This window comes from Molothrus aeneus, chromosome 9 (genome assembly GCF_037042795.1).
Source record: "Molothrus aeneus isolate 106 chromosome 9, BPBGC_Maene_1.0, whole genome shotgun sequence".
NCBI lineage: Eukaryota > Metazoa > Chordata > Aves > Passeriformes > Icteridae > Molothrus > Molothrus aeneus.
The window spans coordinates 19,208,863-19,353,041 of record NC_089654.1 but is presented as its reverse complement, the minus strand read 5'-3'; the positions used below and the strand labels follow the sequence as shown (position 1 = coordinate 19,353,041).

Genomic DNA, 144,179 nt, shown 5'->3' with positions numbered 1-144,179 from the left:
CAGCAGAGCCAGCAGCCTGAGTGCTCAACAGCTCACTGCAGAGAGCCTGCCTCTGAGCCAGGGCTCGGTGGAAAATAACAGCAAGAAGGAGCTCAGGAGCAAAAACAGCACTTGGCTTGAGACCATGCCGCAGGCAGGGACTGTGCTTCTCCAAGAGCAGCTTGCTGCAGCCCCTCAGTGCTGGAAGCAGCTGGCCCCAGCCAGTTCCTGCCCTCAGCAGCCCCTGGCACTGCCCAGAGCCCTCCAGTGCCTCCAGCCATGCACGGTGCCCCTGCCACAGCTGTCCCACATCCCTGCAGCAGGCCAAGCTGAAAGCAACAGCAGAAACCTTTTTCTGCACCTTCTTTTATCCAAGCACTGGCATATTCCTGTACTGACTACCTAAATGTGAATTCCCCTACCATTTATTTCCAAATTCCAGCATTTTAACTGCTGTGAACTTGACTCAAATATTTGGGTGCCCCAAAACAACCACAAAAGTTGTAGTAATTCCATTCAATAAAACTAAAGAACAAATGCTAATAACTTTAGTGTACTTGCATAGTTACATATACATATGAATTTGTATTTATGAAGAAGTGCCAATGGTTCATTCAAGTTCCACAACAGCCAGACCTACCAAAACCAGCTGAAGTTATCAAACACAAAAAAAAAAAAATCCATTCAAGCTTACTAAATAATATTTATAAATTCCAAAGCATTATTCTTGACAGTTCATAAACTAGTTCGAATATTCTGTGGAAACACTGAAGAAAAATGCCCAAATAAATACTAAAATTCACTTTAATTTTAAAATTCACTTTAAAATACTACTAAACAAATAAGCTTGTTTTACTTAAAATTTCATTAGTTTTGTGAAAAATGTCCATTAAGAATTCACCAGTCTACATTCCCATTATCTTTTCAACTTTAGCAATATCTTATTACAATATAAATGGAGCATAAAAAATTGAAGTCAAAGTTCTAATAAGCACACACACAAACTTTTCATAAAGAAGACATTGTAGAAAGTATCTCACATACCAAACACAAAAGTACAATCTTAATTTGTAATGAAACCAATTACAGTTTCATAAAAATACTCAATAAATAATACTCCAAAATGCTTTCATAAAACATTCCTGTTTACATTAGATAGCTTCATAAGGTACTAAAAATTACATACCATAGCCTCAACTCTAGAAATCACTAAAATCAGCTCCATACTCATGGCAAGCATCCTCAAGGCTATCTCAACATCTTACAGAACCCCCACCACTCCAGCACTTCACTCCTCTCACAAGCCCAAACCATCCTGCAGCTGTTTATATACCCACCCAATTTGTTTCTGTGATTGAAATCAGCTGCAAGCAATTAAGACTAATGATGATCAGGTGCTCAGAGTCTCCCAGGATAACAAGGGCCATGACTGACATTCTCACCCATGGCAACTGGGGAAAATGAACCAAAAAAAACCAAGACCATCCCAGCAACACAAGCCTTTCTTCATGAAGGACCCAGCTTTTGATCATTGAGGACTTTACTTTTATTGCTCAGAAATTGGAGTTTCACTGACTTTCACAAGCCCACATAGCCTAGCTGACTAAGCCCCAAGGAGCTGCCAACATTCCCAGCCAGAAGCTGGGTGAAGCAGCAGGGCTCCCACAGGACACTGACCCCAGGGGCAGCCAGCTGGGCTGGGCAGGTCCTGTGCTCCAGGGAGCCCTGTCAGGCACCTTGGGTCAGTGTGGGGATGGCCCTGTGAGTGGAGCCTGGGGCTGATTCCATCTGGCTCCACAGCAGCCCCACAGCTGGGCACTGCAGAGTCCAGAGAAAGGGTAAAACTGCTGTGCAGCAAGCAAAAGGTCTAAGAAAAAGCCCTGTGACCACCAAGGTCAGAGAAGGAGGGAAAGACCAGAAGGTCCTCCAGGCATCTGAAGGGCACAGAGCTCAGAGAGGAGCCCACACTAGAGCAGGTGGAGGTGCCCTGAAGGAAAGCACACTCATTGTACAAATAAATTATAATGGAGTGATCACTGAAAACCCTATACAGGGAAATCATCCTGACACAAAGATGCTTTACTATTTAGTTCAATTATGCCTTGAACCCAAACTATACTTACCCTTGTTCCTGTGGTATTTTGATATTCTGCACACTGACCCTTTCCTAAACTTTAACCTTTCCTTGAAAGTACTAGTGGCTCTTATTCAACCCAGTTATCTCCATCTCAGCCATAGGCAAAGGCAGTTTGCTTCACTTGATGTCATCCTCATTTATCTTTGCATTCCCATCAGCCCTCAGAAAGGCTCATGGGGCAACCCCTGGCAAATTGCTCAATCCTTCCTCTTCCTTATGCCAACACTTTAAAGGTTCCCTTTGATCTTAGCTGCAAGTCTAGTATGAATAAACCTCACCAGACCAGCAGAGGCTACAAAAACAAATCACAAGTTTTATCATTGCTCCATTGTCCTCAAGGACCCTTGGCATTTTGTTGAGTCTATCTTCTCACAAGCACTCTTTCAGCTCCAGTTAGTTTATATTTCTAGCCCTGTTCAGTATAACCCTGAATTCTGGCAGAAAGTCACATAAAAGTAAGTACACTTGTTAAAAAAGAAATATATATTTATGCACACACAACTTGCTTTCATTCTTTAGTTATAAATAACATGTCATGTCTTCCCTGACTAAAGTAATGCAACTTTCAATATCTTTACAACAAGCCAAATTACAGCCCTGACCCAAATACCCTCTTTTTTTATAGCCAAATTGTATTTCTGTTGTGAATGCTTTGCTTAGGTGAAATTACCTTCAATTCAGCTTGCACTATACTTACAAAGTCATGCAGCGGTATTTTTGCCTTATGCTTCTCCAGATATTGAGGCAAGGAGATTAGATGGATAAAGGCATATTTCAGCCTCTAGTGATCTGATTTAAACTTGGATACATTATTGTTTTTAGCTATACAGGCTCATAAGTATTCTGAAAAATCAAATTAGAAACAGATACTAGGGTTAGGAGAAACTAGAAGAAACTTAGTGCATCAATATTAGAAATAAAATACTCTAAATCCAATAGAGTTACCAAAGGAGCATAGGCATTAAAGCTATTGGATATGTAGAACTTCTTACTGCTAACATTTTACAGTTTCAAAATGTAAAAAAATTTCTTTTATCTTTGTCATCAATATTCTGCAACTGTCTTCTGCAATTTATATATGCTAAATGCTTGTGTTCCTAAATTTAAAAGAGCTTAAGAAAAATTCTTCTGAGATCTTGATTTCCAATAAATGTGGGGTTATATATAAGTAAGCAGAAGAAGATAGGAGGTCTGAAGATAGAGGTGTGAGCCCAGACAAGGTGAAGAGGGGAGCTGGGAGCAGCAGGGCCCATCCCACAGCCCCTGACCCAGAGCAGGGCAGCCCTGGAGCTGGCAGCTTTCACCAGGATCCCCATCCATCAGCTGGGGTCAAGGTGAAGGGGCAAGTCTGAGGCCAGGCTCACTGGTCAATGTGTCAGACACAGCCTGGAGATTTCCAGAGATTTCCAGACAGGCCCACAGGGACAGGACAGCTCCACCACCAAGGCAGGAACCCCGTGTGTGGGCCAGAGTCTGCGGGCAAGGACAAGCTGTGCCTAAGGTGGAGAGCAGCTGGAAGCACTGCTTAAATGGACACTGGCAGTGCAGGGCTGAGTTTAAATCCTGCTCCTGGGCTGGGAGGCCCCAGTAAGGCTGGTCAGGGCTGTTGTCAGTGACCCAGGGCACTCGACAGAAGCTTCCTTGAGATCAGTGGGATGCTGCCCTGTTGAAGCTCGCTATTGGCAGAAGTGTGTCACTCACCCCAGAGAACTACAGCTGATGATGAACAAATGTTAAGGTGTTGTCAGTGCTCCATTCATCATGGTATCATGAAAAGGGAAAGCAGAAAATTAATCTTTAGTGAACCATGAGCAAATAAGGTTGCTATATCTCTCAGTCTGTCTAAATCCCTTTTCCATTGACAATGAAGTAGCTCTATTAGTATTTAGCATTCCCACCCACTCCCTCACCTACCACTACCACCCCTCCTAGTGCTTGTGTGGAAAGACTTTTGCTCAAAGGATAGCACAGCTCTCAGTAAAAAGTGAAAATGAAAGGACTTTCCTCTTTCCAACAGGACAAGTTTCCATTAAGCTCATTCTACACCACTAGTCAATGTGTCTTACAAATCAAACAGGAGATTTTCTCATCTACAAGACTTCTAGAATGTAGCCTAGACTGTGCTCATGTACAAATGGAAAAAAGAAGAAAACTCACTGGTCATATCAACCCAAGAAGAATCAATCTCTTCCAGAATCAATGAGGTCTCTATAAAGGCAATTGTTTTTCAGCAACCAGAGAACCAATAAATTCAGAGAAAGTTCCTTCTGGCAGATGTGTCTAATAAACACACATGTTCAGATGGCTGAGGTTGTTTATATGACCTTCCATCCAACCAATTCCTCCATTACTGTTTTATCTTTTAGTTTTTGTGTTTGGCTGTCAGTAGGGTTCATTTTCAACTGGTTAAAATTTTAAAAAAATTTAAAACTCCAAAACAAAAAGACAAATGTAACACAGTCACTATTCAATCCATAGTGATTCCAGCAGAGTTTCTAGCAAAGCATGCATTTGTAAGTGATCTGAGCTAACTCACTGGGCCCAGAGGAGAAAGGTCACCTTCTTATTGAGAGAGTTGTATATTTTCTGTACCCTGCTGTTGGAGCCATTTGGAAAGACTGCAGATGGTGAGCTACCACAGCAAAGAAAAGAGGAAAAAGAGGAATAATTCCAAAACCTATTCCAAAACTCTTTCAGCACAAAAAGCTTATTCCTTAATCCTATTCCTTGCATAGTTTGGTTTAATTTCATCATAACATAGTCTGACCTTTCAAATACCTTTTTAAATTAATTTTCTTCCCATTTTCAACACTTTAATTTCCACAGCACACAAACTTAGAGGGAGCAGTCCAACCTATACAAGAATTAGCATCACCCAGCCTTTTTAACCTGTGAAATCTGGAACAATCTACTCAACATAACAGTTTGTTTTGCAGTGGTTTGGAAATGACACAGTGTGCAGAAAGTTTCACAGCTCATCAGTTTTAGAACGTTTCTAAACAAGTGCTTTTAATTTAAGATCAATTTTAATCTAACTCGTGCATTTTCTAATGAAGTCAAATAGTGACATAATAATTTAAAAGATATTATTAATTCCCAGTTAGGAAACCAGTAGCAAATCTAAAAACTCTAACATATTTCCAACAGTTCCTTCTTTAGTGCATTTGGCTTAACACCAAAGGCAGATTTTTATTTATCTTCAAACACTGTTGTGTCTGAAAGTGATATGCCACAAATGGAAGAACTATAATTTTAGTTGGATGTGTAAATCAGTTTGTTTTCTGCAGATTTATAGCATTTGTAGAATATATTTGGAAGTTAGACATAGCACTTTTTAATAGACTGTATTTATTAGCAGCACACTTCTGATTGAAACTGGCATTTATTCCTGTTTCAATTTCACACTTCTTTTTTGCCAGTTGTATTTTAGCCTGTCCATACTCATATCTTGAGTTAGCATGATACAACCAAATTGTCTGCATACAAATTTCAGTGCAATGTTGTCCTAGTCTTAACACAGCTGGAGGACAGATATAACAAATGACTCAGGGATATTCTGAGTAGTGGTAAAGAGAAGATAACTGCTAGTGCATGAACAAAGCCATTGTTCCCCAATAACTTAAATTTTTAAATTGGATAATTACTACATGAGTCTTTTGTCAATGTCATGAGACATGGTGTTAAAAGAATAGCAGGCATTTCTCAAAAACCATGCTATGGCTATATTTTTCTTGTCAGTTTATGTTCAAAATAACTATATGCTTGAGTTCTCAGTTGTGGAGTTCGTGCTTGTTTCCATGGGTAAAGGGGCCACAAAGCCCATACCTCTGTCTGTTATAGCATTCCCTGCAAAGTACTTCTCCCCTTTAACACCTGTGTGTGAAGAGATGTTGAGGCTCTGTTATAAATGGGTTCATGAACAATGCAGACCTGTGATATACCTTAAACAGCCACATCTTTTGAAGGGATTAAAATCACCCTGCAGCAGCAGTCACACAATATTTAGCTGTGAAATGCTGAGTAACATCAAGAGAAAGCCTCTGAGATGTTGAAAAATGAAGAAGTGGTACTTGTTAGACAGTGGGGTTTGAGTTGCTGTGAGTGTTGCCCAGCCCTAAATTAGGAGCTGAAACAACTTTCAAAAAGGAGTTATGACCAAATTCTCCTTCTATTCCCCAAGGCAAGGGCTCTGTTGGAACATTTAACTTGTGTATTGGAGCAGAGGAGCAAACATTGTCAGAGGTCTGTGTCTGACCTTCTAGCATGTCAAGTTGAAGAATAAATGTAAGAAAATGGGAAAATGCTAAAAAACAACTGTTAAATGATGTAAGAAATGATGTAAGTTTAAAAAAATCTTATTGACCTGGATAAAAATGGCAGTCTTTGCCCATTAGGCTTGTGCCTTCAGACTAACCTATCAGAGCTAGGGAAGCAAAGCTACAAGAGATGTGCTAATAGGCATGGCCCTACAAGAGGTATGATCTATTAAATCCAGCACGTGATTTACCTGGTTTCAAGTTACCATACAAACCCCAAGTGTGAAGGATTTCCCTGGGATATTATCTTGGGCTCACCAACTTTTCAAGAGGCTGGAGGACCTGTTGCCATAGATTGTTACTTCAGCCCTCTAGAATTAACTAGCTGTGTGTAATTCTTCCTTTCAAACTGGGCATTACCTCTGCTATTTGGCTCTTTGCTGCTGCCAGAGCCCTAAAAAGAAAAAGTTGGCAACATGAAAGAGAAGAGTAGCATTGGTACCTTTGTTTTCACCACTTTTTTCTCTTGGTTGCTATGTTAGTGTGTAAGCATAACAGATAAGATTTTGACATGCAATCTCATGGAAAGAGAAGCTTAAAATTCAATTGTAGTTAAAGTCTAGCTTGCATTCAGAACCCCTGAGATTTACATCAGTCTTAATTAATACTTGGAAAAGCATCTGATGAAGAAACTATGACATGTCTATTCTCATAAAAACTTAGAGATGAGGCAGGGAGAAGAAAGACATTGCTACAAAACTCCACAGAGTAAAAGAGCATCTAAAATTTTATACAAGTCTTTTGTTCTTTATGTAGCTAGTACTAACCCAAAATTATTCTGAGTTCTAGGAATGACCCATTGGCAGTGTGATGCAGTGATGCAGTGTGATGCAGTCAGAAAGAGACCATCCACCAATGAGAAGAGAAAGCAGAGGTTTGCACAACTACTGAAACTTCCACTTTGTGGCAAATTCTTCCTAAGTCTAAAGAATCAGTGCTCTGTTTATCTTCATCACAGCACACACTACAGGCCTTCACATTGGACAGAAGGTGCTCACTCATTCTTGCTGCAGTTCTGTTCCAACAGGCTCATGCAAACAGGAATAAGGGAGCTCATCTCAGGCTGACAGTGCAGCCAAGGCTTGCTTTACTCTGTGTCATATCACAGCAGGCTCTGAGGGACCACTCCACCAGTGACTGGCTGAATGAGTGGGATGCAGACTTCTCCATGCCCTTCCTCCTCTCTGACCATGAGCTGAGCTGCAAACTCCAAAGGTACTCCCAGTCACAGCAGTGACTTCTACAAACTGGCTCAAATCCTAGGAGGCCAGTGCAGATCTGACTGGGTCATTATTAATTTATTAAGTCATAGAGAATATGTCAAAAGTGTTGGTGCTGAAGCAGGGCTCTGTGTCCTGCTGTTACTGTTGACACTCCCCCTGACAGTGAAACTCTGACAGAATTTAGCAGCATTTGCCCTGTCCCCACTGGCCTGCTGAGTATTTGTGCCATGCACTAGGCATTAGCAGGGAATATTTTTAATAGGAGAGTTAGATTACTTACATATTAAACAACAACAACTCACATTTTCTCTAGCTGCTAGCGATTTTGATTAGGAAAAATAGCTGGCCCTCTTACTCCTTGCATAATTAAAGAATCATGCTGTTCTTCCTGTGGTTTTTCTTGCTTATGATCTTCCACGGCAATCCATTAAGTGGTACAGTATTAACAGGGAACTAAAACACCAAATTTAATCAACACTACTTCTCACATATTAACACTTGTGCTCAGCAAACTGTACATTAAATGGTGGCTTTACTGAATTATCTGACCTTTCCCTCTCAAGTCTGCACCTCCTAAGGGCAACTTTCCTTCTTTTGGTATAAAATATTGGCAAGGTCAAACCCTGCCATATCACCTGCAAATCTCCTCAAATGGCTCACAGAACTGACCCATCTACTTGTAAAACCATGACTGTAAATGTGTTTGGATTATCTATATATTTGGTATTCATGAGGTTTACAGTTCTAGCTTGCAGCCAAGAAAATTGCTTTGTTTTTTTGTAAGTCTCAGAGCAGAAAGCAAATAAAAAATATAGTATGTTTACTACCACACACAGTTTGTTAAACTCCTGCTACAGTTCCCCTGACAATTCCTTTTCCATCAATCTTCCTGCTCTTGGATATCTCCCTGACATTTTCTGCCATGGCAGCAAAGGACATTTTCTGGTTGACATAATTTAAAATTCCACTAAAGAACATTTGTTTCTTCTCTTACACTTAGGAGCAACTGGACTTTATTCCTGAGTCTGAAACAAACAACATTAATAAATCATCTTCATATTCAACACACAACTATTTTGTGGCACAGTGGGTAGGTGTGTCTAACTGGAATTCCTCCCCATCACATTCTGCAGCAATCGGAGAATATATATAAGGTCTGTAACATTGCTGGTTTGCTCCTGGAATTTGAGCATAACTGAAGTCTTTGGAAACAATACCAGTCCTGCCAAGGGATCTGACCTGTCTTCAAGAGTGTAAACAACCACTGGCATCCTCAGCATGTATAAATGCTCTTTGTCTCCTTCTCTGAAAACTGTCTGAGAGGCAGAGATGGAAAGCAAACTGCAATCTCACTGCCTGGTGCTGCACTCACTGCACCTGAGCTCTGTGTCACAGCCTGTCCTCACCTGCCCTCTGCACTCCAGCCCTTGGGGACACTTCTCTCCAGGAAAATAGCAAAATCGCCCTGGAGGTTTTGAAAGTTTTCCTTCTTACATTACATTAACTATTTCTCATCTCATTTCCAGGTATTTTGGGTTTGGCTGGACAATGGTTTTTCAAACATAAAGTCTACCACAGAAGTCTGTAATACTCTTTTTCTTCCTTAAAAAACCCTGCACAGACTGTTTCATCTAGGGGAAGATTCATTTACTTTGATTAAGAATATTGAAATCCCCCTTTTTTTTTTCTCTCCTTTGCTTTCTGCCTTCATACTATCTTTTAAATACCTGACCTGAATTTCAGTAGGATGCTGGCGTGACTCTGGGGCTCCCTGAGGAACAAGGGGGTATTTCAACCTGGCCCATCACAGCTTCTGGAATACTAATATATTTTGCTGCATGTATTCCAGTCCATTTGACAATTATATCCACATTATGAGGTGAAAAATGCAGGACATAATGCAGAGTACAGCTGGCACATCTGCACTTAAGAAAATATCATTTATGCTAGAGTCAAACTCACTCCCTGCTGGAATTTTAGCAGCTTTTTCTTCATTAAAAGATTTTTAATAGCATTTTTCTATTGGTTCATTTTGTCTCCCCAGTACATGTGAATAAAGAAATTACATTTTAAAAAATGAGGGTGCTGGTTTAAAAGACAGTAGGGGAAAGCTGTTGTCTTGATTTGCTTTACAATTTGGAAAGTCTTCAACAAATACAGTACAGAAAATGCAGAAGCAAAATAGATTAAAAAGGGGGCCTTTTCACCACAGAGCACAGAATGACATTTACCAATGTGTGTTCACAGCACACAGCACCAACAACTGGGTAAGAGTCTGCTCAGCACCATCTCTGGTACAATTTGCTCTCTCTAAATTTGCTCTCTCTAAACTCTGTATTTTAAAATACAGAATACAGGTGATACAGAAGAAAGATTGTCTCCTGTGGACAAGTATCAGTATTTTGGCCGGGTCAGGCAGCAAAGGAAGTTCCTCTGAAGCTGTAACAGCAGATGGGTGAGAAGTGTGTTTGTGCAGGATGCAGAGTGAGAAGTGCAGGTGGATGTAGCCGAGTTCACTGCTCTCATTGCCACCAGAGAAAGCAAGCTGTGAGCTGCCTGTGGTTTCTCCTCTAAACAGATTCAAGGAATCTGCATCAGAAAGAGTCCACAAAGGTCTGCTACTCTGGCAGCTCCACGAAGCAGACTCAGAGGACATGCCTGGAGGGCAGCAAGCCCATGCTATCAGCACTGTCCCTGCCAGGTGCAAAGGACAGCCAGGAATTCCCCACAAACTGGCACAGCTTTGGCATTCTGAGCAGACACAGCCAGAGAAGCTTCTGAGAAGCAGCCTCCAGGTATAAGCTGTGTTTTGAAAGTTAAGGAAGAAAGAAATAGTGAAGATCAAGGGTAGAAGAAGGCTTTGGAAGGACAGCACAACCATTGGAACTTGACCATTAAATAAATAATTAATTGTTAAAAGAAGGGAGACTGCAAAAATCTGCCCAGTGAAGATTCAGGAAGAGCAGAGGAATGGGCTGTAAAAAGCATTCCCAGAAATGTGGAAGCAAAAGCATGGGAAGACCTGAGAAAAACTTGAAAATTTGTTCCGAGTCTGAAGTAATTTCTTTTAATGTGATATGTGACACCACTGAATGCTGACAGGACAGAGACAACCAAACAGCTGTTTTTAAAGAATATCTCCCTTCTGTACTTCAGTTTCCTTGCAGTGGGAAGCATTTGGCTGAGACGAACCAACATGCACAAGTCCCTTCTGAGCAGAGCAGCTGAGCTGCCAGAGCCCTGTGCTCTGCTGCTGTGGCACCCGAGCTCCCAGGCCAGGGTCATTCAGGCCTCTCCCTGCTGCACTGCTTTGGCTGCTGCAGCACAGCATAACCCAGCTCTGAGGGACACGAGCCTTTAGAGGTACCTGCACACCTTCACATCCAGAAGGCTTCTCTTCTTCCCACTGATCTGCTGTACAGGCTACTCACTGTACTTCATGGATCCGATCGGGGGGAGCTGGAAGAGCCATTTGTTGTCATAGAAACAGCAGGACTTTGTACTACTGTGCAGGCTGATATATGAAAATATTATTGTTTGGCCTTTTTCCAGGTAACCAGATTGAGAATTGCTAAAAAGCTTTTAAAAAGCTCCTGAAATTTTGCCAAATAATCAGACCTACAGTTCTCACAAACACATTCAAATATTTACTAATTGTGAAAAAATCTGAAAATTCCTGGGTATGGTAAACACTGATGAAAAAAAATATGTTCTTGACCCAGAAAACAAACAAGAATTGGTCATCTTGTAAGCCTGCAGGTACATGTCCAAAAATCTGAAACCAGTTATGAAGAAGCAACTAAAACTGCAGCCATTGTCTTCATTCTCCCCCACTTGCAGAGGCTGATATTTTGAACACCCATAGAGTGGTAATTTAGGTCAATCCTGCAAAATTGCAGCTATCCCAAGGGCTTGGCAGCTGCCAGGGAGCACCACTGACCCCCCTGACAGGGCAGGTAAGGGGTTTGGGACTTTTCTTTTATTTTCTGCTCTTTGCTGTTGGAGAGTAGCAGTGCTAAAACCACTGAACTGAATGCTGGGAGTGACCAAACCTGCTGGCCCTGGAGGCAAACAGCTGTGGTCCCCTGGTGGCTCCAGAGACACAGGTCTACAGCCAAATTACAGCCACAGGAGCAGTTAGGTTGGAAAAGACCTCTAAGGCCATTGAATCCAACCCTTGACCAGTGAACACCCTGTCAGCTAAAACACAGCCCTAAGTGCCACATCCAGAGTCTTCCTGAATTCCTCTAGGGACAGCGACTTCCCGACCTCCCTGGGCTTCCTGTTCCAACAATTAAATCACCCTTCCCACAAAGTTCTTCCTAATTCACAGAAATACCAGGCATGTGTCTTAGATATCATTTAATTTAGACAAACAAAGTCCTTTTACCAGAATATCTTGTTTTGTTGTTGTTTTCTTGCATTTTTTCTTAAAACATCTTTATCCTCCACTTGCAGAACAGTATTTCTTGGTTATGACTGAATGGAAAGATAAATATAAGGGTGCTGCTAGTTCATAGAAAAGATGGAATTTTTAGCTATTTGGCTTGGCAAATGAGTGCATATGACTAGGATACATAATGCAAATATTTACCTGTATGCTGGGCACAGGTGGGAGAGAGAAAAAGCAGTTTAGATTATAAAGGTCTAATCCATCTGCATAGAAACCTCCCATTCTTATCTCAACAGTCCAATGTTCTCTCCATCTGTTCCAAATAGTTCAAAACCCTGTCCCATTTAGCACAGAAATCACCACCCCATTGCTGTAAGCCATAAAAAATGATCCAAATGGCCTTACATGTCCTGTGTGAAGGAAAAAAATAGCCCTGTGACTTGCAAACAGCCTGTCTCTGTCATGCAGGCATGACATCATCTGACATCTCTGAGCTAACATCCAGCTGGTCTATTGCTCCATAAAAATATTCTCCATTTTTCTCACTGAAGTAATCTGCTGCTATTACAGGATACATCTTACTCTTCTCCCATTGCCACAGAAACAGCCAGAATGCCTTAGGAATTACAAATATGCAATTACTAAACTTTCAGCTCTCTCAGACTGTGAAAATGGATGGATGTGACACTAAATCGAGCCATGAAAAAAATAAAGGGAAATGGTTGGAGAAGCAATTTGTGTGGGAGTGCTTGCCTTAGATTTAATTTCTAATTTTTTATTGGACAACAGCCTAGGGCTGCAGCCAGCCAAACAGCCTCCTCCTATGCCAGATCCAGCATCCATCCTCTATTCCACCTTCCTTTTACAGGCTTAGTCCCTTTATATTCAACTCAGTTGCCAGCTACAGGAGTAATCTAATGTGATGCAGAAGGGCATAAGCCTTTGGGAACAGACAAGCACGTGAAAGACAAAACTGTCAGTAAAGGGCTACTAATTTACACTGTAAACACAAACAGAACAGCAAGGTAAATGAAAAAAAAAAAGCTGCCATTTTCTAGATTCTCCTTACTTCATTGGCTATTCAGACTGTTGTCACTTGTTAGAGCTCAACAAAAGAGAGGACTGAGAAGCCTGTGGTGATTCTATTTCTGGCCTAACCATGGAAGAGAGAGGCTTTTAACCTGGACTCCTCTTCAACAGCAACCTGTGTGACCATCAGCAGTAGAAAATCCAGGCCAAGTGCTTTTCCTTTCCCTCCACATGCTGAATAAGTACTTGTTAAAGGCAAAGTGAGTGTGACCAGATATGCCAGTTTTTTCCGAGAGGAGAAGTCATGACTCTGAAAGCCCACAAGTCTGGGTCATATACTTGATCATCCAAATAATCCCCTGGGATTACACAGGCAGCGGGGCTTTGCTTCTTCTGCTGCATCTGTAGCTACTCACACAGACTGCAGCCTTCACTGGGGGGCACCACAGCACACGTCTGTCACTGGATTTGTAGACATTCTGGTGCTATAATTAGTAACACCAGCATGCAGACAAACACAGCAAAGTCCACTTGGTTTTCAAATTATCCCTCATTTAGCAATATTTATAACAACAGCTATTAACTGACATGATACACTTTTGCTTGCAGATAGTCACAGAAGTATTTTACTGTGATGAAATATATGTACCTGGAGTGCCTGGACATCACCTGGAGACATGGAATGCAATGAAAATACAACCATATTGCATATAAGCATTTAAAGAGCTGTAAGTATCTGCTTTTTGTGATACACTTAACTTAGTTAGCTAAATCTGATCAGAAAATTCAAGCCTATTTCCAATACAGAAAATAATCACCTGAGCATTCTGATTCCAACTTAGGTCTCAAAAACTACAGGACATGTTCCCTGCAGGACATATGAAGCAAACTAGAATGACACAGTAAAAGTCATAGTGCTCCCATTATATGCATTTGTGCCTCACATGAATATGAGAAAATAGCAAATTTGTACATATGAACACTACTTCAGAATATTTTCTCAAAGATAAAAGCAAACTCTTGGCATTTGCATGACAAGAAAATGAAGGTTGTCTGGATACAAGACACGGAGTCAGAGTGAGACATAAGCAGCAGGTATCACTGGCTGAAATGAACCTCTAAAATTTCTCTGCATGACAATTGCAGGCTTGTGAAATTCCTGCAGCTACAAATTTTCCTTCTGTCATGTCCTTTCCCTGGCTGGGGAATCAGTTTTCTGCAGGAAGCGAATTCATTTCACATCAAGAGTGACATCCTTCCCCTCTCCCAGAAGGCACAGGTTCTGTGTGGGAAGACACCAGGGTCACTCTGGTGAGATGTTGAGAAGACAGGTCAGGTAAGCTGCTTGTAACTCACCAAACTGAAATCCACAGATCCAGAGATTGCTCAGATTGTGCTTCAGGAAAGAAGTAATGGGTGTCCAAGGGAGAAGCATATGCTGGGTCATGGGATGAGTGCTGCAGTACCAGCTGGGAGAAATCTGGCAGGAAATTTGAGGATAATCAGAATCTGCAGCTAAGGAAAAATAAAGAGTGGACGTTGCACAATAGATAACACAGAGTAGATGTAATTTCCCCATCCTTATGTATCATTTATATAATGCTAGAAAATTACTAACCAAAGAGGGGAAAACTGGAAAGAAAACAGCTGATGTAATGAGATTAATGTTAAAAAAGGTTAGAAAAATAATTATGCTAAAGCATCAACTGAAAAGCTGATGTTGCAAAATTTTGCTCCTTTGTCCTTACTTTTAAATGAAAAGCTTGTTTTGATTTTATTTCATCTTCTTTTCACAGATTCATAGCCTATATTTGCGATATCTAAAACTTGCTGTTCCTGTTTTCACAGTGGAATGTTCCTTTGCAAGTATTAGAGAGGTTGGAAAAGGAGTGTTTATGTGCCCTCTGCTGGAAATACAGCACTAGAAGCACTGGCAAAAAAATGGTTCCCCTGCACATAGAGACCAGCTTCATCATGGATTCAGCAGGTACACACCACACAGGCTGGATTTTGTTTAATGAACCCAGTCAAAATAAACTTTATCTTAGTTGCTCAGCATTGACTTACTCTTCTATGTAAATGCTGGGATCCAAAACCTGAAGTAAATAAAAAGTATCTCTGTGGAAATCCAGGAAACTATGCTTTAGAAAACTGTTAAAGTGAAAGTTGAATTATACTGTTAGAAATGGAACTAGTGAAATTTGCATTGCTGCATTCACAGACAGAGGCACTGTGTACACCAGCCACGCCCAGGACAGTGAGGAAGCAAAGGAGCTGCCAAAAACACTGAACATATCCAGCCCCATCCAGCTCTTACCCTTCTTCTGAAGGCATTCTTCCCCATAATTGACATTACCAGAAAATGTTACTTTTCTTTAAGAATTTACTTCTATTCCTTGACTACAGTCCATAATTTTTGGGGGTTTTTTGAGGGAAGACTCCCACAGGGATTCATTGATCTGACTGAAACATATATTTTTCCAGCAGTTTTTCAATAACTAACTAGTTAAAATAATAGCAGTCATAAGAGAGAAGATTTTCTTGCAGTGCTACTACTTTTTTTAACCCCGATCCAGCTGTGCTGTTAAGCCAGCATCTTAACCCAGAATTCTAGCTAGCATAGGAAAAAGCATGATTAGTTAAAGCTGACAGGAACAACCTGCTAATTAACATGCAGATTGTAATCTAAAATCATGCCACTTCTTTTGCCTGCTCTGCATTTAGCTTATCTCCTCCCATAAGCTGACTCAGACCAGCCAAACCTCAAAGATCCCAGATGTTTTTCCAAAAAAAACCCTTTAGGATTATGAGGCATACATGCAGCACTGCTCTTTGTGCTGCTCTCTGTATGCAGTGGACATTAATTCAGTTAGTCTGGGTGGTAATGAATCTGCAGCATTCAGATAGTATGCATTATCATCATGAAAAATGGAAAAATACTGCACTGGCCAGAGTGCAGCACTTCTGGGCTTGGCTTCACCTAGTGAGAGACTTCACCTTTGTGCTTTTTTCCTTACTAAATGAAAACTACATCATATTCAAAACTAACACAACTGTCTCCTAATTATGTTCTCTACATGATGCTTTGATCTTGCTAGTATTATATCCATAAAAGAATTTTTTTAATAATTTGCTTTCCTCAAAGTAAAATTTCACACACACAACCCCAAGGAGGCTGTGACTGAATTGCATCCTATGGACTTCACTTTCATAACAAAATTTACACTGCAGAAACATAGGTTGGTAAAGGCATTTAAATAAAACATTAGCCTGTCCTCTTCTACCTTTCATGCTGTTATTGTAAATTAATTTTTAATCAGTTCCTTCCCCAGATACACCCCCCCCTTTAAACATACACTTATCACATACTGTTAAAAGCATTTCTAAAATGGCAATTTAAGCACCGTGCCAAAGCTGCCCCTTAGCAGCCCTCCAATCACATTTATCTCTGGTATCACCTTCAGCCATGGTGCTCTTCCTTTTAACAAGGTGCTAGAGGGTATTTGGGCTGTGCTTTGGATTACAGTCCATCTCTGCCTTCTGAGCTTGCAGAAAGGGATTCTCTGTAAAACAGGAGGCTTTCAGAGCTGCAAAGAGCAGTTGGGAATCCATCTACCACACATATTTTAGGAAGTTTCTCCCAATATTTTACGTGTATCAAAACATTCAAGTATTTTGAAAAGCCAGCTTGCTGCACTACTACAAAGTTGGTTCCTGCTCTGTATGACTGAAGCTCTCTCTTACAGAAAAGGAGAGAAAGAGGTCAGTGATTCCTAATACATAAAAAGGACAAAAGACACAGCTAACACTGCTTAGCAACTGTCTTTCCATTCTAAACTCCCCTGCTGCTTCTCATTGCTAGATTTTAGACATTTTGCCTTCATTTAACACTGAGTTGTCTGCATCAGAGTAAGGGTTTGGCTTTAGGTTTTTGATGGGGTTTTTTGCAGGGGAGAGGGGAGAAGAAAAAAAAAAAGAAAAACCCAACCAACCACAAAGACAAAACAAAAAACAAAACCACAAGCGGTCTCAAAATCACTTTCTCATCTCTGCAAATTTATCTCCTTCACTGGGAAGTTCTAACATCTCTACCTTTGAAATGGGTCCAGCTGAGAAGTGTACTTTTGTTGGACCTAGTCACCACCAAAACCTGACTAAATCGTTCCAAAACCTTCACCAATGCTAACTAATAAAAAATGCAATGGACTTTACTGGTTGCATTATCTGAGATTCAACCAGACAGCACATTCCAACACTTCCTACCAGGCAATGAAACCATAAAAACACCAGCTGCAGACAAGCCTGCAACACCCAGGATGGGACTTCCCAGGAGTCACCTCTCAAAGTCAGAGCTCCCCTGAGGTGCAAGGGGTACTCAGGGCTTTCTGACCTCTGCAGTTTGGCTTTACAGCTTTGGCATTACATCCAGGTAGCCTTCATGGATTGCATAATAACAGTGGAAGATGCATGGAAATATAAGCACATTTTGCAGAAACATTTTGTATTGTTATTATATTCTCTACCAGGCCAACTTCCACTGCAAATCCTCAGAGTCTTGCCACTAAAATGAACACTAACAAAATTAAATATTTCAGGGTAACAGCTGTTTCAAATCATCTAGGGGGAGGCTCAGCAGAGGATTTGGCGTCCAGTGCAGATTTATTTTTTAGAACAAAGATGTGAAATACTTACTGTTTATTGTAGCAGTACATTTCTAAGCTATTTCCAAGAATGTCTGGGCCAATAAAATTAAATAAAACATAGCAACAGGCATCTAACTTCTGACCTCATGATTTTTGGACCAAGGTGATCATATGGGTTTTTACATGCTGACTGTGTCCAGGAGGGGATGGAAGAAAAACATTAAGTAATTGTGACTGAGGCAGAAGTTGCTCCTGTTCAATTCATGATCAGCTGACAAAAACTGACGGCACAGCACGGAATCAAGCATCATTAATCCCACTTAGTTACTTACCTCCAGTGCATACCCTGTACTTTAACTCTTACTGCTGTTCTAAAAGGAAATGAAATAAACCCCAGAGGGACATGGATTTCTGTAATGACTTATACAGCTCCAGTTGACACAAGCTGTGTGCAGGCTATTTCTAGAGACTTAACATCTTACTGACAAAACCATAGAGGTTATAGATGGATGATATCTGCTAAGCCATCTGTTCTGTTTCACTGCCAAGGCAAAACTCTTCCTACTGCATATTTATTTGACTTTTACAGTAGTTTTAAATACTCAAGTGAATGGAACTTCCCCTGTTCCCCAGGGGAGGCTGGGATCACTACAGAATACTTTTCATTGGCAGGATATTTTTCTGGTGTTAAGCCTAAGCTCTCCCTTTTAAATTGCATCCCAAGACCTTCCCTGACCTCCATGCATGTGCCAATCTCCACATTACAGCACACAGGGAAGAGAAGCTGTGCACATTTCATTGATACATAAAAGTTTTTTTTAAAAACGCATATGCAGAGGGTCTCAGACAAAATATCATCTACTCTCCTCCCAGAGAATGTCAGGACAGTGGAGCCTCAAATTTCTCAGGTATGGGCTATAATTATTGCAATTTTTTTCAACAGTTCTAGTAGGTGGAGATAGACTACAGTTTCAGGGCACCCTCCTTCATCCATATGAAGGCAGCAGTAGCTTATTCTAGGCCAGAAGCTCTGCAGAGGCACAGCAGGCAGGCAGCTCCAAGCTCCTGGATTGTGGAGGGTGGAACAGGAGAGAATGTAGAGACAGAGGAGAGCTGGATGGAGTCTCCCAGCCATCAGCCTTGTCTCACCACAGACTGACAGCTGACCCAGTGTCACACTTCCCACAGGATGCTCAGACAGGTTCAAAGTCACACCTCAAGTCCAGCATTATTGCCAGGCTGTCTGAAACTCTCCAGGCAGCATTTTAGTGTAGCCCTTGTGGTTTCAACTGTTACATGTCAACAATCCTCAAATCTGGAGTGCTGATAGAAGGATTTTTTATTGCTGTACATCTGCACTGACTACCTTCTATTCTCCTCAAAACTGATCAAGATCTGACATCTTTAATGCTTTCCCTTCGCATCTTTCCCTGTGCATAGGTTGTTCTCCAATGTAAAACACTTTGCCCTGTAATAAGGGTAACAACAAGGGGGTTCTACCCTTAATCAGCCTCTTACATCCTGGATAATTTGTAGATTAAGTAACTAGGATTAATCATTACAAGATTCAATGTCTGGTTTTGTCCTGGTTCTAATAACAGTAGCAGAATTCTTCTAGGTATTTAAATCTCACTGAACTTGTATACCTAAGTGACATCTAAAACCAAATTGTTGATAATTGATAACTTTTCTACATAGCCTAAGGTTGGCATTTTTTTGCTTTGTTTTGTTTCCTCCTAGCAAATGAAGCTGGCAAAAGTAATTTCAGAAAATTTCATTACAAATTGCCACTTTTACTATTTCCCACTGTTTTGGGGAGCATTGCTTGTTTCCAAGGAAGACAATGGCCCATAGCAATACTGAGAAATATTATTAATAGAGGTAAATTTGATAGATGTATTTTAAACAGTTTAGTGCTGTGTCTAAGCACCATATACAAAACCCCCATAAAAAAATCCTAGGAATCTGGGGCAATTACTGTCTCCAATGAGATTTCATAAGATTCAGTGGCACATTCTAGCTAATCTAGAAATAGAGTTGCAGTCACAGCCCCATAGGTCATTTGTAAAATCTATTGTCTCAACTTTGCTATTGCCTTACAAACAAAAATTTGGTAATGGTATCCTCTCTTTTGTTCACATCTCCATCTTTTTCTGACTAAATCAGAATAGTCAGAACAACAGAAATGTTAAATACCATTGAGTCTAAAAAGTTCTACTATGAATAACGACATTTTATGACCTACTTTAGATTATTTTAAATCCTTTCCCTGCATACATTCGGTTTTGTATCACAACTCTGCCTTTACCAAAATACCGCGCGGGCCAGGGCGTTGCGCTCCGTAATTCCTTGCCTGCAGCGCGGGCAGCCCCGGACTCCCGGGACCGGGAGGAGGAGCGGCGTCCGTCCCGCCGCCAGGTGTCGGTCGTGCCGCGCCCGGGAGCGATCGGCGGCCCGGGATCCGTCCCGAGCCATCCGAGCCGCTCGCAGGACACACCCAGGGACCCATCCAGGGACACTCCTGCTCCCGCCCGGGGTCCCTGGATTCCCGCAGCGCCGCTGAAAGCCAAGCTCAGAGTCACGGCCAGGGTTTGTTCGAGCCGCTCAAACTAAAGCACCCGAGGCCTGGAAGCGATATTAGCTCGGAAGTGAACTAATTAATCACTTGCTACCTGATTGCACATTACCCAATCACAGGCTCAACAGCTGACTCATCTTTTTTGTCTGGGTATGTAAGCTGGCATCTAAGTGAGGTCAAGGTAAACACTGCTTGTAGACAGAGAACAGGAGTGGGAGGATAAACCAGGAATGCAACAGAAATGGGGAAAGGTCTGCTGGCAGCTGCTTCAGGCTCATGGTAAAATTATCAGCTGGGGTAGGACCGTTTTCCCCCCTCCAGGATAGCAACTCACTTCCCTCTCTTTTCCCCCAAATCAATGCTGTGAGCATCCCCTCCTGCCAGCTCCCTTCTGCCCTGCAAAGTGAGCAGGTTTTAATGGAAAAGGAGGAGCAGATCAGACTGGAAGAAGTAGGGGGTGAACACAGGCAGGTGGTGAAGGTGGGAGGAACGGGAAGATGCTGGAGCAGTGGGATTTCCCACTATTGCTGAATCCTGGAGAAGCCCTCTCCAGAGCCCAGCTGCTGCTGGAATACTGAGATGTCAGAAGGCTGCTGTAACCAAGACAAGGGTGGTAGAAATGATTGCATTGGGCAGGCACAGAACAGACATCCATAGGAAAACACATTCCATTGCCCTCAGCAGTCACAGGGGAACCTGGGTTTAAATTAGATTTTGGGACAGAAAAAAAAAATGAAAACAGCAAAAGCTCCTGATTGCTAAGTTGTCATACACTGGATTGATTGAAGAAATTCTCTGCAACTTTTACAGGTGACAGGCTGCAAGCAAAGTACCAAACAAGAGAGACAATTCATTTCTAGTAGCACAGAATTCCATCAGTTTTCACTAGCAAGTTCCAAGAAGAACCAAGCAATGATTTCAGAGAGCATCTGTAGACAAATCCAAATGCAGGCAGGAACATTTCTCCTGCTTTTATTAGAAAACTGTCCCCATTAGTGGGCAGTCTTACTCATTAATCTGAGCTGACACTTACAATAGCTTTTGGTAGATGACACAATCTGCTTGCAGTTGAAACAGTCCTGTGAACTCGCTTCACTGGTGTTTGTTAAAAGGGGATGTTCTCATTGTTTTTAAAAGACATTTTTAAAACTAGTAACGTGATGTATTCACATAGACATTGTTATTTGCTGTGCATGATGCTTTTTGTTCAAAGCTCTAAGACCATTTAGTTTATTCTTAAAAAATGTATATGCATGATCACATCAAGTATTACTCAATTAAAGAGAGTCCAGAGGGAAAAAAATAAAAATCACGGGAGGTACAGAAAAAAAATTACCTTTGAGGAATAATTACTTTCGTAAGTTAGTCTAAAGACTAAGAGAATGAGGTGGCAGCCTGCCAGATTTTAAATACATAAAAATTTTCACAGCTGCAAATGGAAGAGTAACTTCTATTGGCAAAGTAGATGGAATAAGATGGGTTTAAACTGTAAAAAGAGAATTATAGGAATTTTAGTGGTAATGATAGCAAAGTTCTAGGATAGATGGCCTAAAGCACTTGCAAATCTTCACCCACAAAGATAATTTATACAAGTTAAAAATATCTCTAGGATAACCTCCTATACTTATTATGGTTAGAGGTACAACAACATATTAGATTATTTTTCTATCATCTTTTCTGTTACATGAATCTATGCAACACTAAGATTCTTGTGATATTGCAAGTTTTATAACTTACAAGTTGTTGATTCATGTTGACTGATCTCTAATGGAACATACACCAGTGTTTTCCCTGTGTCCAGTCATACTATAACCCCATGGGGATGATCATTTTTCATGGACTTTTGCTATTTCTCCTTCCATGCCTGACAGAATCAGGAAAGGCAGAGGCAGGTTCCAAAATCTGAAAGAACAATAGAAGCCAGGTTCCAGGAATCACCTAAGTTTGAGAATGAGCAAAATCACAACAGACTCAGGAGGGATTCATCTTCCCCACAACCTGAGTTTTAAACAAAGATGCACATTCTGAGAGATTAAAGAAAAATAAAATGTATTTAAGTGGACAATCCTATCGTTCTTATGATGTGTGAAGGCTTGAGACAGAAAAGCTCTATCTGACACAGATGGGTGCTGATATCCTTGGCCCACAGGAAAACCTTCAACTTCACCTCCTAAACTATTGGTTAACTGTTTAATCTCCCACAGGGTGGGTGTTGTGAGCAACCTGGACTTACCTTTTTTTTGTTTTGTGGTTTTTTTGATTTAGTGCAAGCTAACTGAGACAGCAGAGACTGAGTTAGCTCTCAACTCAATTTTAAAGTACCAGCCTTTCAGAGAAAGGACCCCACCATTTGCAGTGCTTGTTCTGTACCTTAAATTGGGATAAGTATTATTCCACAAAATACTTCTGTGCCTATGCTGTGAATCCCATTTCATGCAAAGAAACAGACCCTCACACAGCTGCCATTCACTTGTTTTTCTCTATTCTGGGTTCTCAAGAATGAGTAAAAAACTGTTTATTTTCTTGCTGATGAAGGCTGAGTTTGCTCAACTACATATTCAATTGTGCCTGGCAGGGTGGGGTTGAAGTTGGTTTTTCTAAACCCCTCAGACTGTCATTCTGAAACTCACAGGCGTGATCAGCTTTCCGGATTTCCCTTTCATGCTGGAGAGCAAATTGCAGATGGCATGCAAGGAGCAGCAGAGGGAAAAGCAATAGCTGCAACAATCATTGATTTTTCACAACAGTTCCAACACCACTTCCATCCAAACTCATGGTAAATCGTTCACTGGCATCAAGAGTTCAAAGACTGACCCAGAGCCAGTGCCAATGCAGTCTTGTCAGATGCAGGTCTTGTTTAAGTGGCCTGAACTTTTATCAGCTTTGGTGGAACTTCCATTTGTTCCAAGAACAAAATCAATCTGAGTGTAGGATCTGCATTAAATGAGTATTGTTCTTGCACTACTCGTGCAGTCTCCTTTTTACTTTATGATGCTTTTGCTTTATGATGCTTTCCAATCATAGTCCCATTGCTAATTAACTGTTAAATAGTGACAAAGACTAGGCAAAAGTGCCTTTTAGAGACAAATCAGCAGAGTCCTGTGACAGACCACTGAACAAGGAATAGTGGGGTGACACCTGAGCTGCTTTAAAAAAACCAAACCAAACCCACAAAATAAAACCCTTATGAAAAGCAAGACAAAAAATACAAACTTTCATCCTTCTCCAGAAAACACAAGTAAACACTCTAATTTCAACTTCCCTTGAACTTTACATATAAAAGCTTGCTTTTGAAATCCACAGAGAAACCACAAACGGAACTGTAGTAATGCCTCTGCAATCAAAACAGCTTTGGATATATCTGCATGCCTGGGGGCAGATAAATTAGAATATCTAGAGCTGGAGGGATGAAAGAGAAATCATGTCCAGACAGCAGCTAGCCATCTTAGCGCTGCTGAAACTTGTAAGCCACACAAAATATGGTGCATTAGTTTAGCTTGCCTTGTGGTTACTCAGCTTTACAGCATTCAGGCTCAGCTGACCAGGTCAGAGCACAGGGAAGACGTGTCTGCACTTGACATACCTTCCATGTGAAAGGTAAATTAAATTCAAACACAAACCTCCAGAAACGTGTAGCTACAAATGGAAAGAAGAAGGGCAGCCTGTTCTTCTGGTCTTCTTTTGCTTTTCATCTAACTTACTCTTCAAACATCACCTTTGCAAGCTAATAAATTCACCAGATACTGCGGCAGTGTTTTAGAGATTGCTGGGACCAAGGCAGACAAAAGTCCAAGCCTCTTTCCTAAATCACTCTCCAGAACAAGCTCGTTGAAGTGAAATGCAAAGACACACACAGCCACTCAGAACGAGGAGCCAAAGGCAAATGACAGTGTTTACACTCTCCTCTCATATATCATCAGCGACAGAAACTGCTGTACCTCAACCACAACTAGTCAAACAGGCCAGACATTTCTCTGTAATGGACACAGCAGGAACACACACTCTGTGTGAGAGTGGCTGCACCCCTGAGTATCATCCTGACAGCCTGAGAATTCTGCTCATGAACCCCTTATGAATTATGTTTGTGACCATCTCTGTTAAACCAAAATTTTACTTAATTTGCAGAACTTATTTATCCTCCACAACCTCCTCTTTTTTCTAAAATTCCAAGTCTAACAGCAGGGCTAATGGCAGAGAAATAACCACCTCTAGAGGCAGCCAATTTACATAATATTTCCAGGCCAACATGCCATGAGCTAAAGAGGGTCACAATCAGAACCAAAGCCAGTTCAGCAGCCAGCCACACTAGAAGAGAACTGAGCAGAAACCGAGGACATGTTTGCTTCTCTCTTCATGTAAGGAGTTCATTTTTTGACATCCTTTCCACATCTAGAGCCCAACAAAATGTAAGGATTACAATGTTGCCTGAATGTGCAAGTTTTTCAAGATTTAAAGGCCATAAAAACTCACAACATATTAAAGTCACAATTATATTACTTCCAAAACCCTGGCTCACGTGGACCTGCTTGATGTACCCAAGCAATGCTTACAGGGGACAGCTTTTTTCAGTATCCTGACTCCAAATAGGCGGTCTCATGCATGCAATTATATCAGTGAAAATCCTACTTCTGATTTGTGGGAATTCTTCCACTTTCAGTTTCATTAAATTATGGCCAGATTCTGATCACAATGAGGAAACTCAGTTAAGGCTTTCCAGCTGATTGATGGAAGGAGGGGGACCTCATGCTGGTGAGTTCTGACTGCCATTATTTTGAAGTTAATATTGTTTCTTTCCTGACTCATTGTATTATAACAATGACATTCACTTAGAAGGGAAGGAGCAGTTTCATTACATTGATTTCCCATAACAGAAAGAGAGTAGAGGCCACACAAAAGGCTGAGGCTGCAAGAGGCACATATCAAAATGCCCTTAAATACAGCTAAAAATCCTTTGCTATTTGTTCAACTTCACTCTGAAGGCAAGAGTAGATTAGAGCCGTATTAGCCTCATTCCATGCAGGGACACAGTCAAACAGGACAGAAAGCATGACCTCTAGGAATACTTACACTTTCTCCAGTGTACCTGCGTGACTGTGTTTGAAGTCCTTTCTATCTCTTCAAATAAAGGCTTTGAATATAAGAACTAGTCCCAAGGAAACTTCTTCAAGAAGGAAGATCAAAGCAATGGTTATTTTATCAAGAAACTATCTGCATAACTGCACACAAGATCAACAAAGGCTAGTGTGAAGGTTGCTTGATAACCTGCGTGAGAAAGCTGGGTCCTCTCCCCGAGCAAGCATTAATTTGTGTCATAATTCCCAAGGTGTCAGGCTGGGATGGTGCCAGCCTGTTCCCTGCCCTGTGTCTTCAGTAAGCTGCTCCCAGAAGGCTGCCCACAGGTGGATTAGAGATAACACTCAGATAAGTTTGAAGGGCCACAGTAAAGGCAAGACTGAAAGGAACACTTTGTCTATGAACTGTGCCTCAGCTTCCACACGTGTGCTCAATGAATTTCATAATTAAACTCCAGCTACCACGACTTCATTACTCTGGGCTTTAATTTCAAACAGCATCATCTGTTCTGCCGGCACTTCAGCAGGGGCATTGTCTTGTAGCCACAAATACTTACCCGAGAACACAAACACACCACGACTGCTGTGAATCTGCACCGTTCCCATACGAACACCACAGCCCCCTCGCAGTGTGAGGGGACAAATCAAGCTAGAGCAGAGGTCTTCCTTCCTCTGGGACACAACGCCCTGTGAGAGCCCCTTCCCTGCTCACCCGGCTCCCTGCGCTGGGCCCCAGCCCCAGCCGCCCCCGGCTTTCCCCGGCTGCCCCGTCGGGGAGGGAGCAGCGCCCACGCCGAGCTGCACCCGAGCTGCGGGGCCGGGGCCCCCGGGCACGGCGTCGGCCCCAGCACCTCCTGCAGCCGGCGGCTGAGCGGGTGCTACTTCAGCCAAGTGAAAACATAAACCGAGATTTCAACAACCAGTCCTACACCTGGAATGCACTTCGGGATGGGGGGGGGGGGGGGGGGGCGGGGAAGAAAAAGACAAAGAAAAAGACAAAGACAAAGACAAAGACAAAGACGAGTCGAGACTTCTAGTTGATTTCACATTGCCACAATTGCAAAGGCGAGAAAGGCTGCCCGTGTCCGGGGCAGGGGCTGCCTCGCTCCGCCTGAGGGGCGCGGGCTCGGCCCGGCCGCTCACCGCGCCTCGAAGGCTGCTCTGAAGGGGGCGATTTGGTGCTCCTGTGAAACACCCTGCAGTAAACAGACTTCTTGAAGTACTTAAGCACCAAGGAGAACACTCTCTGTGAAAGCCTGACCAGCTTTGCAGTTGCCACTTTTGGCTTCTCACCTTCGGGCTCGGGTTTAACACCCGCCGCCGGAGCCGGGCGGCGTTTCACGCTCTCCGGGAGCTGAGAGCTTTCGGGGGCCGAGAGCCGCGGGGGCTGCAGCTGCAGCAGCGCCCGCAGCCCCGGACTGCATTTAGCTCCTGCCAGACCCTTTGAAGCTCTCCCCGTCACAGCACACGCTTCTTGTTCATCACCCAGAGGAAAGCTATTTTCAGTGCTTTTTCTGTCAGCTCGGGTTGGTTTGTCCCGCCGGCTCGGGGGTGGCTGCAGTTCCCCCGCCGTGGCTCAGGGCTCCCCGCGGCCCCAGGAGCGCCGGGAAGCGCCGGGAAGGGAAAGGCGGCGCAGGAAGCGCCAGGCCGGGCCGGCAGGAAAACCGTGCGGAGCAGGAGCAGCACGCAGGAAGGGGCCCGGGCCGGGGCAGCCGAGCCGTCTCGGTGGCCTCCCAAAGGCTCGCAGAGCAAGGGAAGGTCGCGTTCACCTCCGAGCGTGCCCCTGGAGCCGCTGCCGGCCCTTCTGAGGGCTGGAGCCGCCGCTCCCGGCCCGGGCCGTGAGCTCGGAGCTGGGGCCGGCGGGCTGTGACTGCGGGTGCCGCAGGAAAGAGCCCGTGCTCAAGTGCAGGAGTCGTGCTTCTTAAAGGAAATAAAATAACAATAAAAACCAACCACGCTTAATTATATTCTGAAATACTAAGGTACTTTGAATCTTCAAACATCAAAATACTTTGAAAATACTCTGAAATACTTTACATGTTTTAACTGGTTCTGGTTTATACAGACAGACTCTGCCTTTTGTCTGGAGCTTTAAAACGTTTTTTTTTTTCTGTACCACCCAGCATACTTCCATAGCGTAGCTCCTGGGCTGAGTATTGTGTTTCTCCATTCTCGCCGATGTGGTGGGAAAAGGCTTCGCTCACTGAGCCTTTTATGTTAGTTCATCCTATTAAAGCGCCTTGCTTTGTTGTCCTCTGAACCCTCTTTAATGCCTCTGCATTTTTCAGCAAGTTTGGCCAAAAGAAAAACTTCACCCTGTATTATTAGAGTCCTGACTAGAGCCACATTCACTGATGAACAATTTCAAGTTGAAAGATTTGCTGCTCCTTCACTATCACCTTAGATAGAACTTGTGCAGACAAGTTCTCTCGCTCACACTGACATTTTATTTATTTGTTAGAAGAATAAAATTCAAATATTTTTGCTTGGAAAATGGACAGTCTCTGAGATGAAGGTTAATCTGGAAGATTTCCTCAAACAACATTTGTGATATGCCATATAAAAACAGTCAGAGAGCTGATAAAATGCAAAATGTATTGAATTTCTGAGAACAGCAGGAGGAAAAAGTTGTTACACTTTTTGGAATAGAGTTGTAGGCTGCTTTGAAGTAATGTCTCTGTGCCAACATAGAGGATTTGTTCAAAAGGTGCGTGGATCATATAAAACAGATGAGAGAGAAATACACACTAGCTGCAAGCAATTTCTTATCTTGTGCCTAAACCAGCAGTAGAAGTGGGAGTTGTGATGGAAATAAAAAACATGTGAAAGTGCCTGGTGTTTGGGAAATGGCTCACATGGATTCCTTGTGCAACAGGCATCGAAGTGGTCACCAGATTAGCAGAAATCGTTAGACCATAGTTGTGTCTTGCCTGAAAGCAAGAAAGAAAACAATGCAGGCTGTGGTGAGTTGTTTTTCAGCACTTCATCAGAACGTGTTTTCCAGCTAACATCTTGATCCTTCTTCCAAACATGAGGATAGGGTTGCATATGTTGGTAGAATTTTTTTTTTCCTTCCACCTTAGAGTAACTGATAGAGCAGCATCCAGCTCATCAAAGCACAAGGAAATACTGCAAGTAGCTGGGTAATAATCGAGCTGGCAGACCTCCCCCTTATTCAAAATGACACAGATATCAGCTCTTTGAATAGTACCACAAAATTCAAAGTATTCACTTGTAAACATCCCTGTGTGTTTATTACACATACCTCTCTGTGGGAGGGTTCATAAGACCTAGCCCAGAGCTGCTCAGGAAAGAATTACAGATCTAAGGATAGAGTTCACGAGTGAAAATGCTCAAAATCATCAGCTTTGTGTCTGCATTACCACAGAGGATTCCTTCATTTCAAGCGGAAAATATCATGGTGTAGTCCAACTCCCTCCCCCAGCAATCCAAAATTATGCCTGAAACATGTTCTCCCATATACTCTCAATCACAATCTTGTGCCAAATACAATTTTTTACATCATGAAAATTGTTATTGCACATGCTGTGTCACCATATAAATTCTATTTCTGTTGCTTAAAGTAATTCACACCCTCGCCTTCACATTATTCAGCTCTAGCTGCTCAGTGTGGGCAAGAATTTGTCTGAGACAGTATTCCAGCAATTTACACCACTATCCTGCTAAGTCAAGAAGTCTTGGCTTATGCCAAGTGTTTCTGTGTTTGAGAGAGCAAAGCTACCTTTAGCAGACAGCTCAGGACCTGTAAATGTCAGCTGTCAGCTGTGGTTCACACCAGATTTTCCCCAGGTAGTGAAACAGTTTTCATCTGTGATTTCACAAAGCCCAGCAGATAATTTTAACCCAGTATTTATTTGGTGATTTCCCTCTACCCTGTGTTTTCCAAATGTCCATTTGTTTTCAGAGCTGTGCATTTGGTATTTTAATCCCACTTTTAGCTGAGTAGAGTGATTCTGAATAAACACTGCAATTGCTACACACACATCTTAATATTTAGTGGGGTTTGGGTCACACACGTTTCTGACTGGCTGTTTTTATGTACCATGCACCTAAAAATGGGTCTTCTCCAAGCGATCATTCGCAAAAGCTCAAAATAAATATTGCCTTTTGTACCAGGCTTCCATGATGCGGCTGCTGCCCCAGGCTCGGTGGAAGGCTCACAGAGGGTTGACAGAGCTTTGTGAGCTCTGCTTTATTAGGACTTTTCCAAGCCGGAGCATTCCTGGGTGTGGCTGATGGGATTTCCTGCCTTTTTGTCCTGTGGAGGTAGCACGGAAGCTCCAAGTGCAAGGAAACACTTCCCGCTCAGCTGCCGTGCGGGGCTGCTCAGCAGAGGAAGGGCCCGGGCAGCACCGAGGGCTTGGGGAGCTCCCATACGATGTTGTATTGTACATGCACAAGTATCTGCTGCTGCTGCCTTGATACAATGCTTCAAACCGTGACACACAAGCATTGAGTCGTCCTGGTGCTGCGGGGGATGTGGTCCTTAACATCGCCATTCTCTTCAGTGGATCACCTAAGTGTACACTAGTTACATTCCAAACTTACAGAAAAACTCACACCAAACCAAACCAAACCAACCAACCAACCAAACCAACAAAACCCCCCAAATACACCCAAACAATCTTTTGGATAATACTGTAGTTTATACTGGCTGCTTGGCTTCCAGGTTTCTCTAAATTCTTATTTAATCAGAAAACTTGTACAAGTTACTGTGCCACATGCTCTTATAGCTCATGTGTGCAGAGTGGATTCAATAGCTGTTAATTACCATAGAAAATCCTCTGCATAGAGTAATAGTTGAAGGGAGATTTTGTGACCCTATACAATTCTTGCTGTGTAAAATGAAATAAGGTTCTATCAGAATAAATCAGATGATAGCTAATAAGCATACTCTTTCCATTTGTAAATAGAAAGATTGGATTAGAAAAGTCTGTGGAAACAAATTATAGGAACTTAATTTATGTGGATTCTGTTTAGGGTTTCTTTGTTTGTTTCTTAAACCTTGACACTTTTGTTCTATTGAATTAATCTCATTTTCAAAAGGAAAAAAACCCCAACTAAACATATGGGGAATTATTGAAATACAATAGATGTTTTCTGGCAAACTTCAGAAGCCTGGGGAATTTCCAGCGTTTCAGAGCTGAGCAGGTTACATAGCTCTAGTTTGCGTACCCATGTTTTTGAATGCTTTGTCTGTTTGACTCTTTTTACAACATCTGATAATGCCTCATCCCATACAAAATGCAATCAGTATTGAGATCTTCTGGGCCAGATTAGGAATTAGGGAATGTTACAGTTGGGCAATCCCTGTATTTCTTAGGCGACAGGATAAAATAGGGATGGATAACAGTATTTTTACACATTTCTGTTCCCTATTTTAGTCCTGGCAGCCTGTGGTGTACAGCAAGCCCAAGGTTAGTTCCAGCTGAGTGGTCCATGGGGCATTCCAGCTGCAGCTCCTCTCTTGCTCAATATGCACCCTGCTATACCTGGCTCTCACACAGGAATACCTGGGCAGGGAGTTGCCAGGGAAGTAACAGACAGATTTTATGATAATTTTCTATCCCTGTTCTATTCCTTGCACTGGAAGAACAGCAAGGAAAAAGAATAAACATCAAAGGACCAGGTTGCTCTGAATAATTCAGGCTATTCTATTTCACGTTGATGTTGGGTATAATGCACCTTTTCAGTTCTGAGTTCATTTTCTCTGCCTGTTTGTCACCAGGACATCCTGGCCATCACCAGGACAAAGCTGCATGCCCTTTCCAGGCACACAGAAGGCAGCCAAGGGCTGGGAAGGGTGCTTTCTACACTGCAGCCTCAAAACTGTGTGGTACTTCTGGCCTAACCTGCTGGTGTATGGAAATGCATGGCCATGGCTAAAGAGCTGCAGGACAAAATGGGCTTCTCATTTTTTTCACCTTACTGTTATTAATGCTATTATTTTATTACAGCTGTTATTGCCTGTCCAAATCTTGTCTACTTGCATGTGGAGTGTCTACAGAGGAAGCAGATTTCAGTCACCATGACCAGGAGTGTAGGAAATGCTTCCCATGGCCCAGTGCCACACTATAGGATGTGCACATCTTTTACTGCGTGAATTACGTAGGGCTTTGAGTTCCCTCCCAGAACTGGGCTCCCATCACACAGTCACCTCCGTAGGGGAAACTGTCATTTTCCACAAAGGCCCACAGTGCTTAGATGAGATAAGCAAGGGATACAGAAACACCAGGAAGGGAAGGGAAATGACTCACCTGTGGCTATCAGCTCCTAGTACAGAAATGGGGTGGTAGTCACAAGGGGTCAGTGGCACTGTGCTGTGATGACACAGCTCAGCCCTTGTCACAGGATCTCAAATGTGTGGGACAACCTTAATGCCTGCAAGGCTTCAGGAGCAGAAGGGCCCCAGTCCCTCAGATAAAAACACCCCTACAAATTCAGATGTCCCTGTGCATTGCCTCATCCCTGTACATTGCATTTATTTACTCATTGGTAGCACAAGGGTTTAACTTGGGCTTCCATGGTTTATACATTTTTGGTGCTCTGCACAGAAGTGACTTTATCCCTGGGACAAAGCAGTGCTTTCCCTCATGACTGTCAGCACCCAGGGTAAACCGTCCCTGCCCAAATGAAGGCCTGACAAGAGACACTTTATCTTGTGCACAAATACAGATTTGACGCTTTTTTCAGCCCTGCTCAGGTCACTATTTAAAAGGCTAGGAAGTGAGCACACATGAAATCATTCCTTCCATACAGGCAGACAGATGGAGAGAAATTCCAGCCTGCTTCCACTCTTTTGTCTTCAGGGCATTTTTGGAATTTCCTTCAGGAAGTGAGGTTATGACCCAGAGCCTTCCTCGGTGAGTAGGCTCTCATTTCCCACAGTCAGCCCTGCACAGCGATGACATACAGTACGAGAAGGTGAGGTTTATCTTCACTCTCCAACTGCATCCGGTATGGGCTCCATGGAACTTAAAAGTAATTCTGAGAGGGAATGGCCTGTGGAAAGGAAATGGAAGTCAAACCTTTGGGAGAAGTAAGGCACTAACTGTTGAACGACACTGCCACGGCCTTCGCTGGCAGACCCAACGGAGCTGCAGCGCTCACGCAGCTGAGCCACCATCCTGTGTTTCATAAACTTCCTTGACGTTTGCAATAGGCTGAGAATTGAACTTATGAATTATATTGGTGATACAAGTGAATTACTTCACTTTTCTACTCTAGGCAGTCATGGTAAAACTAGAAACCGTCTGGTTTTCCTTCTGTTTGTACTTCATTGGCTGTTAGAGGAGAATTGCTCTTGTAGAGGTTCTTCTAGAGGCAGTTCAGCCATACAGCACATGCTGACAAGAAAGTTATAGTTTAAAATTAGTTTTGTATTTTACATGATCCTGTGACATTACACGTTATGTCCCCACAGAATGGACTTAATCCCAGCATGTACTAAAATGGAGGAATATTTTCACTAACTTCTGTGGAAACCACACATGGCATGAAACCGCCACAACAGTACAAAACTGCTAGTAATCTGATAATAGACTCATTTAAAAAATCAGTTTATTAATGTTTAGAAGTCAATAAAGCTATGTGCAAATTGAACAATAAAAGTCAGAAACATTTTAAATACTATTTTTTAAACCAGAAAAAAAACCCCAAACAGTTTAATTGCACTGGAAATTTTACTACAAAGGCAATACATTTTCTTTATAAAATACCAGTCCTAGGAGTTGCTGATGACTGTAGATAAGTCAATTGCTCTCAGCTATCCCAGATATACCACATTTGTTATAGTAAAACTCTAGGCGCATGAAGACTCCTGTATCTTATTTACATTGGACACATTCAACCCCATTAGCACAGGTTAGAAAAATAGAGAAGTAAAAATGATGCTGTAAAACAAATACATTCAATTTAACAACAAGTACTTCTTCCATGATAAAATACAGATATCTTTGCTGAAATTATGAACATTAATAAAATGTGTCAAAATGTATCAAAATGTATTGCATTTTGTTATGGAAGTGCATTTATCTATAGTCATTTCACTTCAACTTTCTTTTTATTTTTTCTGAAACCTGACGTACTCTTTTCTGATTTTCCAACTGAACCTTACTTTTGGAAAGACTGTGAAACTGACACTGAAATTCCCCTTCAGTTTTTAGCTCTTCTTACTTAGGCAAAAATCCCACTGTTGTCAATAGTATTTTTTACTATTTTGTAGGTGTTCAAGTCATCTTGAAGAGAAATGATATTTAGTTCTTTCTTGCATTTTTCATGATAATGCAGTTTAATGCTATAGAATAAAAAGGCAATCAAAATATGGGGCCAAATGCCCTTCTGAGCTACTCCATTAAGTCTGACGCAGCCAATGGAATTGTACAGGCGAAAGTAACTGCAGAATCTAGCTCGTGGTCTTCAAATGTAATACAGACTGACAGCAAAAATTCACAGCTATGATCTTGCTAAGTAAAACCCCAAGAGCTTTGGACTCTGCAAACAAACCCTTATGACTTAACTAAAAGCTCTGCAAAATTATGCCAATTATGGTTGTATGTGGTCTAAGTTATATTTGTGTGATCTCCTTCCATGTTACGTACTAAACAAACACACTTCTTACCAACGATACCAGAGCCACCACTAAATTCAGTACAGAAAGATCTTTGTGTCAGTGGTTTGCTGTGAAGAGAAAAAAACTTCACATTCTTCTCACAGGGGAAAAAAAAAAAAGATTCATTCTCCCTTTCCCTCCTCCCCCTCTCTCTTTCTCTCACACGCACCAGGCATCATTTCACCAAGGCATCAGTCTTTCAGAGTTACTAAGGAGATTTCAGGATATGAATGTGCCTGACAATCCTGAGCTGCCTCAGCGCAAAGACAAAACATGCTCCAGGGAAAAAGATTTTCAAGCCAGAACAGTGTGTCCCATTTCTTGAACTCCAGCCTCGCAAGTGCACCATTTGCCTCATTAGAACTAATGCTACTTGCTCACTCAGCCCAACGCTGCTGCTGTGAGCAGGAGGCGTCCCAGCTCCCTGATTTCAGAGGAAGACTCTGAAATACACCCCCATGGTTACTCCTAAGAAGATGAGGTAACATTGCCCGAAGACATGATGGTTTCAGGATGGTCACCGTCCTCCTTCTGTGGGTGTGAGGAGTTGTCAGACTTACTCCGGCTGAACTCCATGCCCCCAATGATTGGCCGTTTGAATTTGGTCCCAGAATCTGCTGGGGGACATGTGCAGCAGCACAAAATCTTGATGAAAGCCCTCCGCATCTCTTTGTTTGTCAAGGTGTAGATGATAGGGTTCGTGGCTGAATTGAGCACGGCCAGTACTAAGAAATACTCTGCTTTATAGAGGATTGGGCAGGTCTTCACTTTGCACCCCACATCCAGTAAAAGGAGGATGAACAGAGGAGCCCAGCAGGCAATGAAGACACTCAGGACTATGATCACTGTCTTGAGCAAGGCTAGTGACTTTTCTGAGCTCCTGGTAGCTTTGGTAATGTTTTTCCGAAATGTCAGCCTGCGGCTCCTAGTCCTCACCATGGAGTAGATCCTGCAGTAGAGGACCACAATAGATAACAAAAGGCCAGTGAAAACGGTTGTGCAAAAGAGAATATAGTGCTTGTGGTAGAGAGGCAACACGGTGGAGCAGTTGGACAAGAGGTTCTTGCAGTTCCAGCCCATGATCGGGAGCCCCCCGAGGATGGCGGAGATGACCCAGCACGCACTGATCAGCAAGAAGGAGCGGAAGCTGTTGCTGCCATTGTGGAGTTTCATCTTCAGCATGGTGATGTATCTCTCAATGGCAATGGCCAACAAGCTGAACACAGAAGCTGACAAGGCAACAAACATGGTGCCTTCTCTTACAAACCACTGGTTGGGGGTCAGGCTGTAGGTTTTGTGTCCAGATAGAAGGAGGTTGGCAGTGTAAGCCACGCCAGCCAGCAAGTCTGAAAGAGCTAAGTTCCCAATGAAATAGTACATGGGTCTGTGAAACTTCTTGGTTTTCCAGATGGTAAGCAAGACAAAAATGTTCTCTAAGATTATAAAGCAGCAAATGATGATAAAAACCACTGACGTCACTTTAATTCCAGTGTCCACACTCTCATTTAGCTTTCCCGTGTAATTATAATGCTCTTTGATGACATAGTTGACATCGGTGTTGGTGGGGTTGCTGGTGACCTTCTGCGGGGCAGTGGTGCCGGAGTTCATGGTGCCTGGCTGGGGACTGCTCCCCCAGCGGCCACCGGATGGTGACGCCGACCGCAAACCCGGTGGCTGCCCCGGCAGCTCCTTGGCCCCACAGCCTGCCCGGCACTGCTGCACGGCCTCAAAAACTGCAGACCTGAGAACAAGAGGCACAAAACCCAGACTCAAAAGAAGGAAGACAAATAGTGTAGCAAATGCTAAAGGGTTTAAAATAATCTGCTGTTTTAACTGTGCAACAGAGTCATAAATGTATTCACACATGAATCAGTTTCATTCAGCTGGTAAACTATGTTTAAAAGGTGGTTAGGCATATTCAATAGGTAAAGCTAATAAGACAAAAAAAGTTCTGGCATGTAGAACTGAACAAGTTGGAGTCAGCAAGGACTCTATTACTGGACTTCTTCCAACACAAAAGATCTCAAAGCTCCCCAGCAGTAAGTTCTAGCATTTTTTCTTCAGTGGGAAATGCAACAGCAGAGATTAAAAAAGAGAAGGGCTTGCTTGATTAGATTTAACTCTAAATGTATGAAAGTCTGCACAGAAATTACTTGACAGAAGACCTGTATTCTTCTCCATTAATAAAGTCTGAATACACTTTGGAAGGGGGTAGTTATGCAATTTACTGATGCCATCTCAAACAGTGGTAAATTCACTGATGTAAATATAAATAAGAGCTCATCTCAAAGCTGTAAACAGGTAAGGGGTGCCCTTGCTAAATACAAGTAAGAATATACTTTACAAAGCCCACAGCAGTAAAAAGTTTAGAAAAACATGGAATTAAGCTGGAGAGCAAACCCATTCCATGGGTCTGAAACAAAGACTGTAAAAAAACCCCTTGCATTTAAATAACTAGTATTACAAGCTTTTGAAATGGGCATAATTAAGGAATACGCATACAGAGGAAGCCCCCTTTATACATAAAGGTTTCGTAGTGGACATTTAAAAAGAATTAAACACATAATATCACGCAAGGAAAGAAGAACAAGCAGATTTGGTAAATTACAGCCTAAGCGGTGCAAGGCAGTGTGTTCGGCTCCCTACACCATTCCCGGGCTCCAGTCTGCACCGCTCCCGGGCATAAAACTCCCACCGCTCCTGTCCCGCACGGCTCCTGTCTCGCACGGCTCCGGGGCTCAGACCCGCACCGCTCCGGTCCCGCTTCGGTCTCCAGCGCGCGTGGCTCCCGTCCCGCACCGCCTCCACTGGCCGCGGCACGCAGCCGGGCACGCCGGCGTCCAGGTAGCCTCTCCCCCACCCCTCCTGTTTTGTTTTGTGGCCCCGGGGGTCGCGCCGAGCGGGGACCGCAGCGCTGGGACTGCCGTGCGGTGTCCCCAAGCCTTACCTCGCTGAAGCGCGGAGTGCGCGGCTCCCCGAGCCTTACCTCGCTGAAGCGCGGCGCGGAGCCCAGACCGGCCCCGCACATCTTGCGAGCCCGCGGAACAACTCCGGTGGGCGGGCTGGGGGGCTCGGTCGTTTTAATGTTTCTGCTGCTGCTGCCCAACCCTTTTCCGACTCCGTCTCCGTGCACGCCCAGCCGGCCCTGCCCCGTCCCGCCCGCCGGGGCGTGAGCAGCGGCGGGCTGGCACGGACCCCGTGGGGCAGCAGCGGGGCACACGAAGGCGTGAGGCGAAGAACTCCCCCGCGGGACCCCCTCGCCCTGCCGGCCGGGGGACGCAGGGCTCCAGCCTCCCTGACCTGGGAGCCGCCTCTCGGCATTCCGGGGAAGGAGGTGCTGGCACGGCCCGGCCGGCTCCGAGCACGGCTCCTGCGCCTGGCGGGGCGCCGGGGGCAGCTTCGCGCCCGCCCGGCTTCCTGCCCCCCGAGTAGGCCCAGAAAGGCCATGGCCAAAGGCAGCATCCCGTATGCTACCTCAGCTGTCCCTCTTCGAGGACTGTGTAAGTCATGTTTAAGGAAACACCTGGAAGAAGCTCTTCCATTTTCTCACTACAACCAAGGTGTGTTTTTGCCGTGGCAGGCCCGGTGGCTGCTACCCGCACTCCTGGCCTGCAGAGTGACTCACCAGCGGCTCCCTCCGGAATTGGTGTTGGTGTTTCCACATGAAAAAACCCCAAACAAACAAACAAACAAACAAAATCAAAAAACCCAACCCAAAACCCAAAAACTTAGAAAACCCCAAACCCCAAAACTCTGTGTGTTCAGAGGATGTTGTAAAACAACTGTTTGAAAGTATGAAGAAAAGTTTTTTTATGCATTTTTTCAGAAACAAAATTGGCAAGGGCAACTACTTAACACTCTTTAAAAAGAATATATTGTATATTCTTTTTAAAAGAAAAACCACTTTTGGTGTATGTGAAATGCCAGCTCTGGTGTATTCTACCATTGCACTTGCTGCAGAAATATTCCTCTTCCTTCCTTGCTCTGCTCTTGTTAACTCCAAATTGAAATGTAAAAGAATATCACAGTAGGCCAAAGCACAATATAGTGGTTCTTTCAGTTTAAAGCATTTTGCCAATCAATTAGCTGTAGCAGTTGTTATGGGGAAGCAGCTTTCCTCTGAAAGACAGTACAAGTATTCTACCCTCAGGAAGAGGGTCCCTCTCTTATTTATGCTAATAGTCACGCTTCAATTGCTTCACCTCTCCCAGAATGACTCAGATAAATTACACTGGCAAACAGACATTTACTCTTCTACCACAAAGCTAGAAACTTGAAGATATTTATCCTCCTGAGAGCCTGGAGGAAAATGCAGCCGTTAAGTCACAACTGTCAGAAAAGGCACATGAGATAAATCATGCTTGAGGTTGACATATGTATCCCCTGCAACTGCCCAACATACCCCAGATATTTCAAGCTTTCCCCCTTATTTATCTAATACATAGAAAATACTAAATAAATGTGCATTCATTAGGCATTTTCTTCTAGGAAATAATTCTCACACCATTTTAAGTAAGAGGAACATATTAAAGGAACATGCTTTAATTAAAGGACAGAATGATTCAGGGTTTCATTAGTCAGATGTGCAGGCTTTCATGTCCAGGCCATTGGTTACCAGCTGAGAGGATACCAGCTCAGAGATGTGACATCCAGCAAATTGTCAGAGGCTGTGTAGAATCACAGAACCATAGAATGGTTTGGGTTGGGATGGACCTTAAAGATCACCCAGTTCCTATTCCATTGCCATGGGCAGGAATAGGAACTTGGTGATCTTTAAGGTCCATTAAAGATCAACCTTTCACTAGGCCAGGATGCTCAAAGCCCCATCCAACCTAGCCTGGAACACTTCCAGGGATGGGCACATCCACCCTTTCTTTGGGCAACTTGTTCCAGGGCCTCACCACCCTCACAGCAAAGACATTCTTATCAATATTGAAACTAAGCCCACAGTCTTTCAGTTTGAAGCCATTCCATGCTCTTGTAAAAAGTCCCTTTCCAGCTTTCCTGTAGGGCCTCCTTTATATGCTTAAGCACCACAAGAAAGTAATCCCAGAGCCTTCTTTTCTCCAGACTGAACAAACCCAGCTCAGCCTTTCCTCATAAGAGGTGCTCCAGCCTCTTATCATTATTTGCATCTTTCCTCTGGACCTGCTCTGACCATGTCTGGTCCATGTCTTTCCTGTGCTGAGAACCCCAGAGCTGGACACAGCACTGCAGGTGGGGTCTGGCCAGAGCAGAGGGGCAGAATCCCCTTCCTTGAGCTGTTGCCCACACTCCTTATGGGGCAGCCTAGGATACAATTGGCTTTCTGGGCTGCAAGCTTGCATTGCAGCCTCTTATCCACCAGCACCCCCAAGTCCTTCACCTCTGCCTCTCTCAGCCTAAAGTGATACAAGGAGTTGCCCCAATCCAGGTGCTGCACTGGGCAAAATATGCAGGCATTAAGCAATTTCAGTTCCATTCCAAAAGGTGGGTACTTGTATCATAAAAAGCATCATTACACTTAGATGACCACACACATTTACAGCCTTCTTGACATTTTGGCAGTGAGGAAACTGAAATATAGCTTCACTCTTCACAGGCAAAGGGAGCCAGATCAGCTGGATTTGCACTGAAGGCTGTCTAAACCCTCAGAAAAGATAGGTTTACATGGCTCAACTGCACAGGTTCTAACCTGCTCTCAAGGGCCAAAACACAAACACAGGACTCAGGCTGGTCCAGCCAACTCAATCAAAATGATAGTAGCTGGCAAGTATTTAGCCAGGGGGTTTACACCAGGGTTACACTCCAGCCTCACCCGAAGAACAAGCCACCAACAGAATGAGAACTCTTTCTCAGTATCTCTCCAACTTCCTCGTCCACTGATAAGGAAGCTTGCACTCCTACTACAGAAATCCAGTGTATACATGGCTCCTTTGAGAACTCTGGAGTTGCCTATGGTCAGAATAAGGAGAAAGAACAACACAGTGTTATTCACGCATTTCAGAAATAACCAGATTGCGGGTTTCTGTCAAATGCCAGCAGGAAGGCTGCACACATCAGGACACCAAACTGACACAAAACAGATGCCTCACCTGGCTAAACTGGTTAAAAAAAATGTTCTACAACATGTCTACTAGCATAAAGAGACAGACACATTTTTCACAGGGATCTGAGTATGTAAATGCTCTTACGCAGCTTTCAGGATGAGCAGAAACTCCCATTTTAGGGAATGTCATGAACAACAAACTAATACTGTGCGACAGCCAAAGTTCTTGTGGAACTTCCAGTGAGAGCTTAGTGTGGTAGGGATTGCAGAAACCTGGCTAGTCACAGAGCAATTTCCTTGCAGGAAAATGCTTTGATCTTGTCAGAAGAGAAGCTGTAAGCTGGGGTCCACCCAATGCCTGCATATCAAAAGACTGGTGGCCTCTGACACCACCAGACTGAACTCTCCTAATGCAGCTGGACAACTCACAATTGCATCAGGGGGGTGTCTGAACACTATCCATCTTGAAAAGATAGTGACAATCCCTGTGAGAGAGATTAGCAAAGGATTTTTCTCCAACACGTCATTCTTCTGCATTTTTCAAAAGTCTTTGTCCATATAAGCAAAAACTACTTTAATTCATCCTGATGCAACCTAGGTCACAGAGGGAGCCACTCCTCTCTGAAATGCTGGGTCATGACAGGAAATCTGTGAAACAGTACCAGAGTGCAGGATTGGTCACCAAGAAAATACCAAGAATGGCCTGCAGAATCCCCCAAAATTCTCATGACTAGAAGGAATAAAAAAGTTGGATTCATTATTCTGCTGCAATCCTTGCACAAATATTCCATATTTTGAATCACTTGTCAAGATTTACATGCATTGTAGCATGCTCTTACGTGCCTTCAAGTAATTGATACTTTTCAAAATCTGTAAGGAAAAAAATATGCCTAATTAATGTGTTCAAATGGGTTCAAATGACACCTTAAATGAAGTACATGCAGGCAGAAGAAAATTATAATATTGTGAGATAACTCAACCCATACTGGGAGACTATACCAGAAAGTTCTAAGAGAGCAGAGAAGACACTGAAAGTATTTCTGTATCTGTAAGAAAGCTACAAAGACTAAATTAAATTATTTTATTAATTTGTTACATAAGAGTAACTACAAACCATTTATACTGATTCTCGAGTATACTGAGTACCTAAGAGAACAATTCAGATTTATTGTTCAGTTTAAAATTAATCAATGTTCCAGTTAAATCGCTTTTCCAGTTTAGAACAATCTGGTTTTAAATTATTCTTTCCACAGGGAATAGGTTAGATAAATTAATTTTCTGTTGATATTCAGTTTTCAAAAATTTCATATCTTCTTTCCTCAGATTAGAATCAAAAACCTGTTTTGGGGGAAAAAAAAGTCATGAGAACATTGCAAAGATTAAAGCACACATATTTTTTCAGTATTAGTATTCTATAACTTAATAATAGATGGTCTGGTTTTAAATTCTTGACATTGATAAATAATATTAATTAAATGGCCTTTTTTGTTTAAAAAGGCAACTGTAAAAAGTTTACTATATTCATTTTTGTGAGAATCTGCACTATATTTTTAGTCCACTAAGCTGAATATATTATTAGGAAAAGCTCAAGTCTGAAGGGAAAGAATTGAAGAGGTTGAGAAATTGGCATGCAGTAGTTTGCATGGATATCATTGTACCCAAAAGTTGACACACTTCAATATACAAAGCAATCATTAACATGATGATAAAACTGCTAATATACTCTTGAACTTCCTGCTGGTAGTTCAACTACAGACTGTTTCTCAAAGGGCAGTGGGTGGCCAAGCCACTGTCAGGATCAGACACATTCCACCTGGGCACAGCGACAGCTCTGCTGCCATCGGTCCCTGCCGGGCTCCCTTGAGCCCCACCCACAGCGCCTACAGAGGGACACACGCTGCAGCAGCGGGAACAGGGCACACACCTAACACCTTCTCTCTACATATCTACTGGAGGCTGCAAAAAGTTAAAAAACTAGGTACAGAAAAAGTCTCCCACCACAGCATACAAAAAATTATCAGAAGGTTGGCTTATCTGTAATTTTTACCCAATGCACAATAGTGAGAGGTAAGCTTCAAAGCTTTGGGATGGATGTGGCAATGTGGAAAGAGTTAACTGCCTTGAATTCAATCAGCAGCAGCAAGAGCTACACCACCTTTACCCCCATTTTCAAAAGCATGGGTTAACCACAGAGGTGTGAATATTATGCAGTCGGCTTGGCTTAGTAGACCTATGAACTTAACAGTTCACAAATTATTTATATTCTTATAGAAATAGTTCTATATAGAAATAGAAATATTTCAATTATTTCTATTTCTTATTTTCTACACGTGCTACTCAGAAAATAATGACTTGGAAGTCATGTTGGGGGACAGGTGTGATAGAAACACTTCTGCAGCCTGATTAAAAACAAATTCCTGAATATTCACGTTAAAAACCTATTTCCATTATTTTCCTAGGAAACATTCTCAGGTGCCTTCATCTCCAGTAATATAAGAGATGAAAACCAGAAAGAAACAAGAAAAATAGGAGAGGGAGCTACTCAGAGTCAGGCAGGAAGCTACTTGGCTGCACAGAAAATGGCCTCACCCTTTTCACTGACTTTTAGTTTATATTTTTCTTTTCCTTATTTGTTTCAAGAGTTTCCTTCCATTATGAGTCACAGAGCTCTTGCAAAGGCAGCTGACTGCATTTAGGTAGATAGCACTGATAAATTGCATCTTATTTCAAGTAATGGTTTATCTCAACAGAAAAGGAGCGTCCCAATCAGTCACTGCCATAAATGACATAATGATAGGGAAGAAAAAGTGCCTTCAGTTCTCTGGTGTATTCCCTGATCCTATTGGCAAGGTGATGGGTTACAAAGATGAAATGGATGCATTGATGCATCCTGAAAATGGTCACTGTAGAAAGGTGAACAAATTTTCTCTCTAGGGGAAGTTTGTTTTACAGAAATAAGAACAAGAGGAAGAATTTCAACCCTGGGGAAGAATATGCATATAATTCCAAGAATTCACTTGAGGGATAAATTCTGAGTTTAAACCAAAGCAAAATCTTAAAAAATGGCCACCTTTAGGGTAACTGACCGAAGAAGAAATAAAAAACAGAAATAAACTTTCTGGTTTTGTATGTCCACCACTTTTATACCCTTTTGGTCCTCTGTGTTCTGTGTCTCTTACCATAAATTACTCCTCCCTGCTATTCCTAAATCTCATTAGTGTTCACTTGTCAATTTCTTATTAGTTGTCTCATTTCTTTGACCAGTGTTGGGAGTACTTTAGAAAGGTTCATTTAGATGAGGTAATGTGGACTTACTCTTTAGCAGCCTTTGCTTAAGAAGAAAATTATTACTGCCAGAGTAACCCCAATGTAGTTGTAGATAGGGGCACAAAATATGAATCCACCGAGTCTGTCTTTTCTTCTGCAACCTCACCAAAAGTAAACGAGGACTTGCTCAAAGATTCTAAATTAACAAACATGATGTAAAACTTGTGAATACCACAGTCAAAGGAAGAGGCTTCAGTGATCTATCCCAAGGCCACAGGAGATAACAGGGTTTCAGTCTCTTTGGCAATTATAGCTCCTAACAGAAAACAATGGCTATTAGTGAGGCACAATGTGCAAAACTGCTCATCACACCTGGGAGAAAGATAGCTTGGTGAGCTGAGTCCCAGCACTTAAAACCTTGTGTCGTCTCAAATTACACCTCACTTAGTACATAGCTAAAATTAAACTCTTCTGTAGTTCTAAAGACACTAATTGGCAGCAATAGAAATTCTAGGAAAGACTACAAAATAATAATGAAAAAAACCCCACCACAGAAAAAAGGCCTAAAACAACAACAATTTGCCCTGAATGTAATTAGAAAAGTATCAGATTAAAACTGTAACTTGCCACAGCTTAAAAAGAATGCTTTTTTAGTAATACTATTCCTGATTATTCCTCTCATTACTCACTGAACTGCTTAAGATACCATGATCAAGCCTGAGAAAATCGTGGCTTGCCTTCCTTGTAAAAGCAGGTGCAGACACCAAAACAATTGTAAAATCTCTTTGACAGAAGGAACACTAAAATATATTACTGAACTCACAGCCATTCTCACACTAGACTAAGGTCACCTATGTGAGGCATTGGGAAGAAAATCTGGTTTAATTCCAATTAGCTCAGAACAGGGAGGTGGTCAGTCAGAATCAATTGCAAAAACCCAGAAGTGTTGTAATGAGCATGGAGCTCTAGCCATGTAGTCTGAATTGCCACTGTTCTGGTTACACTGGAGCTAGAATTTGCTAGCCTACATAAAGATTTGGTTCCTTTGACACACCATTTATGTTTGAAGCAGTATGTTGATGTGATGTCTGTTTCTTTAGAGACAACTAGAGGTGAAACTCCAACCTGTGTTTTGTAAATTCTTAGAAAGTCATCACTGCCAAAAGCCTTATTTAGGAAATAACAGGCACATGACTCACTTCTAGTCCTTGTTTCACTAATTCAGATACACTGTGAAGGAAGGAGTCCCTCAACAGCACAGTTCAAATTTTTTTCATACTGCTAAGGCATTGTTCTTTTCAAAAGCAGTATTAGCTGGTAGAAAGGTTTATTTCTGGACAAACTTTCCAACTTTTACTTAATCATTGCCACAGTTTTATGCAAAAGCTAAAAAAATGCCTAAAAATTACATTTATTTTATAAATGAGCCTTACTGTTTGGAACTATTGAACCCCTCATCACACAGCTGAGCCAGGCACAGAGCAGTTCTTAGACACCTAAAGTGGCATTCCCAGATACTGAAGCCCCCCAGACTTGAACCTAGAAAATGACCTTGCTCTGGAAATTGTGTATATTTCTCAGAACACCACACCCTGTGCAGGTAATAGTGAGCAGCATTTCATACAATATCTTGTTTTTCACAGAAATTATTCTAGAGGCAAATCTAGACAAATTTTTTGTGGACAAATTTACCAGAAAAATCTAGACAATAATTCTGAGGAGCTGTTATCTAAAAGGTAAATTCATCTGGATTTTAGCCAAGCTGTATAGAAGCTGTACACTTTGAGGAGAAACAATGCAGGCTAGAATCTGTGATTGCTGTATGCCACTTCTTGATAAAAAGCTAAGGAGCTTTGTTTCACAATATGACTAAAGCAGAACAGCACTGGGAAAACTGCCTCAGGAAGTCCACACACAATATAAATCATAATCAGATTTTCCATACCTTTCTAGACACAGGAACTCCTAAAATATCAAACCAATGAGACTACAAGTTGAATACTAAGCCAATAGATTCTGCAGGCATATTTCTCAAAACAGATCTGTGAGGTACATTTATCCATATTCATCTCTCTATAGACATACCTATCTTATAAGAAAATGTGAGGAACAGTATAGTCTCTTAATGGGATTTCCTGAACAAACCCAAAATGAAATCTAAACTAATTCTCAAAAAAAGCTCCAAAAAAACTCACCCCAATTTCCAGTAAGTAATAATAAAGATGTCTTTTTGGCTCTTGAAGATTGCTGCTCACCTCTTGGCCCTGCAAATAGTTTATTTGTACCTGGACTTGGCTGGGAAGATTTCTGCTTTGGTTTATCTACAGGCTAGTAACTAATATGCATAGAACTCTCTGAGTCAATGCCATAGTAATGCTGTGATATGCATAAAACTTTTTGGTGATCCTCAGATATTATGTATTACAATGAAATTATATTTTTCATGGAGATTTGCAGGATATTGTACAACATAAATACTGTTATGATAATGGCATTAACTTTTTTTTATCCACTTTTTTCTTCTTCATATATTGTGTCTCTCTAATAAAGTATTTGAAAAATTATTTCATACCCAACACCTATATGACACACTAACAGGTAGCACTTTTGCCCTATATTTTTCAAGGCGTATCTCCTCATTTGAATTAAACAGCCTGATGCTCTTTAATATACAAAGGGATCTGTGGTATAAATAGGAGTCTTTGCATGGACTTCAATGGATTGAGGAACAGCATTTGAGATGGAAATCTAAAATCTCTTTGAGGGTTGTACAAAAGTGTTACCCTCAAAAATATCTTTTGTCTGTTGCCAATGTTAAGGATTTCAAATCAGTGATCATTATCAGCAGACATCACTATCTTGAGTAGATTCTTACTGTAATCTGCTCTGAATTAAAATTACATGGTACTCACTGATCCCTGAGAAAGCAAAGAAAAGCTCAAACCTTGATTCACACAATAAAACTTGGATCCCAGGAAACATGTCTCCCATCATGCATTCCGTTCAGAATTTCAACATCATCTTCTGCTATTGTAAAATCAAACACCTGTGGGAATGCATATACAGTTCACATCATGAGCACAGACAGAATCAACAACCTCACATATATTCTAGTATTTAACTGGTCAAGGTTCACTTTCATGTGAGGCCCAATTTTTATATATTTTTCCTTCATAAAATTCTTATATTTTGTCATAGAAAAATACTCCATCAAGCTGACAGGCTCCATTGGGTCCTTTGCTCCTTTAGTGACTCATGTTTATTTGCGCACTATGTTAAGATGGTTTTGCAGCACTCTGGCCTCAGGCAAGGTTCCAAGACAAAGGCAGTATCATAGCTGTTTTTGACAGCACTCTCTATTGTCTCTGCCAGAGGTAGGTATAGGAATATCCTGACAGCAATCTCTTTGGGAGAATGAGCTCAGTATTTCACTTACATCCCAATGTTCAGTTTAGAGTGTTACAGTTCTCTTTCTCAGAACTTTAGACAAAGAGAATTTTTACAAGGTATTAGGACATTCACAAAGCTAACAAGCCAAAGGCTGTGTCTGTCTTTTCTATGACTCTACTGTGACAAAATTTGCACAAATCAGCTAAATAGAGAAAAAGTGCCACAGTGCCTCAGTACTAACTCAAACTGGAAAGCATTCACCTGTCTTGAAGAACACAGGTTCTTACAGCCACTGCCTTCTCCTGTGGCCACAGCTGCAATGTGAATGATAGTGTCAGTGCTTTCTTAGCAGGTGTCCTATTGAGACATTATCATCAGGCAGTTGCTTCTGTTCTCTTTGTCAGAGCTCTTCTGTGCTAAATAAAAAGATTCTGTGGAGCCTGAACTGTAGCCAAATGAGCTCCTCCCATCCTGCATTATCCAGCAACCACTGTTCTGGAATGATCCTTGTAGTCAAATCTCATTGCTCTTTCAAGCCTTTTAAGCTTAAACCAGGGACCAGTCCCAGAACTAGAAACCCTGTGTTTTATATACTAAGGGTTTAATGAGGACCAACTTGACCAGAAGTGGTAGAGACTCAGGCCAACCCAGAAACATGAGGGAAAGAAAAAGAAGGGAGGTGTGATAAACAACAAAGACTGTGCCAGTTCTTTCCGCTCTCCACCTTAAGTGTTTCAAGTTTGGATTGTAACACATTTCCTGAGTTGTGTGAAATGAATTGGTGGTGCCATTGAGTAAACTCTGTAAAAAAATGAAATTAATCTGGATTTCAAATATTATTGGGGAAAATAAAAGTATAAGGAAGGATTTTCAAACTGGTTTTGTTCTCTGATCTGGTTCCCAATACAGTACCACAAGCAGCTGTGCTTGTACCACAGAAGGCAGTGTGAATGTCAGAATAAAAAGTCAAGGCAGAAGCTGTATAAACAGGCATGGCCACCTGCAGAAATTCTCACGTATATTGATTCACACCTCTACACACACACACACACAAAAGGATAAAAACAGCAGATGGAAGATTCCTGTCTTCTTGCAAAGTTTCTTCCAGATTTGCCACAGCAGTTCATACCCCTATGATATTTTTGGAAAGAAGTTGTGGTTTTGCCTACCCTAAAGAAAGAACATTTTCAGATTAGAGAAACAGAGAGACAAAGCAAGTAATGAATTAAAACCATTTGGTATGAAAAGAAAATTTAGAAAAGGTGCGGGGGAGGAATCACACTGCCAGTTCTCATTCATTTCCACTTTTCTTTGTCCAGCCCCTTCATGCTGGGACCTTTTCTGCACATTGAGTAGAAGGAGAAGGTAGGGGAAGAGTCAGGGCAGGTAGGACTGTGATTTCCTTGGAAGGTCTTTATGTTGGAGCTATCCCCAAGTGAGTTTTAAAGCTTTCATAAACTGTTATCCATAGCATCCAAACTCCTTCCATTTGACCTATGTGCCTATCACAAAAAGGATGTAACCATAGCCAGATTAGGATGTTCTACAACCAGACAGGTAATAACCAGAGCTATTAATTAAAAAAATCAACTGCAAAAGGTCTTCTATGGATTTTTCTTTATTCACAGTAATTAGCTCTCCAGGTATTTTCTGATATTTGTGAGTTACAGTTTCTTTCCTACATTGTGGTCATTTCATGGTACCCATTTGCCAATTGTGAATGAGTTACCCCAGTATAAAACTGGTAAGGAAAATGGGAAGGCAACCCAAAATATTAAAAACTCTCACTTGGATGCTAGCCAGGCTTGAGTGCATAACCAAATCTTACCTTGCAGTTTTCCTCTACCCGTTCTGCCCTTGTTGACTTTGGAATAGTGACAATCCCATTCTGAAAAGAATTATGCTTCTCATCAATAAAATGTGCAGATTTAAAGAAAATTATCTATCTTCAAGCCATTACAATGAATTCCTCACATCTTCTGAGGTTCTAATTTCAATTTCTGGGGGACACTGACATTTTTCCATGTCATTTGCAACTGCAGTTACAAACACTGTGCTGATTTCCAACACACTACATGGTTTATATCAACTAAAGACATTATTTCACTGCTTAGTACTTCATATTCAGTGACAGAAATGGAATGATGAGGAATACTGCTTGTAACATCTACTTTGGAACATTTCTTAGTGGTGGCTCTTATTCTGTACAACCAGATTATTTATAATAATTAATATTTGAAATACTGGCATGATGTGTGTACTACATTCTAAATTTCCAGTACAGCCACCAGTTCACACAATATCAACATACTGAAAGCAGAAATATCTTCTGGTTTAAATAAATTCTGGTTTGATGCACAAACCCCAAACAATTTGCATTTTTTTCCTGAGAAAGGAGACACATTTTTATTACCACCCTCCATTACCTGTATGCTCCAGCGTATGCAAATCTGTGCTGGAGTTCTGCCATACTTCTTTGCCAGCTGAATGATAGTAGGATGGGTGAGTGCTTCACCTTTGGCTAAAGGACAGTAGCCTTCAAAAACAATATTTCTGCTCCTACAATAATCAACCAGCTCCTGAGGTCTTTGGAAAGGGTGGTATTCAACCTTAGATAAACAGAAATAAACTCAGTAAAAACCCTGAAAACACATTTTGTAGAAAACATCAATGAAAATGAAAATAATTTCTCTCTTGTTTTAAAAATAGAACATGAGTGAATTCACTGTTTCTGGGAAGTAGGCATAAGGTATTAGTTTTAGAAGATACATGAAGGGTATTATTCAGATATTTTACCAATAATTGGCTCAAAAAGTTAACTGCATTTTATATTTCCCTCAGAAACCAGGCACAGTTGTCTGCCTGACCTGCAGCTGGACTTTCACTATTGCTCTACTGTTAAGAAATATATACAAATGAACAGTGGAAGTCAGCATCAGGTCACTTTTATTAGTATTTTGAGACTACTTTCTCTTCCCCAAATCTATGTCCTTTCCTGCTTCTTTACTAATGATGCTTTCAAGTGATCTTTGAGTTGCCCAGGCAAGAGGAGGGGGCTGAGCAGGGGCTGGGTTTGCAAGGGACCAACCAGAACAATTTGCTTAGGGTGAGGACCTGACCTTGGAAGCAAAGCCTGTTGGCATGGATTGCACATGGCAAATCCTGTGTTGTGTGTGGTGTCACCATCAGCTTGTGCAGGGAAGCAATCACACTGTGGAACTGGATGTGTGAAGGAGACTCTTTGTAGGAAGGAAGATCACAAATTGCCAAGACCCGGTTAAAAGAGGAAAAGTAACAAGCTACAAAGACACGGTTGTTGGGAGCAAAAGGAAAAAGAAGTTATTGGACAGTAATCATCTCAGAGGAGAGACATATTCTGGCATGTAGCTAAAACCAGAAAAGAAACTCTGTGATGTTCCTTAATAAGTTATTTAAATAAGTATTTTACAGTCTATTCATTGTAAGAAGCATACATTACTCTGCATTTAGATGAAAGTGGGTAGTGTTTGCTTTAACAAAATACAAAATCATGTGATGCATTTTTATGACTGGTCATCAGCATTGTTCCAGGTACTGAACTCTTACGCATTTTGAAGAAAAATACTCTTCTGAGCAATCACCTCAATACGTGGAATCTGGAAAATTTCTTCTGCCATAAAGAGGACAAATGAACATTTCCTGTTTCTCATCTTTAGTACATGTTGTCTTTTCAGACAACAATAGCCAGGAACAATGGGCTGGCAGTCATTCAACGTGAGCTAAGAAAAAACTGTGCCCCTGGAAGGCTGGGCTGAGTCAGCCTAAAGCTGCTATGATCTAAATTACTAGGTGGACTCGGGAACAAGGTTCAAGCAGCAGACATCCATGTCTTCAACCTTTGATGTTTCTTGACCTTTGAGTACCCTTTGTATTTCATGTGTGTATGTGTAAGAGCAGTGCTTAGGTCATACAGTTATTCCCTTGTTTGCACCTGAGCTGGATACGAAATATTCTCATTGTATCTATGCAGGACTAGGAGGGGAGAAGTGAAAGAGCAAGCCAGGTGTATTACTGGATTAGTAAAAGAGTAATAAGCAATTCTAGCAGATGTTCTTTACAATAAGTATAGCAAATAACGCAGTTCAAAAATATTAAATAAAAAATTATGTATTTAGGACCAAATCCTGAAACATCTGCAGTGCCTCTATGTCATCATGTGACTTATTCAGCATTTATTACTAATTAAACTGCAAGTAGAATTTACCTGCTGGTCTAGTAAGACTCCAGGCAGCACAGTTTCAGGTCACAGCAGAAATGTTTAAAGCAAGAGCAGTATGCTGAGGTATCACCTGAAAGCTTCACAAGCAGAATACATAGCAACAACTACTTCCCACCTGAAAAGATCATACTTTGTGCCTTTCACTGAATCCAGAGGCTCCTGAATTTTGTGAATAGAATTTTTGACATTTTGACACATACAGTTTTGTGTTGGTAGAAGCAAGTATTTTTCTTCTTAAATATATTACTAAAATAATCAAATGCATCAAATAAAATAAGCACTTATTGAATTTTTTTTTTTAATTAAAAAATTCTGGAAGGTTTTAGCAGCATCTGCAAGGCACTAGGATCCTGAGCTACAAGAAGCATAAGGTGAGTGGTCAACATATGCTTCCCCTCAAAATAACAATTCTTGCTTCCTGTCCTGCCTCACCCTTGCTATTTTTGTCACCTTTTTTGTCAGACTTTTTTCAGGCAAGGACTGTCTGTCACATGATGGCAGAGGAAGATCTTGATCTTTTCTGGCACCCTACCCTGATTCTGGCATATAAAAACTGGCATCTGTTTAATAGAACAGTTTGCAGTTCACATTACAGAACTTCACAGCTGCTACATGCCCAGCCACAGGAGACCTCCAGCTAAAGCACTGTTTTCTTACAACAGTCATAGCAGATGGGGAAAAGCTGAGCCTAATAACAACCCTTACACATGGCCCTAGAAAGTCAGACCTCAGATGATGATGCCTTACTCCTTCCACCCTGCTGTAGTCCTTTTCACATGACAAAGTTCGGCGCATCTGGAATTCAGTAATTTTCTCTATGGCAATGCTGTCTTACAATTTTTTTTCTCTTAATGAAACTGAAATACAAGCCTATGAGTATTTTATAGAAGTTTTATATATAGAAGAACAATTCAGGTGAGTTTATGTACAAAGGGGTTGTTTTCTAATGTCTTACATGCATTTATACCTTGTACAAATTTACACAGTAGAGCTCAATATTAGTGGCAATATCAACTATGTAAGTAAATCTCTCTGAGGTCATTACACAGTAATTCACACTTCTCCAGGACTGGAAAAGTGTGGAGAAGTGCACACTTCATCATCATATATTGATGAACATTCCTACAAGGAATTCATAGAGGAACAGCTTATATTTGGGTTCAGTGTATCACATTAGTAAATGAAACATATATATTTGTTAAGTACTTATAAAATGTATTTTTTCCCACAATGAGTGACAGGGCAATGAAGCTTTAGAGAGACTTCAGATTTCTCTGAGCATAAATCAGAACTTCCTACTGCCAAGTCAATTACAAAACTCTGGCACACAAACCTGGAACTAGGTTGTAAGTTTCACTCTACATGATGCTAGAATAAAGTACATTTTCAATCATTTTACAGTGTTTACCGGCATTTTTAACAGTATATTGAAGGTGCTTGCTTATTAATAAATAACTTAGCAATACCATATTCTTGAAAAGACAGGCCTTGCCTGCCTCTTTAAAAGACATGACAATACTGTTTTTTCCCAGGAACTGAGAAGAAAGGCAGTACTTGAAACTTGGTTTGTAAAACAGAAGTATTGCTTATTTCTCCTGCCTTCCTGCTTTCTCCCCTTCACAGATAAAAAACCCAACTTTCAATTTTAACATCATAAGGGAACTGTTGTAATTGTAAAAACACCCTGAACTCTAAAAGGGAAGTATTTTTCCTCCATTTGTTTCTTCAATATTTAGACTGTATCCAATGACTCTTTGCAAATGTTTTATATTTAGTAAGCCCATTGAAACAGTACACTATTTTATGCATAAATATAGCAGAAAAACTGTATTATAAATTGTGGACAGTGAAATAAGAACTCAGTACAGCATTTCCATTTTGAATTTAGAAATGCATTATTTATTTGATGGTACTTAAGTAATCTTACCATCAGACTCAGTAACTCTCCAACACTAAGCAAGAAACAGAATACATACTTTTTTGAGGATAAGCTGAAGTATGGTTTATAAAATTCCTTTAACTCTAAAAAAATATGAATTGATGCTATAACAAAACTGTTTCAGGTGGAGCACTTGGTAGTGGTATGGGTAATTCATTGTTGATTTTTGCTTTCAATTCACAACTGCTGTGTAGCATCTCAAAAAAATTACTAGCAGGGGCCCTCTCACACCCCTCGGTATCACCATCACCTCAACTTTTTGTATCTTCTTTTTAGCCTCAGTAAAAGCAAATAGCACCAAGAAACAGCTTGTGTCCATGAACACCATTGAAAAAGTAAGACTGGTAACATTTTGACACTGTGGGTAAGAGGAAATTTCAAAACAAAAGCATTATTTTTTCCTTGCAGTGATTTAGTAGAAAACTGAAAAGCTACTATTATTTAACAGGCAGTACCAATTCATGCCAAACTCTAGTAAGTCTTTGTACATGTGTATTTCTTGAACCTTGGTAAATTCACCAATTATTAAACAGTCATCAACCTGCCCACCTTAACATATATTTCCATGGTTTATTTTGAATAACTGGATTTAAATATTGTGTATGGGTTTATGCTTATTTAAAATTAATTAATTGCCCTTTAGTAACCCTTCGTATAGTGGACAGCCAAAATCAGAGTTGTTTGGTACTGACAGTCACACTCTGAGCAACACTTTCATGGCTGTGAATGACATTAAACCATAAACAGCTGCCAGAAGTCCTGACCATCTGTACAAAGGGGAAAACCCTGTGCCTGCACCCCATCCATTCCAGTTCCCACATCCATGTCAGCATACACACACACTATCTGGCAGGAGGTGGAAGGAATGGGAGCATGAACTTCCAGCACAGCTGTAGGCAGAACCTGCAACAAGGGAACGTTTGTCGAGTGTCCTGGCAGCCTGCCGGTACGTAGGTGGCCATCCTAGATCTGCCTAGGGCAGCAAAAACATTCTGCCAGGGCTGTCACAGCACCTGCCTAAACCAGGAGTTCACTGAATTCATGTGAACTAGGAAATGAGGGGGGAGCAAGGGAAGGGCACCCTTACATGGATATGTAATTAACTGACTCTTTCAGTGTTGCTTACAGGAAGCACAAAAGTATTCAAACAGAGGCTTTCCAAAAACTGGTTCACTCTGAAGATGCTAAATGTTCTGTGATTCTTGAATTTTATTTCTAAACTGTTTTATCACCAAAAAACTGTCACAGGGACCATTTGTTTCTGTCTGTGTATCCAGACACAAACAAGTAGCCTGGGAGAAACTGGGTGGGGAAATTTGAGGAAGAACTTCCCTACCCTTTGGGTCATCTTCTGGAATGGTTTTCAATATGCAAATAGAAATGAAAAAAGAAATTGTATGACTAAGGCAATAGTCTGGGTGTAGCCTTTCATACATAGGAGTGGGAGGATGTTGCTAACCAAAAAAACCAAAATAAAAATTCAAACCCAGATACTTTAAATACATGTATCCACTCACCTGATTAACATGTGGAGTAATCACACAGTCCTCCTTTAGTTGCTCAAGATGGCTGATAAGAAAATTGCTTACACCAATTGATTTACACAAACCTAAAGAAAAACAGAACAAGAAAAAAATTTAGGACAATCCTGACTACTTGGGTGGATGATATGAAAAATAACACTTTCAAGAGACAAAATTATTTTTACATCATTTCTGTAGAGCAAAATACCACAAAGGAACACAGAAAAACGGCACTGAAATCTAGTTTGACAGTGTTATCTGAAAACATGGTTCTGTCACAGTCACATTAGGAAATCATTTTATAATCTAAACACACTGGAAACTCCCCAGTGTATAAAAACTCCAGGATAAATTCTGGGAAAGGCTAATGTAGTATAAGCAAAGAACAATTGGACTCCACCAGAATGAAAAGAAGGAAATGGTGTTCCAAGCAGCTTGCCAAAACTAAAGGAAAGTGGAACATTTGCTGAAGACTAATAAGGTGTGAGCAATACAACCCAAGGACATGCAGCCCAAACGAACCATGTCACACTGCCTATTTTCTATTAGATCATTACAAGAGGTTACGTAAAACTCTGTGTAAAATCTTCACGTTAATAAGCAGTGCCTAGCAAGAGCCTTGAAGGTTAAAAATGTAGCTGGATTTCTCAGCTCCTGTTGACAAGCAAATGAAGTCAAATGGGACCTAGGTGATATGAAGGCTACTTTTTAAACAAACCTCAAGTGTGCATGCAGTGAAGAAATTAAGAGCTGACAGGCCAGAAATCAGATGTCTTCCTTCAAACCTCAGATGTGATAAAAGCCAACTCCCAGTCCTGACCTGCCACCACCCCTCAGCCCTGACCTGTCTGGGATAGTTTGGTCCTTCTGCTTTGCTAAGCACAGCTGGCAAGGAAGGCAGCTGGGGCTAGGCTAGGAAGGGTCTCCTTAGGCTGTGGAGGCATTCTGTGGACCATAGCTCAGGCTAATTTCTTCAGTATGTGAATTTTGTCTGCATTGACTTGAGCTGCATTTCAGTTTGTCACGCTAAACTGAAAGTCTGTCTCGGTGTGAACACAGAAGTCTGATCACTGTTGTTAATCCAGTATTTATTTGAGCAGACCAATTGTATAAAATGCATAGACATGTGTGTATCTATATACAAAAAAAAGAAATTACATTTTTCTAGTCCTCTGTGAAATTCTGTAAGTGAAGTTACAGCTTACTGCTAATTTGTATAAACAGATTGTTGAAGTCCTAAAAAAAACAAAATCAGCTTTCACACATTTTAGCAGCATAAGCTAAAGCATAAGCTGTGGCAAAAAAACCCGCACACATACTATCGCTTTTTGATGTGCTTCTTTCGTGGAATACCAAAAGAAGAAAAAATATATTAACAACTAAAATTCCAGATGTCTTTCCCTTATAGAAATTACCATTGTTCAAGGTGTATAACATAATTAGGTTAAAAACCAGCACTATAGTGATTTACATAATTTGTATGTAATCTGCCAGAAGGAACAAAAGCTGAGCTTTTGACAAACAACCCTAGACTGTCAACACTAATAAATCATTATGCCACAGCAGTCAGAAAAACACAGCTTTAACACAATGGTGAACCAAAATATTATACACTATTGTTGAAAGCTAATAAGGAGTTACAAAAACATGCCATTATTGCCCTTGAAGAATAAAGCTTTAATTTCAGGTTGAAATAAAACAAAATTAAGTCACAGACATGAAATATTACATTTCCACAAAAAGCTTCCATTTTTTCCCCCTACAGTATACTTGAAGATGTTTTGCTTCTAGCATATTTCTCACAGGAGACTTTGAAGTCTGCTCCATCGTGTTAGATTTCCCATCAAGACATTTCAGGTCATTTATGTTTTGCATTAAAAGTCATCTGAGTCATTCCTACTAAAATCAGTATTATAGCATTCATGTGTTCAGAGTGATGTCCCACAGAGAAAGCTTAATTCAAAACTCCCAAGAAAGTAAATATTCTCCCAGAAAACAGAGAAATAATTAGAATTTCAATGTTTTTATAAAACCAGTATTTTCTTAAGGGAAATTTTTTTAAGGGAATACACTTAAAACATTTCACTTTCATTAAATACACATACTTGTTTGGGTGAAGTTAGAACCCTTCATATCAACTCCATTGCTTTGGTGTTAGTTACAGTTTACTGCATGACAGTTAAAGTGTTTTGACTTTTGCATCAAATTCCAATATAAAATATAAATAGCAATTAAACAATTGCTCAGTCTAACTGTAATAAAAATCTTATTTCAATGCATAATGGAAACAGGAATTCCAAACACTGGAAAGAAGAGCTTAAATTTGTATAATCAGTCAATGGATTCTACTCTAGAGAATTGCTTCTATTTGCCTGATGGAAAATTAACACAGTTGCTCTGCATTGTCCAAATCTCAGAAAGACTGCCTTTAAGAAAAGGATTATACAGAATTATGTCCATATTTACATCTTCTGGATTAATTCAGAAGAATGAAGATTTAAGAAAAGATGGATAAGAAACAGAAGGTCTGGTTAGCTCCTGGCCTTATATGACAAATTTACACTTGTGACTATGTGACTATGTCTATCAAACAAGATCCATGGAATTATATCAACAGTAGAAATAAAAAACATGCATATTGAGAAATTTGTGAAAAATGGTCCTGACTCATTGCCTGGAAACAACCTGGGAGATGCAGGGGACATATTTCCTTTTATTTCCTCTCTCATGGGGCAGCAACAGAGGTGAGCTCCCCAGCACTCCTGCCATGGGTCTCAAAAACACCAGAATGCTCTTGAAAATGGGGGCAGGCTGTTTTTTGTGGTTTGTTGGGTTTTTTTCCCAATTTATTGCCCGTTTAGAATGTTTTAAAACTTCATTTCAGACAATTCAGGCAAAATACATGTTGTTATAGCTGTTGTGATTGCAGGTGGTTTTGAAGTCCATACTTCTTTTTAACTTAACCATTTTAACTAGTCCTGAAGTTCAGGTTTCCTGAGATAAAAGTTTGCAATATATTAGCTATAATCCCTCTAGAAAGTACTCTTAAAATATACATTTTAACTATCTTATTTGCAAACCTACAGAGCTTTGACTCGGAGAGAAAGCATCCTCCTTATCTGCTTGAGGAAATGATTGGTCTGGCCCCTATGAAGCAGATTTTGAGAAAGTGCCAGGTGCAATAAACAAAGAGTTTGCAATTCCCCATTAGCTCCCAAAGGCTCCTGTTATATCTTCTGAGGCTTTGTTCTATTCCTTGCGACTCTGACTTCACAGGCTCAAAGAAAAACGTAGGAACACTGGTTCCTTTATGCATGCTAAAAACTGACTGACCACAATGCTGGAACAGAAAATTTCATCCAGCTTTGAAAGCCTATCATAAAACTCTGCAAGACACATAAGAAAACATATGGGCAAAATAACAGTTGATTATAATGGAGAAAAAAGTAAGGATTTTTTTTATTCTCCACAAAAAATCTTGGCCCCTATCACATGGGTAATTTCACCACACTGTATTTCTCCCAGCTACTGTGAAGCACTATATCATGCTAATGGACTGGTTTGCAATATAGTTGAGTATTAAGCTTAAAGTATTTTGTATTGCAACTTAGAGAATGACTGGGTATTTTTATCTTTACTCTGCATAATACCTAATTATACAAAGTTTGATGGGCACTGTTAGTCTTGCAACAGAAAAACATAAATATACTGTCTTGGCACCACGACCCTGTTTTAGTACAATAGTGAACCTTATCTTTCTCCAGCACTACTACAGACTTTTATCAAACTTCTAAATACGCTCTGGAATATTAAATGTACAAAGTTCAGATCAAAAAGATTTTGTAAATTACAAAACTGGATACCAGGTTTGTGGAGCCCATTTTCCTCCCCCTCCCTGCTGCTCTACATGAGTCAGAGCAAGGGAGAATTCCCACGTCGAGTGAACAGTGCCCATTCTGTTATATCTTCTATTCAGGCCACAGAATAAAAACACAAATGGATCTACTTTTCACAAGAGGTCAACTGCAGTCACTGTATCTTTATTAAGGAAGGTTGCACAGGTTGGAAAGGTCCACATTCTCTCTGATACACACGCTGGGTGTAAATTGCACTACTCATAGAAACCCTACAAGATTTCATTTTAGCATAACTTGCTACATCAAAGCTGTAGGCTTAGAGTGGCCCACATGCAGACTGAAAGCCAAAGCCTTGATAAATAAAGCAGACTACTCTTAGAATCAGTGAGGAATTAACTTCTAAATCTGTGAAATAACACATGTTCCCACAGCACAGGCTAAAGCACACTGACACTAGAAGGCTATGTGCCCCTCTCTGAGACACACAGGAAGACTGTGGCAAACTGCAAATACAGAAATTGTACTTCCTCCTCCGAAGGATTTCTTTTAGCCTATTCACTGCCACAGTACAGGTGCTTGTCTGAAGTTCTGTGACCATCACTCCTGCTACACATCCCCTGTGAACCATGATAAAGCATGAGGACAACAGGAGGGCAGGCATGAGTAGAAGTCCAATTGTTAACTTCCTGACTGAAAACTCATTACAAGCAGTCAGTTTCCACAACTGTTAAATGACTAACTAAACAGCAAAATGCAGCATAGTACTGGCTTAATGCACATTGTCTCTGACCACGACTGCTCATTCTAACTACTTCAATGCAATGTTATTTTAGTCATGTTGACATATTTTTATCCTTATAGTTGACATTATGAACCAGACCAGATTAAAAAAACCCAATCCACTACATGGGACAAAATCAATCCCACCATACCTTATTCAATAATGCTACCACACACTGTGACTTGAAAATGTGATCAAAATCATCAGCAACTCAGCTACATAATAGAATAGAATATGTACCCCTAAAAGTAGCTCTTTGGAGGTATTACAGACAAACATAGGTAAGATATATTAGAATGTATATATATATTCTACATAGTTTGTTGCCCCTATAGATATGATGGCATGGTTTCCTGAACTGGAATACTTTTTGGACTTCTGTATCTGAGAGGATAATGATTCCCAAGTGCTATGAATAACAGCAACCTAACTGATGTTAAGAAATCAACACTGATTTAAAATAGTTAAAAATCTAAGGTTTTTCTTCAACATATGCAAAATAGATAAATTATGCCTTTTCCACAATCATGTACATTATTTATTGAGAAAAAAAGTTATTTTGGACAAGGACTTTCCTTTGAAAGATATTTCATCATTGCCTTCCTCACAAGAGTTCTTGTATTCACACTGGGACCTCTTGGCACATCTGTATGGGAACACAACTCTGACCATTTGCTTTAAATCTTTTTGCTGAGCTTGCTTATTTACAGCTTTGACAAAAAGGATTCACTTGCTAGCAGGAAAGGCATAAACTGCACACTACAGTAAGTCATGAAACAAAGTCTTCTGAAGGTTTATTTTTACTCTTAGAATTATCCATTAAGTCCTTGACATTAAGAAAGCAAAATGAGCAAAACATGAACACAGATGTTAATGCAAGTTTAGATTCATTCTCACTTTCCCATCTGCACCATAAGAACTTTCTCTATGGTAATTTCTTATTTTTAAATGAGATACTAAAATTAGGAACGTTTCTTTATGATGTTTAACATAAATATGTGTAACATTTTTTTCTTGTATCTTTATTGCTGTCTTATGGGATGAAAAGGATGTGGTGCAAAACCCAAATCTTCACCAATCTGAAACCATCTCCTCATGAAAACTGTGCTTCTGAACTGTGCTTCTGACAAAAACAACCCACAAGAGATCATCTTGCTGACCAAATTTTATCAGAAAAAGAAAAAAAGAACTGTTTCTAGGCAAGTCACTTGCTTTTGCTTATTGTTGCGGTTTCCTGTTTGACCCGTCCCAGCCCCCCCAGGTGCACCAACCTTTCCCCCTCCCCCTTTTGCCCTCCTGCCTAAGAGCTGTCCATCAATCTTAACATTCCAGCAGGGCATCATGTGGTTGGCAGATGCTCCTCAGGTCTGGGCTCATTGGCCTGTCCAAGTGTCTGTATCCCAGGACCCTTCCTCTCCTCCCACCTGGTTGGCCCTCACCTGTCCCTCCCTTCGCCCTGTCCCCGGGGCTTAAGAGGACACGAGACCATGCGGCTGGGGTGTCTGTCTGGAGCTGTTACCACATTCAGAGGTCTACCATGCTGAAATAAAACTCTGGATTTAAGCTCTATGGCAGAACCTGCTTCTTTTCTCTTCACTGCTGCTTGAACCTTTTCCACCAAAGGTAAACTGAGTTCCTACTTTGCCTGGATTTGTTCCGAGTGCCCAGCTGCAGCACCCAGCCAGCCAAAGGTATCTCTGCGGTGAAAACACCACAGCTGCAGCCTTTGGTCCAGCAGCGAGGCCAGACGAAGCCAGGCAGGACACCCCCGGAAACATAGCTTATTAAAGCTTCAGTGAAACTTCTGAACACACATTCACATATGACTTCTACTACCATAAACACACTCGAGGCAAATGTTTTGTGGAGCTGTAACACAAGAGTTTGAATTGTCAGGTGTTCATCACACAGACTTAAATCAGAGTATGTCACCTAGCAAAGGAGGTGCTAGAAATTTGTGCCATTCACGGAACCTTTGTCCCTCCTACTTTTATGAACAGATAGAAAATGGAGGAAGAAAATATGATGACTGAACTGGTCTACACCCAGCAAGGAAGATGGTAAGAATATTAAGATTGACTAGATATCTTCTCACTTGGAATTAAAAAAAAAACAACTTTTTTCCAAGAACAAAGTTACATGGCTTTAATTACTGGGCTAAACAATTTCTGCTACTTTATGAGACTCTCTTCAAATCACACACATAATCATAACAAAAACATATGTCAAGACACATCAAGGAATTTCTGATGCAAGTAAGAATATTTCATGTCAGCAGAAGCTGCACTGCTAAACATTAAAAAGATAAGCAAACCATTTTAGTAAAATGGCAGTAAGTTCTAGTGGGAGCTGAACCCACAACAACCACCCCAGTACTACTCTTGCCAAGTTCAGGCAAAAGCCCTGGCTGGGAGCCCTCGTTCTTCCCAGCATTTTTAGACAGAGGGACGAGTAATGATCGCATGTGCGTAGGAAAAGCTTCCTGGGATGATGGGCTGGCCACAATGCCAAAATCAAGGTCATCAGAGACACTGCTTATGGAAAGGGTCACTTTGCTAGGAACAGCTCAATTACCAGTGAGCACATACAGTGACTATTCCCCATGTCAGAGCAGTTTGCCATCCTGCTTTCATCTGCCAGCCGACAAATGCCTACACAGGAATGTTGCAGCTGTCAAGGGAATATATGACTCAATGTATGTATCTTGGAATGGATTCTGCAGGCAGCCTGGCTTCTGTTCTGAGCTACTGGAGAAGATAATTCCACAAAAGGACAATTTTGAGACCACAAAAATTTAAACCATAGCCTTGATATTACAAGTACTCCAGTTGATTTCAGCTGTTACAACAGAAATAACCAGTTATTATGCACAAATGCTCACTGACCAAGTTTTAGAATTTTTTTCCTCCCTTTTCTCTCAGTAGTGTTTATCCCATAACTATTTAAAGGAAAACACAAATGCAGGCTATTGAACAAAGACACAGGTCTAGAATTCTCTGCCTCTCAGCACTGCAGCACAGATAAAGTCTTCTTCACTCTGACTGCAACCTGAGTTATCTGGCTCCTGTGAAACAGCTCCAATCAAACTGCAGCAGATTAACTAGTCAGAGAAGACAACAATAATAACAAAAAAAGAATTTAACAGCATTTAAATAAATTAATTATTAAAACTGTGTTTTCCTGAGCTAGTAGAAATGAGTTTAGCAACAAGATCTTTTCTGCCATGACTTGAGAGCTATCAGTTTGGTCTATCAGAAGTCACACAGGAATTTTTAATGGCAGTTTTTAGTGTAAGTAAATACTATCCTGAATTCCATTCCAAATCCTTTATTTTATACTTGCAGGTACCTACTAAAATTCTAAAACCAGTAAAGAAAATAATTCTCCTCTGCCATTCATTTGTTCTTAACTCAACATCAGGAAGTTGCAATGGCTTATCAGTAGAAGCTTCTTGGGAGGTTGTTCATTAAAAACATCTTCTGATCACTGGGGCTGAATACCAAGACCAGGTGCAGAATTCTGATCCCCAAGCTACAGAACCACTGTAAGAGTTGGCACAATTCCCTCTGGAAGCAAGGTCAGGCCTAAATGCATGCAAATCCCAGGTCTGAAGTCATGGAAGACACAGACTGTAAGACAAAACAGAAATCTCTGAACTGAATTCTTTCTTCATCAGCACACAAAAGTCTCATGAATAAAGCAGTGTTGTAATTCATCACTATGAGAAGGAAGCATTCTAATACTTTCTGTATGATTTGGGGAAATATACATAAAATTTGTCTGCTTGATCCATGGTATGGAATGATACAACTGCCATAGGTTTGGATACCACCATAAATATCCATCTACCTTTGCTGCCCAGAACTCTATCACATTTTCCCCTGGAAAGATATTAATGAAAACCAGCAACTTTAATGACTTGGCTCTGTCTATACAATAGGAATAATGCAAAACCAAAATAGAAGTATAATCTTGCCTTTGTAGCAAAGAGAAGATAGAGGGTATAAACATACAAATTTCAGGTTAAAGAGGGAAAGATGCTAGTAGAACATTTAATGGACTCTAAGAAACTACTGAAGGATTTAGCCAGGAGAAAAGATGAACATATTTAGCCAAAGACTCTCTAGCTCAAGGGCAAACAAGAAAGACACAGGATGTTCCTAATGCAATTCAGAGGGATTAAAACAACTGAAGAAGGTATAACTTCCAGGGTGTGTTATTTTAACACAGATAATTAATGTAGTATGTCATACTGTTACAGTAAAAGACAACAATGGCTTTAGAATCCCTAGCAATATTTTTGGGCATGCTCTCATATCTGTCATGGTACCGTCAGGATTCTGGGAAATTGTTTTTAACCTGAAGTGTGATCTTAAGATAGCTGCTCAGTCACCTGAGGCAGCTGAACAGGAGATTCAGACACAGGGAACAGTGCTAAAACATGAAACCTTCTTTCAAGTGTTGCTGAGGCTCCAGCCTTGGGGCAGTAACCACATTCCCTTCAGTTTCCAAAGCACGTTGGATGCAAGCAGTGCAGCCCAAAACTTCAGTATGGTGAGCAATCAGCTGGAGAGGGAAACCAGATCCCCAACAAACGCTACTCAGATTCTCATTGTAAATTGTTCATAATTCCAGTACACATCATATCAGGACAAAAGAGTCTTTCACAAAATGCTAACCTCAAATCCCTTTTGATGAAATAGAAAACCAGTGGTAAACCAGAGAGGGGATTATTCAGTGATAGCAGAGGATCTCTCTCATCACTTGAAACTACTACTTTCTGTTTATGATAATATTCTGATGTTACAGCTCAACTCCAAACCTGAATTAGCAGTACATATAAGAAGCATTACCAAGCAGCTATGGATTAGGAAACAGTAAACAAAGATGCCCACACATCTCAATGAAAGCACATCTACCAATTCCACACCAAGTTCATTGGCACCTGCTGCCTTCAAATAGCAATAAACCTGCAACAATAAATCCTCTACAGCCAGAGTTTATGAAAAAACTTGGGAGTTTATGAAAATCCGACTCAATATAATATGAGTTTTGTTTAATTCTTCATGCAAATTTTCTGCTTCCTAAAATATATATTTTAATAATTCTGAAAAATATTAAGATTTTTTGAAATTTGTTACACAAAGTTTATATTACTTAGGGACAGGGTCTTTTAAATTAGTCCACACTGACCTAGACTGGGCACAGACCCAGAAGCTCTGTCTCTCCTCAGGGTGGGAAGACACTTGAGGCCAGAGCCCTGTGAGTTGTGTTACAGCAGCCCTGTGTCTATCCCAGCAGCTCTGTGTGGGCTCTCAGATGAACCTGAATGAATCTTTGTAGACATACCTTTAAAAAAATTCTCTCAGAGCTATGAATATAGATGGAGTTGGTATTTTGGTTGTGTCAACCTTTGACCAATGTGACCTATCTAAAAGTTAATATAATATTAAAAAAAAAATCTCCATTACAGACTTTTACAGTCTAGAGTACTAACACTTTATTTACTCTCCTTCTAGTTTAATTGATAATAATAATAGATAATTAATAATTTACATTACTTTAAAATAATGTTTCCTGTCCCAGGTAGGTGGAATTTTGCAGAATAAATACTAACCTGGATTTAAATTGAAGAATGAGATTTACAAATACCTGCATTCAAACCACCCGTGAATACAGAGAAATGATTAAACAAATTCTTGGTGACTTCAGCACTTAGGTCAATACTGACAACTTTTAACCATCTTGCACGACCCTTGCAGACCTTTCTACAACACCAATTTTTTTCTACAGAGGACAGTGGATATTGCCTCTCCACTTTCAGATGCTCTTCAGGATGGACACAGCTAGCTACTAAACCCACTTCATAGTTGAATAATTTCAATATTACCTTTGTGAATTGACTGCAGAAGCAAATTATTTGTTTAAAATGTCAACCTTTGAACGTGAAGCATTTAGTTTATATTTTTTTTCCAAAGTAACCATATCAAAAAATAAAAAAGTAACAGAATTCCAAACACAAACCAATGACTACCTCTAATGTCTCTAATTCTCTAATGTCAGAGAAAACAAAGAACTCCCTTGTTCATAGAACTTTCAATTTCTTCCCCTAATCAATGAAGATTTTAGTATTTTCCTCCAGTAAAGATTTTGACCAAATCCTACATTCAATTCAAACCATGTTGCTCACATAACACATAGCAAGTCACAAAGATATGCAGCAAGTGTTTAATCCTCAGTGGAAAATCTAGTGGTTAACCATGCAAACAAATTATTTAACTTTTTGCTCAGGAATCATTGCATTTCCAACTCCAGAGTGGTCAACATCTGCATGTCATTTCAGGAACACATAGTTATGGTCAGGACATCCAGAGTCTGTATCCCCTAAAGCAGAAGTGTGGAAGTTGAGGTTCTAAGGCACTTGACTCAACCAGACCATTACGTTTTCCTTCCCCTGTAAATGATCTGAGGTAATTTCAACAACCAGAGCTGGAAAATTTATCCTCAGCTAAATGATTCATGAGTCCACAGAATGCTTAAATTCAGAAAAAGACTGAAAGTAGCAACATGGAAATTGAAAAAAACATTGAATAAATGCAACCACAAGGGAAAACAATCTAGCATGAGATACCTTTAAAGAGGTATCATGCATAGAGACAAAGACAAAAAGCAATTTTCCTCTCTGTTTGTGAAAAGAGCAATAGTATTTCCAGTGACTTTTATTAAAAGACCACTGAATTGCTCGTAGTCTTTTCCATTAGGAAGATACAGACAAAGGAAGATCCTGTAAAACAGAAGACATCACAAAGATGCATGCAAAAGCAGAATAAATCCCATAGGATAGGAATAATAATAGAATGTGGAAAATACAACCTGTTTGCAACAAATAAGGATGGCATATCTAGGCACAAATGGCATGCAGTAGCTTAAATACTCATTAGAAAAAAACCTTCCCAGTGGAAAAGATGAAATGCATTGTGGAATAATCCATCTTTGGATGTAAGTGCTATTCATGGTTTGAAATACTAGGTGAGTGAAGCACTTCTTTAAAAACTGAATGTTGTCATGTCTTACATGGCAGAAAACACTTTTAGCAACTTCCCTTATGCTCAATATAAAAAGAACAAAAGATATATCAAAGATCATTTACTTCTGCGTTTGCAGAAGCACAGCAAATCAAAGGAAGGACTGAAGTGTAAGAGGCTCTGGTAAAGCTGGTAGCGACACACAGCCTGAGATTGCCTCTGTACAACTCCCCTGCTGCAATCACTATTTCAGCAGCTCTGGGTCAGTGGATAGATTACTTCATCCAAAAGTCTTCTCCCCACCTGTGGAACTTCTCTGAAGCTGTAAACAGGGTGCTCCACATGGCCCAAGAATGGCATGACAGGATCTTCTCTCACATAATTTCTAATGATTCTGCATACTTCAGGAGCAAAATCCTCCTCTTAAATCTACAGTCTACTCTTCCTGTAACTATGATCATAAACTGAAGCTTGCTGTGCACTGAAAATCAAAGTGAATTATCCCAACCTGAGAGAGTAGCTCCATTCTTTGAAAATTCTTCCCAAAAGTTTGTACCAAAGAATCTGCAGTTGAGTATTTGTTTCTCACCTAGACATTTCATTTTGTTAACTTTCAAAATGCAGTTATAAAATACCACAACATATGATAAATTGGAAAATGGCATCATACAGTCACAAAAAAAACCCTAAAGGAGACAAAACTTTGCATTATTTATACTTAAAAAGGAGGTTACAAAGACATTCTGTAGTGTTCAATGCTATTCTGTAGTGGCATAGAGATTTCAATGAATCAGTGTATTTCCTCAAGAAAGTATGCACACCATTATTAATCTCATGGACCGAATCTGACAACATATTATTTACAAGCAGGACCAAACTGCTAATACTGCAATTTTCAAAGAGATTTTTGAAACTTACACACCCAAATTCCATTGAAATATGAACATCCAGTTCAAATTATGTTTCTGAACGTCTCTCACTATGAGTTTCCCAATCCCAAAGCACACTATAATTCCTTTTTCTGAGGTAGCTTAGGTTATTAGGTTATCTGAGGTTATTAGATCACCTTTCTCATAGAGCTCTTCCATTGCTCTCCAGGTTTCAGCTCGGACCTCTCGATTGCTTTTACCAGGAACCTGTGCATCAGGCCAGTGAATCAAATAAAGATCTAAAAAAGAAATAGAACCAGACTGCTTATTAAAGTGTCCAAAAATAATCAAACCACATGAGACAGCATTTTCCCTCCAGTGGCCCCTGACACATTATCATGATAATAGTTCCAATCAATCACTGCTCAGTGATCATTACTGGATGTATCCAGTTAGTTGTAATAAATGAATTCTATAACATCACATTAACAGCTAAGGGTAGCAGAACTTGCACATGTTCCACATGCTTAGGTCATTGTAATCAGAATTTCATGGTCACATATGCACTTAATAAACTTTCCACACATAACAAGCCCTGTTTAAATCAAAAGGATTTTGGTCACTGGACTACTGCTTATTAAGTGCTGCAAGTCTTCCATTTCACAGAAGATAAATATATTTGACAGTTCTGCAGATATTTTATACAACCTCAGCAGTGGGTCTGCCTTTTTCCTTTCTAAAGAATACTTCCACATATGGATTTCTATTGGAAAATATAGCACATTCTTTATACAGATTTTTTTGTCTAAACTTCATGTCAGCCTTTGTAAATTTTTTAAAATTAATAAAGAATATTTTAAGGGAACAAAATTATTCTTTATTACATTTTTTGGAATGTTAGCACAATTTCAAACACAATTAAGATTTACTGCTGATGAAATTATCTCTAAATCATAGAACCTTTTCCTGACCAACCTAAACCTTCCCTGACACTGCTCCATGCCACCCCTTGGGTCACTGGTCACCACAGAGAAGAGACCAGTGCTGCCCCTCCAGCACTGGTCCCTTCTCTTTGTGTGCTGTCTTCCTGCAAGAGAAAAACATTGAGAAATGTACATCTACTGGACTCAGTTCCAAATCAGACTTAAATTTAAAAAATAGTGATCTATAACTCTTTTACAAGTTTGTAGACACTGCTAGACATTCTGAAGTAGAAATGTAGAGATACTTGGAAAACAATTGCATTTCTATTCAAATTCCAACTGCAGATTAAACAGGTAACTGCAGGTATCCCAGTCAAACAGGTTTTGGCCTTTGCTGCATATATTAGTCTGATGAAAAACAGGAAAAGAAAATAAATAGATGACTGAGATGTGTACCATTTTCTTTGTGCTTCATAATATTCCTTTTCTGGCAGTTCAAATAGAGTTAAGAAATAAAAAAACCTGACTTGTTTTCAATGAGAAGAGTGTTTTGTTCTTTGGATACATCAATCCATTCATTTACAGCACTTATTTGTGAAAATACAGATCTTCTCCTTTGGGAATCATGAAAAAAAGGGGGGGGAAAAAGGGGAAAAAAGCCTTTTATTCCCAGTTTAAGGGCTACACTAACAATTACTGAATCAGTGGGCTGATATATTAGCTTTCCCCCTCTAAAAGTACAAATTCAACCTTGATTTAAGATGAAAATGTACCATGAAATTTGTTACAATACACCGGCTCCAATTTTGGCACATCATTGCAACAAGTAAGTGCTTTATTTACCTTAAAAATCTAATCAGAACAGTACAGAATTATGGACAGCTACATACATTAGAGATGTAGCAATGAAAACATTATTTTGGATGTGTCACAAAATCCCCAAGCTACATTTGCACTTTCTGATATCAATAATCCATTTAAATACAATTTTGAACTCTTAAGACTTTTTAAACACAATAGCTAAGACAAGCCAATAATCACTCATATATAATCATCTGCAATGTCTGGTTTTGTATCCCATTTAAGGAGAAAGTTGCTTGCTCTTTGCCCTTTTATCCATAAAATCCACTTCCAATTCCACATGCAGTCTTGCTGATCACCAATCTATCAATAATTACTTCTTTACTAATTTCTCTGAGAAACAAAGTTGTATTTATTAAAATGGATTTGGATTGGACATGGATTTGGGATATCAATTCTGTGACTTTTAACTGAAAACTAGTACTGGAATATTGATTAAAGCATTTGGTGAGGTTACATTCAAAACTCAGGACTACTCACATTTTGTTGCCAATAAAATTTCCACTGATTTATATCAGATATAAACACAAAGGATTAGCATTATGAATTGCTAATGTCAAGTGCTCATTTTGATCCAAAATTATATATGCTACTGGGGCTACTTACTGCATAGAGACTGACATGTTTGTATTGAAACTTTTTTGCTTCATAAAGCAAGTGTCATATAGAAGTAGGTGTAAGTTACTGAGATCTGATGCCTACCTCCCAGAAAAATGGAAGAATTATATATTTTTAATTGCTGCTTGCTATGTTCTCCAAACCAGACTAATAAGAACCGCTTAACTATGCAAAAAACCCGTCATTTAGCAAAAATAATCACACTTCAGCAGAATTTCACCACCAGTTACTTCTCCAAAAGCCTGACTGTTCAGTTAGACACCACAGTGTGGAAATGCTCACTGAAATAGTTACATCATGGATTTCCACAGACACAGATGCATTGTACTCTGCTCAGGAAACTGAAACATTCTCCAAAGAAAGACTTCTAAGAGATTTAATAACTGAAAGATCTCTGGCCTTGAACATCCAAAAAAAACAATGCAACATATCCCCCCTTCTCTGTAGTAGTGTCTGAGGCCTCTGATGCAAACAAGATTAGCTGTTGGTCCTTTATTTTAGAAAGGTTTTCTTACCAGGTACACCATGACCATATCCTTCCATTATGTTTCTTTCAATTTAGGCTTTTTCATTGAAATAAAAATTACTTCTAATTCCAAAATATTGGCATTTAGGACTAGAAAGCATCTACTGGATCACAAAGTACAGTTTTCCTGACTGCAAGAAGTGTCCCTGAAAGGTGTGGGGCAAAGGTGCCTTATCTCAGACAAAGAGTGGAATAGTCCTTCTGCCAGTCATGTGTGAAGCACCCCAGCACAGCCAGGACCTTACTTCTACTGCAGCTGTTAGAAAACTTTCCATCATATCTGCAGGCCAATAAAAACAACAAGCACCTCACAAACCAAGCTCTGTGATTTCATCTTTATTTGTACACACATTCACACCCTACACCCACACACACATTTTCTTCTGCTTAAAATATTTTCCCTCCTGGGGTACTGTGAGAACACAAACACTCTTAAATTCCTTTGGGAGGCAAGAAATTAGCTTTAAATCATTGAAACAGCCTAAAGTTCTAGTAATCACAGGAGGTTTTTAAGAACAGACTACATTTTTATTGAGAACACGAGGCTGCGCCTTGTAGCGTGGAAAAAAGGAATCAATATCTTGAGATGCCTTCCAACAATGTATTTTTAGAAAATAATCCTCAATCAAAAAATCCACCTTGATTCACAGTATCAGGATGCACTTGAGGAAGAAGGGAAAAAACCTACAAACATTCACAGTCTGGTTTCATATTTAACAGCTTTTTAAAACATCCTTTGCACACAGTCAGGCTGTAATGGTGCAGCCGTGAGCGGAGGCCTGAAGGTCATTAAATGTCAATGCACAGTGGTGCAGGAAAACTAAAACTAACACCTGAGCTGCTTTCACACAGACATTTAAAATATAATGGCCTATTGCAGCACCTACAATCAACACACTTCCTCTTAACTGGCCATTTCACACATTTAAAAGCCAACATGTTGTTTTTGTGGAAATAAAAGTTTGCATTTCTATGCAAAATCCCTAATACAATATTTTTTTAAAAAGTTAGATTTGACTAAAACAACCTAGTAGTAGTATGAAAAACAAGCCTGGCCTTCTATCAAGCCTGAAAGCAAAAATATATTCTGCAATGTTTCCCAGCTGTCTTAATGCTGGGAATCATATTTCCTTGCTTTTCTCAGCAGTCACTTAATATTGATATGATGTATTTTTGTTTCTCACTTAATCCTTTTTTGTTCTTTTTTTGTTTCCTTCTATTGAACAAGGATCAATGCGAAACAATCTACAAAGTGTTTTGAAGCAATACAGAGTCTGAATTATGATAATACCCTAATTTTGTGTGGTTCATCTATGACAGTGAAGCTGCTGATAGAGCATTTGTCCAGCTCCAGTTGGGGATTTGTGATAGGCCAGACTTGCCTGAATGGGACAAACTCGGGACAGTCAGAAGGAAAATAAAATCGTTTATGAATTTGGTAACCCACAAAGCAGCATTCAAGAAGTTACTTTAGAGGTTGGATCTAAATCCCAAGGAATGTATTCTGCTACTGCCAAACCTGTAAAATCTGCTGCCATTCCATATTGGTTTACTGTTACTGCTAGTTGAGGATCACATTTAGAAAATGCAAGGAGGAGAGTATCTGTTGCAACCACTGCCCACAAATAATACAATTTTCCATCATGCCATGGATATATAACCTTCCAGCTCAAAAAAAAAAAAAAATAATCCTGGAACACTGCTCTCCTAGTACCACTTGTCTGAAAAGTGTTCATTGAAAAGGCTTCATAACAAGTATTTTATATGGAGTATTTTACATTTTCTCTTAAAAAGCCATGACTGCTTTCAACAGCTCACACTCCATATATTGATAATGCAAAGACTTATTAATTCCTGTCAGATTATTTCTCAAGTTTCTAATTCAGTCTTTATGGATGGACTGGGTAACTCCTAAGGACCCTCCAGAAAATGAACATAAACAAAGATCTTAGCTGTGCATTTAGCTGCCAGAGCTCCTCTAGCTTTTTCTTTTTGCACTTCTGGATTACTAACTTTCCCTCCAACATAAAGATCTAACATCCCAGATATATTATTCAGGATCTTTCAGTTTTCTTTATAAACTACGTATCTTTATAGAACATGTGAACCCCCACATACTTGGTTAATACTATGGAAGGAATCAGGGGAATTCTGATTTATTTTGATCATATAAATATGATTTAGGTCACCATGGCAGACTAAGTGGTTCAGGACAACTGTAGGAATTTTTGAGACATCACACAGTCTTCCACATCAGTCGAAGAAAGGTGAAGAAGGAGGGAAGATAGCTGAGAGTATTAAAAAACCAAAACAAAAATATAAAAAATGAGGAAAAATCTAGTATGGAGACTAATTGTGCAGGCAGCTGTAACATTCCTAAATTGCTCTTAGTAATATGTGCAGAAGAAGTTTCAGCTCTTAACACATCTGACAAACAAGTTCTGTTTATGCTATTCCAAGGATTCACTCACATAGTGACAGCATTAGCACATTTCTTGCTCTCAGATATTCTTTTTCTTCTTTTAAACATTTCTTCTTAGGAGAAACTCAGTATTTGTGTGAGCATCTACTCTAATCTACTACCTGAGATAAAAAGAACAACTTACAGTACTAGAAGGAATCACTGCAAATGACCTCTTGGAACTGAGTCAAGTTTTCCTCTCATCAACATTCAGCACCAGTGCCAGAGCAAGCAGAAGAAAAAAGAAAGCAAACAAAATATAACAAGAAGAAAACAGAGAGGAGGAATAATGTTATTTCTCAGTTTAAAGGAGAAAGTCAGGGCTCAAAACTTTTTTTATTAAAGTCTCAATAAATGCAGTGACCTGCATTTGCACAGGAAAAACAAAAAGGACTTTTCATTTATTTTGTATTATTCTGTATCTGTGGAGAAGTTAAGAGATACATTTCCAGAAGAAATGGAGCCAAAGAAGTGCAGGTATCTCAGTCTTTAACAGATACAGGTTTTGCTCTCTTCACCTTGGGAACTACTCAAGTAAAAAAAGGCAGTGAATACAGCACACAGCTGCCATTGATATTATACATTATTAATTCAGCAAAATTCACTTCCTCATTGAAGTCTGCTCATTGCTAAAATATGCAAATATCATGTTTATTTACAGGTGTCTCCACGCCTATGACCTGTTGCAAAGAACTAATTGGCATCATTACTGCAACTCTGCCTGTCTAGTAAGGGAGTAACAATATCACATCTTAGGCAACAAGCAGTTTATGATCAGGGTAAATTTACAAATGCAGTGTTAGTTAAGCTTTAATTTTAGTTTTCTAAATTCTTTTAGATACTTCTAACATTTTCTCCAAAAAATATTCCATCAAACAGACCAAACCAAAGGTAGTATTCAGAATTTTAAAAAGTTAAAAGGCCTACGAAGTAAGTTTTAGAAAGAACCCCCATTCCTTGAGGAAAAAAAAACATCACAGAAGAAACTAGGCATCTTTGTCACCCTGTTGCCAATATATTATTGTAAAGTTTATAAATCCTTGTTTTGTAGGTTTTGGATGATTTTAGCGAAATATAAAACTGATGTAGTTTTTCCTCAAGTAATTTAATAATAAAAAATACCTTTACAAAACATTTGCAACAAGAAAAAGCTCTGTACTCCAAATCGTACATATGTGAACTTCCTAAAGAACAAATGGAACAAGAAACCTGCAAATGTGTAAATTAAGGCAGAATTTGGTTTCTGTGACTCATCTGTACTACACAAATTTTTTTTGGAATTCATTCATCTTTGCAAGTCCTCCCATGGAAAGCACAACAAATGAGCTATATGTAAAGATTCATACCAAGATATTCAACACCGAGTCTTTCACACGACTCCAAGCAGGCCTTTTTTGTGTTGTCATAGCCATAATCACTGTGCCACAGCTTGGTAGTTATCCAGAGGTCCTCTCTCTTCACACCACTCTCTCTGATGGCCCTTTGGAGGAGGGATTCACAGCCATATCTCTTTGCTGTGTCAATGTGACGAATGCCACATTTCTGCAGGGCATGGACCACCGCGCCATGGGAATAGCCACCCCGGTGGGAAGTACCTAAACACACAAAAGCAGAAGTGAATTGTCAGCAGTGAATTATGAGGGGCATATTTTAGCATTGTTTTCAATTGTTATTTTTTTAAATATTGTCACAAAAGCTTCTTATTTAATTTTCATTGCCTCGTAGTAAAGAAACAGGAACCGACTGATCTTTAGGCTTGGAAAATACATGAAGTAGGAGAAGTTGGTGCTGATCAGAAGCAATTCCATCAAAATCAAATATCAAAAGCATTTAACTGTAAAAAAGTAATTTAAGGAGCTAGGCTGAAAATCATCAAAGAGAAAACACATATTTTATGGGAAATTAGTATATATCTTTTAATTTTCATACAGAAGCATAGCAGTTACAAATTAGAGTATTTTAAAAAACCCAAAAACCTGAACAACTTTTAATATCATTTACTTCTCAAAAAGCATATCCTGAAACCTTTACTCTGTTGAACTCCTGGTAGCTTGAAATCATTACTGCATTGTACAATCCCAGGTTGGGCCACAGCGCAGGTGCCAGTCACATAATGTCACATTCAGCAGTAACCAAAACAATGGAATCCTACAAAAGAGTTACAGAATGGGCATGCAGGGAGTTTCAGCAACAAAATCCTGTTACTGTCATTGTGTGGGGATTCACTGGATCTGTATTTTGCATGTCAAGGGGACGGAAGGAGGAGGAGACTCAGCAGGAAAAGCAACCACCAGGAGGACTTCAGATAAAGAACTGGTTGAGAGCAAGGAGGATGATGTTTCTACTTACCCTTTCCTGTTAGTTGCTTTTCCTGCCATGAGCCCCTCACCCATTCACCCTCAGTCCACACACTTCCCACAAACAGTATTTTCTACAGTTTGTTGGAGGAAATGCTCAGTCAGTTCCCAAAGTCACCCCCTTCCAAGCTGATGATTAGTACTTAAAGGCCCTCATGCTGTAAACAACAGGCAGCACAAAACAGCTCCTTCACTGACTTGAGACAAGGCCCTGCACAGTCCTGAACAGCAGCAGGGCTTTAGCCACTGCCAAATCTAAAAAAATAAAGGAATAAAGGACTCCAAAGAATTATTTAAAGTGAAATCTGTACCTGCTCTTACCCTTCTCTTTCCACCCCAAACACTACCTGCACATTATGGAAGTGCCCCTGGCTGGCCAGCCAGGCTGGCAGGAAGAGGCCCCCACTGAAAGCTCCACAGGTGCTGCTCCGCAGAGCCCCCGCGCCCAGCGGGGCAGCAACGCCCAGGGGAGGCTGCAGGACGTTCTCACACGCTTTAACAACCAGCAGCAATGAGGAGGACTCAGAAAAGTCCAACTTGCATGGAAGGTGAACCAGGTTTTCCGAAATGCTTGTCATTTTGGCTCATTCCTGATCTTAGAAGGAAAGCCAGTGAGTCTTGCTGAGCGCTCGAAGTTATTTAAACTAAGATATAATCTCCCACCCATACACATCAGGATCATGACATCCTGCTAAACTCAAAAGGACAATTTCCACTTTACATTTGAGGCCAACAAAATGTGGAGTTGGAGTCAAGAATAAAACTCTTGACTTCATGGATTTGAAAGCGATGAAACTATAATACTACATTCCTACAATTCTGACATGTATTCGTAAATAATTTACCTTCCAAACATAAACAAAGTTTCAATGTTCTAAAAGACAAAACTTTAAATATTTTTTTCATAGCCACTAATTATGATTTCTAATTGGCTTAATTTCTGAGACAACTAGAAATAAATGTCTCTACAACTTGTTTTACATCAAAATAAGCTAAGTCAAGCTACATTCAGCTAAGTCAAGTTGGTTTTCAAAACAGCTATTTCAAAATCTTCATGAACGTTTAAGAATTTTAGATGACAGCAATGCTACTACATTATAGTTATGGGCAAAGAAAATATATAGGCAATTTTACAATATTGAATTTTATTACTAAAGGAATTTTATTACAAAATTATATAACTAGCACAGAAAAATTACTATATTTCTTCACAACAAACCCTTCACTTTTAATATGCTGGTACTGGTGCAAAATAAATGAGGTTGTAACTATTGTGTCTGTTTCTGGCTGAATGGACATTTCTAAGCACAGAATGAATGGAGTTCATTTAGAGGTCTTGCAAATGGACTCAGACTCTTTTCATGCATAATGGATTTCAGTAAGAACATTTAGGACAAACAACTTTTTCTTTTTTTTTTTTACATTTAACTCTTTAAGTTAAAGGGAGAGAGTGGTTAAGAAACAAAAATCAGAATAATTTTGTTATTGTTCCCCATTCAGTGATGGTATGCACATTTGTTACACAAGAAATAAAGCAGCAAGATCAGTCTGGAGGAAATTATCTCAATTTCTATGCCTAAAAATGAACTACAACAGTCCTGGTGCACTACACAGTAATCAAAAAGAAATCAACAATTACTTAATATTACCACTTTGCAAGCCAACTTAATCATGAACAATAGGTTGATAAGTTAATTATGCTACTAATAGAACACTTCTAGACTTTAGAAACCACAGTTTTCCTGTGTTTACACAAGTGATCAAAGAAGTTACAAGTCATAGATGCAGAAGGATAACGAAAGTGAAGGGACTGAACTTTCTAATTCTTTTTCCATTAGAAATTTAAACAATGCTATTTGAACACATTAACATTCTCACATGTTTGGGATTCCCCTTTGCTCATAGAGATGTAATTCACACTGCACATATATATTAAAAGACAGAATCCAATCGCGCATTTAAAACTACTACGAACCTACACCCTTTCCATCTCCTTCCAGTTTCTAAAATTATTTAATACATTTGTTCCCTAGAATTTGCTGATAAGAAATAGGAGCTCCTTTCAAGAAACTATATCAAATACCAGTAAGTTTGGAAAAGCTTCCTATTTTTAGCTAATATTTTAACTTCTTTCCTAGGGAAATAGCACTGTCACCTCACTGACTGAACTAAGCAAAATTTGACAGACTGCAAAACATGCAAGACAATTACATTTCTACAGATTTTGTGAAAAATTGGTGCTTGTAAGGGACAAGGATACTGCAGTGAAAATATGGATAGGTCAGAGGACACAAATCCATGGACAGCAGGCTTAACTGGATACATTGTTATTTTGTCACAGTTACTCATCACTTTCCCAGTACCCTGAAGAACACTGCCATCAAAACTGGAGTGAGAAAATGCTCTGACAATCTATAAAATGATACAAAGATTATTAGAAAGGCAGACTCCTGCTCACAATGCAGTTGTTACGGGGGAAAAGCCCTAACATGCCAATCAGCAACACCACCCCCAACCCCTCAAAACCAGAAAATCAGCAACATCTCCACCCCCGACCCCACCAAATATGTAAAACAAGTAACAAACCACCCGCTATCCCCCCTCCCAGATTTATGCACAATCAATCTCAGCTCTCAGCCTCATTAAACTTTCTGTTCTCCCTCACAAAGCTGTAGAACTACAGAGAGAGATCCAAAGCACCAACAGTTTTTCAAAACAGAACCAGGATCTGCTTTCTCTCCCTGCTTTCTCCCTCCCTTTGTGGCAAAGTGTCATGTTTTTTGTGAAATGTGAAACAATTATTCATTTGAACATATAAAAATTCCAATGATATGAATAATTTTGGCTACTTGAATTCAGTGGAATAACATTAGGAAAGTTCCTGCTGGTGATACCCCAGCCAGAATATTTAGAGATCATATCAGAGACTAATGATCTTCTGACATCAGTACTAAATTTAGAGTTGACAAAGAAAACATCTGTAAAAATACCATTCCTTGCTGATTTTTTACCTCAAATTAATCACCTAAAAACTCTCAAAAGCAAAAGCTCAAACATTCTCTTCTCAACTTTTAGACACCCATCATGTATCTATGGTATTTCATACCATACCAGGCTTGAAACACCTGATTCTGTTAACTTTAGTTCTACTATTCCAATATTACATCAATATAACACATCTTATGAATATATTGAATTTTTTGGTGTTCATACAGTTTGATTTCCTAATGACCTTACGAGAAAGTGTGATGATAAAACATGAAATGGCCATACATAATGCATATGAACATATAACACGTTTCCAGGTTAACTGCTCAGGCATTCACAAAACCACATGCCTCTTCTATGGAAAGTCCCAAAGACAGACAATCCTTACTTGTTGTCCTTGCTGTCTGTCTTATATCCTCCTTCTGATTTTGTATTCATATGATCCTCTGACAAGCTGACTCAGACTGTTAAATGGCCAAAAAAGAGAGTACAGTTTCAGAATTATTCATGAACCTGAATCATTCCTCATAATTCCTCAGAGAGGAAAACCCACTAAATTTTGTGCAAGAGATGGAGCAAAACAAGTTCTCCCTTTAGCAGCAGCAGTTAAATAATGTAATTTAATAAATTATTTTATTCAAATTTAAAAAAATAAAATAAAAGCACAGTTGTGTCCTAGCCAATCAACAAAAGATCAGAATGACCTTCTCCTTGAATGACTTTTCTCCTGGAGCCCTTCTTTCTGTTATATTACCCAAAACTCTCCCTACAGCTGCTCTCAGACAAGTCAATAATGCCACATTAACTTTCTACTACCTCAGCACTAGAACCCAAGTAAACTTGCCATAGTAAACTATTTGGCATAGTTTTATCTTAACAGTGTCAATTACTCTGAAAATCCTATGCAGCATGTGATGACAAAATTCAAGCATCCTCTCCCTAGATTTCTAGAGAGGCTTCCTTCTGCACCAGGTGAAACCAAAGTCAACCTTGCTATGAAGTTACTGCACTCTACAATTTTCATGAGGCAACTAGAGACTATTTCAAGGTAAGAGATCCAAATTTATAACAATTACTTTTACAAAATAACTTGGATATTTTATTCAGAGTACAAGACTGGCACCCAATGTGTATATAAAATAGGGCAGCTACTCCAGAGGGAATGGAGCCTATGGAGACAACGGGCTTCTGGAAAAACTGGTAGGATACCATCAACAATAACAGAAAGACACTGAGCAGACTCCCATTATATAATCAATGGTTTATAATTGGGCAGAACAAAAGCAGCACACAGGTTTATCTAAAACTCAGTCATTTAAGGCAAGTTTCTCTTGCCTCTGTAAAAGTTATTTGGATTATGAATGATTTACGTTTTTTAGTATGTAAGTTTTACTTTGGTAATGCTTCTGTTTCTTATTCTTTTGTTTGCCTGTTTGTCTGCTAAATGTGATCCACTGCTTAACAGAGGACTGTTTTCCCCCTGTGCGACTCAGAACACACTAACAGAATTCAGTAACATGAACAAAAAAAGTAAGCAAGCATGATTTAAAACTCTGCAATTCTACTCAGGCAAGTCTACACAGGCAATGAAACAAAATGCAGGAATACAGCCTTGCCTCAAGGCAAGAGGGTAGGAGAGAGCCATTACATGTTTATTATGTATCCAGGGAAAGGGAAGCCAGAATTGCTGGTTTTCTCTCTTCCTGAGAGGAAGGAAGAAATGGCAACGAGCCATTGTTGACAGAAGCACTCTATTCCCTCCATCCCAAAGAGGCTCTGACTGTAGAGGATATTCAGATCATATTCAGGTCATGTGTAAAATGACCACACATTTCTGTTCACTGACCCACCACTTATCTCCTCAGAACCCTAGACAGAGAGTAGGTACAAGAGTAACTTCTCAGAATGTGTCTCACAGCAATCCCAGGAAGTCTGCAAGTGGCATCTGATATCAGTGGGACGCTATTGCTCTGATATGGCACCAATTCACTGATGGATTTCTGGCAGCAGAAATAACTATCACCCCAAAAATGCAAATTTTTCTTTCAGCAATAGTAAAGAGATTTCCACTGGAAAAGTGCCAGCTATTTAAATTATTCATCTGTAGTAGTCAAATATTTTAATCATGCAGAATCTATCAATAAAATCTGGAAGGAGAACTGTACATTTGGAAGGTAATTATGAATGTGTAAGCCATGTAAAAATTTCATAAGCAGAGCAGCAGCACACATTTATTTAAATGCCCTTACAGACAGACTGCCAAATCTTAAAGCCTTTCTTTCACTCCACACTTTCCCACCACCGTGAGAACTACTTCTCATTAACAACCAAATTGGTTTCAGATGCTCTGCTATAAGATGTTACCTTAGAAACCATTTGGTAAAAGACTGTGGCTTCCTTCCATAGAAATCTCAAGCAGTGAAAAGGCAGATTTTCTGGCATAAATCAAATCCAATTTCTAGGGTTCACTAAACCTTTTCTCCTCAGAATAATGTTTTGTGACTAGATCTTAGCAGTTAATAGTGCACGAAGAATTGCTGGTGTGAACCAGTTTTAAATTATTTTCATTCTATTCCCTTCTTAACTCAATTGAAACTACTTTCAATACTTACCATAACTTGATAGAACCTTTAACTTCATAACTATGAGGATATTTACTATGTTCAGCAAATAAACAGACTGAACAAAAATATTATTTTCCTTCTTTTTTAAAACATGTCCTTAGACTATCTGATAAGGACGACATTAATTAATTAACATTAGACATTTGGAGATACTTTACAAATGAGACAAATACTACAAATGAGACAAACCCGTGACAAATTTTTTCACCTCTATAAAACTTTCACAAAAAAGAATGATCAAAAAAAAAAACTATGCCCATATTTTGTACTTAATTAGAACATTATCAAAATAATTTCTGCTGAGAAAGGTTGACTTAAATATAAATTATATAAATAATTTATGATAACACATAGCCAACATCCAGTTATGTAGAGGGACAGCAAATTTAAGATGTAGTTGAATGTGAGACCAATAATGCAAAGCCACTTAAAATACTGTAAAGATAATATTATAGGAAAAATTATAAAGAGAACTGTGATTTGTAGTGACTCATCGCTTTACACAATGAAAAGCTATGTACAATAATTACCATTGAGACATCCTAATTCAAGCTGATGGGTAATTTCTGACATCATACCAGTGCTCTTTACTTGCAAAGTGCAATTATGAATGATGACAGATCCTCCTCCTGGAGGTTCACCACGTGTCCCACTGGTAACTAATTGTGTTCGTGAGCTCCAAGGACAGCAACAACCCAGCTCCCCTCAGTGCAAACTAAACTGAGCAATAAACAACACTTCTGATTAAATGCTTCTTTCTCCCCACATCATCTTAAGAATTTAAAATGCATTTTCTAAAAGTTTCTGAGACAAATAACATCTCCTCTAGCCCCTCCTGTCACACTACATATTCAGCTTTAGAACTGTACACATTAGAATGCAAAGCACCTCCACTGAGGCACTAAGAATGACAAACAGACCTTCAAGTTATGAAACTGCTGCAAAGCCACAAAGAGAAGTTTCCCCTTTCTCTCCCTCCTCCCCCTTTAACAAGGATTTTGTATTGCTCTCTGTGCTGTACTTTGCATAAACATTAGAAGAGAGTTTAGGAATTAGTACCTCCCTTCTCGTCTGGTGGCATGAGGAACTACTGCAATTCAGGTTGCAGCAGCATGTGACATCACCATCCACTGCTGCCAAAACTATGCTAGCAAGCTCTGGCAAAGTATGATGACTAAAATCTGCTGGATGAAGGTTGAAAGATAAAGCTTAGCTTTCTTTTTCCCCCCCCTCCCAAAGTTTGGTATATTTTTTTTACACTAAAGAAAACGCGCTGAAATACAAAAATTATATATACTGGAGCTTGCTTCTCTCTTAATTTCAAACTGCTTACAAATCATTTGTTCTTCTCTTGGGCAATTAGGCTTGTAACATTTAAAATCCTTAATGGCAAAGAAAAGTTAAAAGCATACACATGAAGTGCCTCTGCTTACACTAGTAGAAGTTTTAATTATTAAACAGTGGTAGAAACCTAAATTGATTTATTACTTAAACTTAGTGAAGGCTATCTAAAATTCACCTATATCACATCAGCAATACAGTGATTACCAAAAGAATCCAGTGTAAGAAAGGAAGCTATTTTTCTGCTATTAAATCACAGTTCATATGCCATAATATAAGGTAAAATCCCCAGCAAACATATAAAAAGCTGACCTCATAGATTTGTAGGTGTACAAGAGAGCAGAGACAAAGCAGCAACTTCCCTCAGAAAAAAAAGGAGAATATTTCTGTACTGTGTAGACTCTCATGAAAGCAAAAGCTGGCCCAGCGTTTTGCCACAGATGCATTTATTAGTACCCCTTAAAAACAAGACTTGTATAGTATTCAGTCCTTTTTAAGGAGCAAAATAGCACCAGGCTGGAAGGAGGTGAAGCTGGAAGAAAGCAAGGAAGGCAGGGGCTCACGAGGTTCAGTCAGGCTGGGAGAGGACACTGCTCTGCTCCATTGCCTACAAGCACCCAGCTGCCTGGGATGTGGCCACAGTCCATACAGGAGAGAAGTTAAATATCTGGAGGCCCTCAAAGATCAAGTACAACTTCTCAAGGTCAGATCTACTGAAACAGTGGATGAATTGAGACAGAAAGATTTATAGAGGTGGCATTTTGTTCATCACAAGAGGCTATTAAGGCAACTTGGTAACCATGGGTGAGAAGCAGAGCCTCAAGAGAATAAAAAAAATGGCTGAGACATAAAAAAAAAGGGAAGAAATAAACAGCCAATTCTTATTACAGGATAAGATTAATAGCAGGGTGTGCCATAGGTCTTGGTATCAGGACCACTGTTCCATAAATTTCTTTAAGAATCAAAGCCAAGAAGAAACAGGAGCCATGAATTTAAAAAAAAAGGCAGTAACAGTAGAAAATTTTTAAAAAAGTGAAGGCTTGACTCTACTGCCATTGAATTGAAAAGCAAAATCTCATTTTATTCCAGCAGGACTGGGTCTTTTTTTGACCACAGCTAAGCTTAAGAATGAGAATAAGCAAATCTAGGATAATCATTAAGTAGGTAACTGGTTTACTAATACATAATGGAATGTTAAAATACTTCCATTCAGCATTAAGATTAAAATTTCTGTAGCATTTTGATGAAAAAATCCCAACACAACCTGATGCAATGAAAGTGGAGCAATCTGATTCTGTGCCTTTTGCCAGGAGGTCTATTTGTTGTGAAAAGAACTGGGAACAACACAAGAAGTCCTGAGTGGCGCAAATGATGCAATGTCTTACAGCAAAAATCAGTCAAAACTTACTTTTAGGATTTATTTACTTAGACAAGGGTACAGCAGAGTATCAGGAATGTTATCTTTGAACAACCCTGAAATGAGGACAGAGATATTTTAATGGTTTCCCTTGAGTCTGGAAGGATTGTGTGTGTATTACTTTCCTGCAGCTCTGGCTGTTGACCAGAAGCTGCTCAGAGCAGTACCTGACTGCCTTCCAGCTCCAGCACCTACAACAATGATGCTGGGCAGTCTTGAATGACCTTCTGTAAAGAACATTATTACTACTGATAAAATAGTCCCTCTGTATGACCTCAGCAAGGCACAATGAGTATAAGGACTTGATTATTTTGTTTAGTAATTGTGTGTCCTGATGCCCCTTCCCAAACAAATATGCAATTAATTTTATTCTTTAATAAGAGGATATCATTAGAGACTTTTTTATCTCATCAAGTTGTTATTCATTCTAGCTGCCCCAAAGATTCCATAGAAAACAACAAAAAGATTCTATGTACTTTTGGTATCACAAGCCCATCTTTTCAAGAAATCACTGGCTACTTGACCAAGCCATCAGAATTTAATTATTATCATCCCTAAAAAAAAACCCAAACAAAACAATTAACACAAATTAACAAAGAAAAACACACAGAAACCCCTGTTCTAATGGGAATGTAACTACCATATAAAGGGGATCAAGAGAGTTTCAACAGAAAGTACCGAAACAATCCTGAAGAGATGTCGACCATTCTCACATGACCTTGACAAAGGTCCTAATATTTCAGATACAGGAAGAAAAGCCCTTGTGCTACTGAATTATAATCAAATGGTATAGAGAGTGGCAGTTCACTCCTCAGACTTTAAAAAAAGGGAAGTGACAACTGTCTAAGTGAGAGTTTCCTACTGAACAGAAGTAAGCATGAACAGTTCAAATTATGCATTTTTCTTCCAAAACCTGATGGGGATGATACTGTGTATACCATTTTGACAAGTGATAATTTTTTTAGGAAAGCACAAAGTATCCTGTAGTTAAGAAACTATAAGAATATAATTTTCTACCATAGTACAAAGTCTCACCAACAGATTCTCAGACATATGTAGCTCCTATGGAAAAGTGTAACTACATCTGTAACTTCTAAACAGGGTCAGGTTTTATATCAGTTATTTGCCATGCAATTCTAAAACACTAATCTTATGAGCAAGATAGTGCATGTATCCTTTTCCTAATGCAATCTACAGCCACCGTGAGGTAATATGCTCTCTGGGGCACAGATTTACCCTTGAGACAAGTATTAGGGCCAAAATGCCAATTCATTTTAGACTTAAGCCTACTCCAGTAGAAAGCAGCCTTTGTAATGAAAATTGACCATAAACATGCTTAACCCTCTGCACGTGAATGTTGGCTAACACAACAGTTAGCACTAAACCATCTGAAACATAAAGTCACCAACAGTTTTCATAATCATACAATAAACAAGGTGCAGATTACTTTAATCTGTTAATTAAAACTTTACCTGTACAATATATTTCTAACATAAAGGTGAGCTGCCTTATAATATAATTGCTTGGTGTCTCAGGCAAGTCAGCTTGTTTTACCATTGCTAGTACACTGGTCTTCTTGCCAGACACAAGACACTAAGAATATGCATCTAAGTAGATAGGAAATTTTGGATATACACAATTTGGCATGTTATTCCAAGTAACCCTTCAGACTGAACACAAATTTTGCATACTCCATGGCCTTCTCTGGTGTAAAAATTCATCCTTCTCACTAGAGATTTTAATGGAAATGGATCCTTCTCACTAAGAACAGTTTATACAAGAGCACAACGCCCCAGAAAGGGAATGGTAACCTAATGAAAGACTTAAACTCCTTTCCCACGTGTTGCCTCTTGCATCAAACCTTGACCAACTTACTGAACTTCCATATAAATAATAAATAAGCTGTGGCACAGAAACCCATTAAAAATGAAACCATACCGAAAAACCACCATCACAAATACCTTTCGGTAACTGAAGCCTGAACAGGAAGAAGAGCTAATTTTGACAGAATGCTATTCCAGGGTGTGGTGGCACTCTCTTGAGTCACACGTTCTGGACAAGAAACACATTACCCATCTCCTAATTCTGCTCTCAGATACTACAAAAGGGGTTTTATCACTTAAAAATAACTTGCAAAGCTATCTCAGCTGCCTTCCAGGTAGCACAACTGGACGGTTGAAACCATCTTTATGCATATTTATCTCTTTTATTTACCTCTGAAACTTTTAGTAAGACTATCTAGCAACAGATGCAATATCTGTATCTATTAAAGTTGTCTTTGAGGCACCAGACAAAAATTAGGTCTGCATGTTTAGAGGGATAAGAAATGGTAAACAAATCTTAAATTTTGCAGAAAATGGCTTTGCAGAAAATGCATTCTCATTTAAGAAATTTTGCCACTACTTCATAGCCAAGTAAATTTTTTTACACTGCAAATATTAATTAATGCAGTAAGACTGTAACAAAAATAAGCAATTAATGTGGAAAAAAGAAGTTAAGTGAGAACAGCTACCATAAAGATCCCATTGTGTTGGGCTGCATATTGTGGTATTTATAGCTTAACCACAAGTGCAAGCGTGGCAAGTCTTCACTTTTTCCTCCCTTCTTTTCTTAAATTCTCAGCATTTTGCAGGGTATATCAACAATTTCTTAAAATGACTTGACTGGTTCCTATCTATTACACAATCCTCAAAGATCTGCAGTCTGTATAAAGCAGTATGTAAAGTGTTACTCCAGCAAGTAAGTGAAATCAAAGAACCAAATCCTGCTCATGACAACACCACCACTCTAAGTCAAGAGAAGTTCCTTGAAAATCAAGAGAAGCTCCTGGAAAGCCATACCTGGCAGAAGTTACTGGGCCAGAAAATGTCAAGCTTGATTTTCTTGTGTGCCACTATCCATTTACTGTGGTATGAGTTCAGGCATAACAATAAACTACTCAGAACTTTCCAGTACAGCAAAAGGACAGGGAACAGCTATTGGGTGGAGAGTACAAAGGAGTCTTTCTGCATGTCTGCTTTCTAGTCAGTTTATTCTACCCATAACCCAAGAAATGTATTACACCATTAAAAAGGTGGTTCTGTAGACAAGTCTGAAGCACAGTTCAGCATATCCTGAAACAATGGATATAAGACAATCAAGTCCATTCTCTAAAAAAGACTATTTACATTATTTTTTCCTTAATTTTATAAAATCATCTCCAAGAAAAGTAAATTGGCAGTAAGTGTCACAGGTTAAAATAATGAACCAAAAAACAGCAAAAAAACCCCAACCAAACACAACCCAGTAATTTTTGATCAACATAAGCCATTTTGCTCTCTATGCAGTGACTGTGTAATAGACAGCTGCATCAAATATTCATCATTATCATCAACCATCATTCCCTTCTGCCTCACAGATGCTGAGATTCCTACACAGGATCTCAGTTCAACAGGTGCGGTAAGGTTCATTCGACCATGAGAATCTGCTCTAAACAGAAATCTGCTCCCAAGCTTCCGAAGAAGACACACCCGAGCCACCCAACACGGCACATGGCCGCGGGGTAGCTGGGAGGGAAGCGCTGCTGCGAGCACAGCGCTGCCCAGCAGGCCGAGCTGCTGGCATGTGGCAGGGCACGAAGCTTCACCCGACTGCACAAGGGCTCTCTCTCGGAGGGGCACCGGGACTCTCGGAGGGGCACCGGGCCCGCCCGGCTCAGCGCGGTAGCTCGGCAGGAGGCTCCGGTCCGGGTTGCCCTGAGGCGAGTCCGGCTGCGGGCCAAGGGCAGCGCCGAACCTGCCGAGCCGGCCAGGCCGGGCCCCGGGGTGACCCCCGCCTTCTCACAACGCCTCTGGCAGGGAGGCGGGCTCTGGGCGGGCCCGCCGCCACTTACCGAGCCCCAGCACCGGGATGCTGTGGCCGCTGGCGACCGGCACTGTGGGGACACCGCCCGGACCGGGCTTGCCCGCCGCTGCCATAACCCAGCTGCGGCCCGGGACTACAACTCCCGGCGGCCCCTGCGCCCCACCGGCGCCGCGGGCAGCCGGGAGCCGGGCGAGAGGAGCCGGGAAACGGAGAGTTAGGAGCCAGGAAACGAGCGGCAGGGAGCCGGGAAACGAGCAGCCGAGAGCCGGGCTGTCCCCAGACCTGGGCCCGGGTCCCGGCGAGGGGTGGGGCGTGCGACGCCCCGGCTGAGGCCGCTTGGTTTCCCTCGTGAGGCAGGTGTTGGCCGGGCGCTCCCCGAGCATGCTGTACCTGGTGGGGCTGGGCCTGGGCGATGCCGAGGACATCACGGTGAAGGGGCTGGAGGCCGTGCGGCGCTGCCGCAGGGTGTACCTGGAGGCCTACACGTCCGTGCTCACCGTGGGCAAGGAAGCGCTGGTAGGTCCGGCCACAGGGCCCGAGGCCTCTGGTGCCACCGGGCCGGGGCGTGCTGGGGCTGGTGGGTCCGTGGGAGAAATGAGCGGTGCCCGCTCTCGGGAGATTCATGTACGTGACCTTCACATACCGTGTTTTCTAGGAGAAATTGTTTCGCTAATTTGCAAGAAGACTACAGCAAAAATAAAATGTTCCTACAACTGTTGGCACGAGTTTTCATCTCAAAGCCTACCAGTATCTGTAAACCCTGAGATACTGGAGGACTTGGTTAGAAACTGTCCAATCTGTTTAAAAACAACAACAAAAAACCCCCCACCCAAAAGTCATACCAGAAAAGTACATGTTTTGAAGCCCTGCACCTCTGTATCAGCCGGAGGTGTCATGGCATACCTGCTGGGAATAGCAATTTCATTATGTCACATTTCCACGGGGGCCAGGCTGCCTCACCATGCTGGGATTCCCAGAAGAGGCACAGTTCAGTCAGAGCTGGGCTGTTGGACAACGTGGAGATAAAGCTTTTGTTAGTAAACACACCTCGTGGAAGACAAGGGTAGTAAAAATGTGCAAATCTTAACTCTGAGGAGGTCACAGATGGTCACAGAAAGATGAAGTTTAATGCAGAAATAATACCAAAAAATGGCATAGCTGCCCACAGACCAGAGATCTTGCCTCTGAATAAGCTGATGCTGTCTGGGCCTTGGTGCTGTATGGCCATAATGTACCTGTATGCAGAGCTGCAGATACATAGAGCATGTGATACCTATAGCTTGTAATGAGCATTACATGGTTTCCATGTACCAGGTAGGCTAGAATATTTGGAGCATCTTTGGTTTATCTGCTGTATGAAGGTATGCTCTGTGGTTTATGTTCATTTTCTGTACGCTAAATTGTAGTCAGTCCATTCAAAACAAAATGTTCTTTGTGGTTGTTTGATAGTTGGAAAACTGCTAAATGGAAAGGATTACTTGGAGATTTTTACTTTTCAAAATGAGCATTTGCTATCAGTAGAAAAATTAATGGATTCCTATCCATCTGAAAATAAAACACTGAATAATAGGAAAATGCTGACAGTTTTTGATGTGGTTATTTTGGGTTTTATTGTCATATATTTCTTACTGTTTTAAGTATTTTGCAAACCTTGAAATGCCAAAGATGAGATGAAAAGATCAATAAAAACAAAGTAAAAATGTTGTTTTACCTAAAACATCTAAGAGGGAATATAGGAGTTAATAACCAAGTGTTTATAGTGCAGCCTGTTTTACATACAAGTGACAAAGCTGAATAGTTTATTTACTAATCTGGTGGTCATTCTCTCCTAAGCAGCATGAAAAGTTAGAGGAAAATTCTCAAGAAGTAAAGAGCAGATCTTTACCTGCAGACATTTCCCAGAAATCCTTCTCTGTTGATGGCATTAAAATCAGGTCATAAAATTCAAATTACAAGACTTGCTTGTTTATTGGGATGGCCTAAAACGTATATTAAGTTATTTGATGTTGACCATCCAAATTGGCCCTGAGTTTGGTGAAAGAACTGTTGGGATCAGTGACCTCCCAGTGAGTCTACATTTTACTGTTTACATATTCTCTACTTAGCATGCTTTGATTAGCATTGTGGAGCAGTCTCAAAGCATGCAAATAGATTCCCTTGGATGAAGCCAAACTGAAAGGTGTGTTCCTGGGGCTGCACCCAATCTGTTCTGGAGTCTGCATTTGCTCACAGTGTTGGGCCCAAGCCAGGCTGGTGCAGTGGCAGCCCATGGAAGGGATCTGTGGTGTTAATGGAGTGCTCTGCCTTACAGCCCAGCTCCCCTTGTCCTGATGTGCATCTGGGCTGATGAAAACCAGTGGGGTGTCAAAATTTCCTACAGTTGGTTCAGTGCAGATCTCTGCATTACTCCAGGGTGACTGTCAGTGGTTCAGAATCACAGATGCAAGATTTGCTTACACATTGATTTGGTCCCCTCTCTGTTGAATCTGTGCAGGTTGCAGTCTGTTTCACAAGGAAAATAATATCCTGATTTTATACAGTTAGGAAAACCTACTCAAAAATGAACAGGAACTTATATTTGGGGAAGGGCATGTAGCCTGGTAGCAGAGGTCCCATACGTTTTACTGTCACTATGGGATGGATTTTTTTATGGAAGCACCACTCTGCTTCTGTACAGGTATTACACTTCTCTCATCAATTCACTGTTCTGTGTGGCCAAAGAAGTCACGGAAGTCAGAGGAAAACCTTTCTGGATGATAACTGACTTCAATGGTTTTATCAATTTATTATTATTTGTAATACCACACAAATTTGCTGACTACTACTGTGAACAAAACCACCTTTTTTGGTCTTTGCCATGGAAAAAAACTTTATTCATGTAAAGAGCATGTAAAATGCATGGTGACACAACATGGCAGATGTTTTCAGTATGACCAGAAAACATGTTCTAGAACTAACTGAAGTTTCATTTACATGTGTGAAGTTGATTCTGGAAATAAAGGCATTTAAAATGTACAAAGAAACACCATGATTACTGAGCTGCTGAAGAAAAATTAAGGACAGGATCAAATAGATGTTTACCTGTATACTTGGTAAAGTACTTCTGAAAGAGAACTCAAGATGAAGGACTAATATGAAGTCAGTCCTTAGATGTGGTTAGCTAAAACGTACTAAGGAAAAATCTGAGAGAACAGGTTGTGGTGTAGCTAGTGTGGTATTTGTGCCTGGTTTGGTGCCAGTGTTGTAAGTAGCCCAGGAGCTAGGCTCAGCCTGGGAGGGGGGGTGCCTTACAGCACAAGTTAAATGAACTCTGCCTGGAGTGCACCCAGGTACCCTCAGTGCAGGTGGGACTGAGCTGCTTGAGGTGCAGTTGCTCCAGTGACACAGAAAGCATGGAACACCAAGTCAGTATCAGGATAAAGTTCACATTCACTAATTTTTGTCAGCTCAGAAGCTGCTCTGTGGAAAGCTCAGGTGTTCTTGCAAGCAGAGGTGAGGTTCTCCAAGACATGGGGCAGGCTGCTGGGGAGAATAACGAAGTTACTTATTCCAGTGTCCATTGGCTGTGTGCCTGAGTGAGCACCCAGAGACATACAGAAACGTTCCCAAGTGTCTTATTTTGATGTTCATTATTAATTTCAATTTCTAGGAAAAGTTTTATGGAAAAGAATTGATTTTGGCTGACCGAGAAATGGTGGAACAAGAAGCAGATAGCCTTTTAAAAGAAGCTGATGTTTGTGATGTCGCATTTCTTGTGGTTGGTGATCCTTTTGGGTAAGACAGTGCAACATTTTAATTATAGCTTCATCACTCTATTTTTCAATAGGAAGAAGCCAACTCTGTAACTGTAGTTATTTTTGAGGGAACTGATTTTCAGACCAGAAACACTTTTTATGTCTGTATATTCCTTACTGTATTAAAAATATACATATAGTTGTTTACACTTTGTCTTGCTTTGGAGTTTCCTTGCCCGGGTGTCCATTATAGATAGGAATGTGGACCCTCCAGGATGTATGAATCTTTCCTTCAGCAGATACTTATAATTTCATTCGTTATAATTTTATTTTCTGTGCTACCTTTTATAACAAATGCTTTGTCTCATGATTTGTCTGCTAACAGAAGAAATTCTGTGTTATCACATAAATAAGAAATGTGCTGTTTTGGAGGAGTATTCTTTTAGTTGCTGTTTGCACTTATAAACTGCAGCTTTTATAGTCAATTATTTTAGAATCAATACAGATTATTGATTGTATAATCTGCTTCAATATATGCTAGTTTTTAAAATCACTTATGTCATTATAAATGTCTTGTCCTGTTGGTTTATTAGGTCTTTTGTTTCCACTTTTATTCCTGCTGGAAAGTATAGGCTTTTTTCTATGACCAGAAGGATCTCCTTCTGTCTCTTTGGTCAGGCATCATCAATCTGTAATGTCAAGCCATGCAGAAGAGCTTTTCATCTCCAGCTGGTGATGCAAGATTTTTACCACAATGTTAAGGGGCACAAGAAAAATGAAATCTGAGAACCTTATTTGTGAGGGAAAAAATTGAGTTTATGAAAAAAGGGGCAATGTGCACATTTGTCAAAAGCTGATAATTTATGTAAATATAGGTTGAAGGCAATTGGCAAGAGAATGTTGTATTAAACTAATTATGGGCAGATGACTCTGTATTTCAGAAATATTGATTACACTTGCAGTCCATGCTTACATTCAAACTAGGATTCGTGCAGAGTGTAGAGCCATGTTACCTGTACCCTTGTGCTCTGAGCCAGTGACTGGTACAAATACACAAGATGAAAAAAACAAGCTACATGGATTGAAATGTAGCTGCTACTTGTAAGCAGTATTATGATCTGCCTCAGTTATCATGTTTCAATGTCAAAATATTTCAGTTCTGGTTACCATACTACATTATTGTTAAAAACTACCCTTTTTTTTTGAATGAGTTGCTTCTCTCTTTAAATGTTTATGTTCTTAGCTCTTAGTAGTACAATGGAAAGTCCACCACTCTAGGCTAGTGTTAACATCCGTATTATTACTACCCATAAAACTTAACCTCTGTGTCAGTGACAGAAAATACTGCTGTAGTTTTGGTTGTAGAGGGAGGGCTCCATGAAAGTTTTCCTGGTATTAGCTGAGTGCCCATAAGGGCACTTCTGCCTTTAGCTACAGTCATTATAACTGGGAGAAAAAAAATACTGTCTGGAGCAAATTTCAGTGAATAAAGCCAGCTGATGCCTCGGTCGGTATTAGCATAACCACAAAATCCTCCAGTGCTCCTTGTCCTTTGTATGTGCAGGGAATAACACAAGGCTGTGAAACCAGTCTCCTCTTCTCTTAGAGCAGACATTCTTAAATCCCCTTTGCTTCTGGAAGTGAGGAGTGTTTGTATAGTAACTAAAGTATTGGTTCAGATCACTTTACTGCCTTCTCCTAGGTCTGGGAGCCTGTTTGTATAAGGGTGTCAGATTTCCCAAATTGACATTCCTCATCTTTTTTTCTTCTGCTGAAATTGTTTTCTTTTTAAAAATATTGATCTTGACAGCTTTGCCAGCTGCTGCCACATTTGTGTTCCAGTCTGAAGCACTTGATTTGCTGACTGGGTGCTGGTCAGACACACAGCACTGAAGTTATCAGGCTAGAACCAGGGGAATTCTGTTAGGGTAACTGAACAAGGCCAGGGTGAAAGCAATTTTCCTAGTTCATTGTTCTGATGGCCATATGTTATTTCTTTCCTTCCTTCTTTGGAATGGCTACACAGAAGTGTGTGGTCTCATCTTGGGAATGAGATGTCAAAGGTCATTGATCAGGTCTGATAAATTTAGGCAAGGGGTAGGTGCATTTTCATATTTCATATACATAGAAGCATACATACAAGCAAAATACATATGTAAACCTTGTTGCAGTTCAAAGATTTGCTTAATCTGTATGTACTGACCATTTTAGAAAGGCTCTAATCTCAACTGCTTAACTTCAAACCCAGTAATTCTTGCAGCAGTCAATCACTGCAATGTGTTTATTGAGCCTTAGACCTGGAGCTGAACTTAACTCTGTTTGAAACTAAAATATTCTTTCAGAATAAACTTTATCACTCAGATTTAGGCATTGTTAATTTGAGTAATCTGGATTAACTAAGAGAAAAATTGATTCACTCTAAGGATGTTTTTTCTAAGTAAACATGCAGTTCACCTCTGTCTGTTAAGAGTTCATGTCTGAGCGTGGGGCTTTCCTGGCACACACGGGTGCAGATGGGAGAGGGCCTGGCTGTGCAGCCAGTAATGAAATCCTGGAGTTTTGTGGAAGTTTGTGCCAAACAGAGTTGACCTTTACAGTTCAATGCATGTTCAACAGACACCTGCAGAAGACAAAGGATACATGGAACTTCCCTTTTCAAGTACTTGCCAAGGCTACTTTATAAAGTAACACTGTAACAGTGTTACAGTTCTAACGATGCCAGAAAGCTGCAAAGGACTGTACCATACTGAGGATGCCTGGCTTGTCAGCTGGGGAAGATGACATGGAAGCCTTACTGGAGTTTTTATTTTCCTGTAACCACTAGGATATTGTTGCCATTTTTCCACCTCTGCATTGTCCTTGTTGTGAAGGATTTAATTTTATTCCAAAACAAAGTATACTCATAGTAACACTTGGTAACACCATGTTTGCAATGTTTAATTCTTTCCTTTTCTTACCACAGGGCCACAACACACAGTGATTTAGTGCTACGTGCAGTAAAATTGGGGATTCCTTACAAGGTCATTCACAATGCTTCAATAATGAATGCAGTGGGCTGCTGTGGTTTACAGGTAATATTTTTGTGTATGCATATATGTTGTTTCACAACTGCTAAGCTTAAAACTGGTGAGCTCTTCTACTGCTGTGGCAGTGCATGTTGCAATCCCAAATTTCAGGATCTGTAATAACTGTACACATAATCTTAGAATTTTTAACACTTCCTTTTAGCATGCCACATGTCAGCAAAAGCCCCTTTAATGAACTCATATGAAAATGGATAGTAACACTTCTGTTCTTTTCTGCTTTCTAACTTCCTTCTGCCCCAGGAGCCTTTGGTATTTAAAGTTATTTTACAGATGAAGCTTTGCTCATGTTGGCTTCCTTCTACTACTGATGGTAAAATCAGGTAATACCTGATAAGTTTATTCTTAAATAAGGTTGTTATCCTGTAGACAACTATGCTGATCTTGTCATATAAGAAACATGTGCACAAACCTGCATATATGTCCAACTCAGATCAAAATTCCAAAGTCTTGAATATGATCCACTCATTCTCTTAAAAATTTGATCTGTCTCCACTTTCTGCCAATCTGATGAGGGAGGAGGGATTGCTTAGCCAAGGACTAGTAAAACAAATGACAGTTTTTGTGGATCTTGAATGGCTAAAGTAGAAAAGGTCTAGTGTTCCCCAAGAAAATACTTCCTTTTACACATGTATTGGTCCATTATTACTTTTACTTCATTAAAGATATTGTGGCAGTGTATAAATCATAACTAATCACATATACATTAGATGAAGCTTCCTCCTCTTGTTTTCATTCATCACTTTAACATAGAACCTGCCCTCTCAAGGTTCAGAATGGTTCCCTGTGTATGGGACCCTGAAACCAAGTTCCCACTTTATAAAAGCCAAAAGCAAGCATAGGAGTGTAAGTGTAATACAGACAAGTTGGGGGTTTGAACAATAACTTTCCAACACTGAAGGAGGAATTCCTTCCTAGCAGTACACAAAAGAACACAATTTATTTTAATTTCAGCAAACACTTGGTACATTCAAATTACTCCAATACTCCAAACTCCATTCTATATAATGCTGGCCAACAGCAGAAAATCTGTTGCAATGAGTTTGGGTATAATCTGTGGTTTTCATTAGAAATCTGAGCACCCTGTCTGACCTGGCTCAAAACCAATGCAGTAACACCTGTCCCATTAGCTAATGCTAAAAAGGGAATGCTGCACAGCATTCACACTCTTTATAATTCTCTTGTGAGCACATTCTTATTAATACCTGCCTATTGCTGCAAGACTTGGGCAAAATTACCTTTTAGAAAGGAAATAGGCTTCTTGGTGTCTGAAACCCAGCAGACAAATAGCAGCAGTCGCATGACTGCATTTACCAGGGTGGGTAAAACAAGAGTTGTGGCTGGGGCTCACCCTTCCCCTTTTGGCTTGATGGTCATGCAAAGTTTGCTTCTGCTGTCAGGTTGTTGACAACTAGTTTCTACTACTTGCTGTCTTTTTTACTGTTCTCTTACATTCATTAGGAAGGAAGATGCAAGGCCCAAAGAGATTTTTAAGTTTTCTGAAAGTTTGCTTCCCCCACAGTTCAGGCATAGGAAGGAGCAGTATGAAGCTTTTAGGTTAATTGAAAAAAAGCCAGAAACCTAATGTGAGTAGACTATAAACAGTCCATAAGGTTATTCACATATGCAGAGTTTTGGTGATTAGATTGCTATTTCCTTATCCCTTGCTGAAGGGAGCAGACCATAAAGGAAATGTGATGTTATTCACTCTGGCATTAGTCCCCTTTTCCATTCTGGCTTGGGAGGGGCTGCCTTCTCCTAAGTCCACATTCCTGTTGTCGTATAAGGCATTTTAGGAAATACTGATTGCATTACCCGGCTGAATATAACCAGTTGTATATTTAAGTCTTGATTGCTCCTTACTGGCATAAACAGCAAGTGAGGTGTATCTTACAAAAAAGCAGCCTTTGATTAACTAGAGTTGTGTTGAAAATTTATAATTTCTTTCAAAGCCTTTACATTCCATGGCTGTCTCCTGCCATCAATTTAATTTTGTAGTTATTGTGTCTCCAATTGTAAAGTTCCTGTCAGTGGGAGGGATTCCTCTTTTGCTTCACCACAGAAAAGGCTTTGCTTTTTGTCTTGTTTTAATCTGATTGTGATACAAACCCTCTCTCTTTCTCAGTAGAGAAAAACAGGAAACACCTTTATACGCCGTTCAGAGAGCCATGTGCGTAGCGAGCTGTAACTGCTGATTAGGCGGTCAGTGAAATGCAGCCACAGCACAGTCTGGTCACAAAAGAACATCTTTGGTCATCAGAGCAATGTTTCTGTGCAGCCAACAACATTCTGGTACTGTGCAATTTTCCTGTACAGTGATTTAGTGAAGTTGGTACAGCATCAGTGATGGTTTGTTACCTTCATTCCATAGTTGTAGTTCTTGCCAAATAATAAGGAGGGGTGCATATCTATTTTCAAATACTTTTTTTCTATCTCATCATTTAACAGAATTAGTGAAACTGTTTTGGAACACTGAAAAAAGGAGTGGGGTTTTAATTTTGAAAATTAAACTTCTTGGAAGCTCTCACAGTCTGATAAACTGTGCTGGGATAGTATAACTTAGCAAAGTGGTAGTCTGACTGTGCATAAGGCTCTGTGATTTGCAGTGCCTCTCTCTTTTACACTGTTTTTGCTGTGCTTCACTGTAACAGATTTTTTTCTTTCCAAGGCTGTAGAAGCTGTTTTCCCTTAAAAACAAAAGAATACAGTTATGGGAGAGAAGCCAAGAAACGTGCTCCTATGTCAGTGCCTCTTAGCATGTTCTCTGCAGGTTCACCTCCCTTGTCTGGAGTCTGCCACATGGGTGTGTTTGTCACTCTGACTCCTCTTGTAGTGGGGAGCAAGCGCCAGTGAGAACAGTCAGGCACTTTGGTATCTGCAGACACTGCCAGGGCAGCACAGCACCTGTGCCCACTCTCAGTTTTTCAGAATAGGGCTGATTGCTAAGGCTTTTAGCCCTAGAATAAAGAGGCAGGAAAATGAGGATCTCTAATTTGCATATTTCTCCTTCATTTCTAATATGCATGACATCTGGGTTGGTTTGGGAAGGTCACTGGCCAGAGTGGTGTTCTCAGAACAGAATTCTCTCTGACCCACTGCTGGTAATGTGTCCTTGAGGTAGAACTGCTGCTGGTCAAACACATCTGGAAGATTCTGCATCATGCTGACCTGTGGTGCATGTGAAGGAATGATGCAACTTGAAAAGGCTTGAGATCATGGCACTAACATAAAGAAAGAGGACTGAGAAGTGAAGCGCAAAGCTGGAGGCAAGTCACAGGATGAGAGAAAAGGCTAAAATGAGACGCTCGTTTCTGAATGGTGTTGCTCGTTTTGAAAGCATTTGATTGGGTAGCTAGGGAAAAAACACGTAACAGCAAAGAGCTGCCTTTCTTTTGAGATGTACCCACTTTCCAGCTGAATACCTTCAGAACAAACATCTGCATGTGCCCTTGTTTCTTTCAGTGACGCATCTTGGGTTTTATGTTTGCAGTCCACTTAATTCTTGTAAGAAAATTACAGTTATAAAATAGAAAATAGCCTTTTTGCTAGCAGCTGGTCTCTTAAATGCAAAAGCAATGCTTACTGTGTTATTTTTGAGGTTTTGCTGAACAGGTGAGTACATTTCCAGTGTCAAGTACTTAAAGATGAAGAAGCTGAAGGATGCTATCTCTAATTACTGTGCTCATAGTCAAATAGAAACCCTGTGGTAGCTGCAGGAGTGGAGCCTCTGAGTCCCACCCTCTCTGTGGGCCCTGATCTTCAAAACCACTCTGCTCTAATAGGAGGGACTGTACACAAAATTACTGACTGTTAAACTGTTTTCTATCACTGTTTTTTCAGTTACTAACAGTTTCTGAGCCTTTAAGAAGTTGGCATTTGTTTCTCAAGCCAATTAAAGGTTAAATCAGTGCTAGTCACACTATTTCATTACTCACAATTGCTGTCCAACTTAGTGCTATTTGTCACCAGCAAACATGACCCAGAAACATCTATTTAATCAGGTTTGGGGTTTTTTTTCTTTTAGATATCTTTATTTCATATTAGTAACCCAAGTCACCTTCAGGGCAGGAAGGAAACATTGCTTGATAGTGACAGAAAGAATCTTAGAAGGTTTTTAAAAATAAGATGGCATTACCTTGGAGGGCAAATCCTCTCCTATGCAAGTTTGCTTTCTGAGTATTTTGATAGTTGAATTTTGTTCTGCTTGTGGAGTGGCTATTTCCTAAGCAGATCCAAGAGGCAGCCAAAGCAAAATGTGCTTGTCCCTTCAACTGATTTTATGTGATTTGTCTCAGCTGCCTTCTGAAGACTGCAATTATATGGAGTGGGTTTCCCTCAGCCAAATGTGTTTTCTTCCCTGTTCCTTTCTCTCTGGCATGTACTAAGGGCACTGGAGGTTTTTGGGACAGCTAGGGCGATCCCTCAGCTTGCAGTCCAAAAAGGAGTCAAAGCCACATCTAGGTGAATGGTAAAACTTTTCAGTTTCATGTGAAAGTTCTCATGAGAGGCATTTGAAGTTGCTAAAGGTCTGTGATACTAAATAAGGTAGTGTAAAGGACTAGAGCTAGGCTTGTGGTTGTTTCATATGACCAATTCCAAGCAAAAACAAAGATTGAGTGATTCTGCTACCTCTTTGTTGACAATCACACAACTTCTTAAGCTGCTATCAAGCAACAATATAAAATACAAAGAGCAGCAGGAGCCCTATAATTTGATGTTTGTGATCTGGAGGGTTGTTAACAGGTTAGGGAGAATAAAGGGAAAAACCTGACTCAGGTTCCTTATCTTTGAGGATGAACATTGCATAGCATCGCATCAGAATCCTTATGGCAAAGACAAAGAAAATATCTCTTTGCTTTTCTGGGTATGCTCATTTGGATCTATCAGGAAGTAACCTGGGATAATGCAAGGTGCTCTGCAGTCTCTAAATGCACTATTCCAAGAGAAATAGTCTTAGGAGAAAAGGCCTCTTAGTTCCTACAAGCGGGTTGTGATTAGGCTGAGAAGAGTCTGAATTTCCATAATTCACATAATTCCTGTGCTGTGAGAACTATCTGCAGTGTGACCTGGGACCAGAACATGGCTTTGTAGCATTTCAGACCTATGAGGTCTCAGGTATTTGGTTGTGTATGATGGCAGGTATGAAGAATGTAGTAACTCCTTTTTTTGGGAAGAACCAGACCTGACTAGTTCTGAAGCTATTTGAAATGTTAGGAAAGGAGATAGGTTATAAGTGAAAAATTGCTGTGTCACCATTGAAGCTGATACAGCAATAATTCTGGGAAAGATGCTGTAAAAATAGATGTCTGTGTTTTGAAATGTTTACTTCTTGGTTTCTCTGCAGCTGTTGGCCAACTGACCTTTAATATTATTTTGCATCTTCTCTCCTGCTTGCTTTAGTACTGTCTAGAGGGGATGGTGGATCTTCCTTTTTTAATTTCCCTATTTAGTCTCAGCTTGTTCCGTCTTTTATGCCCTAAATTTTTGTGGTGATTGACCACACCATGATTTCAAGTGAGGACAATTGATCAGGACAGTTTCCGGTATCTGATATCAGACTGGTCTTTAACAAAGTGGCTCAGCAGTTTCATTGAAATTCCACTTGCATGAAGACTTCCCAAGGTGAGATTGTGGTACTTTCTCTCACAGTTCATTCTGGCCTCTCAATTTGCAATCAATTCTGCTTGTATAAACAAGAAGTAAAATAAGAAATAGCATTAATAGAAAGGTTAAAATACTAACAGAAAACAAGCACCAAAAGTTGTCAATCATTCTTTCATATCATGTGTGTAAATAAAATAGGAAGTTATACCTTGTTCTGAGGTGATGTAACTGTGAGTTGAAGAACAGCTTTCTGCCATATTTTGTGAGGCAGAAAACTCTAGCAGCAGGGCATTGCCTCAGAGTGGAGTGCTGACTTCCTTTGCTGACCTGAGCTATTGCATTGCAAAATTTGAGTGCACAGTTTTGCTTAAGCCAGTCACTACTTGAGAGGGTGCAGAGAAAGGGGTATTTCCAAAGACTGAGGTCTTTCAAAAGGACCTTTTGAAACTTTTCTGTGATGTTTTTGAGCATTGAGGAGAAGGTAAGAAGTTTGGTTTCCAAGCTGAAAACATGAAATATCTGTCCAACCATTTCACTGTGCCCCTTTGAAATTCTGGCACTTTTGTGCCTGAGCAGAATGTAGGCACATTAACAAATCTGCTCACAGTGCAAGTGTGGTGCCTGAGATGTTGGGGCTTTTACAGAGCACACATTGCCCACTCCTAAACCCCTCATGCTTCATGTAGAGTGCAGCACACACAAGTTGGCTGTGAAATTTCATTTGCTGCTGCCTCTCTTAAGAGCTGTGCCAGCCACTGTGCAGCCAATCCCTGATCTCTGCAAATACACACGGCTCATCATCTTACTGAACTCCTGAACAGTCTCAAAGCATGGCCGTAATCCTTAGTTGTGTGGTAACACTCCTTGGTTAACAAACATGTCAGGCAGCTCTATTTCAGTGAGAAGGATGATTCCTGGAATTTTGGGACCCTCTGCAGCCTTTTTGGTTGGTAGAAAGAATGGATTTTAATTTCAGTGGGTTTTGTCTTTAGTGGACCTGCTGTCTTCTGTAACTCCTGAATCCTTAGGATAGTAGTGCAATTTTTGGCTTTTACTGGTTTCTCTGCTGCAAGGCTTTTCTTGAAAGTCAGATACTTCATTCACAAGTTCAAAAGGTGGAAATTAGAGCACAGTAGAGGAAATTAAATTAGGAACAAATTGAATTCTGCATGAGGTACAGGGAGAACGTTTAAAGTGTATGTCCTGATACAGTTATGTCCTTCTTAATGCAGGCTTGCCCTGGTGAAGAGCAGTTCCTATGTTTGCTTAAATATCACACATCTGCAGAGATCAAATACTGGATGAGAAAGAAATATTGGTTTGTGTCTGTAGAACTGTTTGTAAGGTAATTGGTTATAAGTATTGAAACACAATAGAGGTATCCCACTTACTACTTCAGTTCTTCAGCATTCAGATTGATGGTGTACCAGGGACTTTCCAAAGTAGTGTTCTTCCCTCTGTAATTTCAAGTAAGAATATGTGCACATTAATCCTAGGATATCTGTTCTTCACAAGTTTAGTTAGTAGAGGGGTATAAACTGCAAAAGCATCTCCAGGAGGTTAATAAAATATGTCCTACTCTATCTTATTGGTGTAGAAACTACTTCTGTGCTTTCCAGGTGCTGAGAAAACAGGTGTATTTTTTGAGACTAAGTACAGTTTTCTGTAGTATCAATTGTTCATGAAGGTGTTCTGAAGGTATTTCTACAGAATAGACAGGCAATTTCTGACAAAAATGTTTCTCTTTTTTGACAACCAGGCTTCAGTATTAGTGCAGAACCCTGTAAACAAAGGACAGATTAGTGAATGATTGGCAGGGGAAAGGATAACTTGCTTAACTTCTTGTTGGCAAAGAGGATGGAGAATCTTTGTAATGAGTAATGGAAAAGAGAATGATAACAATCAGAATCAGCAATGTATGGTATAAATTTGACTGTCCAACTCATTCTTAACATGTGGCAGAGTGGTTTAGGAGTTCTGATTCCCAACAAAATACCTCACAGATATTAACATTTTTCCCATTTTTGCATATCCTTTCCTTTCCTTTCCTAAAGCACAGAGGTGGAAGTTTTTTTCCTTGGTTTATCAAAATGCTAAAGGGCCAAGGTAAGAAAGATTTAAGGTTAATTGAGGCCCCTTTCTGTCCTGAACAAGGACTGCTGCTTTGGGGAAGTGGCTGCAGTGGTTTCAGGTGCTGATGGGGAGCTCTTAGGTTGGTATCAGACATTGCAGCACTTCTGGAAGTTTGCAGGAATGCTACCAGGGAGATTAAAGGTATCTTGCTCCCAGATGCTCTAACAGTGACATGGAGAAGGAGAAACTTCTTGTTCTAATAGTTTTTCTACAGATTTGGTACAAAATGGGAATGAGTTCTAGGCAGCCACATGAAAAATAGGCAAAGCATAGTTTGATTTTTCTTTTCATTTTCTAGAACACAGCCTTGAAATAGCTAGCATCAGAAAAGTTACAACAGGAGCAACTTATTTGGTTCAACCTGTATTTACTTTACTGGAAGAACCTTTAGGTTGTGAAATGTACCCAGTATGTTCTTGTCCTTGTGCTAGAATGAAATACTTAAAAGAGGAAGTGTTTTCAGTTATCTTCCAGGAATCTTTGAATAAATTTTATCAACATGAATGGGTAAAATTTGAGCTTTTGAAAATAAACATGTTTCTGCTGTGATTCAAGTTCTGCTCTACCAGCATCAAGGAGTTAAAGCCACAGGCTAATGCCACAGCAACAGAAGTATGTATAGGGGAATCCCCACATGGCACAGAGCTGCCAGAGCTGCTTCTATACAGGGTCCTCTGCCAAAGCACACACAGTGCCTTTGTCTCCTTTCATGGGCTTGGAAAAGCAGCTTTTCCTTCCAGGAGTACAGAGAAAATGAGAAGGGTAGTTCTTGTAGCTGTTGTTTCTCTGGTGGGCTTGAGCAGACAGAATATTGGCAAGCTGTAAAATCCATCTGGGGTGGCCCCAGTCCAGAGCTAAATAGACCAAAACTGATGCTTGGTATTCCCCTATTTCAGGACAAAAACTACTTCCAAGTGAGGTACTGCCTTAAGTTACATATGACTTTCCCTTTTGCATCACCAAAATTATCACCAGAGATAATTGGCAAGACTATGGCTTCAAATGTCTTCAGCAAGATGAGGGACTTACAGTAATAAATGTGTTAAGGCTGAGAATAGAATCAGTGAGTATGTGTTGGAAATTTGGTGGGGGGAGGAGGAAATGCATTTGTGAGGTTTTCATTTTCCCTGTGTGTGTGTTCCTTTTTATCTGTAGTTGTAGAGTAGTTAATAAAGTTCTGGTTCTTTTTTCCCTAAGTAGGAGCCTGCTTTGCTTATTCCTGGTCACATCTCACAGCAGAAACCAGGGAGAAGGTATCTTCATGGGGGCACTGGCATTGTGCCAGTGTCAAACCATGACAGTATGCTTGACATAGAATCTGCTAGCAATATTCTTTCCATATGTGCATAAACAATGTTGTACCTCTCTGCTTCCTGCACAATCTGTATTCAGATCTTCATATCCACTATCTCCTTAGACTCTTCTTTTGCCTGTTAAAGCTTCCATCTGCAGCAAAATGCCATCCAAATCAGTAGAATCAAAACATTAAATTACAGCATTATTCCAAGCTGTCTAATCTTAACCAAAGTAAGAAATAAAAAACCTTTAGCCAAAGTAAGAAGTAACAAATAATAATTTTGGTGCTAATCTTACAAAGTTTTTGCCTTTAAAAGGACTTCAGAGTTGAGTAACAATAGAAAGTAGAAATTGAAAGTTACTAATTATGCATTGGAAAGGTGAAAGCAGTAAAAACTTTACAGGTAGTTCATTACTTGGCCTTTAACATTACTGAATGCTCTTATTGTTTCTTATTGCTCATGTGTGTTACTGCATTTGCTCTGTTTTACAGTTGTACAATTTTGGAGAAACCGTTTCCATTGTATTCTGGACAGACACATGGAAGCCAGAGAGCTTCTTTGACAAGATTGAGAAGAACAGGCAGAATGGAATGCATACCCTGTGCTTACTTGGTGAGCAGCAGCCACTCTCCTGCCTTTTAGTTTATGTATTGAGTGTTTACCCAACTGACTAGATCACCAGATAAGCAAATGTGGCATTAAAAAGGTTAGTGCTGATAAACTTTTGATCTGAAAGTGACTTCATGGATGTAGAAGCAATTTGGTAAACTGGGCATTTACAATCTTGCAGTTTTGCATTTTAATCCCTTTCATCTGGGTCACTTTGGTTTAGAAGTTGATTATATAACAAGGAATACTTATTTGAGGTTAAAAATGTATCCAGCTTTCTGTATGGTGGGGGGAGAAGGGTGTTTGAGTACAGGTAACATTTGGATTCCTCTTGGAAAGATTATGGTCAATTTGTTTCATAAAATTGGCAGCTGTGCAGAGTCTTACCTACCTGACCCCATCTCTATTTCAATTTTGCCCAAATCCATTTCTTTTCCCATAAGAGAAGCTTGTTCTAAATTGTGATTGGGACAGGAAGGAAGTGCTAATGAAAGTCAGGTTCCTGCATGGCAGTGATGTAACCACTGTCGAGCAGTCAGACTGCTTTACATTCTGTGACATAAAGTGCTCATAATTTAGGAGTAGTCCCAATGAACTGGTGTGTGCTCAAATGTGCTAGTATTTAACTATCTTATGGTAAATATGCCTATTTTTATATTTACCAGGATTTTTATTTGGCTGTGCTGCTCTGAAATCTGTGAAATTTGCCCTATTGTTGGGTAAAATCACATGCATAAAGTCACAGGATTTGAGATTAACTAACAGATGAAACAGTACAGTGTGATCCATATTCTAATAGCAAAATATAATAATATTATAATATTAATAATAGCTAAAATGTTATTAAAGCTTCACCTACATAGAAAACTAAGTGGGAAGCTTGTAGGAAAGCTGTGTTTTAATGTGTTTTTTTCTACAGATATTAAAGTGAAGGAGCAGTCTCTGGAGAATCTCATGAAGTGAGTAACCATTTTGAAAATACATAGAAACACACAGTGCCCCTACAAAGGTTTTTTTGTACAAGGAACACAGGTTCTTTGCCCATAATCTAATACTGAACTTACCTGCCTTCTTCTCTCGTGCTTCTTGGTGGCCACTGTCTTTTGTTTCTTCCAAGGAGTGAAACTCTTTTGTTCCTTGCAATAGGGCCTGGCTTTATTTACAGTAAGTGAATGGAGTTGCAGCAGAACATGATCTTTTTTGTAACTGTTCCTGTGAGAAGGACTGAGTCAGAAAGGGATAGGCTTTCCTCTTGGTGAATGAAGTGTTATTTCTCTACTGTTCTGCCACCTCCTGAAACAGATTAACATCTGAAACAGTGTTCTAATTTTATTCTTGGTACACTGGCTGGAACAGTGCAAAGTGCAGAATACATAACACCCTTCTTAAAGAGTTAAATAAGCAATATACAGAAAATGCTCTTATGCTCATTTAACTGTAGTCAAAAAGCTTTTGCCACATCTTACTCATCTCTGCAATCTGTATGTTTTCACAGGGGTGAATATAAATGGCTCCTCTATACATATGCTGTAACTGCTCTAAATTAACAATTGTGGAGTCTCACAGTATCATTGAGGTTTGTTTATTCTGGAGTTTCAAAATAAAATCTGTTTGACTGAATCCACAGTTGGCAAAGAAAGCAGCATTTCATTTAAGGATATATTTCTAGTCTGTAATCATCTGTCTACAGGGCATTTAACAGAAAAACAGTTGTATGCCCTTGGATTTAAGTCTAATGCATCCTTCAAGGGTAGCTGCAAAACCTGCATCTTGCTTCTAGCAGTTGAATTTGTTTTTAGGATCTAAATGATCTGGCAGCTGGAGCCCAGCTGTTTCACAGGTGTGGTGAGAGCACAACAGATTTCTGTATTCTTTAAAAATTCTGCTCTTGTCTATAAGACCCGGCCTGAGAGCCTGGGCCTGTTTAAGTTCAATCTGCTTGTCTAGAGGTCTTTTGAAATAAGCTGTAAGATTGCTGGGGATAACAAAATGGGTTATATGTAAAATTTCTCTGCTTTTCCTTCCCTGCAGAGGAAGAAAGATTTATGAGCCACCACGTTACATGAGTGTGAATCAAGCTGCAGAACAGCTTCTTGCCATTATTCAAAACAGGAGGCTCCAAGGAGAAAAACCAGGTATCATTGGACTGCTTCTGTCTGCTACCACCCCTCTCCAGTCACACCTCTTGATGAGCCTCTGAACTCCACTCCCCTCCCCTGACTCCCAGAATTCTGCTCTGCAGTGGATTTGGGCTGCCCCAAATCCCAGTCACGAGATGGATTTAGTCAAGCTTGAGCCCAGCACAGTTCAGTGAGCAGCAGTGAAGCTGCACTGGTGGCTCCTGGAGCTACAGTCAAAGCCTCAGTCTGGAAACCCTGCACTGTTTCTATCCATGTGGAACTGTGAGCTCTTTGAGCCATTAGAGTTGCAGGAGGCAAAAGGATTCTGAGCATTTTAGATCAGTCAAGCTTTAAAAAAATCTCAGCTCTGTTTTACTTAGACTGGTCACACTCTGCTCTGTGTGAACACCAGCAGGAATCTAGGTTAACCCAAAGATGCAGAACTGTGATTTTCACCTTGAATTCTTAACACTGGTCAGGAACAAACTGTGAAATGTTTATTGAGAGCAAGGGTAAAAGCACAGCAGCTCATAAAGATGATGCAATTGTGTCACAGAATTTTTTTCTTACAAATTCATCTAGGTCTACTCATTTAAGAAGTTTATTCCTTCAGTACTGTTAAAATGAAAATCCCTTAATTTTATCCTTTACATAGAATGAATCAGAAGCAGCAAGTCCCTCAAAGTGAACACAATTCCTGAATGAATTCTTCCTTATCAACATCCTTAAGTTTTATTTTCTTTGAATAGCAAGTTTCTTTCTAGGCCACTCCAATATTTTAATAGGTTTAAGAAAGCAGTGTAAAGGTTTAAGCATTTTGAGTATTTTTTCCCTTATGATAGGACCATTAGTCAATAAATTAAACATTTCATCTTCTTTCTTACAGAAATTACTGAAAACACAATTTGTGTTGGCCTTGCTCGCGTTGGTGCTCTAGATGAGAAGATTGCTTCAGGCACTCTACAGCAGATGTCCACTGTGGAATTGGGTGCTCCACTACATTCCTTAATTGTTACAGGCACTATGCATCCTCTGGAATTGGAAATGCTTAAACTATTCTCTGTAGATAGTTCCAGTTTTGAAAATGCATGTCAAAGGACTGCTTAAATAAAAACGAGGCATTTACATTTTCATTCCATCTTTAATTGCATAACAGCATAAAGATATTGCTGTGACTATTTAAGACTTGTCTAACTGTAGTTAGGCTCAGAGGGCAATGCTGCAGGAACATGGACCTGCTTTTACCTGAGGCTGCAAACTGCACCTGCTGGTATCAGCTCCTACCCTGCAGACACCTCCAGAAACCTTTGCTTCAGATCACTGACATCCACTCCAGTCTTGGGCTGCTGACTAGGATAAGAAGAGTACCAGGTGTCTCTGTGGCATCACTTGTTGTAGTGCATTAACCAAACGTACTGCATACATTGTTTAAAGTGCATTAGATGTTAAATTTTGCCTTTCAACTTTGCAGAAACTTAGGAGTTCTCTTACCAATAGAAAACATTAGCGTGCAAAACCTGTTAGGTCTGTGTTCATCTTTGCCTTGGGAGAGTGAATACAGGCAGGTGAGAATGCTCTAAACCAAAGAAAACCAAGAACTTTCCCTGTGGACAGCTGGTGAAAGAGGGGGAGAAGCTGCACAGAATTTCATGGTTCAGAAGCTGCAACTAAAAATAGTACTGGATTTCTTCATATGTTAATGCTAGCATTTATGAAGGGCTAGACTCAACTGCAGCAACCACAATTAATCTCAAGCCAAGTCTCAGCAAACAGACTGCAAGAGTTCTCTTTAAAATCAGCTTGTAGATGATGGTGGTTGCTATTTCAACTATTCTTCACAATATGATGAAAACAAAGCAGACCTGTATGCATACTTTTTTTAAACTGAAGATTTATTGGAAAGAAATTTGATCCCATATCTTTTCAGCAATATAGGATATTTAACATTTTATATAGACTGTATTCAAGTAGAAAAGATTACATTAAAAATTTCTTAATATTGCACTTGGGACAAGCCGTGGCTAAGCTACTAACATTAGCATTCCAGAACAAAATCAGACATAGTCTTCAGAATTTTAGTGAGCTGCCTTGTGTTACCTGCCAGATTTCTTCACAGGTACTTTGACACACTTTGCTATTGAACTGAAGCTCACTGCTAAGAGTAATTCCTGTAATTTAAAGGTAAAGCAAACAATATGCTGTATGCTGCCAGGAATGATTTTGGCAATTGCTTCATTCACATTATTTCACACTTCAGCCAAGATACTGTAGTGATTCACTTAACTCTTGTACAAAATCCCAGCATACATGTGAGAGGCTCCAATGCACATGGGAAGCGAAATACCCAGCTCTTTTTACACATCATTTCAGCCAAATTACCACATAGGCAGGAACCTTTTGTGGCTCACTGAAACAGACAAGTAGGTTGAGCAGTATTTGCACACAGCAAGACTCAGTCTTTGCATGCCAGGCCCAGCATGGCTGGCATTGCTTCACATTATAGCAGTGTCTGGCCAAGGAAGTGCCCACAGGGATGGGCATTGCAACAAAGCCTGAACGGGGGACAAATCCAAAAGGGAGCCTCAGCAACCTGCAGATAAGGATTTTCACAGAAGTGTAAAGGAGGAATTAACTACTGAGTCAGTATTGCGGATCAGAGAGATTATTAAAAAAAAATCCTGCTTAAAGGAGTGGGATAATCAAGAATCATAGCGATCTAATGGCTGCTGGAGAAAACAGGACAGGGTATAATTATTAACTAAAATTCTTGCTCTGAATTGGTATTTAAAGACTTTGTGTCATGAAGAAAGATAAGAGTTTGCATTTTATAAAAGCACACAACTAAAAATCTGCACTGTGCAAGTGCAATCTGCCCTGTGAAAGAAAAGCCATGGACTTCACAATTTGTTTGCATACTACATGCAGAAGATGGAAAACTGCAGTTCAGCAGCAGATTCTCTCCTCTTGTAACTTGTTTGCATTCCCAGAACAGGTTCACTTACAACAGTTGAAGAGAAACCATTAATTTTCCTTCACCTTTAAACCCAGCTTTACATCTTTGAAGAAAAGTGAATTAAGAATGGTAAGTCACTAAGGTCTATTTTATTTGTAGTAGCAGCTTCAATTTTTGTGTAAAAATAGTGTCAGCAGTTTTTACTAATGATGCAACTGAACTTTTGCTTTAGTAGGAATTATTACATAAAAAGCAAAGTCATTTATTTACTTTCCATCCTAGCTTAGCAAATCACACAAGTAACCCAGCTCTCTGTAGGAGCCCTCCTGATGAAAGGAGCCAGTCTGTCCAGAGCTGTATACTTACCAGATTAGCCTGTAAAGGACCAGTCCTTAGTGTGCATATTCATAAGAGAAGTTTTCTTCCACTCAAAAAACACTGAGGCATTTTAATACAGACACTCTGTAACATTTGTTTTATCTTCTTATTTTGCTGTAGATGTGGTAAAAATCATGCAGTTTGCAGGCTTGGTCTTTGAAACAATAGGGTTTTAAGTTACTGGTTTTAGTCACAGAAAAAAATAACCCACAAAGACAGACCAGTAACCCCACAGTAAATATCAGCTACATGAAAACATGAGAAAACCACACTTTGAAAACTTGATTCAAAATTCAGAAGTGGATACCAGGAAGCTGAGTTTTAACACATGATCTGCAGCCATTCACCCATCTCTGGGTGTCAGTCATTTACACAAGTCTTTGTTTAAATCCTGCCTTGCATCTCCAATAAAGTGTCAATAGCAAAGTGTTACATAAGCAGCCAGTGTTAAGTAATTAGCAAAACACAAATAATGGTGCTTTGGCTCTCAGGGTAAGGAAAGCTGTACTTTTGCTTTTAACTGCATGGTTTGTACTCTTCTAAAACCTGAGCAAGTATCCCCTTAGGTGGAAAAATATCTGATGTCCCTTGTTTACTGACATACTACATGTGACTGCAGTTACTGACTGAACACGTCATACAAAATTTGTAGAATTTTGTGATGCTTATCCTTTTTCAGAAAGCCTAAAACGGCTAAAGTTTGTTTTGAATCTGACTTCCCTACACCATCCCCAATTACATTTGACAAACAAATGATATATTTCTTGTTATAAATGTTTAAACATAATGAAGTGCTATCTTGCTTGGCTAGAAGTCTCATAGACTTGAACATATGCTTCCAACAATCAGCTAAATCATAATAAGCAGAAACAGTTATCAAAAGTTATTAAAATCATTGTGTAATTGTAACAGGCTTATAGGATTTTTCACTCCATTTCCCATATTAAAATTTTGGTAGATGTATATTTAAGAGAACACCATCACCACCATCAAACAAACAGCCACTCTGCCAGGTTCTCACTTGGCAACAAATTCTAGCAGTTGTCTTTTCATTAAGAAGCTAAGATAGTATAGTGGCCAAGCTCAGCAACTTGGGCAGCACTGCAGCATTTCAACAAGTCCAGGAACAGTCAGTCCTGAAACATGCTGGTGTAAAGGTGACTTAAACCAAAGCCTGCTCTTGGATCATGACACAGTTGCAATGAATCTGTCTGGTACTTGCCTTTAAAGTGATATCAGTTGATCTTCTCTAGCCTCAAATAGCAGTAATAGTAACTCTTAAAAAACGAGGAAGTCCTGCTGGCAGCCAGCAAGCAGCAGTCTGTATGCACCCCACTACAAAACAGTACCTCCACCCTATAATCACAGCTGGATTTTCACCTTCTCTGTGAACATACATGCACAGAGGATCTTAAACTGCAGCACTCCAATCTGCTCAATAGATTCCTGCACCCCACTCTGTGCTGTGTAACTTCCATCTCCCAGGCAGGAACTCTGGGCTTAGCACTGCCAGGTGGGACAGGGAGAGAGCCTGATAGAGTGCCAGGGTTAGGGTTAGGCCAGGGAAGAGCTGTGGAACATGCAGCCTGCTGGGAGGGCACTCTGTGCCTGCGTCCCCAGGGAGAGCAAACGGGATCAGAAATGGCAATGGAGGGATCTGAAGACTGGAAGAGACAGCAAAGATTAAAACCAATATTTATAGGTGGCTTTGTACTGCCATTTTTTTACACCCAGCTTCCAGTTCTAAGCACAAGAGTACAGCCCCAATATCTGGACGAAATCAACATTCATGTATCAATATCTCAACTGGAAAACTCAGGAACCACCATCAAATTTGGCAAGTGTGTTTTCACATAAAAAGAAATCAGGTGCTATATAGGAATAATAGAATGAATGCAAGAAACTCTTCATATCTGTGATGGATTCAACAGGATCAGTGGCAAACAAACCATTTCTGCAAATCCATCTTCAATAATTACATAGTGCCTAGCACTTACTACACAGACATTGTAAGCTTCTCAGGGCCTTGATTTTAGTATTACCTTTGACAGGTACCAAAATAAACAAAATCCATACCAATCAGTGGCAGCTATGATTTCTCAGAAAAATGCCTGGATTGCTTTTTACTTCACCATGTTCTGTGTGTAAAATGTCCTCTTAAAAAGTCTTCCATTACGAAGTGAACTACTACAGCACAGTGGAACTATCATCTGTAATACCAAACATAGCAGATCGCTTTTGAAAGTGACGCTCATATCTGAGTAAAATGATTACAAATGCTAGAAAATATATGACGGAAGAATGTTTCTTGGAAAGAAAAACCCAATCTAACAACCCTTACTACACTGAGAATTTTCTCCCCTATGAAAACATACAAGGCTGCAGTAAAATAGTCAAAGATATAAGATTTTTCAGCCTGGGAAAAGCATAAGCTAAAACAGCATGAAAAGTGGTCCTTATTTCCATTGCAGGTATAACTGCCAGAAACAACTATTTTCAATATTTGAAAAGGCAAAATTTGAACTTCATCACTTTAATAAAATTATAACAACCTATTAAAATCAAGGAGACTTAAGCTTCCACAATTTCAGGATTTAGCTTTTTTCCACCACATGATTTGGAAAATAAAAAACTTCAAGCATTGCTTCCATCACCAGCATCTTCCCTCAACTGCCCATTGTTTAAGTGACTGAACACGAGCAACATCGTGTAATGTCTCATTACTCTCAACAGTATGAAGAGACTAAGAATTGGAGTTAAATCTAATATTTGGCCTAAAATAATTTTCACAAGACGTGCAACAAAATAGCCAGCTTGTCTCAGAAGCAAGTCTCTTCACAACAGCTTTGTCTTTTACATTTAGAATTTTTCTGTCTGGTAAGATGCAAATATAATGGAAGTCTAACATCTACAGTTATGTAAGTACACAACCCCCCCGCATACATCACTAGTAAATAATCAGACTGCATACAAGATTATTTGTAAAAGTAGTAAAACCCTTTGATGCTCCATATTTATGCTGGCAAATAGCTCTCCTGATATAAAAGGCACTTTGAAAACCCAATATGGTTTGGTTCATTAAGTTTGCAAAGTACAAACAATTGTACAAACATACAATTATATTGAAGCATGTCAGCCATTGTGACATTGTCTACAAAACAAGTTTCCAATTGCCAATAACACTGGTTTGATGGGAATGAGCAGTGGTTTCAGCAGCTTTACTGAAGACATGACAGGGTTTCCAGTACCACAATCTTATTAAGTAAAAAAACCCTCAAAACCTTTCAAGTTTAGGGGCCCCAAAAAAAACAAGACCCAAAGTCCATAACATTCATTCAATATTTACTCCTTAGAAGTGAACTTCCTCCGTAGCCCAAGGGAAGAAATCTATTCAGTCAATTCCAGACGTGGTGGAGGCAGGCTCTGTTTCAAGAAGTGTTGCTACACCAGTACAGTACTGAAAACTTTGGTCCAACAGCACCATTCCAGAAACTGACTACATGGCTGCAACATCAATCTGTATGTAAAGCTGCCTTACTCCTGCCTGTGGAAAAGGGAAGGAGGGTTAAAAACACTGTAAAGCCAAAGCAGTTTCCTGTCCTGAACATCAGTCCACATCAGTAAGTGACCTGGCAAAAAACCTAAACAACTTATTTTTGTGTAATTCATCTCCACATTTAGCACATCACTCAGAGAACACCAGATGAGTAAGGAGTTCTTCCAACAGTCAAATGCACACACATAATGATGTATTAACATTAGCTTTGCTGCATTACCTCTTCTGATTCATCTAAATAACTGCCACATGCGAAGCTGCACAAAAGCAATTCTTACTTTCTTTTGTGCCAGTTTAACTTCCTGAAAAGCAAGCTGGCTGAAGAACTGTCAGTTTAAAATGGAGCTAAGCACAAGAGCATAACATGGGACTTGTTGTTCAAACCAGTTTACATTATGAACCTATCCAGAAAGCCATCACATGTGCAAGCTGCCAATGCAGTGAAAAGCCTGAGTAGTCTGTGGTGAGAAACTCTATCCTAAGAGAAGCCTCATCTGTTTTCTTAGTTCCTTAAAGGTCAATATAGATCAACCCTATTTGATACACCTGAGACAATTATATCTGTTATTTTCATAAAGTGGCATGAAAAACTAATGCAGAGAGATACACTAGTTCCATCTACACAGCTGAGTATTCCATCTCACAGCTGAGAAAAATTTGAAATTTTTCTATACAGCTGGAGCAGGAAGGCTTTTCAAAACAGGTATCAAACTCAGAAATATTTAACCTTTCTTGATAAGAATTACAATGTCACATCAAGCTATTTACACTTGGAGATGTGACTTCCACTGATAAGACATACCTGAGTAAAAATATTGTGAGTCTGGCTTAGAATCCACCTCCCATCAGCATCAGGAGCTACTAGTAACTTCAAAGTCCCTATGTAAACATCAGTACAGAGGGTCCAGAAATGTGGATCATGTAAACTGTAGACTCCTTGCAACTGCTGCACCTAAAACAAGAGGCAAATTTTAGAAAGTGTATTTCAGAAAATATTTCCAGTACTATGGTTTTTTACAGGAAGTATTATAAAAGCCAATGCATTCTTTTACTTCAAGTTCACTGTGCATTTTGTCATGTTTTACCAAAATTTTTTTTTACTATCTCAGTTACTGTAAGGAAGTTGAAACATATGGATTTGTGTGTGTCGTGATTTTCTGTATGTGTTGTGATTTTGTACCCTGTTGCATTTACATTCTACATGTATACATAATGAAACCATTTCTGAAAATAGAGGTGCTCATGAGAGAAAAGTAAGTTACTGGATTTGAGATGGAATCCAGTTAAAACTGCCCTTTTTCAAATGTGCAAATTTTGCCATGAAACGATTTGTGAGATTCTAATTCTAACAGAAATATATTCATATATAATTTACAATTTTGTGAGGGCTCAGATGTGTCCTGCCAATCCCTTTGTTTTTTCCTCTTTCCACTTTCAGCAAACCCTCCATGTGATGATTACAGCCTGTAACTCCTGAGGAAAGGCAGCACTCCTTCAAGTGCTTTGTACTAACTTTGCAAAGGCACTTCAGGGCATACTAATAGAAAAGTTAAGTAGGAGAACAGGTCAAATCCAGAGTAATCTTTGTATTCTTAGAAATACACTTCCAATGTTATGTATAAGCACAAAGTACTTTGGGAAGAATAGCTTCAGGATCTGTTTTACTGACCTAACATGGGGAATTTTTAAAACACAAACTGAGGTGAAGCTACAGGCAATTCAGAACTCTGGGAAACTATTAATTAAACTGCTACCTCCATTTGTGTATTCTAGGGTACCTTTGACTGGCAAAACATCATAAAATCATTCCTTTTACTGGAAAAACATCATAAAATATCCTCATACACACAGCTGAGGCTCAGTCAGTCAGCAGCTTGATCAGTCAGAACAAGACCAGCTTAAGAGCTCACCCTCTGGTAGCACTGAGGCAGGGCATTTTCCAGGGAAGGAGGAGTTCGCTGCATCAAAATCCCAATGGACTCTTTTAAAAGTGGAACAATACTAGAAAGAAAAAAGGAAATTAGCTATTATTACATTTTCAAAAGGTGCAAGGAGAAGCCTAAGATTCCTTAATGCTGAGAAATTTTTCTCTAGCTCTTCCATCAGAAGCTGAGGAAGTTGCCATGAAAACCCAGTACAGAAAATAAAAGGATTGACAAAATTGCTATGGTGTCCTATCAAAGGCAAGATTATTTCTCCCCCACGGTTTCCAGAGTCAACTGGCGGTCAGTCACAAAAGATGAATGGTTTAAGCACGGGATTTGAGATGATATCTCCTGGTGTCTTGGAAGTTATACAACAAAGCAGCTGTATAGCTCAAAACCAACTTCAATGGCAAATCATTCACAAGCAACCATAAAAATACTCAACTGAAATTGGGTTTGCTTTTGTGTTTGGTTTAAGGCATATTTTTCTTATGAACTAAGATAATAATGGGGTAATCATAAAACAAAATTAGTGTGGAACAGTCCAGCTACAACAGAGTTATTTTGTCAGAAACAGACAACTTGGCGTGTTCTTGAAGTGAGCTAAGTGTAGGGTCTCATCCAAGCTCAAGGGTTAAACATTTGGAAGCAATTAGAGGTTCCCTCCTGGCCAAATGGTCTTTAATCAGCAAACTAAGAAGACATTTAATACCCTTTTTTATTATTATTACTTTTTGTTTTTTAATAAAACCAGGAGAGAAGTAAACCTATGCCCTGAAGCTACCACTAAGAGCTTATACTCTTACTAAGTATTCAGCATGGTGATTTTTTTGTTTAGGAGTAGTGCATCATGTCTGGTTCAGTAGAGCATTCTAAAATTTTCAAGTGGATGACAAATATCTATAGCCCAACAGTAAAGTTTAAAGAGCAATTTAATTTCAAGAGCATGCAAGTCACCTAACTGGACTGAAAGTGATTATATATTGCAGAAACTGTAAGCTTCATTTCAGAGTTCAGCACTGCCATCACAGCTACAGTACATGGAGTTATGGGATTAAAGGCACACCTGAAACATTTGTAAGAGATTAACTGGAGCAGTTGTTAAAGGACACTGCAGAACCTTTGTTTAAAATCTCATGAAGTGACGTGGAGTGCATGGCACAGACCAGCTGTGTATTTGCAGATGTGAACAGATGACCCAATCATTTTTTTTTAAGTGTTTCCATTTGAACATGAGGCAGTGCTGGCTCATGGACTGCTCAGCTCCCTCCCTGGCTAAACCTTGGCCAGGGTGGGAGGGAGCGCGAGGCTGTGTGACTCTTGTCTAATGAACCCCTGGAAAAACTGCACCCTAAAATGAAACTTTCTTGCAGACACAAAGGTTGTTCCAGCCAAATTCACTGCCTGGTGCCCTCCAGCACATGGCCTCCCACGTTTGCACTGCCACCAAGGCATCGCTTCAGAAATAGGAAGAAGCAATTAGGGGCAAGCGGGAGTTGCCTAAACTAGACCTGTCACCAAGACAAACATTTAGCAATGCAATAACTGTCAATCTGTCTAAAGGAAGCTTAATTGGAGTGTCACATTCTACAGTGGATTACAGAAGTTTAGGGAAAAAGGGTTCTCTTATTAATGGACCCATCTCACTAAATAATGTCCATGTCACAAGCATTACATCAAAGGGAGCTGGAGCTGCCAACACACTCCAGTGGTGAATTGATTTCAGTTTAACTCCCTATTTAAAATGCAGGTTTGTTTCTCAATAAAACCTTGAAAGACCAATACACATGTTCAGGATGCAAAGTGAATGCAAGTGAACACTATTCCATTCCCATAAATTTAACAAGGCCCGTCTAGCATATGCATCCAAAGGTTTCAAAAACCACACACATACAGGCTGAATATTTTTTTACAGGGAAACAACTAACGGAATAGAGAATGTAGTAGTCTACCTTTTAATTGAAACATACCACTAAGTGTGAGAATAGCCATGAAAGAAAGCTAACAAATATGTTAATATGTACAAATTATTTACACTACTAAAACTGATGTACATTATCTGATGGAAAAGAAATTAATTGTAAAGTAGATCTGAAGAGGCTATGAAACAAGAACATCTTAAAAGTCCAAAGAATGGAGTAAATCAGGATGGCTTGATACTGTTGGTGAAAGTTGAGGCATATCCCAGGTCACACCTTTTTCCTGTATCTTAGAGCCAGTGTTAGATACAAAGTTGATCTTTTGCAAAGCTGAAAAGCCAAAAAACAGCTGCAGTGATGTGACAGGCCCTCACAAATGCTGTTCAGAGCACAGGCGGCCTGTGGGTGCCCCTCTGCATCCAAAGGGGTGCTAGCTCACATGGTATCTTACTGTAAGCCCAACTAACACAACAAACAACAGAATCAAATTTTATGATGCCTGATGTTTTCCATTGTTTCATGCATACTACTGAAGTAAAAACCTTTAATTTAAAAACCAAAACTCCACAGACTATGCTCTTTTCTCAAACATTAACTAAAACCAGTATTACTTAATCACTAGGAGGCCCTAGAAATATCAGCTCCACTTCATGTGACTGAAGAAAACATAAGGGAAGATGACAAAAGCAAGCTGGCTGAAAATACAGTTAGAGATTTTGACCAAGCTTTCTCTTTTCTTTGGCTTAGTCATTAGTGGAAAAAAAAAGTGGCTGCCTCCACAGCAGCTATTACACTGCTGCTTCCCCCCATGTTTGTTTTAATCTGCAAGACTATTGAGGAAAACAAGCAATGCTGAATTCTCACCAAGTGGAAGGAATTCTCATGCATTAGCAGTCATTAAGCTTTGCTATTAAAGCAGACACAATTCCATGGCTTTCTGATTACCAAGCCTTAAATGTAAAATATCACACTTTTTTACAAGACAATAAAATTTGAAAGAGGAACTAACCCATAGCAAGAATTTGGAATAAAAACATATCCTCTACAAAAGCCAGAAAAGCAAAGGCAGCTATTGTTACAGCATGTGACATTTGCACATACACTGTTAGAGAAGTGAAAGGTGTTCAAATAAATCAAAATGAACTAACTATTGACATGAATCTGAGAAATACAGCCTGCTACCACTACACATGGATCGATTAAAAATTAAGAGTGAAAGCATCAGACTCTCATTTAACCTGCATCACATTCAGATAACACTCATGCCCATTCTGTGCCATCCTGTTTATGCCACTGTTTCTGTAGGCACAGCCAGCAAGACCCCAGCATTGGCGTGACCTTGGACTGCAAAGCTGAAAACAACTCCAGGTAAAGAACCCCTCAGACAGACACTGCACTCAGAGCACAGCAGGAAATCCAGTCAGTGCTCTCAGCACTACAGAAAATAGGGGCTTTGTGTATTTGTGACAGGTTTTGTGGAAGGTACACAAAGCTAAGGATCAAGACCAGCTAGGGTTCTTCAAATACTGCAGCTCAAAATCTACAGCCACTTTTCCAAATTCTGGGGTTTTTTCCCAGCCACCATCTATATCTACAGTGTGAAGATTGTTGGGCTGTTTCAGAACTTGAATGAATATTTTTTTATTAGGCAATGGCAATTCTAATCAGACTGCAAACTTTGCTCAAGACAAGGACCACAGGTTTAACACATGCTTTACAGATTTTGAATTCTTTGTTCCCATAACAATGTAGTACCTTGATTCTCAAGCAAGGCTGGCAGGTAATACCATTACCCTGTAAATAAAGGTAGTGCTTTACATTTAGCAATAATGGCTTAAAATAACTCCAACAACAGACATACTAGTTTGGAGGAGTTTTGCTATAGAAAATTCCTTCTGAATCTTAAGGAATGCAGCACTTCATTAAAAAAAAGTAATTTTTTTAATACTGCTATGCCCCAAACATGAAAGGACTTAAATGTTACTGGCACACCCTCCCCCAAAGCTCTTTCATATTATATCATGTTCAAACAGCTCAAGATTTTATGCAAAAAATTATGTAACCCATGGAAACAACTTCACTAAATGACTGAAGTAAATTGCCTCATTTCTTTGACCACTTAATATGCAGTCTGCATGCTCTGTCCAATCTAGTATCAGATTTAGTCTACTGTGCCTTTCTAGAAACATGTGGGTCTAATAGTGGTTTAGGACAAACTTGATTTATACCAGAGTTGTGGCTTTTGCATGGCTAGTTGCACGTAGCTGACTGAAATACCAAAATTGCTTCAACATTTCAGAATAAGACTTAGAATACTAATGTTAAAACTAAATGAGTATTTAGTTTTAAATACTAAAAGCAGTTCAGAGACTTGGGAAATTGTTTATTGATTCAAGGCATTTATAATTATGTGGACAACACTTTGGAAAAAACTTGAACAGTGTCAGCCTAAACTACAATGAAATAGTCAAGCTTTTGTTAAAAAAATATTAAAATGCTGGTAAAACAGACTCATCTATTTTGAGCATGTCCCATTTATGCTTTACTTGCATGAGATAGTACAGAGTAATTGAAGAAAGAATCATCAGATATTAGTGGTTGCATCCAGGAAAATTCAGATCCCACATGGGATTTTCAATGTGCAGTCAGAATGTTCTGAGCTAACTCATGAGGAGTTAGGCAGAGAATGGCACCCTAGAGCACCCTTAGCAAGGGATCACAGGAGCAACAGAGCAACTGTGGCAGCAGCTGACAATTTGCACTAATTAGAGATGTTGTCTACAAGAAGGTTCAAACATTTGATTTAAAAGCACTGCCTGACTTCTCTGAAGAAGCATTGCTTAACCCTTCTGCACATGCACAAGGCAGAACAGGTTATAAAGGGGAGTCTGTACAGCTTTATGCTGCACCCGTGACATTTTTAGTCATCTTATGCAGGTATATTGTGATTTCTTTGGCAAGTGTGGCCATTATTTCAGAAACCTGAACAGAGAAAATCCACTAATAGCAGCAGGCAAGGCTCCAATAAACCAGAGAGAGCTGCCCAACACTGAAGCAAGCAAACACTCAATATAAAACCAATTTAGATTTAGGTGACTTGAAAAGATAAAGTACAAAACTGTTATACATCCTAGCAAGCATGACCTGGGCTCCCATATTACTGTTACAGAAGACCATCTTATGGGAAAATCTGAAAACCCTTCTGCACTAATTCTTAAAGGACACTTCAAACACAGCATAGTGAAGAATAAGGCAAAATTAACAGTGGTTTTATGTCCAGAACTGTCAATGAAGATTACTAAAATCAAACACCACAAAAAGGGACTCAGGTTCTCAACAGCCATCTGAAACTGCCAGTAATCTTATTTATGATCCTAAAGTGCATTTCAAGCAAAACCATCAGTAGTTCAGTCTGCTGGACTGCTTAGAAAACAAATAAAATACCAACATAAAACCAGCCAACCCTGCAATTGGCGTTTGCTCCACTGATGTGCCAGCATGTGTCAGATGGCAAGAAATGCAGGCTTGCTTCTATCAACTATGCTACAGCTCACTGCACTGATAGCAGGATTATTCCACTGATCATTTATAACACTGTGGACCAACAAAATAATGTTACAGGCTGAAGTGTGGCCTAAGATCAAAAGACACATCAAAGAGTGAACTTTTCCAGCTTTTTCACCATAGAACATGGGTCTCAAAAGTTCCTTCTATCTGTGCTAGAAAACCCATAAACAGCATTATTGTGACACCTCTATTATGGAATTCAGGATAATTTTAACTACTGTATGAATGGAAGAAAAAAATTGAATTGTCATTCATGTGGTATTTTCTGCTGTACACAAAGCTGAACCCTTAAAATACAAAGTGTATGGAAACATTTTACTCAGCTATTACCTCTACCTTGGAAACTTGCACATTTTCTTTCCCATTTTCTTGAGATTTCAGTACTAGAAGTAGCTTGTAATAATTTGTCATTTATGAAATTACAGAATGTTGAAGTCAAAATCTCTGAAGTTCAAATTAAAGTGATGATTAAATAGTGATTTCTAGCAGAAAAATTTCTGTGGGCGTTGTGTCTGCCCTACTTTGACTAGCAGGGAGATTCACATCAATAATCCTGTGAATGCTGCCATGCACAAGCCATAAACATGTCATACATGGTATGAGCAGAAGTAGCTGCACTTCATCAGATGACACTCACCACTGCTGAACAGACAATGGTGAGCTATTAGGTTGTAAGTGGAGTTGTGGCACACTGCCCTATGGCACCATTGAAACTGCTGCCAAAAAAGCCTCATAACATCACTCAATGAAATATTTGCTTGACCAGTCTAATCCAAACAGCTTCACAGTCACAGTGATCTTGGTAAGAAACAACCGTGAAATCCAGAAGTCCGTGAAGCATTTCCATCAGATCTTAAAAGAAATAAGGATATCTCAGAGTGCAAATGCAAAATAAAAGACAGCTCTTGTTGATATAAGAAAACTAAAACCTAGTAGCCTTTATTTGTGAAGGACAAGGGCACATCCTGTGCCAGCAGTCTCAACTCTGCTGCCCTGAAACCATTCTGCTCCATTTACTGGAGTACATTGGTTTATATAAGCATGTACTAAATACAGAGATGAAGGTTTCTACAGTTTGAACCTGAAAGACATTTTTGTAGTATTATGCAAAGAAGGACAAAATATGCAGATTTTAGAGGGAAAGTTGTAGCTGTAGAAAAAGGAAAAGAAAGATAGCTCATGTAAGAGCTCAGCAGAATGGCTGTACAGAACAGAGGTAACACACCACTCTTGGAAGAAAAGCAAATGTTGTAAGCCATTAGCATAACAAAACACCCTTTCCTTCTGAGCTGCAATTTCTGCTGTAACTAGCATCAAAATCCTACCAAATACTAGTGATAGCAACACTTACCTTACACCTATAAGTAGTGCTATCAGCATTGAACAAATAGGATCTGCTATCATTAGCCCATAGTTCTGCATCAGTATAGCAGATATGATTACACCAATACTTCCCAGCGTGTCTGCCACAATGTGCAGAAATACACCTGTAAGAGAGCAAGTGATACCATTACAACTTGCTGTTCTTAAAGCTAATGGAGCATTTCAGAGATGTTTTACAAAAAGAAGTTTCAAGAACTAGATAATACGATCTATACTTGTTATATTTGTGGTCAGTTTTGGGTCAAACTCACCAAGATTTTAATGTATTTGTAGAATATAGGCCCTTTGAAGAATTTACATTCTGTTATGCACTTCGCAGTATTGGGCATTTCATAGCAAGGCTATTAACTTGAACAGTGATTAACAGCTGCAGCTAGACTTTCTTCACTCACCCTTATTATAGTACAGAAACTCCTGTTCCCTGATGCCTACAGTAGTGAGGTCTGTATAAGATGGACAGACTGTTAACAGAAACAGTTTTGCAAAGCTTTGACATGTGCTAACGTTTAATTGACAACACCTTCTAGAAGTTATTTGGCAAAGAAATCCAAGACAAATAGTTTTGAAAATTAAACAATACTGCAGACATGAGAAGCCTTACTCTTATTCTGAAGAGTAACACTTCCTTCAAGTACAAAGAAACACATACTTTGCAGCTAGTCAAAGTTTAAGCCTTTGGAGCTCTCTGCTGGCAGTGACTGGAAATCATTCAGAAACAGCTTTTTGAAAGCAATTCTCCAGACAGGTCAACACACCACTATAAACCAGCTCTTTGGGGATTTCTGCATTTGTACTGACTCTGGCTGGAGCAGAGCTGGGTTTTCCACAGCAGCCTGCATCAGGGCCTTCTGTTTCTCATGATCCCACATCAGGAAGGTTGGGGTGGGCAAGATGCTGGGGGGACACACAGCCAGGCCAGCTGATCCAAATGGACCAGAGGGACATTTCATACCATCCAACACCACACTCCCCAATGACACTAGTGTTGTCTTTCTGCTGCTCAGACCTCCCTAGGCACTGATCTGCTGGTGGGATGTGATTGCTTGTGAGTGACTGTCTTGATAGTGACTGTCTTTGCATCACTTGGTGGGGTTTTTCCCTCAATACTGAAAAATTAAAATAAAATCAGGTCTTTTTAATGTGCTTCAATTAAAATGAGTGTTTCACGAAAAGACTGACTTTGAAATATCTTCAACTGAAATACTGAATATACATAATACAGTGTACTGTAAATTCTGGGAGAACTTGTAAATGCTCCTTCTCAAGGACTACAAACAAGCCAGAAGATCATCCAATAAGAGAAAACCCTATATACATTTGGATATGCCAAATAATTACTACCTCCTACATCTAATAATTGTCTCCCTTTAACTTCTGAACATTAAAAAAAAAGCTAAATAAAACCAACAAACAGCCAACCAAAGCTCAAAACCAACATCTAAATTATCTATAACTAATGTTCAGGAGATCACGGACTCCAATACTACTTCAAGAAATTTAGATGCATTACCATCTGCTCTAAACCAACTCTTAAGAGCTTGATGAAATGCCAAGTTTTAAGCTCAGGTACTCTTTAACAATTACATCAATCTGCATCTTCATGTTACAGAATATATACTGCAATTAGGCTCCTTAGGTTTTCTGCTTTTAAGCACTCTTTCCTAGTTTTTCATTGATTTTTCAGCATCAATAACAGAAGCTGAATCCCAGCTTTTGGGATGTCTCTTTTGAACTGTGTTGACAGTGCATCACATTTAGACTTCTGTGAATGTCTCGACACCTGTTCATGCACAGCATACAGCAGAGCTGTTTACAGGGGAAATGGAACTTCATTAAATAGCTGCTTTAAGAAACACATGGCATTTCTCCAGAGGAACTCTAAAACAGAGGTGTGACAGACCCAGGCAGGCAGACTGTGCTAAAACCAATAAAACATCATACTTATCCTCATCATACCTTGTAAAATCTGTTTGCTGGATCCAGCCATTACTTCAAGGGAATGGTCATCTGTGGAGGCAATTATTGACACGTTAACCACGACAAAGGCTCTCTCTAGTGGCCCTTCTGTTACACTCTCCCTTTCAGAAATGTCTTGGACAGACAGGCTGCTCCCAATGACCAGCTTTTACTCAAGCTATTGTTTTTTAATGCAGCAATTAAGTCTTAAAATGCATTTTTAAAAATACAACATCTCTTTACACAATAGATTTCTACATAGGTATATGTGAAAATAAAATATCTACATTTGTTCTTATTTAAAACACACCCACAAACCCCTCAAGAACAGAAGGTAGAAGAGTAGCTTCAAATAAATTTGCTAATCAGAAATACTTCACTTAAGCAAGCATTTATACCAAATGTAAAAAAACAAGGATAAGACTTGGAGAAGGAACAAGTAAGTAAAAAATCTTCTCATCCAAGCAGATTAATGCCTCTGTAGCATTAATCTGAAAGATATTTTAAGAAAAACTTGTTAGAGGATAGTAAAAGGCTTCTAGTGAAGATATACAACAATTTACACAACAGCTGGTTTGAATATCAAACTGCACAAGACAGATAGCTACATTCACTGCTCTGCAAGGGTGGGGGCCACGTGGAAAGCAAGGAAGAGGCAGAAGCAGGGAGCTCCTGCTTTCCAACCAAATTCCAGGAGAACTACTGGAAGACAAACGCCAATTTTCTAAGAATAGCAAGGAAGGGACAAGTAAATATTTTTATACTCTTTGTCACCTCCTGTCTGCCAGTTCCCACACTATTCCCTGCTCTGAATGTGCACATTTTCAGTCATGTCAGATCTAATTTTATTGCTTAGGCAGGAAGGACTGGCAACCCTGCACTACCACAAGGCTTTCATTTGCATTGTTTCAAATGGGTGCTACCTACACAAGCTCTTCTCCCATAGTGAAGGCTACTGACCATATTTAACATGAATGTCTCTTCTCAGATTGTCTGCCTTCATAGAAAAGATTTCAGCACAGCTAACATAACAAGTATCTTTTCCATAACCATCTGAAAACAGATAACAACTACACAAAAAGGGGAAAGTCTTATTTGAGATCACAAACCAAGTACAACTAATAATCCATAAGTACCGAAGTTCACTGGTTGATTTTTCCTAATACCTTGAGCTGTAAAATTAAACAAATGGAGAACAGTAGCAAAACAGCTCAACTTTGTCAATTGATTTTAATGAAAAAACTGAAACAGGGTACCTGATAACTAATTTCACTCTATTACAATAGCATACCACTGTTTCATCTTTTGCCAACACACAACATTGCAGCACACACTCAAAAACCAGAGGTAAAGCAAAATCTTTAAAAACTAACGTTGAAATTACTGCAAGTGAAACACAAAATGAGTCACAAAACATGATGGTGGCAGAGCATTTAATGAAGACATTTAATGAAGCTACTTCCATGTATGATCACAACAAGCTGACAACATGCTCTTTTTATTTTTCGGTAAGTTATTAATTGTAGATTTAGATTGAGTCAGGATGACCCAGTACTTACCATGACAATAATCCTGACCATGAGAGTGTCCATGGCCATGACCATGAGTGTGTCCATGGGAATGTTTATGTTCATGGCTGTGTCCATGATCTCTGTGACTGTGCCCATGGCTGAGACCACCATTAAACAGAGAATGGCTGTGCTCATGCCCTGTAAACAAATATCACCATCAGAGTGCATTTATGAATACATAAATGATGAGTAAAAGTACTCCTATATTTATTTCTCAGCTACTCAAAACCTACTCATCTTTTAGATCATCTTAAGATATGGCTTTAAATAAGAAACTTAACACAAGGTGTTTGTCATCTATGGCTCTGCTGTGCAGACATATTATATATAAAGATACATGAAATATACCAGGTTTGAGAAGTCAAGTGCTTTTACACATTCCCACTTCTGAGACTTGTTGTGCTAGACTTCTAGTACAATTTGAAAAATGTACACTTCATTAGATACAAGCACTTTAAAAATAGTTGTTTTAAGAAAGCAGAAATTTATTGTCATGTGCAGATTAAAAATTCAAGTTTAGATTACTGCTTAAAGACTAAAGACTATGGTCTTCCACCAGTCTATCTAAGTTTAAATGTTAAGCCCAAAGAGAGGCCCACAGGCTTTGCAGAAAAAAACCCAGAGTGTTTACCATGTGTATTTGGGCAAATAAATTCTGCATTTCAATTCAAAAGACACTAAGTTGAGAAACATTGGAAGCAGAATCATCTCATGCTTCAAATTTGGTTCAAATACTGTTTTTAAATTTTCCAGCCAGCACCTTGCTCAAGCCCAGCTTAAGTTTGTCCAAAAAGATGCTCTGCAAATCTCTTTCAATAAGGTGCAGGAGAGTGCATGAACTCCAGAAAGCAGTTTCTGGACTCCTAGGTGTTCCAGTTAATGGGTATTAACATGAGAACTACAACAGTGGCATACCAGGGCTGGTAATAAAACACCAGAGTCAACATAGCAATAGGTCACATACACAATTGGCTAGGATTGCCACTAAGAAGACATCAAATGTGATATTGGGGCTCTCACTGGGGCATAATAAAGCCCTGGAACAGAGGCTGCCAAGAAAGGAAACAGTACTGAAGTTACATCCTACCAGAGCTGTGTGAATGCCCATGACCTCCATGCTGAAAAACAAATATTCCTATCAGATTTACAATGAATCCTAGTATAGAAACAGGAAGAAGTCTCTCATGATGCACATCGGGAGGCTCAAGGGCTCTCTAAAAAAAAAAAAGAAAAAAACCAAAAAGCAAATGTAGAGTTTTACAGTCCCTTTACATTATTAAAAGGCACCACAAAACTACTTAGATACAGGAGCATTCTCATACATAACATATATATAGACATAATTTAAAATTACTCAGGACTTCCAGTTTTTGGGATGATACACAGACCAACTCTCAGTGTCTGAAAATAAAGTTCTATTATTAAAGCTGTGAAAGTACAGTAGAATATTCTGAGAGTCTAGCTCGGTTTTATCATAAGATTTGGTTATTCTGTGGGATGTGGCTCAACACCATCTGAAAATATTCAGGTTTGTTGCAGTATGTAGATTGCTTAAGTCACCTATAAGACTTCTAAGAGTCTAGAATGCCATTTCTTCCTTTCTCCTTAGAGAGGTGAGGCAACAAGGGGAATGAAATGAAGATTCAGAACAAATTATGACTTTTATAGAAATTCTCAAATCTAGATTGATTTTTTTCAATTCTTTTCTACCCTACTTCCTCTGGAATATTTTTCTCAATGAGACATTATAGACCTAATATAAAAAAAGGACAGGCTCTACCTCACAGAATCTTTACACATAAACAAAACACACTATTTAAGAAGCTAGTACAGAAACTGAAAAAGCTGAGTTTCTCTGTCATTAAACAGGAATTTCAGATGGCCCTATTCTCTGTTCAAATCAGATTTCTAACCAATTATGAACATAATTTAAATTTTCAATTTATTAATTTCAATAATTTATTCCTAATAAAACCAGAAATGGTTATCCAAATTAAATATAGAATGTAATAGTGTAATTGATTTCATCCCATACCTCAACACCTTCAGAGAAAATGAAGAATGCTGTAAAGATGAGGAATAAGCCATTTACAAAACCAGCAAGTACTTCTGCTCGAACATAACTGCAAGAGACAAAAAAAAGCAATAGCAGATATTACCACTTTCATCTAAATGCTGAAAATTAGAACTTAAGAGATTGGAGTGCAATCTTCTAGTTCTCAAACAGTTAGATTACACAAATTTGCTAAATAGAAGATGGCATATAAATTACAGATTAGTATATAAAACTGACCATGCTGTACTTTGACAGAAACTGCCTGATCCAGATCAGCCATTCTCTGATCTAGATGAAAGAAATCTTTCAGTATGTCAAAATCTTTTCATTTAAGATTATGTCTACTCAAAGTTATGATATAAACGTAATTTAGAAGCCACAAACTAAGATAAGCACATGAAACCTAATCAAAGTTTTCTGGTGTTATATTCAATATCAAACAGACATGTATTAATTTGCTTCCCCTCTAGAAGGTGGATTTTCAGTAAAAGTTTTAAGTAGAAATTAATTATTTCAAACATCAAATTTTGACAATAACAAACTGCCAGATTAGAATAATAAGTAATTTCAATGTAGCAAACATGAGGCTTAATCAAGTGTGGCTGTTCTCTGATAAAGGGAACACCAGCTGTTTAAATGCTCAGCAGTGATTAATACAGAACGTGCTTTCACTGCAATTAGTTCATGGTACGATTCTCTCTAAATTGATTTCTATGCACACTGGAGCTTCCACCTAAATTAAACTGTGCTTTAAGTTTCAAACTATATGAGCCACACTTAAGCAAGGCAGCTGAAGCTAAATGCTGACAGGCCAATAATGCTATAGGGAATGCCCATGTTACAAGTAATTTGCTGTTAATCAGTATTACCAGTTAATGACATGGTACCACCAGTATTGTTTTATAGGGCACAGCTGCCATGTTCACTGGAACCAAGTGCCTGCCAAAGGCCAGCTGCAGCAGATAAATCCACCAAGGGCAGGATGGGATGACACACCTCAGCTTTGAGGATCTGTGTAAATGGCAGTCACAGCTCCCTAATCCTGCTGCTTCCAAGAGTCATGGTTTATAATCTGCAATGCAGCACCACTGAGATTTGGATCCTTTCAGTTGTAACTTTCTGTTCCAAAGGAGAAGTGGGACACCAGCAGTGTGGGAATCCCTGTAATGCTCCTCACTGCACTGTGAGGACAAACCCAGGATGTGGCTGCTTGTTCTTCACTGGTCTCATTAATACATGGCAATGCAGGGCAACTTTCTGCTCTCTAACTTGTTTCCACTAGTATGATCAGAGAGATCTTGGAAGTGATAAACCTTCCCAAAAGCAATGCCTTCATATTTTTATTATTTCTATTAACTTAGATGTTTACATAGCTCACCTTAAAAAAACCCTCACTTTCAACATAGTTTTTCCATGTTCAGCAAAAAGCTTTTGTTTGTAAGTGAAAAATAACTGCCTAAGCATTTACTGTAATACATTAAGGTAAGACCTGAAGTTTCTTACCCATATGAGAAAGCATCGTTTGACCTCCATTTTGAAATAACTGAAGCTGCTAATCCAGCCAAGAGAGCAGTACAGTCAAAAAACATATGAAAAGAATCTGATATCAGACCTAAACTGAAAGAGAACAGGAAAAAAGGGTTATGTTCCATATGCTACATATTGAGTATGAAAAAACCCCACAGACATTAATCTTTTACACACTAGCAGAATATGCTGTGCTTCTAAGCTTCAGGCATGGTTTTGCTGGCACTGAGGAGAAATCCATGCTTTATCACACAAATATGATGCCAAAACTGCTTCTGTCAGCTTTACAGAAGGCACTTTGGAAAACTGCTTGGCAAAAAAATCCTCCTAGCTATGATTTTGGTGATAGTGAAAGGTGGTTTCCACAGACACAAACCAAAATCCCTGGAGTAGATGTACCCACAGCCACATCTCCCATCAACATAATTCAACTTTAAATCTTTGCCTTAGCAGTGGCAAGGCACTGACTAGGACATACACACCTCTTAGATCTAGAGGCTGAAGGAATCAGAGGGTGAGAGACCACATCTTAAATGGCTTATTTCAAAGACCAATGCACAACTGTTTGTCAATCTTGATTGAGAAACACAGTTAAAGTGAACCAGCATACTAAGAGGTTCAAAGCTACTTAAATTAGTTCATGAGTTAGCCAGTCAGTAGAACTTTTATCAGCTTGTAGGCTATAGGTAAACTGGGGTTAACACTACACACAAGCACTGCCAAAGTTTATCAAATTACTCATGAACAGGTTCTGTAAGTCTGCAGGGAACTGCGTGCATTGAAACCAAAAAACAATACTTCATATTTTAAAGGACATTCGATAGAGAGGTACTGTTAAGCAATTGTTAATCAACAATCCCAAAAGTTCCACTTTCCCAGTTCTTTCCCCATTCTCATTATCTAAGAATAATTACATATACAACTCAGTTCTTGGAAACTGAAGCCCAAGAAGCAATTACTGGTTTAACAAGTTCTAGAGGATAGACACATACTCACATTGAAGTGAAATACAAAGTTTCATTAGCCAAAGTTCCAACCACTTCACATTACAAAGCCAAACTATTTCAGCCTTACTGAAAACAATTACAAGACTAAAATTAAATGTTTCAGATGAAACACTCAACAAGTGGATTTGAAGGAGAGGAAAGACCAAGTGTCTTGCTCTATATATTTATATATATACCTTATGGACACATACAGAGCTATACGTACACACAGCTTAACATTTAAGGCAGAGGGATGATGGCATGGTATATTGTCCTCAGGTGCTGTAGCCACCAAAGCAGGAGAGATGAAGCTGTTCTGAACAAACTTTAAAACAAGACCCATAGAGGCTGGATGCCTATGAAGCAGCAAAATGGAATTCGCCATCGAATTCTTGAACAGTTTTGGTGATATCTTCCTCCTCCCCAAAATCAGGCAACATCTTTATGGAAACATCTCATTTTAGGTTTGGTTCTGAGCAGTTAAGAAGATCCAGTGAGGAAAAAAACCCACCACAAAGTACATCAAATATTCAGGTAGAAGATAATTAGTGACAGTAACCCTAAGTTGTACTTACTGATTGTGAAATGGAAGGAATAAGCATTACTAAGCAGAGAGAGCTGTTTTCTGAGGTGATTGGGTTTGGGTGGGTTATTTGGTTTTTTTGGGTTTTATAGAACCTTCTGGGAAAGAGAATTGTATAAGGACTGCTACTCTAACAGAATCCCATACAAGTTCTGAAACCAGAAATAATGCAGCAAGTTGCCATGGCACTGTGCTCACACCTGCAAATCTCACTAAGGCAAGACTTACCTTAAGTGCAACACCAATAGAGCTGTGCTGCTTTCAAGACCTAAGCTAACAATTCCAGGTGGCCAGAGGCACGTGGATTTATCAGCAGGGGTCAGCAGACTGCATCTGCAATGCCATTCACCTCACAGCATAACCACGCTCTGTAGCATAGGTACAGCTACAAGTCATTGAGCTGCACAAATGGCAGGAAGCCTGGTAAGAGACCAATCTCATTTCATCTGAGGCTTTTTAAAAGTGACCTGTAAAGCAACAAGACCTTAGAAAAAACGGGTGCAAAGTGATTACTAAAGTGATCAAGCGATTCAGTCAATGACCACCAATACAGTGAAGCACCAGCAACACAGGATGCATGCAAGAACTCCTGTAGAACCACACACACCATCCAGAATATAAACTAGTAGAAACCCTGTACTCAAACACACTGTGTCTAAATAAAGTCACTTCCACAGCTGATTTAGTTTAACATCAAATTAAACAAATGTGCTCGTGTAGCAAATTTCAACCTTAAACAAGCAAACAAGCTCTCAGCCAGCAAACTCGTGACTGACCAGCAACAGAACTCCAGGAAACAGCACGGAGCTGACTCGGGGAGGTTTAGATTAGACACTAGGAAAAGGTGTTTCACCCAGAGGGCGGCTGAGCACTGGAACAGGCTCCCCAGGGAAGTAGTCACATCACCAAGCCTGACAGAGATCAAGAAGCATTTGGATAACACTCTTTTCTGAGTTCAGAAAACAACCTATTTAGCAAAAAGAAGCTCAGGAGAATTTCTCATGTGAGGAGCAACGGCACTGTGTCTTCAAAAAATGACAAAATGGTTCTCCTTATAGGGCTACTTGTTACGTGTTCACTTCCCCAAGGCATGACCTGTCTGCTTTGACTGAAGACATACCTCATCATATTCTCTGCTACCCCTCTCTACTAAAGAAGTACTTGCTAAGTCCCTGTTTTGCTCTAGGCCAAAATCTGGACTTAGAGATACCCAAAACTAGTGACTTGAAATTAAAACAAAAGAATCATTTAATGGCTATGCAGTAAATCCTAATTTTTAATCTCAAGTATGAACAAAAATAAGTGTCTTCTGAATTCCAATACACCATGTTCTTTAGTGACAAAGTTCTGTGAGTGTCATTAAAGTGTCTCAGTTTAGTTACCTCATATACAGGACTTTCTAAGGTCACACTACCAAAACAAAATGTTATGTTTAAAAGACAGACATCAGAACAAAGTCACATGAACACAAAACTCTTTATATCAGAACAGCTAAGAAAAATATTTACATCTGCTGAGTTATTAGAAAAAAAAATCCATACTCAAATGGACAGACTATGCATTCAATAATCCTCAAACAACTGCAAAGTAAATCAACATCAAAGCCAAAACCAAACACATTCAAAATGGTCTGAGTGCTGCCAAGGATAGACTGTGCCCATGACAGCGCTGCATGCTCTCTGGTGCCACAGTAGCAATTACTGTAATCAAAGTTAAGGATTTTAGAGTGTCATTTGAGAGATTCAGAACGACATTGCAAATATTAGGATGCAACCATTTCCAAATCCACACCACTGCATTCGCTCGGGACTTATAAGAGTTCTGGTAATTTACATTCATATTACAGCTTTTGGTAAGGAGGACACTGCTGGACTTAAATGACATTTCCATGCCAGTCCATTCTGAACTGAACTATTAACAGAGACTGAAATATCATCACAAACCAACTACTCTATCACCAATGAAGCATGACAGCAATACTACCACCATTGCCTGTTCTCTACCTTTGTACGGCACACCAGTACTGAAGTTATTCTGCATTTCTTGTATTTCGCTACAGATTTTTCAGTAGCAGTTTAATCAAGTCTCTTCCATTTTTTTCACTCTTGTGAATTTTTGTGCTGTGTAAAGTACCACTGAGCTATACAAGGATGTGCCAAATCCTGCTTCTCCCTCGACACAAAGATATTTGAAGCAGCGATATCCAGGTATCCACCTACAGACGAAGCCACATTCCCCAAAGAGGATCTCTGTGACAACAGCAGCTACAGCCCCCGAGCCCCGTAAATCGGGCCAAGGCCAAGTTTCCTCCTGAGCGAAGCACCGAGCATAACAGCAACTCCAAACAGCATTCCTCCGCACCGCGCCCCCTCCGCCGGAGCGCCTCGGCCGCGTCGCCGGGACCCGGCAGAGGGGACGGCGGCGCCGGTCGCTGCCCACGGGAGCGGTCCCGGTCGGGGGAAGCTCTCCAGCGGCCCCCGAGGCTCTGCCGAGCGGCCCCTCCGGACGGCGGGCCAGGAGGCCCGGCCCCGCCGAGAGCAGACGTGGCAGTGGCCGGGCGGGACGCGCCGCTTCCTGCGCGCTGCAGCCACGCTCGCCCCGCCGCGCCCCCGCCCCGGTTACCTGTTACTCCAGATGCCGTAGAGCAGCTCCACGAAGGCGAAGGAGAGGTTGAGGCAGAGGAAGGAGAAGAGGTTGCGGGAAGTCTTGTCCGCCAGGATAGACCTGCGCACGGAGCACACGGCGGGTCACCGGCCGCCCGTACAGCGCCAGGAGGCCGGAGCCGCTCGCCGGGCGGCCCGGGCGCCTCGGCGCCAGCCAGCAGAGCCCCTCCACGGGGACTCGGCCGCGGCGCCGGCAGCACCCGGCCTGGCCGGCCCTGGGCTACTCACCTGAACCAGCCCGACACCTTCCTGAGCAGGTTGAGCCTGGGCGGCTTGTACTCATCGTCTTTGATGGAGAGGGGCAGCATCTTTCCGGCGGCGGGGCCGCGGCGCGCCGGGCCGGCAGGACGGGCAGGCAGGGCGGGAGCGCTGCCCGGCCGGCCCACACGCCGCTTCCGGCCGCCACCGCGCCTGCGCCGCCGGGCACCGGGGCTGAGGGGGCGCGCCGGGGGCCGGGCCGGGGCTGCGGGGGCTGCCCGGGCTCGGGGCTGCGCCGCCCGCTAGTGAAACACAGCACGCCCCAAACGTGAACTCTCCTCCGTCCCTTGCAAGCCGCCCGCTCGCGTCCCGCTTGCGATGCCAGCTGCTCCCGGTGCAGCTGTTGTGGCAGCGCTCGGCACGGGGCGGGGGCGGCGGGGCAGCGCTCTCGGCGTGTGACAGCCAGAGCCGCCGGAGCGCTCCGCCCGCTCAGGACCCAGGACTACAATCCGGAGCCTGCCGGGAGGAAGCGCAGGGACGCACCGCAGGAAGCGGGCACGGCGGCGCCGCCGTAGCGCTGCCGTGGTCCCGCACGGCCGCCCCTGAGTCACCGGAGCGGCTTGTGCGGGGCTGAGCGGCGGGGCTGGGCCGGTGCCTCCTCCGCCCTGCCCTGCCGTGCTGCCGGTGACCCCTGGGAAGCACAGCCCGGCCGGGAGAAGCGGCGATAGCGGCGCCTGCGGAACGTGAGCGAAGCTGTGGGCGAGGGGCGACGAGCGGGGCGTGCGGTGCCGGGCGGTGCTGCTGCCTGGCTGCACCCAACTACTGCGGGGTGCTGTCAAGAGGTGTTGCCCGCCAAGGGAGGGGACCCCGTTCGAGAACTCTTTTTCTTGAAACGAGGATTAAAATAGTGGTCGTTGATGTAGGGATTTTATTTTCGTCAATTTTGTGTTCTCTGCAGGTAGTATTGTATGATTTTTAAAAAGACGTCAATCTGGCATTGAAATTTCATAACTTAATTGGCATCTTATCTGCATTTGCTTGTTGGAAAGTGCAATGATGCTAATTTTAAAACACCTCAACAGACGTTTATTTTGAGAATATATAGTAATGTCATAATTGCCTATCACTACACCTATTGTAAGCACTAGAAGGTATGGCAAGCAAAGTCTCATAAACAGCAAGCAGTATTTATATTCTCGTTTTAAGTATGCTTTTAAAGTTGAATTAATCATTACGATAGCATTGGTAAGTGTTGCAACTAGGTTGCAAACTGCTGAAAGAGGATCTGAGGTTCACTTCTTCAAAAGCATATTTGATGGCAATATAGTGGATCTCATAAATGCTGTGTTGCCACTGCTGCTAATAATTTTTAGAAGTCAGGCATGATTGTTTGTTCCCTATGAAATGAAGCAACCAGAACAAGCAGTTAGCTTCTGGAAATAGTTTCAGTGACCTCTTGTCACAAAGTAATAGTAATTTGGGGAGATTTGTATATGTGGACAATCAGATTTAGGGAGACCTGTATATGTGGACATATTCAGATTGGTATATAGACAATAACAAATCTGTAATTTTAAGAAGCAAATTTATATAGCCTAAACAAATTACTCTTATGGAATTTCACAGAGGTCCAATTATTCAACAAATTCTAATTGCTCTAAGCTTTCATAGTACCATTCTCAAATCAAAATTAACAACTCTTTGGTTGTTTGGCAAGTTTTAAAGGAACAAAAATCTCTCCAACAACCTAGGACCACAGCTTTCCTATATTGCTGTCCTGAGTCCTGTATATCCTTCTTTTATGTGCTTGCACTCATATTTTCCAAGCTGCCAAACCTCATGGGAGACCAAAATGCTGTGTCTTAAACCTCTGATCCAACTGATAATCTTAGTGAGAATGTGAAGGGGATGACCCAGAAAATAAAATATTATTGGGATAAAATTGTGTTTGCCTGACTGTGGTAGCCAAATATATATTTTAGTGGTGCCTGGTGAGCACAGAAACACCTGTCAGGTTCTGAAGACCTACTTGTGTCTCCATAGCTGAACTTAGGGGTGGAACACACAGACATTGCACTGGCACAAAGCAGCAATTTTACAAGCAGAGAAACAGACTGTTCTTTTCTTTTTAACCATCTGGTGTAATGACTTCTTTCAGGAGTGTTCATTGAAAGGCAGAGATAACTATTCAACTGAGCATCAGGAAAAGGAATGGGATAATTGCCATGAATGCATATATCAGTCAATAATTGGAGGACCTTTTACTTGTAAAAGCATGCTGGGTAGCATGTGGATAACTGTTGATCTCCAGTTACAGAATCCCTTTAATTTCCAGCAGATTCAAAGATCACAAACAACTGCCCTGTAAAAACAAGCTGGGAAAACAATCCTATGTGGCAACAATGAGGTAAGCTGTGAGGCATTTTAGACTTATTACTTTCATATTTTCAAGCAAGTTATTTGCAGTTTGGAAAGAAATTATTCAAAATTCTGCGAAGAAAACCCACACAGATACTCTCTCAAAAATTGTACTTGTTTGGCTGTCCTGGATCACTGAATTTGATCAGAATTCCCTGCTGAAAACCTAGAAATTACTCACAAAGTAACATGAATAATATGCATATATGAGTAATGGTATTAAAATAATATGTATAGATGAGTTAGTAGCAAGCTTAGAATGTTCATCTTCTATTCAGTTTCTATGCACTAATCTTGCAAGTAAAGAAGGAGAAAAGGAAAACTGTATGAAGTGCAACAAAGACAAGTGCCAAACTCTGCACCTAGACAGAGAGACTGGGCAACTAAGAGGCTGGAGAGCAGCGCTGTGGAAAGGGCCCTGGGGTCCTGGTCAGTGGCAAGTTGGACACGAGCCAGGAGTGCCCTGGCAGCCAGGAGGGACAGCCCTGTCCTGGGGGCACCAGGGACAGCACAGGCAGCCGGGCAAGGGAGGGGTTGTCCCGCTGTGTGCTGATGCAGCCTCACCTCATGGTTGTTCTGTGCAGTTTTTTAAGAATACAGTATAAGAAGGATATAAAGCTCTTAGAGAGTGTCCAAAGAAGAGCTATGAAGATAGTGAAGGGCCTTGAGGGGAAACTGTCTGAGGAGTGGCTGAGGTCACTTGCTCTGTTCAGCCTGGAGAAGGGTCTGTGAGGCCTCCCAGCTGCCTACAGCTTCCTAGCTAGGGGAAGTGGAGGGGCAAAGCACGGATCTCATGGCTCTGGTGACCAGTGACAGGAATCAAGGGAATGGCATGAAGCTGTGGCAGGGGGTTTAGGCTGGGAAGTAGGAAATATCTAGCTATCTTAGCCAGAGGGTGGTTAGGCACTGGAACAGGCTCCCCAGGGAAACTGTCACAGCACCAAGCCTGATGTGTTTGGACAATGCCCTCAGGCACATGGTGGAATTTTGGGGCCTTTCCTGTGCAGAGCCAGGAGCTAGACTTCAATGATCCTCATGAGTCCTTTCCAACTCAGGATATCCTATCACTGTGTGAAGAACATTTGAGGGGCTATCTTTCTAGAAGCTGCTTTTCAAGAGCTTCTGTTTAGTTCCAAGATCACAAGGATCCAGAAACCTCTGCCTTAAACTAAATCTACACTCACAGTTAGCTTTCTACTTACAGCTGGATAGACTTGCTGAGGTATGTAAATGTTCAATCCAAAATTTAGTACTGAGAAAATAGGAAATAATGAACACTAAAGAACTACTCTAGAATTATTTCACAAAACAATGAAATCCAAGCTTAACCAAGAAGAGTGAAAAGCAAGTAAACACACAAACTGGGTACCAGAAACACCTGTCTTGACAGCTGAAAGTAATTTGCCAAATTGCTAAAGTTCTCCTTATTTACTTATTTAAGTGAAAATGTACTTAATATTTTGGGAGTTTTGATCAAGATAGGACACTGTACATGGGTTTAGTGACTTCCTTTCCTGTTACTTGTTTTCAAGGTGTTTTCACTTCTGTAAGCTTCCAGGAAGAGTTATGGGAATCCGCCTACTGCGCTTCACCTCTGTGGTGATCATCGTCTTGCTTCTTGTGGCAGGTGCTTTAACAGCTTTGCTTCCCACTATCAAAGATGACAAATTGCCCAACTCGAGAAGGGAACCAAAAACCCAGATTCAGTCTGCCCTGGATTCATTCACTCTTATTATGCAGACATACAATAGAACTGACTTACTGCTAAAGCTTTTAAATCATTATCAAGCAATCCCCCACCTACATAAAGTAATTGTGGTGTGGAACAACATTGGTGAGAAGACACCAGAGGAAATGTGGAATTCCTTGGGGCCTCATCCTGTCCCTGTTGTCTTTAAAGTTCAAACTGTAAATCGTATGAGAAACAGACTGCAGAATTTCCCTGACCTGGAAACAAAAGGTAATCAGCAGTTCATATCACTATTACTAATATTATTTTCATGCTTGAAATCTGAATTAAGAGAGAGATGGTTGAGTTATAGTGTGTAATAAATCAATGGATCTTGTGGACCACTTCATAGAGTGTGGGTAGTATAGAGGAACCCTGTGTTATCACATCAGGTGCACACCACCACAGGCCCCCAGTGAAGAGTAAAGGAAAGAAAAGAGGAATATCAAATGCATTTCAAGGTCTTTTGCAACAGTTCTCCATTTCCTTTGTGAGGCAGACGTAGGTAGTTCAGCTGCTCTTCCTTCTGTACCATAAACTGAAATTCAAAATGCATGTTATTTGTTGAGTGTCTGCACTAATCTGGACTTAAGTCATCTGATAAAGACTTGATTTAGTCCATTCCTCTTAAGACTAAATTCTCAAGCATGTTCTGCTCTTCTGAGAAACTTCCCTCCCCAGCTGTCTGGCTTTCTATCTCAAATGACACACCCTTTTATTTAAGAGTACCTTCTCCAGTCTCCTGGGTATTCATCTAAATATTCTTCCTAAGCTCTTTCTAGGACGTGTACAACAATAAATCCTGTTTGTTTCAAGTGGAAAAACCCCCAATATGTTGCATTACAGACCTGACCTTACTCATGATTAGTAAAGGTAATTGTATTTATTGCCCCCTTCCTATCATGCCTGCTAGTCCAAACACATGATTTCTAGAAAGACACTGGAAACTTCAATTTCCCAAGTGTTTTACTTACTGTAGTAAGATCTGTGCTAACTGACAACTTTAAAAATTTTAATGCATCTGCAGTTCAGATCTAAGAATATCCTTCCTTTTCCACTTCCTGGTAGTCTTTTGTCTAAAACGTAAGGCAAAGAGTCTTCCTTCTGTACTTGAAAATACTGAATGTTGCCTGGGCAATTTAACTTGCTTACATAGTGTAAATGCTAAAGAAAAGTATCTAACTCTATTCTACTTGTATCTTTAACAAGATTAGTAGAATTTTAAGTTGCTTTGCCAAACACTCCCAAAGGTTTTCTAACACGTATTTCTCCAGCTGTACTACAGATGATCAAAGGTTGCTGAGTTTTGTAACAGCCTGGCAAATAATCTAGAACTTAGGTTTGCTTCCAGTTACCACAAAGCTGTAACCTTGCTTTAGCTTTGAAATCTAATTATGTTTCACCAATCTACTTTCAAGGAATTGCAATTCAGCTTAATAGTTGTCGAAATTTTATATTTCATTTGTCAAATATTGTGCTGCATACTGTGGTGATGTATTTAATCTTTTGTATTTAATCAATTCAATGTTTTTCTCTCATTTTCCTCCCTTCAGCTGTTTTAATGATGGATGATGACACACTAGTCAGTGCTCATGACCTTGCTTTTGCCTTTTCCGTTTGGCAGGTAATGTTTTGCATCTTGGCAGGCAGTATTTGTGAGCTGCACTTGAGATTAATAGTTTTAGTTAGAGCAATACTGTATCACGCTGTTTTACCATTAGTTTTCTAGCTTTAAAGTTAGATTTTAGGAAGTTTGAAGTGTTGAATAGAAATTGCAAAGTTTCTAAAATTTGTTTTTTAGTAGTATCTGTAACTTTAAAATTTTAACTCTTACTTTACAAAACCATGAAGTTGCTAACTGCTGACTTTATTTAAATGCATAGTACTCTGTGTGTTTTGTTTTGCAAAACACGAGAAATTGTCTGTAAAGTTATTTTCCATGCCAAATACACAGCTGCCAATTGTGGGTAAATGTTTTGTTGGCACTATGTGATGTGGAATGAGGCAGACTATCAGTTTTGTGGAACTGTACTTAATTGCAACATTTATGCAGATCAAAGGGACCATATGCCAACAATTTAATTCTTTCCTGGCAATAATGTTGTCCTCCTTTCATTTAAAAAATACATAAATCTCTCTTATGAACACACTTAAGTGAACCCCACACTGTGAAACATGTGTTGAATTTCTTTTTTTCTTTCAGCAATTTCCAGAGCATATAGTGGGATTTGTTCCTAGAAAGCACATTTCTACTCCTTCAGGCGTCTACAGTTATGGCAGCTTTGAGCTGCAGAACCCTGGGTTTGGCAATGGAGATCAGTATTCCATGGTGCTCATCGGTGCAGCATTTTTTCACAGTGGCTATTTAGAAGACTTTCAACAGCAGCCAGAAGCAGTTTACGCCTTAATAGATGAAACTCAAAACTGTGATGATATTGCCATGAATTTTCTGGTAGCCAAGCATACTGGAAAGCCTTCAGGAGTGTTTGTGAAGCCTGTTGACATAAGAAATTTAGAAAAAGACACTAACAGTGGCTATTCTGGAATGTGGCACCGAGCAGAGCATTTGTTACAGAGATCCTACTGTGTAAATAAACTCGTTAATATTTATGATGGCATGCCCTTAAAATATTCTAATATCATGATTTCTCAGTTTGGTTTTCCTAATTATGCCAATCACAAAAATAAAATGTAAGCCAATGAATTTAAGGTGTTAAATGTTAAACAATACTCAGTGAACTGTACTGAGTTCAAGGAGAGAAGAAGGTGTAATTACTGCATCTTGGCCATCCCTCTTTGTAGCCTCTGATTTTGTTTCCAGTAAGCTTTTTATGTATTTTCTTTCCTTTCTAACTAATTCACAAAGATAAGTTTGGAGAAAAATTAAAGAATATGTAGTCATGCTTAGCTGTGATAAAATCATCCTCTTTTCTTAAAACCTGAAAAGCTACTCCAATGAATTAGGTCAGTTCTTCAGAAACATGCAGACAAAAATGCACTCCTATTCTTCAGATCTTAACATTTGGATTTTTTTCCCTTAAATATACCTATCCAGTGAAATGAGGTCTAGGCATATTTGTGACAGTTATATTTTGAGATGCTTCCTTGCCTTCCCACTCCTCACCTGCTCCTACCCAGTTTCCAGTGAAGCTGTAGAAGAGCTACAGTGAACTGCTGGCCAGGCTTCTGGCCTCCTGTACAAACCCTCCTGAAGTTTGTATATAAGCTACTTGGTGTTCTGAGATGTTCTTGAAGCTGCTATGAAAGCCAGAAGAGTACCTCACCTTAATCTCAGATAGTCCTTAAACCATTGCCTACAATATCTACTCCTGCTCAGTTAATGGAAAATGATCTCTACTGTGGCTTTTTTTTCTATTATTGATTTGCCTGGAGTTGCTGAAACATTGCAAGCAGCTGAAAGGTAAATTCTAGAGGTTGGAAATATAAGAAACATGAATACATGAAATATGAAACTTATATAAGCAGCCAGAAAAGGGGATGGAATGTTAGTTATTAATATCTCTTTAGTACGTAGTTTTATTTTGATATTTTGCATATACGTTGTTACAAACATGCACCCAGGAAAATCCTCAATTAGTTAAAGATTTCTTATTTACAGTTCCTAGTAAGAACAGGGTGTTCAACATTTATTACAGTGCACATTTTGTAATTTTACAGGTCTACTGGTTTTTTAGCTACTCTTTCAATGAGTATTTACTTTTTAGTTGCTTCTTTCCTCTGTTTTTGGTGGCTATGACAACAGAGTTAAAATGTACAATAAATGGGTAAAGCATTATGAAAAAAAGTATTTTAAGGTACAGTGATATTTGACAGGGATGGACTATTATCAGTCTCTGAATTCCCTGACATTATTTATAGCAAGAAACAGAGCTGCTGTTAATGGCTTTTGTTGGATTGGGACTCTGTAATTCTGGAAACCTTCTATTGACATAGACAGGGCAAAACTTTTCCAATGAAGTTGCAGAAGGGTTGGGCTTTTTTTTTTTGTGTGTATGGAGGAAAGAATAAAAGACAAATATTTTCCTGGGTCACAGAATCAGATTTGGCATCCAAAGCAGATTTAGTTTCATCTGCATCAGCTTTTAATTGATTCTTAGAATCAGTTCAAAGGTAGCTGTGGGCAACCAGTCACAGCTAATACCTGGTACACAAATAGGATCTGCACAAATGGTATATAAGTCTATAATGATTTGTAATAAGTTAGCTGAAAAAAGAGTGAAAATATGACAAGTTCTTTACAGCAGGGTGTGAGTCTTTGGGGGAATGAAGGAATCTTTTGCCTTGTTCTATCAGTATTAAAGGATTTGATTTCTGTTCAGTGAAGTCTTCCTAGTACTTTTGTAAGATTTAAAGGGCAGAATCTTAACATGGCAATGTAAAGTCTGCTTAATTTTGTTGTAATAGTGCAAAGTAGTTTTTAATTATTGTGCTGTAGTGCTAAGTAGTATACAAACAGGTCTATGATCTTTCCAGAAATGCAAATTTCCATTATTTCTGTTCTGTGCAGTATCAGCTAGAGTTGTGAAGACTCACAGTCGTTGTTAACCTTATTTTTGAAATGTGAAATGAACTGTCAACTCAGCCAAACCTTAGTATTGGGCTCTTTGTTGGAGCGAAGGAGTTGTTTTGATTTCTTCTGTATCAGTGAAAGAATTAATAGAACAAGCTTTTAATGATACCATTCCATTTAATTTGCACCATTGTAAAATAAAATACAGAAAGCAGACTTGTGATGTGTTTATTCTCAGATTATTGACCAAAATTTTAAGTGTTAAGATGTCTAAAGTAAGCTCACAGTTTGCATACTCATGAGAAGCACCAAGATTTCTTTTTTTTAAAAAAATGTGTACTTGTTGGCACATACATTCATTTAATTTAGATAAGGCCTACTTATGAAGGAAGAAAAGGCATAAAATAACCAACAGCCTTAATCATTTAGTCTTAGCAAAGAAAATACAAAGATAAGACTTAAGCTCCAGCCATAATTCACTGTACTTTGGAACCAAAAGGGGTTATTTGCTTATTTTTTAAAAGTGGGGTTTTTTATCCCTTGGTAGTTTTAAAAATGTCTTAGGATTCTTTACTGAAAATTCATTACCAAAAAGTTATATCTTAAACAAAATCATATGTATGTGATTATTTCTCTGAGAGATTATCTATGTCATTTGGTAATATTTTGGAGTCTAAACATAATCATCACCACCTCTGAATGTTCTGTTGAAATTATGGTTAATGCAACACAGGATTTTGAACATGGTATCTAAAATATATATTTTAAAAATCTGTGATAAAAAAGGATATAGTGCTAAAATGCACAAGAAAATGCTTCTTTACAAAAAAATGCCACAAGATGTCACTGCAGCCTTGATATTTGATCTCAAATGTTAAAACGAGTACATAGTATTAATTAGAATAACTAAGTTGTACTAGTTTAAAATATTCTTAAAGCTAGCATTTTGCAAAGTGAAATTCATGAAATAATCATACTAATAGCTATGACACACTACTGGAATTGAAAAACCACAGAGGTTATTTTGCACATATTTTTACAGGGAAGACAAGAAATGTTTATTTCTGATGCTTACAAAGGCTGCAGCTAATTGCCACAAATGAGAACTTTTCTACAATGAAAAATGAAATTTCAACTTTGCAGAAGACATATAAGCAGTATACAAGAATGTGACAGCTGGGCTTCAGCATCTAGTAATATTTACCTCCTAGATTCACCAGTCTAGCTGGATGGGTTTACATATCTTAGGCTTTAACACAAATTCTGTTTCTACATATTCTAGATACTGGATAGTAGGCTGTAGACTGCTCCATCTTTCCTTCTGTTGCCCAAGAGTGTTGCTAAAGTTATTTCAAGTGTGCTCATTCAAACTCCCCTTAAGCAGAGTGCAGCACTGACTTGGAAATGTGTTACATTGAACTGTAGTGAAAGTCAGAGTAAAAAAGGGCATTAAAAAATTGCAGTTCTGGACAATATACCTTAATACATTGTCTCTTACACAGGATACAGTAGCCCTCAGAAAATTGCTTGTAAATAAAAAAACACTAGTGAAATACTTGATTTTGTTAAGAGTTACACACAAGTGAAAGTTGTAGAAAAACAGGCTAAAGAAAAACACTGGTTTCCATGAAAAGGAACAACCTTTATTTAATTTGCTGCTACATAAGACTGCAGTCTCTTTCTTGTGAACATCTTGTATGAAATAGTACTTACAACTGAAAATGAGCTTTTCTCAGGTTTCAGAATCAGGCACAAACAGGGTCATATTTAGCACATTAGTTTTGGAGCTTTTCCAAAAAAGTCGAAAAAAAGCAGTGTAAGAACACAGGTACAAAGCATTAGAATCAACACAAAAATTAAGCAAGTACAAAACAGCTGCAGTGTCTTCGGTAGTCCTTCACCTTATTTGTAAAGTTTTAAAGATTATCCAGTGCTTATGACACCAGATTAAAAACTAAGGAGTCAGAAGGGTTTCACACTCATGTTTAGCCTCATTAGCAGACACACCAGGATTAACTCTATGCACTGGTGGTTACAGTAGGTTATTTATAGTGTTAGGGAAAGCTGGTGATACAAATGTGAACCTCAGGGCTGCATATGGCTTTATATTACAACATCTTTTAACGGTGTTTCAAGAGTGGATTTTTTTTTGCTTGTTCGGGGGAAGAATGACTTTTTTAACCCCCTTTTTTTATCTCCTCAAGGAACCTCTCCGTTGCAACCTTTGCTTTAGTTGTAAAACTGAGACGGACAGTCTGCCCTGTTTGGCACTTAGCCATTCCTTCTAGAGGGGAGAGGCGGAAGAACGCGCCCAGCGCTCGAACCAGCGCGTCAGGAGAGCTCCGCGCCTCAGGCGCCCGCGGCTTCTCCCGCTGCCCGCAAGCGGCTCCCGGCACCGCCCGGGCGGGAAGCGGCGGCCGCGGGGGGCCTGGGGCGGGGCGCTCCCCGGGGCGCCGCCAGCTCATTGGCTGCAGGCGTAGCAGGGCGGCCTCTGATTGATCAACCGACCTGTCTGTCACGACAAAGGGTGTCCCAGGTAGCGCAATGGGCGCTCCGCCGGTTCCCCCGCGCCTGAGGCTCCGCCGCTCCGCCTGCCCCCGTCCGGAGCCCGCCCGCGCTGCTGAGGCAGCGCTCCGGCTCAGCCCCGCTCCGAGCTGTACGCGACACCCGCCCAGGTCCGGCCCGTGGAGCGCTCTGCCACGGGCCGCCCCCGGGCGGGGAAAAGCAGCCCCAGCGCAGCGGGGCGCGGCGGCGCTGCCCGGGCAGGCGGGGCTGAGGGCGGGGCGGTGCCGGGCTCAGGG

At 40.1% G+C, this 144,179-nt stretch overlaps 5 protein-coding genes across 8 annotated transcripts; 2 read left to right on the top strand and 3 right to left on the bottom strand.

The window, feature by feature from the left end:
• Positions 1 to 32,934: 32,934 nt before the first annotated feature.
• S1PR1 (sphingosine-1-phosphate receptor 1) lies at positions 32,935 to 37,090 on the bottom strand. 2 transcript variants are annotated; one of them, XM_066555810.1, is made up of 2 exons: positions 36,989 to 37,090; positions 32,935 to 35,743 (listed from the first exon to the last, which is right to left on the bottom strand). In XM_066555810.1, exon 2 carries the CDS (start codon positions 35,608 to 35,610, stop codon positions 34,471 to 34,473), a length of 1,140 nt encoding a protein of 379 aa, XP_066411907.1. In that variant the 5' UTR covers positions 35,611 to 35,743; positions 36,989 to 37,090; the 3' UTR covers positions 32,935 to 34,470. The 2 variants fall into 2 exon arrangements, with proteins under 2 accessions (XP_066411907.1, XP_066411906.1); XM_066555809.1 differs by having other exon boundaries at positions 36,950 to 37,080.
• A 3,989-nt stretch (positions 37,091 to 41,079) lies between these two features.
• Positions 41,080 to 87,832, bottom strand: LOC136560394 (uncharacterized oxidoreductase ZK1290.5-like). Its single transcript, XM_066556201.1, has 8 exons — positions 87,802 to 87,832; positions 73,675 to 73,923; positions 67,137 to 67,238; positions 54,402 to 54,493; positions 49,114 to 49,296; positions 48,516 to 48,575; positions 46,242 to 46,343; positions 41,080 to 41,368 (listed from the first exon to the last, which is right to left on the bottom strand). The coding sequence occupies exons 1-7, from the start codon at positions 87,821 to 87,823 to the stop codon at positions 46,248 to 46,250; spliced, it is 804 nt and encodes a 267-aa protein (XP_066412298.1). The 5' UTR covers positions 87,824 to 87,832; the 3' UTR covers positions 41,080 to 41,368; positions 46,242 to 46,247.
• DPH5 (diphthamide biosynthesis 5) lies at positions 86,942 to 106,612 on the top strand. Its single transcript, XM_066556199.1, is given in 9 exon segments — positions 86,942 to 87,155; positions 87,157 to 87,233; positions 87,236 to 87,414; positions 90,548 to 90,672; positions 93,595 to 93,703; positions 103,242 to 103,362; positions 104,279 to 104,318; positions 105,391 to 105,494; positions 106,366 to 106,612. Coding segments are annotated over 9 exon segments (1,188 nt in total). The 5' UTR covers positions 86,942 to 86,943; the 3' UTR covers positions 106,587 to 106,612.
• Positions 106,613 to 107,350: 738 nt separating this feature from the next.
• On the bottom strand, positions 107,351 to 132,863 carry SLC30A7 (solute carrier family 30 member 7). The gene is made up of 11 exons (XM_066556200.1): positions 132,731 to 132,863; positions 132,462 to 132,563; positions 128,247 to 128,360; positions 126,723 to 126,810; positions 125,775 to 125,901; positions 124,676 to 124,825; positions 123,117 to 123,167; positions 121,129 to 121,264; positions 114,277 to 114,367; positions 113,169 to 113,318; positions 107,351 to 112,354 (listed from the first exon to the last, which is right to left on the bottom strand). The coding sequence occupies exons 1-11, from the start codon at positions 132,808 to 132,810 to the stop codon at positions 112,307 to 112,309; spliced, it is 1,137 nt and encodes a 378-aa protein (XP_066412297.1). The 5' UTR covers positions 132,811 to 132,863; the 3' UTR covers positions 107,351 to 112,306.
• A 375-nt stretch (positions 132,864 to 133,238) lies between these two features.
• Positions 133,239 to 141,594, top strand: EXTL2 (exostosin like glycosyltransferase 2). Of its 3 annotated transcripts, none has more exons than XM_066555788.1 (5): positions 133,239 to 133,443; positions 135,039 to 135,107; positions 136,651 to 137,078; positions 138,401 to 138,471; positions 139,051 to 141,594. In XM_066555788.1, the coding sequence occupies exons 2-5, from the start codon at positions 135,103 to 135,105 to the stop codon at positions 139,540 to 139,542; spliced, it is 996 nt and encodes a 331-aa protein (XP_066411885.1). In that variant the 5' UTR covers positions 133,239 to 133,443; positions 135,039 to 135,102; the 3' UTR covers positions 139,543 to 141,594. The 3 variants fall into 3 exon arrangements, with proteins under 3 accessions (XP_066411885.1, XP_066411883.1, XP_066411884.1); XM_066555786.1 differs by having other exon boundaries at positions 135,036 to 135,107; XM_066555787.1 differs by having other exon boundaries at positions 134,859 to 135,107.
• Positions 141,595 to 144,179: the final 2,585 nt, after the last annotated feature.

Excerpts from the sequence above, each read along its gene's own strand:
- S1PR1 (XM_066555810.1), bottom strand. The coding sequence starts at position 35,610 with ATGAACTCCGGCACCACTGCCCCGCAGAAGGTCACCAGCAACCCCACC.
- SLC30A7 (XM_066556200.1), bottom strand. The coding sequence starts at position 132,810 with ATGCTGCCCCTCTCCATCAAAGACGATGAGTACAAGCCGCCCAGGCTC. Across the intron at positions 123,168-124,675 it reads TGGTCAGGATTATTGTCATG|ATGACCATTCCCTTGAAGTA; the intron begins GTAAGTACTGGG and ends TTGCCTCCACAG. Across the intron at positions 113,319-114,276 it reads TGCCTCAGTGCTACCAGAGG|GTGCAGCAGTTGCAAGGAGT; the intron begins GTGAGCTCTTAA and ends CTCTTGTTTTAG.
- EXTL2 (XM_066555788.1), top strand. Across the intron at positions 137,079-138,400 it reads CCCTGACCTGGAAACAAAAG|CTGTTTTAATGATGGATGAT; the intron begins GTAATCAGCAGT and ends TCCTCCCTTCAG. Across the intron at positions 138,472-139,050 it reads TTGCCTTTTCCGTTTGGCAG|CAATTTCCAGAGCATATAGT; the intron begins GTAATGTTTTGC and ends TTTTTCTTTCAG.
- LOC136560394 (XM_066556201.1), bottom strand. The coding sequence starts at position 87,823 with ATGAAATTGCTATTCCCAGCAG. Across the intron at positions 49,297-54,401 it reads TTACTCCACATGTTAATCAG|GTTGAATACCACCCTTTCCA; the intron begins GTGAGTGGATAC and ends TGTTTATCTAAG. Across the intron at positions 46,344-48,515 it reads GGGTAGAGGAAAACTGCAAG|GTGTTTGATTTTACAATAGC; the intron begins GTAAGATTTGGT and ends GCATTCCCACAG.